Below are 127,228 nucleotides of genomic sequence, written 5' to 3' on the forward strand. Positions count from 1 at the left end.
ACTTTTATCGAACAGCCCATATCATATAAAGAATATTCAATTTGATGGCCCATCCACTTCTTTCTGATTTCACTATGGATTATTGTAGCAAATAAGGTTAAAGAGAATCTACCTTAAGGAATATTCCCACTTCAATTTCGAAAGCTTTTGATTAAAGATATGTTTTGCAAATCCTAATTAGCTTGAGTTGTCGGGGCTGATTTAATTAACTGAAAGTATTAGCCTATAAGTCAATCGTCTAATAAAACAACCAAAAGACAAAGTAACGAATAGTCAATATGGTCTCAAAGTGGTCCGTCTATGCCTATAGCAATCACTTTGGTAGCGAGAATATTTTAGCAAACTAGTTGGTGGGGTGCGCACGCACTCCCCTAAGAAATCTTATTCAACTTAAAATTTTAAATTAAATAAAATAATTAATCTTTAAAAGATCAAATAATTAAACATTTTAATCCATTGTGTAGTTGAAAGAAAAAAAATACATTGTTATGGGGTTTTTGTTGACGCATCTTCATATCTGCGAATTTTGCATCTTTCCTTCGTTTATTATTTGCTAGAGAGCAAACTTAGTTAACGATATCCTCTGTATGTTGAGCTGCAAACATGAAAGTCAGTGTTAACATCATGAAACATAGATCGTACAAATATATAATATGTGTACTCAAACACGGAGAAAGTACAAATTGGCCATACAACAGGTTTTAGAAAAAATATATATGTTCTCCATGACGAACTCGAAAATCACTTTTGTTGTTGTCTAAAAAAATGAGAGCACCATTTGCTACCTCAATTTCATTCGAAGAAATCTTTTTCAAGGGCTTCGAGAAAATAAAATTGAGTTCTTATAGATGTAGGCAACTAACCGTGTTGAAAACTTGAACTAAGCAGCAACTAACCGTGCGTAACATAACATAGATGTAGGCAACTTCAAAAGAACAAAAAACAACAAATTAATGAAATGTAAATAACCAAAAATCACTATACACGAGAATTTTAAGACAAAACACGTCAGTGAGTCGATGCACATATATATCCAACTATCACACACGACACGAGCTAAAAGATTCACACTAAATTTAGTTTCTTAAAGGTTCTGTGTCTACCCTTGAAATGATTTTTTTAGCTACTCATGGATAAGAAAGGGAGGAAGCAAGTAGGGCCAACTCAATTTTCATAGTTAAGAGTTCAGACAAGTTCCAAGAGGCTGCTCTGAGTCTAGTATCAAACCTAAAGAACACAACTCAAAAATCTTGCTACTCCAAGTGCAAACACATAACGCACTGTAAATGTGGAAGAGTATGGATTATAGAACATATAAACAGCAAAATAATTTGAAGAGCTCTTCACCAAGACATTGTACCTTTGATTTTGCATAACTCATAGCTGTGGCAGAACTGAAACAGCTTCTAAATTCACACAGAATGCCCTTACAAATTTGAAGACAAACAATTTCATGAGGTAAAAACCTTAAAAAATTATCTTAACCATCTAAATCAACTTCAAGCGACTATCACCACTAATACATCAATCCATTAAACTAACAGCATGGATAACACTATTATTCACAATGGTAACGTGATGTTGTAAAAAGCAGCAAAAGTCAACATCAAGAACAATGATTTTCATCAATTCATCGGGATTGTAATAGGTATTCGCATGTCAAGTAGCTTCACTCTAACATAATAAATAGCAAAATTGTCCTTGTCCTCTATATAAGTTGACCTTAGTTTAAATCGGAACATATAAATGACCCACATTGTAAAAATCAAGGTAGATGTATTTAGAAGCGTGACTATCAAATTGCATGACAAAACTGCAGTGCAACGGCCAAAAAAATAGTTGTCAATTCTTGTGACTTCAATGAGAGTCATGCAGTTTATCCAAAGTGAAAACAAATCATTCAGAAATCAAAACTCAAAGAAACAATTTCATCCCAATACCAGAGCTAGATCCATAGAACAATAAATGGAAATGTCACAACAACTACAACAACAACAACAATATTAGTAGTAGTAGTAGCAGTAGTAATAGTGTGGTAATAAGTGAACATCTAATTCCTAATATGATTTTCTCATGAAAACGCTTTTACCATCCAATTACGTCCTGCTGCCATAATGCATCAATTCCACTACCTTGACGAAGGGGCACATGCACTAAAGTCATAACATGATCCAAATGTTACCAAACAAATCACAAAAATACTCAAAAATATGACAAAACTGTGTTTGCCCCTAGAGTCAGTCACCCTTCCGGGAAAAAACTCTAAAACAAAGGTAAAAAAAAAAAAGAGAACTTGAATTAAAGAACTCATATTTAGTTTTATTTAATATACTTAAATAACTTGCAAGAAGAAACTAGCAAGTAGAAAAGTTCACCATAAAAGTTCCACATTTTCCCAAGCACCCTAATCCTACTCACTCCAAAAAAAGGTTTCAATTCCACATAGCATAATTTTTCTCCATTTTAAGAGAAACAAAATGGGCAAAAGAGGACACCAAATATTGGAAGAAATAAAAAAATGTGTAGAACCTTATTCATAACATCGATATAAAAAAAACCTATAACAAAAGCAATAGAAATTAGTATGAGTAGGTCCAATATGATTGCAGATGTAGGAGGTGCCATGTCAAACCCTCTTATCCTTTTACTGTAACAACAATAGAAACTAGTATGAGTAGGTCCAATATGATTGCAGAATATGTAATAACCACTTGTCAAAATACACCACAACGACATAAATAAATAAATAAATGCTAGAAGGAAGAAGAAAAAAAGAAAGAACTACGAATGTTGCCGGTAGATGAAACAATTTCAATCTTAAATGGTGCTTCTGGTCTAACATTTCTCGGCCTATCAAATAATGAAAATTACACAGCTAAACTAATCCAAAAATCAACAATAGACAAATTCGAATCATCCAACAATTAATCAAACAAAAGAATCATACCTCAAGGCGTTATACAATCATGTTCGGCTCAAATCCATCTTAAATTTTACTAAATGGAGCATATTCAGTCCTCAACTCAACCGACATTAATCAAAAATCCTAATCACATTAATCAAAAACAATATTTAGGGGAGAATGAAATTCAGAGAACACTTTGTACCTGTACATCAACTGATTAACAAAATCTACATTGAAAAGAGATCAAAATCCCAAATTAGATTAGGAAAAAAGAACCTGATGAGTCTATCGCACTTGTAAGAAAACATCGGAATCAAAGTATAAAACAGATCCTAATCACAAATTAGATTAAGAACAAAGAACCTGATGAAGTTGACATCTTTATTCACAGCACACAGAAGCAAGGGAGGTAGTTGGAAACTGAGAAAAACGAGAGCTGATGAGTTGGAAATTGCGGAAATTGAAAACAACCAAAACAATACTACTCGAATCAACTAATTCACACCTTAATTTGGGATTAAAACTTTTATTGAATGTTAAATGAAAACTTTTTCTCATGTTCATGAAGATATTGTTTTGTTGATGAGCAAATCGATAAAGTCCAACTCAAACTTCCACCAATAAATTGAAAATCATGTAAATATTCAATCAAATTGAAAACTATCCTCAACAACATAATTTTTCTTCACAATTTTCCATTACCATCTAATATCACATTTTCAAGTAAGATGACCATGATCATGAACTTTGTCAAATATTATTTTATAGCCAAGTTACATAACACGTTCATTAATTATTAATTCCATCATTGAAAATTGACAAAAAAACAATATGAAGAGAACACAAAAGGTATGCAAAAACCCAAATGAAAAGGCACCTTTGTTAGTATCATAAACCATACAATTACCACAATAAATTCTTTCGATTCACTCACATTCACATTGCATTACCCCAATGTCATTAAGTGGCTCCCACTTAGAGTAGGGTTTGGGAGGATCAGATGTACGCAACCTTAAACTTGTTTATCTAACAAAGAAATGATTTCCGATTGACCCTTGGTAGCAAACGTCATGTACAACATCATACAAATAAGAAGTGCCCATGATTTAAAGAGTCATTTTACTTTAGTACATTATAATTTGAAATCAAAGAACTATATATCTTTTGCCCCAACAAAATAATGGACATTTTTCAATTCACTCACGGATTATACTAAGATCTCAAGGTGTTCGTCAAATACATAATGAGCACTCATTACTTTCTAAAACCCATAAGTCCAATCAAAACACTTAATAAAACCAATAATTTCATTAGATTTCTACAAAATTGAGCAACAACAACAAAGTATAAATTAGATTTTCACAAAATTAGCAACAATCCAACTACAAACCCGTCGATGCCAATATGCATGTAATAGACACAATCAGATTCTCCAAGAAGCAACATTATGCTCAAACCAAACACAATCAACGGAACAATACTCAACAACATTACACAACCCAAAAAATAGCACAAAAATAGAAATGGGGAAATCTTAAATTGAAAATTGAAAAAGGAATAAAATCAAGTACCTTCGAGTCCAGTATCCCCCATTGAGCTGATGGGTTCACCTCAGATGAAGATAACGTATCTCTGTGACTCTTGATTGAACTACGATGTTGAAGGTAGCAGTGACATTTTCCCGCTGGAACACATCTGTAAGACCTCACCCAATTCCTATCAAACTTTCCCTTTTCCTACATACCCTTTTCTTTAAACTACCTGAATTAACACTTTCAAATTCACAATTATCCCTCCCCACGTCGAAAATTTTTCGTCTTCGGCTTCATCAGCAGCACAACCTGAATGTTTCTCAAAAAAATCTAAATTAACAAATAAAAATCTCAACTTTCATAAAAACATCAATCAAGAGGAACCAATAATCATAAAATCAAAGAAATCCCATAAACCCAATTAACAAAAAACTTACAGATCAGAAACTAACCTTCGTCCTCGTCTTCATCATCATCACCATTGAAAAGTAGAATCAGAAGCAAGAGGAAGCAAGAAGAAAACAATGTTGAAGTGGATGAGCTGAACCTTGACACCAAGCCTCACCCTCACCCTTATAAGTAGAAGTGGCTAGACAACAAGGCTAGTGGGTCAGTGAGCAAACAATGTTTAGTAAGCTTGACCTTAGGAACATATGCTGATGAGGTGATGTGTGATGCTTTAGAGATGGATGCTTGCCACTTATTGCTAGGTAGACCTTGGCAATATGACAAGAAGACCACCCACAATGGCTATACCAACACCTACACCCTTAAGCATAATGGGAAAAGAAAGGAGCTGGTACCCTTGCCCCCACACAGGGTTGTTCCCCCTAAACCATCCAAGGCACTCATACATTTAATGACTAGAAGGGAGTGTGAAAGGGAGATTGAAAAGAAGGAAGAGCTATATATTCTGATCATTAAGGAAATACAAAGCACCACCCCTATACCCCCTGAGTTACAGAGCCTGTTGGATCAGTATAGTGATGTCTTTCCAAGTGACCTACCACCTGGTCTACCTCCTGTGAGGGGTGTTGAGCACCAAATAGACTTAGTCCCAGGAGCCAGCTTGCTTAACAAGCCTGCCTATAGATCCAATCCTAAGGAAACTAAGGAATTACAAAGGCAAGTGGATGAGTTAATGCAAAGAGGATATGTTAGGGAAAGCTTAAGTCCATGTGCTGTACCCACCCTGTTAGTGCCAAAGAAAGATGACACATGGAGAATGTGCATTGATAGTCGTAGTATGAACAACATAACCATCAAGTATAGGTTCCCTATACCAATGATTGATGATATCATAGATGAATTAGGAGGTTCAGAGTGGTTCAGCAAGGTGGATCTAAGAAGTGGATACCATCAAATACGTATGAAACAGGGGGATGAAGGAAAAACTGCATTCAAGACCAAGTATGGGCTGTATGAGTGGCTTGTGATGCCCTTTCGCTTGACTGGAGCCCCCAGCACATTCATGAGGCTGATGAATGAGGTGCTTAGACCCTTCTTAGGAAAGTTCATAGTAGTTTACTTAGATGACATACTTGTTTACAGAACACTTAAGTCATCTCCAACAATTGTTTGAAGTGCTGATAAAACAGAGGCTGTATGCCAAGCTTGAGAAGTGTAGTTTCCTCTTACCTGAAGTGAGTTTTCTAGGATATATTATAGGAAAGGAAGGAGTAAGGGTGGATCCTGCAAAGGTCCAAGCTATACAAGAGTGGCCCACACCCACTACCCTTACACAGGTGAGATCATTTCATGGTTTAGCCTCCTTCTACAAAAGATTCATCAGGAACTTTAGCTCTGTTTTAGCACCTGTAACAGTGTGTACTAAACAGGGGAGGTTTGAATGGACCCCTGCTGCTCAAAGGGCGTTTGAAACTCTCAAGGAAATGATGTGTAAGGCCCCCATTCTAAAGCTGCCTAACTTTACCAAGCCATTTGAGTTAGAATGCGATGCCAGTGTTGTAGGTATTGGAGCAGTCTTAGTTCAGGAAGGGAGACCCATTGCCTTTTTCAGTGAAAAATTGAATCACAGTAGGTTGAATTATTCCACCTATGATAAGGAATTTTATGCCATTGTTAGAGCTTTTGAACACTGGTCTCATTACCTCAGAATCCAACCATTTGTTTTACACACAGACCATGAATCCTTGAAGTACATAAACAGCCAACAGAAACTAAGCAGCAGACACGCTCGATGGGTCGAGTTTATGCAGACTTTTGATTTTTCAGCCAAGTATAAAGTAGGAAAAACCAACATCATAGCTGACGCCCTCAGTAGGAAATACAATTTACTTGGGATAGTAGGATCTAGAATTTTAGGTTTTGAATTCATAAAAGATCAGTACTCTGTTTGCCCTGATTTTTCTGAAATTTGTCAGTCGTGCAAAGACAAACCTCTAGGCTTATTTAGCATTCACCAAGGCTTCTTGTTCAAAGGTAACAAATTGTGCATACCTAAGCTTCCCCTCAGGTCTGTTTTAGTGAAAGAAGTTCATGAAGGAAGCATAGCAGGCCATTTTGGGATTCAAAAAACCTTAGACATGCTAGCTAAACACTTCTATTGGCCTGAAATGCTTGGCACAATAGGTAAACATATTCTAAAATGTGAAATTTGTCTTAAGGCCAAAGTGACCTTCCATAAGGGAGAATACATACCCCAACCTGTTGCACACAAGCCTTGGGAGCATATTAGCATGGATTTTGTGATGGCTCTACCTAAAACAAAAAGAGGAAAATATGCCATCATGGTGGTTGTAGATAGATTTTCAAAAATGTCTCATTTTATAGCATGCACTAAGGTAGATGATGCACAGCATATTGCAAAAATGTTTTTTGCTGATATTGTTAGACTACATGGCATACCTAAGACCATTGTCTCAGATAGAGATAGTAAATTCCTAAGCCACTTTTGGAGAACTTTGTGGACATTGTTAGGCACTAAGCTATTGTTTAGTACTGCTTACCATCCACAAACTGGTGGTCAAACAGAGGTGACTAATAGAACCTTGGGCACCCTGCTTAGGACTTTAATAAACAAGAATATCAGAGAATGGGACTTAAAACTTTGTCATGCTGAGTTTGCATATAACAAAACACCTAGTCATGCTACCAAATTTTCACCATTTGAATGTGTGTATGGCACTAATCCATTACTTCCTATTTCCCTTATTGATCTACCTGTATGTGACAGCTAGAGCATTGAAGCGGAAGATATGATTAAGCAAATAGAAGCTGTACACAAGCAAGTTCATGAAAATCTGGAAATCACCAACACAAAGTACAAGCAGCAAGCAAACAAGCATCTCAGGAGGAGGCAGCCTATCAAGGAAGGGGATCTAGTGTGGGTATACCTCAGAAAAGAAAGATTCCCACAACTCAGGAAGAACAAACTGATGCCCAGGGCTATAGGTCCATACCCAGTGAAGAAGCAATATGGGGAGAATGCTTTTGAAATCCAACTGCCAGCAGAGTATAACATCTCCTCCACATTCAACATAGGAGACCTTACCTTATATGAGCCTGACAAAGAATTGAGGACAACTCTTTCCCAAGAGGGAAGAATTGATACAAATGTAGTATCAAAGGTCAAGGTCCTCACTAATGTGATGGAAGAACAGAACAGCACAATGGATTTGTCATCTACGCCAAATGCATATGGGACACAAAGAACTTCCATGAATGCTGCTCAACAATCAATCATGGGCTCAAGAGCATGTGACAAGACCAAGGGAGCCCAGCACATTACGAAATTCAGCATCAAGGACATGGAAGGACAGACAGATTCCAAAAACAGAACAACAGAGCTGACTGCCAAACAGCTGACCTTGGTGAACCGCCTGAACACAGACCGGAGACACTTGGACCGGGAGAAAGGCTGGAATGGCATCTCACCACATGGGCCAAGCCACCAAGGACCAAGGGTACTACTAATAGTGCACCAGAAAGTCTGTAGAACAAGCTAAAGGAGGGTCAGTCAGCAACTTGTAAAAATCAGAATTATGCCTAAGTGTTGAGTTTCTGTTTTATGTTTCTGTTTTGTTAGTTAAGCCACGTGTATTAGGTTGTTGCTTTGTAACGGCTAATTCTATCATCCAAAGCCTATATATACATGGGCTCTCCTTGTAATAAACACGTTGAATATTGTTTTGATCATTAATAATACTTGAGGTATTTTTCAGAAAAAGGATTTTTCAGAGTTTTGAAGTTTGTTTGCAAACTTCATCGAAGGTTGTGGAGCAACCTTTGGCCGGAGAGGGAACAAATTACGGAGTGGTTCAGATCCTCAAAGGAACCCATACAATCACGGATTGGAATCCTTGCATTGTGCTTATCGTAGGAAGGTCATACAAGGGTGGCAACGTTCATCAGTCACCACCATCAGAAAACCAAGAAGTCTTTTCTTTGTATGTTTTTGTGTGTCTGAGCGTCTGTTTGTGGATTGATTTGGAATTGTAAGTGTATCATTGATTGAAGTTGTGGAAAAACATTAATCTTTGCGTCACAAAGTCCATATTCAGCCTTTGTTACGCATCATCAGCACCACAATCAAACCCTAAATTTCGCGCAAGAGGAAGAGGGGGAATGAGGACAGCAAATTCAGAATGAAAACGAAAATGAGAATCAGATGAAGATCCAAACTAAAATGGAAAGCAATTAATGAAAACAAGACCAAAAAATTGAAGGAGTAGAACATACCTAAAGCCAAAGAGAAAAAGAGGAAAGTAGAGGGAGAGGAAGCCATCAAAAGCGTGCTGAAGAATTGTGAAGCAGAATTAAATGTAGTATAAGGAGCGAACAGTAGTTTTACTGTTCATCATGAACAGTATTCACTCCTTACCCTCATTTTATATTTAGAAGATAGAAGATTAGATTTAGAGGATTATATGACCAAATAAGTTGCGGAAAAATAGTCACAATTGCAACCAAATTGCTACTACTTATCTTGCCACAATTTGTGACCTACTGTTCGTTATCAACGCTAATAATTTTTGGGTCTTAGGTGAAAAAAAATGGCACATTAAATAAATGAAGTTTTGATTTTTCTCCAACTATGTAGTTTTGTAGTCATACATTTAAGTGAAAAATCTAATGTTGTAAATTCAATCCATGTTAGAAGTCACTCATGCAAATACTAACTTTTAATTATAAGGATTAACTCAATTTAAACTCCTTCATAAGCTGAGCCCTAGACGATTGCACCTCAAAACTACCCTTAGAAACGGCTTGTCGTTAACAATCAAACTGGCTCTAGTAATACTTTCCTACAATTCAATTTCAACTCATTATTAGCATTGATTTTCCTCAAAGCGTGAAACTTCTCAATGCTACAAATAAGCAAAATTGAACCTCATCAACCAGTGAACCACAAGCTATCTTCCTTTCAAAAAAAAAAAAGCCACAAGCTATCTAAATTCTTCTTTTGAATTGTATATACTTATAGACTAGTGAGCTTATACTTTAATGCTTTATACCTCATACATATTCTAAAATGCTTTGTTATTATTTTTAAGTTATGTTAGTTATTACTCGTATTAGTGTATTATTTTGCTTATTAGCGTAGTATTATATGCATTAGTATATTATTATACTTATTAGTATAATATTAGTCGTATTAGTATATTATTAAAATGGTATTAGTCCTATTAATATAATACTTATAATATAATATTATGCTATTTTATTTGTCGTATTGATACATAATTAGCATAGTATTAGCAAGGATGAAGCTAGAAATTTAAGTTTGGGTGGCAAATACCGACTAGCAAAAAAATTTTTAGTGGAATGATGTAATAGTATCAATGTAATTAGATCAAGATCAAGTTTAAAAGCATAAGGATTAATATCATCATCCAATTCTATTTTTGCAAAATAAGTGATAAAAAATTTTCATTACAATGTACGAAGATTTGTCAGCAAAAAATAATATTTATGGACTATGGTACAAAAAAAATTTTACAAAGTAAAAAAGCAACGTGACAAACTGACAACCAAAAGTACAACTTTTAAAATTTACATTTTTCAATTTTGATAAAGATTTAACTTAAAGTAAAATGTTGTACAAGGTTTCATCCTTGACACTGCAGTTCTGCAAGTGATTGTAAATTATAAGTTTTTGTTACTTTGTTAATCGATATTACATATTATGTACTTATTAATGTTACTTTGATCAACTATTACTTTCTCTATCACAAAATACACGTAACATTTGGTACCATGATAAAAGTATCATTGACCAATTCAATAAATATATGCAACTTATAGTATTTATTTAGAGCTTGCAACGGTCAAATTCTAATTATTTAACAATAAAAGTCAAAGTAATAAAAATAAGGAAAAAAAGTATTACTTTTTAAAATTTTGATATCTACATAAAATTATAGTTTAAAGCAAAATCATGTTTCATTTGCACATGTTTAATACAAATAAGTCCATAAATACTTAACTGTGTTGTTAAAATAATAATAATACTTTATTGTTCAAGTTAATATTACAATAAATGCATTATATTAATTTTTTGAACTTTCAAACTATCAAACTTTTTAATGGAAGATGGAGTATTAAGTTATTAATTCAAAATAAAAATAAGTGTAAAAAGTTAATGTAATGGTTTGTGTGGAGACTTAAACCCTAAACCACATATTTTGGATAACAACGCTCTAATCACTTAGCTATCTTTGTTTTCGTGATGCTTAAATTGTCTTAATACATAATGTCATAAATTAATAAGGGCCGCCAGGGAGCAAGTAAAACTGCAAAAAGACACATGTTTCGGCTTGTCTTAATACATAATGTCATAAATTATCAAGGGCCGCCAGGAAGCAAGTTAAACTGCAAAAAGACACATGTTTCGGCCGAGGGGCGGGGCCTCCCCTAGCCCCCCTCCCCCTTCACCCCCGAGTATTAGTGGAATTCGTATACTACTTTAATTGTCTTATTAGTATTAATTTAGCATTAATTTTATAATATTAGTCGTATAAGTGTAAAATTATTTATCATATTAGAAGTAACTAATTCTAAGAGTGCTCCACACCAACACACGCTTAACTTTGAAGTTCTTAATAAATGGGTTTCCTTGAAAAGGAGATCGTCTTTTTAGTATAGATAGACTATCAATCCTTGTAAAGCTAAATATGGGGTATACCACTCAATCCACTTAAGAATACAACATCTTTATTGCACCTTAGTTTCAAAATCTTTCGGTTGCCATGAACACACTATTACTTACGGTCACTTGGGTTGCTTTGGTACCACTTGTAATACATCAGCCCCACCAAAACATCGGTGAATACCCATAAAGGTTGTAAGTTGGCCTAACAAACCAACATAATTCTTTTTATAACACTTTGTCTTTACTCATGCACACTCGAGAAAACTTGCTAAATTTTCACTCATCCCATGATTGTTCCACACCAAGCACGCATAACTTTAGAGTTCTTAACAAATGGGTGTAACATATGAGAAATTGATAATCTAAGAAGAGTGAGTTTAAGAGAATTATAAATGCGAGAACGATCTTAAATACACATGACATAAAATATTCTCAATTTAATTTCTCTCCTCTTTTCCTTTCTTTTGATTTGTTCAAAAAATAAATAAATAAATAAATGAATGTAAAAAAAGTAAAAAAAATAAAAACCCAAAAACCCATTTCCTTTTTCCTTATTCGTATGAACTCAAGGAATCAGGCACCCATTCTTTCTCCTTCTTCAATCGAACACATCAAGAAGCCTAAGAAGATTTTCGATCCGTGATAGAAACAAACTACAGACCAACACTCATCTTCTTCATTCTCGACATTCCCTCTGAAATTGTCTGAGTTCTTAATCTTCTTTCTTATTCAATCCATTTATTTTCGAGTGAACCAAGGTTTGAATCTCTTAATTTCCATGCGTGATTTTATTCTATCCTTCTCTTATTATTCTGATTTTTCCGCAATATTCGAACCCTAGCCATCTTTAATTGGATTTTCATGTAATATCAACATTCTTGTAGGATTTTATTCCATTGAAATGGTAAACAGCACAGCAGCAGCCGAAAAACCCCCTTCCTTTGATCTAAATTTTGCTGAAATGGAGGGGAAGTGAGTGAGATATGGTCTTGTCTGTTTAAGCATCGAAATCTAATCCAAAAATCAAGATTTGAATCTGGTGTTTTTTTTCATTTCTTGTTGCTGCAAACAGAAGGTAATCCTTCTTGTTTTCTTTTTATGTTTTTCTTAAATAATTATGCTCTTATTCATATAAAGGTTAGTTTCATTGATATACTTTTGCTTGCATATTTCTTTACCATGTATAAAGCCCTAAATATTGACGAATCTTGGAATTTATATAAAGTAATTAGATGAGTTCTTAATTGAGAAATTCATGGCAACCTCAAGTATAATTATATATGTGTGTGTTTACTTCTAATTAAATGAATCTAGTGATGGTTGATATGTGATCATAGGAGATTGTGATTGAGAAATTTTGGGAAGAATTCTAAAATTAAATGTAATTTGAGGTTTATGATGTATAAATGGTAAATTATTGCATGTTGAAACGATTTGTTGTAATTATTAATTAGTATGAAATTTTCGAAGATTGGATTATCGATAGGATGTTGGATGTAGAAAGATTATGGAAACATGATGTTCTTGAGTATTAGGAGATTCTTGTGAAATTACTAATGGTGGATAAATCTTTGTTGTTGTTATTGATCGAATAGTTAGGTAATTGTAAGTGTTGGATATAACCCTTGATTTATATGATTGGATGTTCTTGAAAGTATCTATGATTCGTGTGGAAATCATTAGTTGAATGGATAAATAGTTGTGTTCTTCTATCTAGATCATTAGTTGAATGGATAAATTAGATGTGTTCTTCTATCCAGATAGATTGTTATTCTTGTTTGGTTTCTTGGTTTTGAGTTTAGATGAATATTGAAGTGTTTGAATTGGAAATAAAAAAGAAATTGTGGAGACGTATGATCTTTACGAGAATATAACCTAGTTTAAAGCAAGGTTGTATATTTTGATGATATTGGGGATTAGAGTTAGGACTTTCGCAATCTTTGAAATTAAAAATATTAGAATAGAAGTTGGAACTTAGATGCGGTCATAGGAGGAGATGCAATGAGTTATATGAACCTAATTTGTAGAATCATATGCTTTGTTGTGATGTTATATTAGTCATGCTTCAGGAGGAGACATCATCGAGGAACCCTTCTAGTGACCGCAGAGAACCAGATTTAGTTAAAGCATCTTTGGTGAGTAGTAACAGTCCCTAAAAAGGGTTTGGCTAGACTACATTCTTGAAAATAAACTTTTACTAAAGCTCTTTTGAAATTTGAAAATTATTGAGACAAATGTTGTTGTGAATGCTTATGTTGATATTATGATATGGTCAATGGATTGGGCTTGCGAGCTAGTTATTGATGGAGTTGAAGAACATAGTTTCCTACTCCCTATTTTGAGGTGAATTGTCATTCAAATATTGACTAGCCTCACCCCGAGAGTGACATAGCCTTAGAGCTATGGATGTTCCTTTCAACTAGACTCCCTGTGCACATAGATCTAGGAAACTGGTGTTACTTTTAAGCCTTTGTTTGGAAATTACTGTGTTTTGTTGTTTTGGATTGTTACTTCTCATTTAGTTTAATTTGACCCTCTGTTGTTTCCAAGTTTTAGCTTGTTTACAGATCGGTGTTGATTAGAGTTCCAAGGATGTCATATTGAGCTGAGCATGTGGGAATTTTGTAGTTTTGTATTAGGTTTTTGGATAAATGTATATTAGACTTGGTTGTGTTGGTTATATTGAACTTAAAGTGATTTGTATGTTTACTTTGTGTGTTAGTTAGATATTTGGTTTGAGAATTAGCTAAGTTAGATGCGTTAAAGAGCTAGTGACCCCTTTGCTCAAGTTTTGGAAGTGTGATTTAAGTTCCTTGGGAAATGAACCCCGTGATGACCCTATTTACTCAGTCAACGGTAAGTCGGGTTGTTACAATGGGCTCCTTTAAAAAGACTATGCACTTTGTTTATATGGATCGACTATTAATCCTTTTCAAAGACCATCTCCATGTGCCAAAATCACTCCTACTTAAGAATGCAATGTCCACGTTGCACCTTAACTCCATCCTCTGAGATATCTCCCTTTCTGGGTGCACTTAATTAACGCACTATCAACTATGATCTTAGAGTTACATTGATACCACTTGTAACATCGTCCCAACTCTGTCAGACCATCGATGAGTATCCATGAAGATTGTAGACTAGCTTCACAAATCAACACAAATCTTTTCATCACATTTTGGCCTCACTCGTGACTTCCTACTTAGTCACCCATTTATAAAATAATTCCCACCCTAAGCATGCCTAACTTTTCATATCCAGTATTGGTGGGGGTGTTGAGCTATGATTAATTTTGATGATAATAAACAAATGATGATTATCAAACTAATATGTGTGTTAAGATGTGCATGAACAAGTTATAGGTTATGAATATGAAAGTTCCCAAGAACATCAATAACTTGAAGAGTTATTTTAAAGCATATAACAAAATAAATGAACAGTTTGTTTTTAAGAGATCGTACAGGAAAGATAAACGATCCAAAGTAGGATCATTGATGAGAGTACGTAAAGACTTGGTCAAGGAAGTTGTGATAATCTGTGATATTCAGAAAAGCTAAAATCTGTTGAGGATGTTAAAGGGTAGACAAGATATTAAATCTGTCGATAATCTGTTGTTTTCGTGTTGATAAGTCTGAGACAATGCAATGTTCCCAGAAATCAAGTCTGAAAGCTTAAAGTCAAACTGAGAAATTCTAAAGAGAAGCTTCGGAGTCAAAGCCAATCACCAGAGACATAAAGATTCAAGTATGAGTGTACTAGGCTTCATGTAAGTATGATGAAACATAGAATATGTTAATATACGTGAATGAACAAGAGTCTGTCTTGAAACAAGTCAGTTTAGGAATGAGTCAGTTTAGGAACAGGTCGCTGTCCCAAACAGAACGAGTATAAGCCAGTTTAGGAACACCCTAATGAATATACCCTAATGAATATATGGCTAATAGATCAACGTAAAACACAATAAGGTATAAAATTATATAAATCAGTAATTTAAATAATTTATTTATTATTAAAATGATTTTTTTAAATAAGAAGTTAAAAAGATAAAATTTGCTATAAATAGGTCACCTTTTATCCAGAGGTTTTTTATTTGAAGTAATCAATTCCTTTAGAAAAACCGTCCCTTAAAAAATGGAGTGAAAATAAGAGATTTTTACTTCATGTTTTACTAAGAGGTTTTTGTTTGAAATAATCAACTCAATTAGTAAAATAATTTTCCTTAGAAAGTGGAGTGAAAATAGGAGAGTCTTACTCCACTAGAGAAAACGCTTGTGACTTTTTTAATGGAGATATTTTAATTTTAGTTTGCTATTTTTTAGGAGAAAATATCTCATCTTTTTAGTAGCTATCTTATCTAATTGTTTTATAAGAAAAAATATATCTTTTCAAATATGATTTTATTAAATATTTTTATGGGATTATTTGAAAAGAATTTATATAAAGCAAAATTATATTTTACGGTGAAAAGATTTCTTATAAAAATAAATTATGTTTTACGTAAATTAAAAAGCGATTATTGGAAAAGTAAAAGTCATAAACATCACCCTTAAATTTAGGAAAATGGGTATTAAGGGGAATCAATTAACCGACGTTATATTTCCACTTTCCTAAATATAAGGGTCATGGAAGTTATATAACTAATGGGAAGTAGTGGGAAGTTAACTTGCCAAAAATAGTTTTTCTCACTCTTATATAAATAAAGACTTCCTTTAATCAATTAGAAAGTGAGTGTCCACAACTCCACCATGGGGTATTCACTCCTTAAGATTGTTTACTTCAATAAAGGATGGGCTTCATATATATTGAGTTTTATACGTAATATCCAAAATACATATTTGAAGTCTATTCCTAAAGTTCATGTCATGTAGTGGTATGTTCTGTTTCACAAGTATATTAATATAATCTAAAGTTTCATTATACGTAGAGTATTATGCTCATCCAATGATAGTTTGTACTTTGAGAGAAGTGTAGAGAGTTTGAGTGAACTCTTGTAATTTGGAGAAGAGTGAGTTTGAGTGAATTCTTGTAATTTGGAGAAGAGAGAGTTTGAGTGAATTCTTGTAATTTGGAGAAGAGAGATTTGAGTGAATCCACACAAAAAAGCTGAGAACTTAGAGTTAAGTTCAACATGGTTGTGTCTCGTGATAGCTTGCTCGAAGTTGGAGATTGGGAATTAAGTTTGAAGAGGAACTTAATAGGAGGCCAGTGACTTGTGATAGCTTGAGTGAAGCTGAGAGAAAATGAGTTTCGTGTAAAGCGAGAGAAAGAGAAATAAAAAGAGAATTGTTGGCCTAGTTTTGTTTGTTTTATGAAATTGTAACGAATTGCCTAAAATATAGTAGAAAATTTGCAATCCCGGGAGGTCGTGGTTTTTCCTTCTATTCAAACCTAAAAGATTTTCACGTAAAATATTGTGTCTCTTTTATTTATACTTTACAAGTTCAAGTCTTTAATTCCGCAAAAAATTTCAAAAACGTTATAATTAGCTCATACAACAATTCACCCCTCTCTTATAGTATGTATCCATAAATAACAGGGGGCAATGACTTCCGGCCACAAATACACTGGCACTTAATATTCAATCATAAGGGCTTTGGTAACGCCTAGAAGAGACCAATTATTTTGTTACTCCTTTTTGTTGTTAAGCACTTGAGCTAAGGTCATTTGTGGATATAAAATGTTTCATGATAAGTTAAATATATTGCCCCTATTATCAGACACGTTGAATGAAAATTGTATATTATATTGAGTTTGAATTTTTAAAAAAAGGTGATAAACACATTTAAAAGCTTCACATATTTGTTTCAATAAATAAATCCAACTCATGTGAGTAAAAAAATATATAATCATCAATAAATTGAACAAAGTAAGAGAAATCATAAGTAGAAAACCCAAAGCAGACCCCAAATATTAGAATGAATTGATACAAATGGTTTCTCAGCATGAAAACTATTTGGAAGATAAGAAATTAGTGGATAATGAATGTCTTTATACATACAAGATAATCCAGTTAATAACGTAGCATAAATCCTTTAATCTAAACCTTAATAAAATACACTATTTCAAATTAATTAATAAATTAGTATAAAAACTCATGCAATGCACAAAATTTTAAATACGGTAATATTTTAATGAAATTTTAGACTAATAAAGTTATTAAATGAAGGTGGGTAATAAAGTATTTGCATATGTATATTGTAATTAAAAAAGAATTAAATATAAACAAACACAAAACAAGTTGTTAATAAAGAGTTTATAAGTTTTGAATTACCTCTTTATATACTACATTTTCAGTACGATGACATATTTCACCATCTTTGTCGCATATGAGAATTTTTAGTCCTTTGCTACTAGTCACTCTGAAAATGACAACGTAAAATTATCCATGACTAAAAATAGTCTTAAGTAGGAACAAACCAACATGGATACTGTTTGTCCTTGACTTTTATTAATAGTCATTAATTTTTCATGTTCTCTTGTCACAATGAATTTTTTAAGTGTAATTTAAACTAATGGTTATTCTAGAAAATATTATTAAAAAACAATAAAGTTTAGAGAAGAAAAATGGTTTGCACAAATAATTGGAATAACCATATAGGGCTATTTATATTGTAATTTATGCCATGAAACTGTTTATACATTTTTATTTTTATAAAGCAATAATTATATTATAGAAAATCAGACAATATTTTTAGTTAATTGATTTTTATTGCACTATATTTAGTAGCTAAGATAGTCTGATTGCCTACACACTGATTAAAGTTGGTTGATTTTTTTTGCATTAATTTATTTGTTTCCATAATTGTCATCAGGTTCAACACTTTTAACATTTTTTCTAAAATTCAAAATTGTAATTATTGTAGTCTAACAATATAATCAATTAATTGAATTTTATGTCATTTCAGTTTTTAACAACTATTACTAGAAAAAAGGGCAATTACGTATTTCTAGTAATTTAATAAATTGCAGTATAATTGAAATGAATGTAATTTATTTTGCAATGTAATTGAAATGAATGTAATTTATTTTGCAGTATAATTTTCTATCAGTGTAATTCCAGTTTTTTATCTATTTCCTAGCATAATTTTCTAAACTGTACATTTATATATAACAGTGTAATTGCAATAATTATGATTTATTGCATCCATTAATGTATAAATTTTTCCAAAAATGCAAATGTGTAAATATAGTAAGTCAAATAATACAAATCAGTCAAATTCTATTAATACTGTCAATGGAAAAAAGACAAATGACATGCTCATAATTAAATTGTCTTTTGCTATTATATAATAAAATTAATAAAATGTATGATGTTTCTCATAAGGTTATAGTTTGAGACGATTTTTCCCTGAGATGTATTTCATATATAGACTAAATAACTCAATAATATAAATTATTAGTATATAAACTTTTTATTTTGAGATAAGTAAGAAAAACGGTTTTAATTTTTTTTTTCTAATTGTTTTATTATAAAAAAAAAAACTCCTTTTCAGACGACTTTAGTTGACAACAACATCCGGTCAACAATTAAACGAATTAATATTTTGTGGAGAGTAAGACATTCAAAAATAACAAGTGCATAATAATCAATGATTTAGTCAGTCCCAAAATAATTAGGACCATTTTCAAAAGGTAGTGACAAACTCACAAACAAATTAAGCAAACACAACATTTGATATTTCCCATCACCAACTTTATTATCATCCTTATTGAATGATGATTACTCCTACAACAACATTACTCCCTCTCTTCCAAATGCACGAAGTTATTAATATAAAAGTATATATAAATACAAATTTTAAATAGAGATATAACTACATGTTATTAGAGTAAAATTATAATATTTCTTATAACATAAATATAAAATTTTAAAATATATAACGCTTTTAATGTAAAAATAATGTTGTTATTTAATATAATTATAATTATTATTTAAAGTTTTTATACTTTTTAAGACAAATATGAGATATCTTCTAACGTTATTATAATGATTATTTGTCATTCACAAAATAGATTTTTTTTACTATCATTTATCTTTTGTTTCTTGATGAAATATTATAAAAATTAAAAATTTTAATGAAAAAATTTATTAATTAGCAAATACTACAACATAAAGAAAATATATATTCTAAGAAACTTTAATTGGAAAATTTATGTAGCTTTTAAATTCAAAAATTTAATATTCTAAGAAAATTTAAAAGAACAAATCTTATTGTGATATATACTACTCATATATTAAGAAATAAATTGATGTTTATTTTGAAAATAATTATTTTATAAGGCAAATCACTATGAGCATGTCACGTGCAATTTTACATTCTTTTTATTAGATTGTATGATTATATGATTTTTTGCTAGGAATAATAATATAGCAAATAATGAAATGATTAAATAAGAAAAGTGTAACAAATATAATGAAATAGAGTAAGTATATAGTATAGAAGTACGAGTTACTACTTTGGACTAAAAAAAGAAAAAAGAAATTTTACGTGGTAATCTTAAGTTTTTGACTTTTTTGTGTTGTAGACAATGTTTTTTTAATTCGCATGGTGACCCCGAGCTTTCAACTTTTTTATGTGATAGACAAATTTTTTTTATTCCACATGGTGACTTGAGCTTCCAAATTTTTCATGTGATAGACAAAATATTAAGTCCTTTGTTAAATTAAGTATTCATTTTGACCAAATTTTTAAAAACGTGCTCTTTAAGGGTGATCAGCGTGTTTGTTCTTATAAAAAAAAGTCTTTATAATGGATAATAACAACGTAAATTTAACAAAAATCTTAATATTTTGCCAACAAGTGGCAAAGTTTTAGAGTTACCACGTAGATTTAAAAAATAGTTCTCCACTACAAATAAAAGCCAAGAATTGAAATTACCACATACTACTCCGTCCTTTTTGAATTACATCAAAGAGAAATTTACGTATTTTTAAGAAAGTGGTAATAAATGAAGAGAAAAAAATAAATTGTGTAGATGAAATTAAAATAGAGTTAAAATGTATGGATGAGATTAAAAGAAAGTAATGGGCCATTATCCAAAAAATAAAAATGATGCAAATTAAATAAGACGGACCAAAATAAAAAATGATGCAAATTCAATGGAACGGAGGGAGTAAAACATTCCAAAATAATAAGTAAGAGTTACTAATTCGGACTTAAGAAATACTCTCTCTCTGTGTCCCTCATAATTTACACTTATTTTCATTTTAGTTTGTTTCATTTAATTTGCATTCTTTTTTTTTTGGCAATGATCCCACTTTTTTCTTTAAATCGCATCCATAAATTTATTTTCTCTCTCCATCTTAACCACTCGATTCTATCATTTACTTATTTTTTACCTTATTTTCTAATTAAATTTTAATTTCTAACTAAATTCCACCTAAAATAAATGAATGCATTTTCAAGTAAGGGATATTATTTGGAAGAAAGGGTGTAACTTAAAAGTAAAATTAATTTATAAGGAATTTCATTAGAAGAAGGGCCATATTAACTCATTCTATAAAGTTAGAAGTTGGCTATTAACTGGCACAAGAGGTGATGAAGAAATGGCCTCATCTTCACCGTTGGATCATAGCCATGTAAATACTGAGATCAGGGCATCAAGAGTGAGTTTATTTATGCCTTTCAAATTTCTTAAACAGATGGATGAAAAATATTTATTGTTTTATCATTTTAATGTTCATCATTCTTAGTACTTCTATATCGCTAGATAGATTTCCATGTAAAACACGACTACTAACCTACTATGAATATTTACTGATATGCATGATGATATTATTTTATAAAATTAATTCATTTATAATATAAATTTAATTATTAAATCTTTGTATTTGTTATGATACTATGACTATCATTATTAAAATGAATAAATAATTTATTATATAACAATATTAAAATATATACTCATAGTAATTATTGATAATTAGGACAAATAAACTTTAAAAGTCTTCAACCATGATAGATAGGAAAGAGCAATAGTTGAAAAAAATAGCCAAATTAATTTGCTTATTTATTATATGTGATAATGATTTATTATATAAGTTAAAATAAAGATTTACATGTATATTCTTTTTTGGTTTATATAAGAAAACATAGTATTTTAACAGATCATCACATATAGTTATAGTCAATCAACAAATATTATATATCTTAATGAGTTAATTGTTTCTTTAAATATCAAGTCAAATATCAAATGTTTTCTTGTTAATGATTAAAAAAAAGCGGAAAATTTTTTAATCACATTGTGACACGTATATTAAGTCGTTCCTTCATTAGTATATTTGATATTTGATTGATTAATGATAGATGATTATTGATGGATTATTGATTCTCATTAAAATTAAAGTCTAGGACTAGATTAACAATAAGGAGACATTCATTCACACTGTTAATGCAAGTGCCAATAATCTTAATGATGACGTTAACTTTAAACATATAATCGAACATGCTTTGTCTTGTACTTTAGAGAGGGTCGATAAAGATGTGTCGGATATGGGTGATTTAAGGTTTGGAACGGTTGATAAGAGTTGCTTGATCAAAGCAACAAAGAAAGAAGCAGACTGTGAGTGGCTCGACCAGCCGCTCGATCGAGTAGAGCCTAGCTCGACCGGTCGAGCGGTGTTGGCTCGGTCAAGCAAAGTGTCCAGAACAGGTCAGTAGCTTCACTGGAAGCTTGCTCGACCGAGCGAGGTAGTGGCTCGGTCAAGCGGAAGTCCAGCAGACTATATTGGATCCTGTTTTTGGTCAGAATTTGTAGTGACTATGCAATAATGTGGTGCATTACTCTATTGTTTATTGTAATGTTTATTGTCATAGTTAATTAGGATGTTAATTGGGATGTTACATGTGAGTTTATGGTGATTTATGAGGGAATACTAAGAGTGATGAATATCTTGCCTATAAATAGGATTCATCACTCATAGTAACATTCACCACAAAACACACATATTGTTGAGAGGGCTATTGTATTGTTAGAAACTTGAGAGTGTTCTTACTTTGCTTTAGTATTTGTGGTCTTGAGAGATTGTTCTCAAGATAAGGGAGGTTTATTATACTTGTAATTGTTGAATTCATTATAATAAACTATATTTGAGGGGGAGGTATTCAAGATACCTCATAAACACTTGTGTTCATCTTTTGCATTATATTTTTCATTTGTTTTTCATTGTTGAACCTCTTTGAGACTTTCGTTTTCATACACCATTCATTATTTTTAGGGAATTCATGTAGTAAATCTTGGATTTTTGGTTTTTTCATGTAGTATATAAATCCTTTTTTAATCTACATGGTGACTTTGATCTTTTAATTTTTCCACATGATAGATAAAAGGGAATTCTTTTGGTTAAATTTACGCTACTTTTAGCCAACGTCGTGATTTTTTTTTAAAAATAAACGTTGTAATTACTCTAATTGACCACATATTTCAAAATTCAGCCGAAATAAATACTTAATTGTAACGAGAAACTTAACATTTTGTCCACAACATGAAAAATTTGAAAGCTCAAGGTCACCACGTAGATTTAAAAAAACATTTGTGAAAAGGCTAAAAACTCAAAGTCCACGTGGAATTATCCTTATTTTTATAAATGTCTTATTTGATTTTTGCACTACTTATTTTAAAGGATTATTTCTTAATAGCATAACAAAAAATTATATATTTTCCTATTAACAAAATAAATATTAAGAAGAAAATAAAAATATTTCACTTAACTATACTTTGATTTATAAATTAAGAATATACGGAGAAAATTTAAATGTGACATAAATTCATTAACTTTCACTTAATTGTGTTTTAATATATAGATTAAAAGATATGAATAACCTAAGAGTAAATCGGATAAATAGTAAAAATAAAATGGAGTCAAAACTAGCTAATTAAACGAACTTAGAATATTTCAAAAGATTAAAGTTTAACTGTTTTATCATTATTAAGTACAAAATTGAGGAAATTGTGATTTTTAATATGTTGTCCCTTTAATATTTACTACAAATTATAAAACCTTACTTTATCAGTATATGGTTTTATTTTGAAAAGGATAAAACAAAAGATAAAAAATGTGTGGATAGACGAAGGCAAAAATTAAATATGAAAATAAGAATCAATGAGCTACGAATGCGGACTAACTTAAAAAAAAGTATCAATCAAAAAATTAAGGAAAATAGTGTTGCAAACTCTAATAATTAAGTTAATGATAGAATAACTCATAAAATTCAGCATATACAAGCACTACAAATTAATTTAAAAATATTAGAAGTGTTTTAAAATTGATTAAAAAATATTGACTGTTTTAAATGACTTATTTTATTATTTGTTAGCATTAACTTTTTTTATTAAAGAAAATTTTCTGGTAAAAAAGTAATTGTTTTTGTTGAAAAAATAATCAAAAAATCAACTCTTATGACTATGCAGTAATATAAATGGGTCGTGCAATAATAAAAAGAGTTGTGCATCTAAAAAAAGCTTTAAATATATACGTCAACTCAAAAATACGTTTCATCTATAAATGATACATAAAGATTGAATCTTAAAATATTAATCAAAATGCAAAATTTTAATTATGTAGGGTGAATGTTTGATTTTCAATTTTTAATTTTTTTAAATGAAATAGTCGAATTCAATACCTTGTTGGTTTTAAGAAATAAAAGTCCTTTTTCTACTAATTCTAAAATCATTTGACAAACACATACTAAATAAATAATACAATGTCATTTCTTTAAATTTGCCTACTTAAATAATTTTTTGTTTAAAGAGGTGTTATAAAATATCTTATTGTATAATTTTAACCTATTTTGATATAAATAAAGGATTGAAACCTATTTTGATATAAATAAAGGGTTGAGTAGTCAAACCCTTGTTATAATTTTAACCTAATGCTAATATTAGGTAAATTAACTAGTTGAAATAACTTACTAATATTGTTATAAATAAGTTGTTTTTAAACAAGTTATATATAACAACAAATTCAAACTCAGCTAGTCAAAATATTAATAAAATCAGCTAGACAAAACATAATAAAATCAATTTATTAAATCAACCGGTGTAATTAAACATTAGCTAGCAACTATCAATCATTTATTAAAATTTTAAATATTTTTATCACATGGAACAAAATTCCAATTAAAGGAGAAAAAAAACTTGAAAAAATCAATAAATTAAAACACCCTAAACCCAAATAAAATAAAAAGATTAGCTTTAAGAGGAGAGAGAAAGTAGAAAGGAACTCCATAGTAGTAGTAGTACTACCAGTAAATAAGGAAAGAGGGGAATTTAAAGGGGAGGAGCAAATTTTGCAGAGAGAAAGTGTCTCTTTTTTGTTGGGAAGATGGCCATGGCGGCGTTGCAGAACGCTACAATTCTGTCATAACATAAATTTTTCTTCTTACTCTCTTTCTCTTTCTCTTTCTTCTTTATGTTTCCTGATTTCCGCTGCTTCTCTTCAGACTGTGTTTCCTTTTCTTCTCTAAACGTACAATTCTCTTCCAATCCTCTTTGTATTTTCCTTTTCTTATTTTCCTTTTCCCCACAAACAAACAAATATATCTAGACAAACAATTTTATAATTTTTAATTTGTTTATTATTTTTAGGGTTAAATAAAATAAAATTAATACAAATAAATAAAATTAATGTGAAATGAAATGAGACACTCCTACACTTATCCTTTTCCAATCTAAAAACCCTTGTAGTATTATTTCCATTTCTTCTAACCTTTCAATTTTCCTATAAATTACCCATTAAAAGAAAAAAAAACCCCAAAAATTTTAATAGGGTATGGAGTATTTCTTGCTGAAATTAAGATTAGGGGAGAGGAAATTATGGCTGGATTTTTCTCTTTAGATAGTAATACAAACACTGATAATTCTTACCTATGGCATCATCATCATCATCATCATCAACCACCTCTTAATCTTTCAATCTCAGCCGTTGATTTTCAAGGTGGAAATGATATCACAAGATCTGAAGATAATAGCAATAATCTAATGATGATGATGAGGATGAGTAGTAGTAGCAGTGGTGGGAGTATTAGTTGCCAAGATTGTGGGAACCAAGCTAAGAAAGACTGTGTTTATATGAGATGTAGAACTTGTTGTAAAAGTAGAGGGTTTGATTGTGCTACCCATGTGAGAAGCACGTGGGTTCCGGCGTCTGTTCGCCGCGAACGCCATCAGAAACTAGTTCAACATTTACAACATCAACAAGAACAAGATCAAGAACAAATGGGGATTGGGGCAAGTTCAAAAAGGAGAAGGGATCATACATCTTCTTTGGTTTGTACCCAATTACCTGCCACTGATACTAATACTAATACTACTACCTCATTTTCAGGTAAAAATGAAAACCTAGGTGAAGGATTTTTTCTTTTTAAAAAATAAAAAATAAGAACAAATAAAATTGGGTTTGATGATCTCTTGATGTATTATTACTTAGTAGATTAAATTAGACTTCGAAAATTCAACGATCAATTTAAATTTTTAGTTGAATTAATTTTCTGACGTGGTATCAGAGCATGTATGACAAAGAATTATAGGTTTAAATTTCAACCATCTCTTGTTTAATTAGGCTCAAAGGGTTAGATGATGTGTTAGCCTATATTATATAATTTGTTATTTTAATATTAGAATAAGTTTTTAGTTGAATTGATTTCTTACTATGCTCACGAATATAAACATATGATCTTGTTTTTTGCGTGTTAAAGTGGGAAAAATGGGTTTTGTTATAAAAAAAGAAATACAGAGATACTGTTTGTTTGTTTGTTTTAATTTGCTTTTGGTTGTTTAGTGGTGGTGCTTTTAGTGATACTGTTGTTTAGTATTCCTGACGAATAGATTGACAAGAAAGGATAGGTTATGAGCTTTTACCCATTATTTCCTCTTTGTCCGTGTATTTTTTCTGTATATTTTCCACTGATCTTACTTGACATAACTGAATGATTATGATTCTGATGTTTCCTTTTCTTTATTTTATCTTTAATTTCTAAAATTGTATGATAAAATAAATTCAGATTAGCATAAGGGTATTATTCTAATTGTATAATTTTAATGTATTTTAGTAGAATTAAAAATTCAATCAAAACCTAACCTGAAAAAATATATAATTACTTTACAGGACCTATGGAAGTAGGGAATTTTCCGGCGGAATTGAGTTATCCAGCAACATTCCGGTGTGTAAAGGTGAGCTCAATCGACGATAGTGAAGATGAATACGCATATCAGACGGCTGTGAACATAGGAGGGCATGTTTTCAAAGGGATATTATATGATCAAGGCCCTGGTGATCATCATGATCATCCTCAACCAGGAGATGCTGGTGGAAGTGGTGGTGGAGAAAGCTCCTCTGTTGGTGGTAACCTTACAATGGGTCCCACTATTTCTACGAGTGGGACCCTTTTTGAGATGCCAATATCATCTTCTTCACCGGTTGTTGGGTATTTAGACCCTTCGTCTTACTACCCTCTTCCAGTCAATGCTTACCTTCCTCCCGGTACGCCGTTCTTCCCATACCCAAGACCTTAAAAAAAGAATTTTTTTTTTACATGAAAAATATTGTTAATAATAAACTAACATTTTGCTCCATTCACCGAAAATAAATTCATATTGTTTATTTTTAAATAAATTCAACTATTAGTTATATTTGCTGAAAACAAACTCACCTAAAATAATAGTTGAATTTATTTTCTTCAATAATACCGAGTAGGTGGATTTATTAAAAAATAATCGATAATAGAGTTTATTTTCAACAGATTAAGCAAAGATCGGTTTATTTTTGACAATTCAAACACATAAAAAGTCAGCTAAGATTACTCTTTCAAAATTACATTGCTGACATTTATATTAAAATTGTGAAAGATATCATTAATATTATTTTAGGATGCAAAAGAAATTGAATTGGGAAGAAGGAATTGTGTTAGTGAATTGTTTATATAATTAATTTTTATTGTTTAACGTTTTTGTATCATGTCCTCCATTTAGAATTTTGATGAGGATAGTAAAGCAAACTAATAGAAGTAATTATTTGCTGGTTAATTGTTATAAATGAAAAAATAATATGCTTTATACTTGTATAATTCTACTTAGCATATATGACTATGATTTATGAACCATGAAATGCATCATTCTTGTCCTGTGATTAATTGCTTGTAGCTAAAGCTGACTACTTTCTACCGAAAACTTATAGAGCTCTACTCCATTCAATACCGGCCACTTCGAGTAGCAAACTCTAAACACATGATAAAATAGTGTATAACATGTCACTTTCAGTAGCAAACTCTAAGAACATGAAAAAATAGTTTATAGCATGGGAGAATAGTGTGTAGCATGTTACTTTCAATAGCAAATTCTAAGAACGTGAGAGAATAGTGTATAGCCAGGGTCGGCCCTATGTTTTAAACGGCCGTAGGCGAAAGATTATTTATGAGGTCCTGAACTATTGTATATGTATAAAAAAGTTTGAATCTTAGCAGTTGTTTAAAACTAAAATTTTGTTTTCTTCTAATTTGTTAAGTTGACTTCAACTAAAACATGATTTTGGGTACTTCTAATTTGATTATTTACTTTTTATGATTAAGATGGATGTTTATTGCTTGTCAACTCTTTGATAGCATGGTATTTGGCATAAGTGGTGTAGTATTAGTGTCAAGTGTCAACTTTGGTAGGCTCGTTGATGTTATGTGCTCCTTCTTACCTACATACATATGTAAGTGTTTCTTCCATGGTTGATTGATTAATTCCAACAAATATACCTTAATAGATTTCCCTCTCTTGACTTCAATTACATGTTGAAAAAACCCTAGAAATAGGTCTTGTTTATTGACTTAATTAGTTTTTCCATTTAGGTCCCTAGCTTACAACAAACCTAAACTCTTTAGTTGTAAAATGAACTATTCCATCCACCTAAAATATTACTATTCTTATTACATAATGAAAATTGAAAATCATTAACAAAATTTTTGCATTTATTTTAATTAAATTTTTTTCCATAAATTTAATGTTATTCTATATAATCACTTTCCTTGAAGCATGAAATTTAATTTTGCCCCATGTATATAAATATATTTGGCTTTCTAATAATTGTGTTTCCAGATATGTTATAGTGCTCTATTTATCCAACATTTGTGAAGCATAGGATTGTTTTTGACCCTAGGTAAAGTAGGCATTTGCCTAGATTCAGAGTTAGAAAGAGCCCTATTATTTGAAAAATTCAGGTTAATTGAGTAGACACTTAAAAAAATTTACAATATATGGTTAATTCTTATATCAATTAAAATGTACAAGACATGTTTATATTTATAATTGTAACTTTGATAATAGTTTGTCGTTATTTTGCCAAACAAAAGACCAGAATCGACTCTCTACAAAAAAAGGCCATTTGTTTCAATTTACCTAGGTCCTATAAAATATCTGGAGGGATAATAGTATCTTCTATAGTCGCTAGGTCGATCATGTGATTAACGACTATTTTGGGATAAAATCTTTAATTTTTTCTATTGAATTTTTGTCTCGAACATTTTGTTTTCTTGGGGTGGTATAAGAAAAAATTTCAAACTCGAGCCACGGAAAAATCTTAATTGAAAGGAAGAAAAAAAAAAAAGGGTTAATTTTGTGTCATGTGTGGTACTTCCTTGAAGACTACGAGTAGTGTTGATTTTGAAGCTGGAAGGTCTTTTCTCCAGCTTACCCGTATGTCTGCCGGATTTGAATTGAGGGTTTTGCTTGTTGTGTTGGAGAAAATATACTCCACTTTGGGCGCAACAGCTTTTTGTCCCTCTCAATGCACTGCCTTCTATGCAAACCAAACATTGCTTTTTTTTTTTTTTTTTAATTTTTTAAACTATCATTCGTGCATGGCACAGTTTCAATTCCTTATCAGTACTATTATGTCTCGCTATTTTATGGAATTTTTGCTCAAAATAACGTGATGGTTAACCCGTATTATCTCGCTATTTTGTCAAAGAGAAAACAACGCTTTCCACTTATTCACATGCTCTTCAAGTCGACTTGTGTCAAGATCGGGTTGGACAGGGGCGTTTCTAGACCCGGGTTGGCATGGCCCTGGTCATGAAAAATAAATTAGTATGTTTAACTAATCATATTCAGCGTTTCAACTCTCGATCTTTTATGCACTTTAACAAAGGCATTTTCATTTCACTTTCTTAAAACTTTTTACATTAACAATCAGTACTTTGCTTAGTTACATATGAGTGATTGTATAATATTTGCCTAGATGATAATTTTTTTTTCTGAATTCGCCCTTAGGGTTGGGCACGGTATAAAGTATACAGTATTTTTATTTTTTGGGCTTGCAAAATAGTTGTAGTTCTATCTACGCAAATTCTTGTATGAGACGGTTTTACGGTAAGACGTGCCTCACATTTGGGTTGAATATGAATACTTTTAGCTTTTGGACTGCTTGTTTTGAGGTCATCTGATCGTGAGACAGTCTCACACAAGACGGAAAGTTCTATCTATCGATACTTTTATCAGAAAAACGATCCATTGTGGAGTGTATTTTAGAACAAAGGGAAATTTGGTTATCGAGGATTCCATTACTTTGAGCAAAAATTCCTGAATTTGTAAGCTCTAATCTTTTTATTTGGTCAAAAATTCCATAAGAACATAGTGCAAGTAACCTTTGCTATAAAAGGTCAAAAATTCCATTTTATTTCATTCGTTATTTATTTTATAAATAGATGTTGCAGTTCAAAGGAAGCAATAAAATATACATACATGTATTATAGTATTCTATTCTGCTGAGATTGTTATTTTGTACTGAGATTGATTTCAAAAGATAAAAAGTAACAAAATGATTTGGGTGACATAAGTTGGAAAATAAAGCAAAGCAAGTGGTATAAGGGACTAATTTTTATGCTTCAGTGAGGAGATTAAGGTTAGAATTTATTCCCTCCTAAATAATCTTCCTTTTGGCTCACAGTATAATACCTTTGTGTTTATCTTTAAAGTCGAACCAAATGCACTTTGATCTCACAAGGCATCTATAGTAAATGTAAAAATGTTATTATTTATTTATTATTTTTAATTTGTCGTTAGTTTAGTGAAATTTTATTTGATTTGTCTAAACTTTTGTAATTTTTATTATACTTTCAATGTTCCATATTAGTTGTAACATTAGAAAAAATAACACTATTCATTCATCATTCTTAATTTGTAATTAGTTTATAATCTATAAGCTGAAACATAATCAAGTGAGATCTTGTTTAATTCGTCTCATTGCAAAGATTATTAATATTAAATTTTTATAATTTTTTATCATACATAATTAGAGAGATTAAGAATTGAATTAGTACAATGGACTGCGCGTCAAAAAGCAAACGTTTTACGTAAATTGGAACGGAGGAAGTACATCATTACAGATGCTTTTTCTATTTTTATTTTTGTTGCTACATTTACATGAACATAAGAATTAAGAAAAGGTGGGCACAATATACAATATACCATCCAATTTAATTTAATTGAAGAGGAAAAAAGTTAACGAGGTATAGAGTAGGATAAACATTGGGATAAAGTAGATCTTTATATGATTGTTCTATTACTAATATTAGAAATATAGCAAGTAATATGAAGTTGTCAAAAATAGAAAATGTAGCAAGTATTTGGAAGAAGGAAGTAGTAAGAATTGAATCAGTATATTAGACTGCGTGAAAGGTCAAACGTTGTAAGTATTTTAAAACAGATAAAAGTATGATTTTTGGTGTGGATATGACCGTGTGATAGTCTATGGCGTTTTGCCATTTTATGAGGTTTCAACCATCAATTTAAATTTTTAGTTGACTTGATTATTTGACATGACATTGAAAACTAACATGAAAAAAGGTAAGAGAAGGCTTGTGCAATAACTAAACTTCTAGGTAAAAAAAAAAAGGTTTCATATAAGGAGTATCTTAGAGTATATATATAAGATATATCTTGGTTTTACTTTTGTCCAAAACCATTAGGTTTGAGTGAGTGGCATTAGATTAGTGTTGATCTTCCAAGCATTTTGAAATCTTAAGCCAAGTGATTAAAATTGTCAGAAAAGGAAAAGCCACGTGGATCCAGTATAGGTTCTATTCTTACAGTCTATTCTTCTAGTTTAGTCTTTGTAAATTGTTCAATTAGATATTGCTTAAGTTATGCCTAATGTTAGATTATAGGTCAACCATTTCCACTAAAATTAGATTTTATTAATTTATTTTGTTTTTTTTCCAAGTGGTAGTGGGTGTTTGGACTTAATCTGATCTGATTTACAATTATTTAATGATATAGTTGCACTAGTGATGTATATGTCTATGGGTCGTATTAGCAAGCCATCAAATTTTGTATGTGTTAATCTACTTTAAAATTATTTCATTGTACAATTTATGTACTCACATCTTAACACATCTCTCTATGCCTCATTGTCCCATTTTTAGTTTTGATTATGATTTATACTTTTTTTTTTTTACTTTTGATTTTATTTCACATATTTAACTTATATTTTTATCTTATTTACATATGTATTTCACTTTTACACAAAAATATAATTTTTATATTTATTCATTTTCTATGATTTTCACCTTATTTGCACTTGGGATAATTCTCCAATAAGATTACATAGAATAATATAATAAAGAGACGTAAACTAAACTTTTTATGATTTTCCTATTCTCTCCGTTTCTTTTTGTTTGTCCACTTTGTCTTTTGCATGTACTTTTAAGCAATTTTTGAGCCTTAATATCTCTAAGTACGCATCATAAAAAATTATAAAATTATATATTAAAAAACTTTACATCAAGACAAACTTAACTAGATTTCATATGAATATATTTTATCTTTAATATATACTTTAAAAATCTAATTTAAATTTTTCTCTCCTAAAATGGAGAAAACTTAAAAAGTGAGTGCTTTGTAAAAGCATTGGCAAAATGGGCGTCATTTATGGTGCTGCAAAAAAAATAAGAAACTTAAAAAGTGACATTTAAGTGGCATTCTATTTAATAGATAGGACGTAAAAAACTAATAGAAATATAAGCCTAAAAGACACTAAAATGAGTATTAGTATAGAGAACTGAGAGATAACTCTTAATAGACTTAGCACATTAAAATTGATTGATTTAATAAATTGTGAATTAATTATCTTTTAAACATTACTATAATGGGGATATAAGGTATACTAAGTTGGGATTTAGGCTATACCAAAGAGGGATTTGATATATATGAAGTAAATGTCTAATTAAAATTAGTTGTTGGTCGTTGACAGTTTACTAAAGAAAAACAAAGTAGTTTAAAAAATCAAAAGCCAATTAAAAAATCTACTTATAAAGTATTACTTAAAAGTCAGTTGGTTTAAAAGTCATTTTCCAAATACTATTTTAAATGTTTGACCAATTAAAAAGCCAAATTATAAGTGAAAAAGTCAAGTTATTTTTCCAACACTATTTAGGTCTTTTTGGGCTGTTTTTCTTTAATAAACAAACAAATAACATTTAATTATTATCAAAGATTATTATAATATCAGCTAAAATGTCAAGCTTAAATAACTAGCTTAATAAGTAACAAAAAAAATCAATGATATAACATTGTCAAATAAGACGAGAACCAGCCTAATAACATTACAATTTGAGATTAGGAAGGAAAATATATGAGCTTTTTAAAGATTATCCCAACAATGCGTATTAATTATAAAAAAAGCTAAGTGATTTTTAAATAATTGCTTTTTTTATAATTAATAGAATCTAATTGTTGTTTCATATTTAATTCTAATCAAATGAAAGATTTTATGCTAGAATTTGATGAATTTACATCTCAAAATTAATCTTGGGTAAATACTAATGATCTAAAAGGTATATTGAATTTTTTTTTTTGATTTATGATGAATTTTTTTCATTTTCATGATAAATTTGATGATAAAATTCTAATAAATATTTTGATTATTGACACACTTTCAACACTTGATAATCTAATACTCAGGATTCTATGATCAAAACAAAATCGAAGATGAGCATAGCAATATCATTACGTTATATGAAGTTATATGAACTATTATTTATCGTTAATCATTATATAAGTAGGTATTAGTGTATGTACAACAGGGATTTAGTGTTTGCAAAATAAAAATTTTTCCCATGTTATGTAGGGGTTTGATGTGTATTAAGAATGGGTTTGAGGATGTCAAATGAGAGTTTATTGTATGTTAAGTAGAGGTTTAGGGTATGTCAAGTAGTTATTTAAGGTAAAGTAGGGATTTGAATTATGCAAAGTAGGGGTTCATGATTTCTATCTATGATATGCAGTACAACACAAGTATTTACGATATATATGCAAAGTAGGTCTAAATAATTTTTCAAGTAGGTATTCAACATATGTCAAGTTGGTGTATTGTTATGAAATATAGGTTTAAATAACGTGTCAATCAGGTGCTTATCATGCGACTCATATGTGGTTTGCTATGCAAAGTAGGTGTTAAACATGTGTCAAGTTGGTATTTATCATTCTTCAAGTAGGTGTTTGTTCTTGCCAAGCGTATGATTATTTTATGTCAAATAAATGATCATCGCTAGTCAAGTAGGTGTTTAAATTATTTTGACTAGTTGATTAAGATATGTAAAATAGTACTTTATCCTAATAACAAAGTGTTTAATGTATGTCAAGCAGGTATTTAATTATTGCAAACTAAAGTAGGTATTTAGGGAAATTTAAGTAGGTTTTTATTGTATGTGTAGTTGTATATTTCCTACACCTACTGCTTATACCCTAAACTACCTACCTTTAAAATCATAAACACATACTACACATGTAATAAGTGCTTACTTCACAAACTAAAACACCTATTTGAATTTCATATATATATTTAACACCTACTTTGCATAATATTAACACCTACTTCAAATATACTAAACATCTACTATATATAATAAAAACTTTTACTTTAACACTATGTTTGAATATCAATATAAAGAAATCAAAGGAAATGAAGGGGAAAGGGGGGAAGAAAAGGAAAATGAAAAGGAATAAATTCTTGTTTGTTTAGGAGGATAGGAAAGGAAAAGTGAGAAATATAAGAATTTTACTCTTCAAATTTTTCAACTTTAAAAAGATTGATATTTTTTTTAAAAAAACCTACCTTTCCAAATTTTGTTAAGGTGTTGAATGAGTATGGCTCATGTATCAAATAAATAATGTTCAAGTCTAATTTAAACTATTAAATTATACATGATTTATATTTATTATTAGTATTGAGAATGTTGTGCATTATATTTGTATTAAGCCAAATTTTACTTTCTTTATTCTCTCTTTTATTTTAGATTAAATATTGATTTTAACTCATTATATTTAACTTCTAATTATTATATGCGTCAAAAATAAATAAGGTAAAATAAGTAGAACAAAAGAGTATAAGTCGTCAAATGTAATAGCATTGAGTTTTCAGTCTATTCTAAATTTTTTATCTCATTAAATAATGAAAAATTTATCAAAAATATATTATCATCCGTTCAAACAAATGAGTAGAACAAGGCTTAGTATGAAGTCATGAGGTTAATAAATTATAACTACATAAAAGGCACTAATATTATTGGATTCACTGCCTTATTAAAGCTTTTTATCATCTGATCTTGATAATAAGGAATATATAAATATGTATAAATGAATATTAATGTATAAAATAGAGTATTATGAAAAGCGAATGGAAAAAATAAATCATACCTTATAATAAACACCAAAAACCAAGTGATTTTTGCTTGGACTTAGGAGTTAGGATGATAGAGTTCGTAGATTTTATAAGAAAAGTTGGCAAAGTCGAGAAGAATCAAATTTCAAATTGAGAATAAACAAAGGAAAAAGTGTATTAATGAAATCAGAATAGTAAAGAGCAAAATTCCTTGCTATGAGCACAAGCTATAAACTTCATAGGCTAGCTTTGTCAGTCAATTATTACAAAAATAGTACACTCCTAGTCCTACTCTTTATAGGAAATTTTCTTTTTAAATATTTCTTTTAAATTTATCTCATTTTTTTTTAATCATAATAAGACTTTCTGATTCTAATTTGACAATCTCAAAAGGGAGGGAGCCCATATTTTTATAGTATGTAGTAATAGATGAGTTATTTAATCCATTTATGGAGAGCATCACTTAGTAAGACTGTTAAATACAACAATTTTTGCAATATTTTTAATTATAGTAATAATATATAATGATCTGTCTCTGTTATTTTGTGAAGCACGCATTAAAAACCAAATTCAGCTCTCCTACAAAGGATTTATTTCATTAATTTTTCTTAGGGCCCATAAATATCAAAACAACATAGGTATTTACATTTTCACAAATTGTTGTGAGAGACCGTCTTTTAAAATACAAAAACAGAAAATATAGTGTAACTGTACACTTTTTGGGTAGGGGTTTAACATACCTCAAGTAGGCATTTATGATACATCAAATAGAGGTTTACAGTCGTATGTCAAGTAGGTGTTTGTAACATTCAGAATTTGTCAAGTAGGTGTTATGTGTTGTAGTTGTTGAAGTTATTTGTTGTATGAGTTTAGGTTATATGTTGTAGGTGTTTATGTTATTTGCTGTAAATGTTTTTGTTATGTGCTGTAGGTATTTTTGTTCTTATGTGTTGTAGATGTTTAGATGATTTGTTGTAAGTATTTTTATTATCTGCTGTAGGTGTTTAGGTTATTTAGTGTAGGAGTTTAGGTTATTTGGTGTAGGAGTTTAAGTTATGTATGGTAAGTGTTTATATGTCAACTTTAATGATCAAAAATGCTTACTATAAGTAGTTCAAAATGCCTACATTAATTATTTAAAATGCTTACTTTAGCGTGCAAAAATATCTACTAAAACTAGTTTAAATACCTACTAAAATTAGTTGAAAATACCTACTAAAAATTATAGTTGGTGTTTTTGTGGGATGGGTTATAGGAACCGTCTCTTAAAGAGATTGTCTTTTAAGAGACCTACTACGCATCTGCAATAAATATCAAACAATTAGCATTCTAACAAATGCATCTCAAATGAATTTAATGCAACAAAGAGAGTATTACAAAGAGTATACTTACTTCGTTCCGAAATACTCGCTCCATTATGATTGTCAACTTTATACATCGTTCTAACTCATTTTATAAATTGCGGTTAATATGTAAGAAAAAATATAGGCAAGTGGGATTATGTTTGAATCGTCTAATCGCCTACTTTTACAATATTAAATTTTAAAAATTTTTAGATGCGTATAGTTCAATATACAAATGGTCAAAATAATAAATTGGATTGCGTAAAAAGTCTAATGTAACTAGTATAATACTCCTTTCGTTTCCAAATGTTCTTCCTATTTACTTTTTGCATGATTTTCATCATCATAAAAACTTACAAAAAATATATAATGAAAAAGTGTACATTAAGAAGAATTTAATGAGATTTCATATGAATATATTTTATTATCTATAAATATCTTAAAAATTTTAATTAAATTTTTCTTTTCAAAATAAAATATTTTAAATAGAAAGAATATTAGGAAACGGATGAAGTAATAAGGAAGGTGCCTATAAACTATAAAGGATACCTACAAGCTAAGTTTAGATGAAGGAAGCAACAGGGAACCCCAACAATCACGGGAAGAAAGAGAGAGACTGAGAGAGTAGGGTTTCTTTTGGGTATTAGGCCATGCATATTTATTTCTTAGGAGTATTATTTTACAGACGTGGCCATATATTTGGCATGCATTTTGAGGTCCCAGAAATTATTTTTTTCAACTGGGGCGTATGTCTAGGTTGAGGCCCAATTTTACCCCTTTCATAAATTATTTTCTGAAAAGTTATTCAAATTTAGATGGGATCACTATTCACTAATATGGGTTTTATTAGTGTTTAATTACATAAAAAGTTAAACTAATGGAGTATGTACTTCTATGAGTTTATATGCAATTTACTTTTTAAGTTGGGCTTATAAAATTTGATACTTTAAATATCATTTTTATTGGCATGGGCGGACGTAGCATACCAACCGGGGTTGGGGTTGCATATGCAACTTCGTCAAAAAAAAAGGATTTTTCTCACTTATATCCACGTACTTTTAAAAATTTTCAGCTGTACCCAATAAATTTACCAATTTTCAATTGTACCCAATAATTAGTATTTTTTCTCACTTATACCCACGTACTTTTAAAAATCTCAACTGTATCCAATAAATTTACCAATTCTCAATTATACTCAATAATTAGTATTAATTTAGCAATAATAACCATTTTTTAATGACAACTTAACAACAGTTAGTTAGATTTATTTAAGGCGTAGGCGTTAGTAATATTTTTTGAATTTTTTTTTTAAAAAAAGGAAAGTAAGGGTTAAAAGGAAAAACCCTTTCATTCCCTTCCTCTTCAATCAGTTTTGCAATTCACAAAAATAGGCGTTAGTTTTACAATAACCACAAAAATATTTGCAATTCACAAGTATTTTCATCAGTTTTGAAGCTCAGTTTAAGGGATGTAGGAGATTGATTGGAGTTGATGGGTGTCATTTGAAAGGTAACTATAGTGTTTGATTTTTTTTGCTACTGTCATCTTTATTTTAGAATATTACTATAAATTACTCTCTGAACATTTTGTAAATGGTATTTATATGAAGTTAATGACAAATCAGATGAATTTTTATACCAATGACTAAACAAAGCTTTTCATTACCAGTAGCATTATAATGTGTATATGGCTTATATCAACTCTTTTTTTTTTAAATTACTCTTTGAACAATAACCATTTTAGAATTGCTTAGTAAAGAAGAAAATTGAAAATGATGAAGGAAGGTGGAAATGAAGTGTTGCGGATTATAATCACGTGACATTTGGAGGGAAATTTTCCACCAAAACCCAAAGATAACTGTTGTTAAGTTGTGGGTAAAAATGGTTATTGTTGTTAAATTAACACTAATTATTGGGTACAATTGAGAATTGATAAATTTATTGGGTACAGCTTAAAATTTTTAAAAATACGTAGGTATAAGTGAGAAAAAATACTAATTATTGGGTACAATTAAAAATTGGTAAATTTATTGGATACAGCTGATAATTTTTAAAAGTACGTAGGTATAAGTGAAAAAAACCCAAAAAAAATTCTATTAAGTTTAAGCTGCAAAGGAGTTAAACCCATGACCACTTAAACTTATGTGGACTTTAGTACCACAACACCGAAACATCTTTGAACAATTTATGATGAAAATTAATTCTTTTACTTAATACTACTTTCTAATTAAATGCTACAGACATTAATTTACTGAATAATTAATGCATGAGTAATTAATGAGTCATTCTAATTTAGAAGTACACCTCTAATTATTATAACACAAATTGTTCTGAAAGACATATTAGATATATGGGCTATACAGTTCAATTAATACAAATTAAAGAGAAAATATAAATGTTGGGTTTTTGTTTTGAGACTGTCTCTTTGAGAGCTCTTTGAAAGGCGGTCTCTCATAACAATAGCTATTAAAGTTTTTTAAATTTTGAAATGAGATTATATATTGATATTGAATTAGTTGTATAAATTTAACTTAATTGAATTATTAAATTTATTTTAAAAAGTTAATTTAAAATTCAATTATAAAATAATTGAAATTTAACTTGATCGAGTAATAACAAAATCTTGGCATGCCTTTAAATGAGAACCAAGATTGAAGACGATCTATCGTCAAATATCATAATGAGTTAGTGGAGTATTTTGTATAATCTGCTTTATTTATGCATTTGCCTTTCATGTTATGTCATCCCTTATTTATTGATTTGAATTTGGAAAAAAAAAAAAAAAAAAAATCGCAACCCCATCTTAAAATTTCCGGGTCCGCCTTTTTATAAGTAGATGGATTAAAACTCGACTTACATGTTTGGTTTATATTACAAGTTTGACATGCTTAATAAAATCCTAGTCATTTTAGATTTAAGTTTATTTATGTTAAGTCATTATTATCCATCAACTAATATTAAATTTGCGTCAATTATATTTAAGTTGTATTGTAACTATGTAAGTTGTGTTATCACGTCACAATATTTTGTTTGTGCCACATTTATATCCACCTTGTGAATGTGCCCAACTACAATTCGTATCAAATAAGATTTTAGGTCACATTGGTTGGATTTTGTTGTATAGGATTAATATGTTTGGACTTTTGGTTCAAGTTAAGTTTAAGTTTTTCTTATTTTTTGGTTCATTTCAGATAAGCTATAAATTATATTATCACGTCACAAATTAATAGGACGGATTTGTATCAATGAGAACTTTTCAATACCTTGAGTTAGCCTTTAGATCATATCAACTTTTTATGGCTCTGTTACAAAATTAAATCAATTCAACTCATTCAAATATATTGTCATCTATTTATGAATCACATAATCGATGTTGTGTCAATATTAGATTGGATCATATTTAGGTTCAAGTTGCAAAAAGATTATGTTGGGTGGGGTGTACATTTAACTAGTATAATCAAGTTAGAATTTTATCTCAATAAATCAAATTTTGTCGAATATGCACCATCTTAAACCTTAGGGGTAGATGAATTACAAATTTAATGGAGGTTTGACTCATTTATCCATTTTATTAGCTTAATCACATGCAAGAGAAATTTTAAGTCTATTTTAAGTATCTGATTGTCTAGAACCCCGAAAACATGAACTTCATATATTAACCAATTTGTATAGGTCATCAGTTAACATAGCTCAATTGGTAACCTCAGCAGGAAGGAGTATATGAGGTGTTTGATAATTAGTTGTTGGCTGTTGATTTTTCTTTCATTTCATAATATTTATTATCCTTTTTTTTATATATGTCATAAAATAGCTTATAAATTATTCTTTATATGGAAATACTTCTCTTTATTCTTACTTTATATCTCATTAATATTATATTATTGATTTTATCATTATTTAAAGACATTATGATACTTTGCTATATATAATTTTCTCAATACTTATACCAAATTTATACTTGTAATATTTATTTTTTCACCAAGTGCATTGCATTAATTTAATTCTTAATATCCTTAATTATGTATAATAAAAATTATAAAAATTTAATGTGAATAATGTAATTTGCAATAAGACGAACACTTAATTAATGATGGATAAATAGTGCGATTTTTCTAATATTACAAATAATTTGCAACAGAGAAAGTACAAAATAACCCTCTTCCATCCCTTCCCCAAAAACAAAAGTATTTTCCCTCCAAAATATTTTTTCCTTTAATAGCAAACCCCCTAATTCTTAAATCAAAATAAACTGTGGTAATTCTCCTTTCAAAATGTAATCTTAATTTTATTCGTACAAAAGTAAAACTTTAAGATACTTTTTCCTTTTCATTATTACTAACTTTTTGTTAATTGTTTTGCACTATTTATCAATACATCTTAATTTTATTTTATTATTAATTTACAAAATTAAAAATGGTTAATTATATATTAGCTTAATCCATCTCAATGTAAATTTTATTAATATTATATTTTTTATTTTAAATTATGCATTATTAGATATATTGAAAACAACTAAATTAATTAGTTATTGAATATAGTGCATAAAACAAATAAGAACTTAGGTAAGGTCAATTGGGAGTTATGTTGATGCTAGAGTGGATTAATGGTGAGAATGATTAATATCAATTTGGATAAATTACAGGTGTCCGATTACTTTGAGTTGGGTTGTGTCAGATGTCTATCAACTATCGGGTTAAAATCGAATTTGAGTCAATAACAAGTTGAATAAAAGTCAACTTCAATTAACCACATTGTTTAGATTAATATCGGGTACATACAAGTAATTCTTGGTCCAGATGCAGGCACCAAGTGATGGACATAACTTAATCATCTTTACATCAGGTCACATGTTAACTCTAGGTTAAGTTCAAATCAATCATGAGGAGTCACACTTGAATCAATCAACAAGTCAAATGCACGTCAATGTCGTCCTATTTGATAGATCAAGTTAATTTTTTACGGCCCTAACCACAATTTACACATATTAACTTAGAACCTGTTCAATATTAGTATAGTTTTCTGTTTTGTGATTCATAAAGTCATATATGTCATATAATAAATAAAAAAATTTTTAAATTTATCGGTAAATGATAATTTTTAACAATTAAAAACTAAAAGTCACTTTTTCTAATTTTTAATTTTTGATTTTAAATTCTCAAAAAAATAATAACTAAAAACGTTAACGAACGGGATCTAATAAGGGATGTGGCTTGTGGGGAGTGGGGACCTTGATATAGGGCTGGGTGTGCAGAATTGGGACAGTCACACTTACTCGATTCAGAACTTCTTGTATGAGGGAATTCTGAAGTATGATCTCGTCTGTTTCTTTCTATGATTTTTATTTACGTACTCCATATTGTATCCACAATGGACAACATTTACCAGATTGTAGCAGTCTCTTTGTTTTTTTGTTTTATCTTCGACAAATGGAATTGATACTTATTAGATCAACAACTTTTGGTGTATGATCCCATATATTAATCAAGGGACTACCCCTTTAATTGTTTTGGCTAATTTTCTTCACAAGTGTCATTTTCATTCTCTTTGCTTCTACCCTTGGTCCCTATCATATAATAATGTAGGACTATGACTAATCAAATTAAGCCTAATATTGCTTAGCTTTTTTTGGATTTTGACACTTGATAGTTCATTGTTTATATGATTATATGATTTATATGTAACTCAATTTTGCATTGAGAGTAAGTTTTATTTTTTACCATAAAAAAATGCCTATATAGGATCAACTTTGATCACCTATCAACATCAAGGCATGTCTTCGGGACCAACAAATAAAGGTAGTTAGATGAGAGTTTCAAATTAAGATGAAAGATAAAGAATATATAAAAAAAGAAAGATAATCAACCTTATTTTGGGGAGAATGAGGAAAATATTTTCCCTTCATCCTATTAGGTTTAGATTACCCCCACAATGACAGATTAATTCTTTTATTTTTTTCTCCATAACTTTACAACTATTTCTTATTATTAAGCTAGTCTTTTGAGAGACTGTCTCTTTGAAAGACATCTCTCAAGTTCAGCCCATTAAAAGATTAATGCCTACTTACCGTATTCTTGATGTCTGCTTACATTATTCTTAATGCTTAGTTACCGTATCCTTAATGCCTACTTTCAATATCTTAAATGTCTATTTACATCATTCTTAATGCATACTTACAATATTTTAAAAAATATATAAAGAGTCGGCCCAGTTAGAGACTCTCTCTCACAAGAATTTGTATTTCTTACTTTTCATCACAACAATCACTAGTGGAAAAAACTTCAAATGCTGCGGTTTTTTTGGCCACCATATACTGTGGTTTTGACCCCAAGCATTAGTGATAGCAGCACAAAAATACATTATACATTATGTGCGTGTGTGTGTGTATATATATATATATGTGTGTGTGTGTGTGTATATATATAAATATATGTGTGTGTGTGTGTATCCTGGGATACAAATGAGCGGTTATCCTGGGATGATGTTAATAGTGAGAGTAATGAATTCGTTGAAGCTCCTTCTGAGGACGATGTGGGCGTTGATGAGGAGGCTCTAGCCAATGACATGAACTTAGGAAATATTTTCCAATAATCGTTGTTCCTCCACCTTATGCTTTAGTTCCCCGTGTAGATGAACACGTTGAGGACAACTCTTGGAGGTCTTGGGCACGTGATACAATTTACACCGATGAAGGAGAGTTTCAAAAGGGTATGACATTTGATAATAAGGATTCCTTGTTAGAAGTTGTTAGATTGTATCATATTCGTAGGAACGTTGAGTACCGAACTGAGACTTCCAATCAAACTGTCCTTACCTTAAGTGTAAGAAGGGGGTGTACTTGGAGGTTAAGGGCTAGGAAGAACTCCTATTCATCTACATGGGAAATTGTGACATACAAAGGGAAGCATGGGGGTTGTGGTATTAAGTAGTGACAATGTGTCAGCTGGACACATTCATTTGACATCTTATGTGATTAACAATGTTATTAGAGATTGTGTTGCTCAAGACCCATCAATTAAGGTCTCTCTTGTGCGACAGATGGTGAAAGACCAATATGCTGTTGAAGTGACCTATAAGCGGGCAATGTGTGCTAAACAACAAGCCCTTCTTTCCATCTACGGGGCATGGGAAGAATTTTATCCTCTCCTTCCACGCTTCTTGAAAGCAATGCAAGTTTCTGACCCCGGGACTGTAATTGAGTGGTTCTTTAAGGAAGATAATGATGTTGGTGTGTACGTTTGTCCTAGTATTAGAACTTTCCAACATGTGTTTTGGGCTTTTAAACTTATTATTGAGGGTTCAAGTATTGCAAACCCCTTATCGCTATTGACGGAACACACTTGTATGGTAAGTATCGCCATACCCTATTGATTGCGATTGCCCAAGATGGGAACACGGGAATCTTTCCACTTGCCTTTGTTTTAGTAAGTATCGCCATTGCCCATCGAGTACCCTCCGGAGCAACCCACCTAAAGTACGTGCAACCGAATCCTTCATCCAAGTAGAATGGACAAGCAACAAACTCACAACCAAGATCGAAATCGCTCCAATCTGTATTATTTTCAACTTCATAACCACAATCACAAAGTTCTTCAATAGAATGCTTTTTTGACATCTACGTAACACATATACTATAGTAACATAATTAATATTCAAAAATAATATTAATCTTTATAAATTGAGAATAATACTAACATAATACCTTATATTACCTTCAAAATGGATTAGCTAACATAAGAATGATGGACTTTGGATAGAATAAAGTAAGAAAATGATGAAGTATTCATAGAACATAATAGCAACAACTATTTTCAACTTAATAGCGGCTATTTTTAAATTTTACAACGGCCAGTTCAAAGCATAGAAAAAAGTCAACAAAAGTCAAAAAATTTGTTCGCTGTTAAAAAAGTAGACCTGGTCAAAGCAGGTCAAGTCTTTATTCGCTGTTAGTAACAGAGAACAAAGGTTTGACCTTCTTTGACCAGGTTCGCTTTTGTTTGCTGTTACTAATAGCGAACACAGACTTGACTATTTTTGTTAAATAGTCTTATTTTTTTCAAATTTTCTATATAAATGATTACCTAAGCCTAGTGACGCCTTCCTTCTTCTGGCTTCATCATTTGTCTAAATACCCTCAAGAGAGAGAACATGAAAGCAAAAAATAGAACCTTAGCGCCGAAAGCTCGAAACCCATTTCTTCCTCGTTCCTCTTCCATCTTTCAATCTCTTCATCTTCAACATTGTTGTTTAGTCTTTGTACTCTTTAATGTTAATCTATTGATTTTTAGTTGTTGTTTTGTTTCGTTTCGATTATAATTAAAATTTTTCGTTGATTTTTCCTTGTTTTGATCATATTTTTGTTCTGATCTAGTAATCTTCATAGTTTCATCTTTTTTTTGATTGAAATACAGATGGTTGTTGCTTTTTTTTGTTCTTATTTTCGATTGTTGTTTGGGTCTTTACTTAATTTTCATTCATATGCATATATTTTTGTTGGATTTACACTCTCTTCGAGGGTAGCATGTGTTTGCTCATGTCTTTGCAGGTTTCTCACGTATTTTCGAGCCAAAGGATGCTAGGGATGGTGGTTCCTAAACCTTGGAGGTCTCGAGGGAAGAATGAGATCAAGCCGAGCATAAAAAGATAGAATCAAACCTAAGACAAGGAAGAAAACAAGGTTTCAGGAAGATAATGACCACCCATTCCCAGTAGAACGACTATCCGTTCCCAAGGCAACGACCATTCATTCCCTTAACCTTGAATCACAACTTGAAGAATGAAGATCAGAAAGTGGAACGACCACTCGTTTCCAAGGGAACGACTATTGTTTTCAATAACCTAAATAGGCGTACAATAGCCTTAAAGCTTCCAAAATAACGTTTGCTAACATTTTTATGTGCAAAAAGGTCACGATGGAACAATTTGGTAAACCTCAGAGTTACCATGTGGATTTCTTAAAAGTTTTGGTTACCACGTGGAAAACCCAAAACCTCAGGGTTACCACGTGGAATTTTCCAATGTTCTTTGTTCTCCTCCTTATTCTTTTTCTCTCATCAACCATTTGCTTTTCTTTACATCTACAATCAATTTCTTTTTCACCTTAATAGTATTTTTCAATCTATAGATATTTTCTATCTACAAATTACAAACAACAATTATATTTCAAATGTCAAGTTCGTAAATGAAAGATGATAGGAGTGTATATTTATATTATAGGCTTGTTTCAGAAGGTAATTCTCAATGTCCATCTAATTAGGGCTATCCCGTAAGTATTATATGCTAAGTGATAATTGACGTGTTTAATTAGGATGTGTGATTTTGTATGATATTATACTTTATAAATTTAATCCTCAAATTATATTTACTACTACTTTGTTACATATTTAATTTATAATAATATTTTGATGAAACTTATATTATTATTTTAATAATGATTTTAAATGCGGTTGAATTTGGGAGAAAAGTATTTATGATTTTAATTCTTGTTGCCACCAAATGATATTAAAATGTTGATTTGAAAAATGAGATTGCAATTGAATATTTTTGAGATATATTTTTGTTGGGAAAATTTATGATCCAAAAATAAAATGTATAATGTATGTTTTATTATATGTTTGCGTGCTCACGACATATTATTAAAATATATTAAACCACGTAAAGTGTAGCATGAGAGAAATTAAGCTCTTATATTAGCTGTGATTCAAGTATAAGGGTGACGAACAGGTTTCCCTATTTGGTTAGTATAGCTACCGACAGGTATTATTATTTTTGCTACTTGATACGATGTTTGGTCTTCCTTCTATTTGTTGTGATCCAAGTATAAGGGATATGCACACTAGGGTTAACTGAGACTATTCTGCTGGCCTTGATTAATTATTTGGAGTGACAACCTCTTGATGAAGTAGGTATAGGGGTAAAGCCTCAGCCTACTGGTGTTCTCGTTCACTCAAATTAATAACTGGATATATGTGTTGTCATTATTAAATATCAAATAAATTAGTTGGTTTATGTGATATTATATTATTTTCATAAATTGATTTTTAACTCAATAGAATGAGTAATGAGTAGTTTCTAGGGTTGGATTTAACTCAACCTTTTGATGATGATGAAACTTTAGTTGATTTTGGGTTGATTCAAGGCTTAGATCGGGGTTATGCTATCCATTGGCTAAGGATAGTTATGATTCCTTTCAATATACCAACAAGAGTTGGATTTTGAGTAATCTAATCTTTGATTAATGAATAGAATTGGGTGTAAGGGATCAATGAGGATTGGACATTGCATTCACCCTCTCATCTAAGGGCTTTATCCTTCACCTACAATAGTAGGGGAGGATGAGCAAGAGCGTACCATTTATAGCCCAAGACACTAACCTTTTGCTCATCCGCAGTGAATAATCCCACCTTTAGGTTATTCAGATTATTTTCTTATAATTCATCCTTTGCCTTAAGTTCGCTGTGAATAATAATCCAACCTTTATATTAGTGTGTTGGCAACAAACCCTATTATTACTTATTATTAGTACTATGGTATATTTTGGGCAAAATTATAGCAAAAATTATATTATTATAAAATAATCCAAAGGTGATATTATTCTCAGCGGATGAGTGAAAGATTAGATTATTAATATCAATTTTTCCTTTAATAACACAACAAAAGTATGTGTTACAATAGAGTTAGTACTAGTTTTTTTTTTCTTTCCATAACTTAAAAATGATAGGATGAACAAAGAAATTTTAAGAGGTTTTATTAAGGGGATTATTATCCTTAATTATGACAAATGTTCGGCAGTATGACATGGACATGCCCAATGCTCTGTCATGCCACATTTGTAACAAATGTTTTATTTTCATTTTAAATGGCTATTTTTATTCTGATATCCAACTTGTTTTTCCCTTCGAGAATTATTATTGTAATAACCATTTGACAATTTTGGGGACAGTGGCCTCTACCGGATCCTTGGAACTTTCTACCATCCCCATTAAAATTTCTACGACCTTGTCCCCGTCCTCTTCATCTTCCTCGAAAATTTCCGCGTCCTCTACCACGGTTATTATAATTTCCACGGCCTTTATTCTCAACTGTATGTGCTTCAGGCACATGTGTTTCAGTAGAGTGTGTCTCATGGATAGCCTAAGATCCAAGAGGTCTCATATTATGATTTTTCCAGACAAGATCATTATGTTGTTCAGCCAGTGAGAGTACTATACTCAGATCTGAATATCATTTGAAATTTCTTTCCCTATATTGTTGTTGTAGAATAATATTTAATGGATGAAAAGTAGATAATATGAGTTCAATCATTTCTACATCAGTCACCGGGTGGTCACAGTATTTCAACATTGATGCAATTTGGTATAATGTTGAATTGTACTCATTGAGAGTCTTAAAATCAGAAAATCTTAAATTCTTCCACTTATGGCTAGCTTGTAGAAGAAGCACCCTTTTGTGGTGATCAAATCTTTCAACAAGAGAGTCCCACAAAGTTTTTTGGTAGCTTGAGTTTCATTTGTTGGATTCTTTTCTTTTACTTCCAATACAGTATGTTCAAGTCCTTGAGCTTTTAAGTTCATGATGACATCTTCTTTTCATTATAAGAATTTTTGTCCAGTTAAGTCTAATATGTTGAATAATCTTTTGGTAATCTCTGCCATGCTTGTTTCTTGATTGTTAAGGGTAGAGTTGGTGCTGATAATGTGTTAAAACTTAGAGAGATAAGAAGGAAGTAGAATGAGTAAAAGTTAGAAGATAGAAATTACTCATTGGTCTGTTTTCTACATTGGTGAACTTTCGTATTTATAGGCAAGATCTACTTACAATTGCATTAAAATGCATTCACATTAGGGTAAATCCACTAATTATCTTCCACATTATATTTCAACAAAGTACTTAATTTTACACTTTTTAGGAGAAAAAAAAGTTTTTTTTTAAGAGACCGTCTCTTAAAGAGACGACCTCAAAATCTCAAGTTCACATTTATATTTTTCTCTTTAATTTGTATTAATTTGACTATTTAGTCTATATATACCATCTCTCGCACCAATTTGCGGAAAAATAAAATTGCATATTAAATCCATTTTTATTCAATTGCAATTGCTCGTCACTTGGTGGTTTGTCTCTCAATCTTCTTTGACAAACACAGATTGAACGAAATAGACAGATCTAAAGATGGCTGAAGAAGGACAAGTAATCAGCTGTCACACCGTTGAATCCTGGGAAGAACAACTTACCAAAGCCAATGAATCTAAAAAACTGGTATTCTTTTTCTAATTATTGTCACTCTTTTTTTTTTCTCCATAATTCAAAGGGAACAATTAGATCTGGAAATAGAATTTTTTTCCTGGGAATACTTATTATAATATTTCTTTGTTTTGTGTCGTATGCTTGTTATCTAATTCGATTTGTGAGATCATAATCATATATTGTTGAGATTCTATACTCTAATATGATAAGTTACGTCTTTTAATTAAAAAAATATATGATCTGGGTATTTGTTTATTTGTTCTTGGTTTTTTTCTGCAGAATTCTGATTTTTAAATTAGTTTGGATATGTAAAGGGGTTTAAAATAGATACGATGATCTGAAATTTATGCGACATTTTAATTGAACTCGATTTGACCCGACTTTAATAATGATTTACAATTATGCAAAAAATAATATGAACACAAATTCGATTTCAAACTGACCCGAAACACCTGGCCAGTAAGTTCGGTGTTTGGTTTGGATTCAATATAAATCTACATCAAATTAATAAATCATCTTTTTATTATCCAAATTGAAACAAAATGATTTATAAAATGCCAATCCAAATTGAACTAAGTTAACCGAATTTGACTAAATTGCACAGAATTGTCCGATTCACCCTGAATTGTCACTTAAACTACTAGTTTGCATTGAATTTATTTTGAATTTTATAACAATATAATTTTATTTTTTTTTTGAGCTACGAAAGAATTGCAACTAAAATTCCAACTAAACTCCATATTGTTTTCAATTCCCATACACCGAGATCAAGTCAAACAAAACTATATATAAAACATTTCTCATTTTTTAACTTCATTAACTTAGTTGTACTAAGGATTAAAGTCGGTTAGTTTCCGCTTCAACACTTTCATAATTGTTGCATTACAAGAAAGGACTACCACTAGCCACTAGGTTACTTTTTGTTTAATGCTTTTATGGTCGTAACTTCTTAGACGTGCATTATTTAAGCCCTAAAGTCTTACTTAAAATTCGATTTTCAACTTTTTCAGTTTACAAAATCTTTAAAATCAAATTCAAATCGAACATCGAAATAAAATTAAATTTTTGTCCAACTGAACAAAAAGAAATTATCGAACTAAATTGCTTATTCGATTTGATTTGGTGTTTGGTGTTTGGTTTTTCACCAAATTACTTACCCACCTAATGGCATATTTGTCATAAACACAAGGTACTGTAAGTGAAATTAATGTAAATGTCAATATGTGATTAGAGGCAAATTTGATTGTTTTCCTTGCTCCTTTGAATTTACGCCAAAGATGTTATAAAACTCTCACTTCGGGGTATTAAAAAGGAAAATCACGAGAATAGTGAATTAGTCTAATGGTCGAAGACTTTCTCTTTTAGCCCTGTGACAAGTGTTTGATTCTAATTCTCAGTCTTTTTGCCTGTAGAAGATTCTCAACATATTTTTTTTTCTTTCCTTCATTTTTAAGATCCGAGTTTTACAATGTACACAGATGGTGGTTGATTTCACTGCTTCATGGTGTGGACCTTGCCGTTTCATAGCACCAATTCTAGCTGAGCTTGCTAGAAGGCTTCCTCAAGTGATATTTGTTAAAGTGGATGTGGATGAGCTGAAGGTAACCAGTAGTGTTTTGTGATTGTATATCTTCCATTAGATTCTAAATATGTGCTGCTTAATAGGACATCGCGAGAGATTGGGCTATTGAGGCAATGCCGACATTTATGTTCCTTCGAGATGGGAAGATAATCGATAAAGTTGTCGGAGCAAAGAAGGAAGAGCTGCAGATGGCTGTTGCCAAGCATGCTGCCGCCTGATTATTACTTCCAACTTTCCAAGTACAAGTAGGTCAAATTGTCATGTAATAAACTTAACAACAATAATTTGTCATCTACTCAAATCCTATTTTCGAGCGGAATATTGAGTTGATGATAATGTTGAATCTGTCATTTGTTTTGCCCGTTTTATCGTCTAGTTGGATACTCTAGTCACTAATGGTTACTTGGTTTACCTTTTAGCTCGTTTTCATGTTTGAGAGCAAAATTTGAAAGGAAAAATGCGAAAAACTCGTTAATCTTCGTGTCATTTGCAAATATGGTAAACTAAGAAGTACATATTGAGTGCTAATTACAGCTAACTTAAAAAAACTCATTAATCTACTTCTTACACTTCATGTTTATTTCTATTCTAGAGCTAAAAACTTAGTTTCATTCTTGAGAATAATATAATAAATCAATACTCTTTCCATCTTGCATTTCTTTATTCATATTGTAGTAAAAATTATTCTAAAATCTAGTAAAAGTTAGTCAAGTGAAATTTTATTTTATTCGTCTAATTGTATAATTTCAGAATATTAACTTTTTAAAATTTAACTGTGTATGATTAATATATAAATGATCAAAATAACACATTTAATTGTACAAAAAGTCAAATGTAGCAAGTATAATAAAACGGAAGAAAGATCAATTAATTTAGGTACCCATAAACAAGTGAGTGTCAACATTCCTTTACAGGACTTCTGAAAATCATTGAATGAACTACAGCTTGTGAACCGAAGAGGTATTGATTTACTACAGTCCCAAATCATCATCAAATAACACGAAAAAAAAAAAAAAAAAAACCACACCATAATCATTTCCTTAAAAAATAGCCAAAAAAGATTTAAAAGATTTTAAAAGACAAAGAAGATCACACCATTTTGTTTTCCAGCCCCTGTTTTAAGGCCAAAGGCTGGAGCCATAGAATGATGATGGAGCTCTGAACACAGTTACTCCACCACAAACTGGCTTCGCCTAAAAAAACGAATTTACAGTTACAGAATACATAACAAAGCAAAGCATTTTCTCGATGGCTGGCTCGATCTAAAATCTAATCTAAACGACTACAATTTGAACCTATCTAATACACGCACACTTAGAGGCTGAATATCCTTCGTTTCCTGTGTGTTTTGTTGAACTATCATGTGTTGTGATTCGTGATCAATGGTGTTAAGTGTATACTAGTTTGTAATAGAGGCACAGAGTGCTTGAACCGATAATTGCTTCAACACGTTTGGGCATGGGTCCCTTCCGAAATTTCTGTTAGTTACAGTCACTGCACAACTTTGCTTCCCTACGCATTTCTGCAAGAGAAGATGGAAAGAAAGTATCATCATACCTGCTATCAGTGTCACATGATTCGCTAATCTCCTAGCGAATCACGAATCGAAAAAAGTGAATTGTGGTCAGATCTGGGCTATTCTTGGACAAATTTGAGAAAACGCGAATTCTAAAAGTGAATTAACTAGCGAATCATGTTAGAATCTATGATGAGAAAGTTGGATGCCGATAGACCATACCCTTATCAAAAGTTTTGATAAGGAGGTTGCAGCTAGTAAGACCCTCGGCTGGACAAAAAGTATGTATGTCTATGATAACCTTGACAAGACGAGACGAACCCACATGAAAAGAAGCAAATAAATTTGTACCTTTTCTAAGACTGCACTAGAGGTCGAAGCATGGCAATCACCCTTCTCGAAACTTCCACATGTTCCAACAGGCGTTCCGAAACTAGCAAATGTTATAGCGGAAATACGCTGGTTGGGAGCACATTGTAAATGGACCTTTGGTATATAGAATTCTTGTACCGTATCTCCATAGCTTTCCACCTGAAAGCTTTTGATGGTTCGATGGGTCTCAGAGACTTGTGCACAAATTGTGTTCATTGATCTCTTTACAAGGGAAATTTTTGTAGGATCACCGCCTATTTCTTCAAACAGAACAATCAGATTTCTCGATGGTTTTAACCATGATCGAGGAACGTGGTACCTGCAGAATCAAATCTCTTAAGATTTTTTCTTTAATAGAATACGAGTATCTCGCTTTCATAACAGCCATTGTGTTGGGTTTGAGGGATTACCATCTTTGCGTTGGTTTTCCGCATCCAACTTGACACTTGGGTGGTTCGAATCGCCCAGTATAGCTGCAACCCTTACATTCACCAGTAGCATAATTTGTCCAATATCTTCCGATACTTTCCCCGTTAATCCAGACTTGACCCTTTCCCATACTTTCCATGTCCAATGCCAATGGCTCATTTCCCTGAGGCGCATCAAAGTAAGCCTGCAATAGAACAAGTTTCCGAATTGAAGGATTAGCCGATTAGGCCTAACTCAGAACGGGAAAAAAAGGAGGACGAAAGATGCCTGATACTGATACCTTGTGCCACATCAAGGGTTGCTGTTCTCGCACAGCAATTTTACTGTCCATCCACTCTACCATAGATATACCACTTGGAGTCGCAAGATTCATAGTTTCACCCATCAAACCGATCTGAAAAAGGGATAGCCTGTGTTACGAAAAACCTCATTGAAAAGTAGGGGTGTTTAATGGACCGGATAAGTGCCGAGTCGGGCCTGGCTTAAATAAATATGGGCCAGATTGGATAAGGGCCCTTTAAATTTAATATGGGCTTTTAAAGCCTAGCCTGGCCCGACCCATTTTTATTACTAAAATTTATTTTTATCCTATCAATTTATAACGATTAAATTATCATTTATAATAATTAAATTGAAAAAATATTTATAATCCCCATTGAGATTGTCATTTATAATAATTCCATTGACTATACTATTTACAAAAGCCAATTTCCGACTCTTATTGAGCCCTAGAAGCCATTTCAACCCTTGACATTGTCATTTATAATATTTCAATTTATTATACTATTTACAAAAGCCAATTTCCAACCCTTATTGAGCCCTTTATAGCCTGTTCATTTTTATTATAGTTGAACCCATTTCAACCCGGCCCATTTTCGGCCCGGCCCTTACAAAGTCCTTCAAAAAACGGGTCCGATAAGGGCTCAAATGGGAGCCCGACCCATTGAACACCCCTATTGAAAACCAATGGAACCTATTGCTTTACACTTCTCTCACCTGATAAGTCCATCTTTCCCAGGATAAGTCGAGTTTTCCTTGATCAAGCCCATGCAATACAACTGGACCGAGGATTCCTGTGTTCCAAGACTCAAAATGTCCTCCTACATTCTTCAACAACCAAATACAAAATTTTACTTTTGTTTCTTACCGAATCGAAATGTAGAAAGGATGAAAAATGTATACTTGTAAACCAACTGATATGCTTAGTAGAGCAATTTTGTTTGTTCCTTGTTGCAAATTTACTTTTTGACTGAAGGTAAATCTTCTACTTTTCCTTCCTCCAAAACCAGATCCTGCAAATGATTGTCAATTATTGTCTATTACAGTAGAGCGGATTTGAAGCTATTTCCGGTATGCTTACCTATAAGCTGTCCATTCACGAACACGTGAACAGCATGTCCTGCCGATCCAACTATGAGAGTCGGGAGTTCCCCATTACTAAAGAATGACTCCGATGGATTAATATCAACACTGCAACATATTGTAAGGATACGATGAGTAAACAGATCGATCTTTTAAAAGAATGAATTGTTGATGATTTGAGAGCCTATATATTAGCCAGATTCTTGTATGAGACGGTCTCACCGTAAAACATGCCGCATACTCGGGTTAAATAGCCTAATAATAGAAACTTTTAGCTTATGGGCTTCTTGTTTTACCGTGAGACAGTTTCATACAAGACGGGTTAAGAGATTAATGCCTACCTTGTTTTGTACCAGAGATAGTCGGTTCTATCTCGGGTCAAATTTAACTGCTCTAAAAGACCAACGGCTGTTATCGTCGATCCATCATTATCTAAAGCGGACACATCTTCGTTATAGCTCTCCCACGATAATATTTGCGAGTTACTCGGCAGCATTTCCATGTGCGATGTTTGTTCTCCGACCTATTATCGTGCAAAAGGATAGTTATTACAGCAAAGTTATTGAGCCTTTAATTTAGGATTCAACGAGCCTACGCCTACCTTTGCTGTATTGAAAACTACGTTTCGGCAGTCAGGAAGTATGCTGATGGACCAGGGAGGCAAGCTATAATGCTTATTATTGAATAGGACTCTTACTCCAGAATCTGTATCGTAATTTGAAAGGAAGGCTGCACAGCCTCCACTTTCTGGGTAAAAAACATGAGCCTGAAAAGTATGCACATAAGTTTGTGAGCATAATATGATCAGAAGTCGGGTTTCTAGTTTAAGTTGGCAGAGTCGAAACCTGCTGACGATCTCCCAACTGAGTAACAATAGGATCGGCTGAAATCAATGCGGGTTCACATAGCTTGATTGCCTTGTGAAGTTGCTTTAAGTGGCCATATTTTGGTTGCCTGATCAAACCTATATGTAGAAGAGAACATACACTTACATTTGCATTTCCATTCTTGGTACACATATTCTAAGTACTCCTTAAAGGGGCAAATTGTTAATATTAATCTAACCTCTGCTTAATTCGCTGAAAATAAATTCACCTATTATTTATTTTTAAATAAATTCATCTATCAGGTATATTTGATAAAAATAAACCAACATATTGTTTAGAACAATCTTCAAAGCATCTTTGAAAGGAAAGAATTATGAATAAATAGTAGTTAGGTTTATTTTCAGCAATTATACTGAATAGGTGAGTTTTTGTTAAAATAAACAAAAGTTCGGTTTGTTTTCAGCGGATCGAGCAAAGATTGATTTATTTTTCACAATTTACCTTCCTTACAGTATGAAAAGCTCTTCAATTTTACCATATTCATCAAGAGGAGCATCATAGTCATAACTAGTAGTGATAAATGGGCCACCCGCAGTTCGTCCAAAGTTCGTCCCACCATGGTACTGGTTAAAAAGATATGTATCAGAATCAATGTAACATTCGGGATAGAAATAATGACTGAACCTTAGACAGCTTGCTCTATAACAGAAGGTTACCATGTAGTAGTTTACAAAGGACCCTCCTGTCTGTATGAAGCGTGCAACAGCAAACGCCAAATCTTGTACTGGTCTTTGGGTCTTGGACCCTCCAAACTCAGTAAACCTGCACAAGTTTAGTTTGTTAGTCAAGCAAATCCTTGTCGTGTTCTTGGTAACAGGTAAAAAAAAAATCAAAAAAACTAGTCTTAATTCCGAAACAGACAAAATCTTACCAGCCACTCCAGGCCTCAGTCCAGAGCTTAGGTTTGTATGGTTTGTTGGGTGTAAATTGATGGCAGTAGAAACCATTGCAAGTATTAATCTGCAATAGTAAGCCATACAGAAAAGCTTGGAAAATAAATGTACTGTTCTATTCTACATGTAACCAGTGAAACATAATTCGCTAGTTGGTTCGCCTTTTGGATTCGCGATTCGCTCAAAATGGTTCAAAAATAGCCTAAAACCAACCATAATTTGCTTTTTTCGATTCGCAATTCGCAAGGCCGATTAGCGAATCATGTGACACTGCATGTATCTAAAGATACATTATATGGCATGTGCTGAAGCACAAATGAGGCTCACCAGAGGATCAGGAGTTTTGTCGTCTTTGCACATTGTCCATGGAACGCCTGTTTGCGTACTGAGAGCCATATGTGCAGCCCAATTCATGTAGTTATACCCTTCTTGTCCAAGTTTCATCCTTAGTTTTCCATATTCATTTTCAACCTACAAATTCAGAGGTCTTGCATAGGATTATAAATTTGCCGATACTTTCGGAGAAAGCTTTAGCTCGTCTTTCTGACTTCTAAATAGTGCAAATCATACCCCAAAATTCCTGGATAAGGATTAATTTTTTATAGTGAAGCAATTACGAAGCCAATATTTAACAAATCAGGGCATTATTTTTTTAATACAGGGATGACTGTGGGATGGAAATGGAATGAGTATATACAAGATGTTTTTTCAATAAGAAAGGGACAACTTAAACCATAGTACACTTCGAGAATTATGGTTAGCTTGGTGGTTGAGGGCTTTCACCCTTATGATTGCGCCTACCAAAGGAGTAATTCTCTTTTCCCTTGCTTGTACGGATTTTTTGGTCTAACCCCGAAAAAAAAACATCCAAAATAACATATATATTTTTACGGTCCGTTTGGTTAACCGTACTAATTGCCTAATTGGTATTAATGGAAATGATTTGTAGTGTAAATTTTCATAGTATGTATCATGTCATTCCCATGGGAATGAAAGTTTGATCATAAAAAAGTTTTTTTCTTCACAATTTTCCATTACCACTTTATACCCCTAGTTCAAATGGTAATACCCATGTACAAATGGTAATGCATTAAAATGAATTTTGTGAAGAAAATGAGATTGTTGAAGTAAAATATGCATGTTCATTAAATTTTTCAAGAGATATTTCTACCAAATTTACTCTAACTTTTCATTACCCACCATTTAGTACCGATTACTAACGGGCCGCTAAAGGTAGCAAGTCTTGTACAAAAGACTGTCATCTTACAACACCGAATTAACGCTACATACCATTTATGGATTAAATAAATCTTTAGTAATTTCTTGATGAAAACCTAACAAGTTCATTAGCATTCATGGCATACAAGAAAAATTCTAAATAAAATCCATTAAATCACCTGGGAGAGAATAATTGGGCCCCCCTGAGGCTCAAACAAGTCATGACCCTTGAGCAAGTTCACAATCTTTTCAGTGAATCCTTGCATTGCCATCTGCAATTTCACATTTTGCCATCATTAATTGTAATGAATTTTAGTACAACAAATCCAAGGAAAGTGTAAAAGTGTCAGAATTCCACACCTTGAAAGGTTCATTATCAGTTCTGAAGCTGATTCCTGGAACATACTTCAGCCATACAGGAAACCCACTACACAATTCACAAAAACCTACTTCAATATCAGAATGTTCACAAATTGACTCATTTTTTAGTCTTCACTTAAATCTTAATCCTTGGATTCCAAGACCATCTATACCCACACCCACTATTATTCATAAAAAAAAGAGAGAATTTTAGCACATTGGAATATAAAGTTAAATTAATTTCCATTTAATTTTTATATTTCGATAGGTTAGAGAATCCCCATGGAAAAGAGAATTAGTTCTTCTTGTGATGAGAAACGAACTGATGTCACAAGGAAAGCCCTCGACCTGTGTTACTTGGACTCGGGTACTGTGTTGGACGCTGATATGTGTCCAAGTGTCGGATACGTCTAAATATTCAATTTTACGCCTAAAAAGAAGTGTCTAAGTGTCATACTGATGTCCGAGGATCAAGGATCAGACTCGGGTACTTGGACTCGGGTACTATTGGATAGTGGTACGAGTCCAAGTGTCGGATACGTTCAATGGTACGAGTCTAAGTGTCATACCAATGTCTAAGGATCAAGGATAGGACACGGGTATTTGAAGCACAATCAAGAGTCCGAGTAGCATAGCCCCGACCACTAGCTAACTCAGGATTCTCACATATGTGCATTTTTACAACTGAGTCATTGGGTGAATTAAATTTGACAGTGTAGATATAGCAGCAGCAAGAAAACTTACCCAAAATTCCACTCAGCACAAACATAAGGTCCCAATCTGAGATGAGCATAGAGCCCAGCTTTCTGAACAATCTTTAGGAATCTAACCAAATCATATCTTCCTTCAAAATTGAACTATAAAACACAAGAAAAAAATCCCATTTAAATGTTAAAAATAGAAAATAAAAACCACTTAAAACTATAAATTATGGAGCAAATTAGAGTAAATAAACGAACAATAAATGAACAATTACATTTCCAGGAGAAGGTTCATGACCATTCCAAAACACATAGGTATCAATGACATCAACTCCACCATCTTTAGCCTTCATTATTAGATCTTCCCACATCTAATTTACATCCAAAAATAGAATTAAAATCATTATAAATCAAAAATAATAACCAAATAATGAAATTAATCCCCAAAAAAAGTGGGAAAATGCAGTACATCAGGAGTGCTTCTAGGGTAATGTATAGAACCAGAAATCAAAATCCTTCTTTGCCCATTAATGGAAAGTGCTTTTTTATCATAACTCACACTACATTGCATTAGATTAGTGTTATTTAACACTAACATTAACATTAGCACCCAAAAAAATAGTAAAGTTTTCATCTTTACACCAAAATTAGCTCCCTTTTTTGGTTTTTCAACACTTTCTCACTCTAAAAACAGTTGGGTAGAGTTAGAGAGAGAAAATGTAAGCGGTTTAATTTGTCTGGGAGTGTGAAGAAGAAATGGAAGAGAAGGAGGACATTTTTGTTGAACTCTCTTGGGAGCAGAAAAATAGAAGAGAGTATATATAAAAACAGTCTCTAGTAGTGTTTACTTCATTTAATCGTTTCATTTCATTTATTACTCCCACCAATTCACTAATTATTATTCTATTTATTTTATGAATTCAATGTACTTATTTAATTTTTAATATTTTTAATTATGTGTAATTAAGAATTATGAAAAATTGATATAAATAATTATTACATTAAGACGATTCAAACAAAATTCCACTTGACTATATTTTAACTTATAGATTAATAATAAAATACAAAATAAGAATAAGAATTAAATAGTGTCCAAAAAGCAAATAGAACATTAATAGTAAATTAGAGATAGTAGAAAAAATATCAATCAATGTGAATAGGGAAAATGGAGTTATGGTGAAACTATTTCTAATTTCAATTTATTTGGTTCAATGAATATTTATTTGGGCTCATCTCAAATACGAAGAAATTATAATTTTAAAATATTTACTGTTTTAGTTTTAAAGTGATTACTTATAATATTTAGAATCTTAAATTAACCAATTAAAGAAATGAATTAATTATATGAGCTCATTTCATACAACACAAGCCATAAATTTTGAGGTTTAAAAATAAATAATTAAACTAATTAAAGCAAAAACAACACCGTACTAATGTCAACTAGTATTTAAGATTGGTAAATTTAGAGCAGCTAGTCTCTTGAGAGACGTATTTTAAGCCCAGCTCATTAAAGATTAATATCTACGTATCGTATTATTAATGCCTATATACATTATCCTTAATGCTTACTTACCGTATCCTTAATGCCCACATTCAATATCTTAAATGTCTATTTACATCATTCTTAATATCTACTTACAATAATTTAAAAAAATATATAATGATATCTCACATAAGAATTTATGAATATAAAGGGTCTTATGCAATTGAATACCATATACAGTTTCAAAACAACTTCTAACGAATGGTTTAATTAAAAAATTAGAAAAGAAAAAAAAGGAAAGAAGCAAGAAATTCTGACAAAAAACCATAAAAAATGAATGAAGTTAAGTTTGGATTATTAAAGTTTAACAAGTGTGATTTGTTTGGTCAAAGTAAGAATTAGAGCACCCTCAGTCCTCACTCGGTCACTCCTCAGACAGTCAGACCTTTTTTTGTTTCTTTCACATGGAAATGGATTTCAGGCTCACCGTATGCCCGTATAGTATAGGCCGTATTATACTCCTCTATTTCTGTCGTAAATACCAACAGTAAAATGCCCACTTAATACATCGTAGTCCGTCGGTTACTACGAGATTGCCCCAATTTTTTGTATTCATCTCTTTAACATCGATTAATATTTGTGGTCGACTTTTATGATTTAATGGATAGAGTATTTACATGTTGAGCAAGGTTTGGGGTTCGACTTCCACTGAGTTTAGGTATTAGTTGGGGGTTTATTGATGCGCGTATCTTCTTTACTCCCTCCTTGAGAGGGAAACATATATGACTTATCTGCATCTTTCAGAAAAAAATACCTCCCACTCGAACTTTACCTTATGCAGAATACGAGAAGTGTCCTTTATTTTTAATATTTTTAGTTGAAGCAATATTTTTAACATTTTTAAAAACTTTTATTCTCATGCTTTTATTTATATTTTCTCACTTCTAATCTTATCTACAAATTTTGATTTGAATTACATTTTTATTAAACAATTGTACATTGTGTTTTTACGTTATATGTTGGAATATGATAGATTGATACTGACTGAGGCAGTATTTATGATAGAAATATGCAAGGATATTTCTTATTTTTTGTACTTTTTATTTGATGTGTTCATAATAATTTAATTCAAATTTTTATTTGTCTTCATCTTTTTTATTGTGTGGTTATATTTTTTCATAAAATTCTAATTGTGTCCCTTACTCTAAAAAAACTTTAATTTTTCTCAATTCATCAAATTAATATTTTTTCAATGATAATGCAACTCATATGAATATTCATAAGTATTCTAGACACAATTTTAATTTTTTGTCAATTAATTTTTGATAAATTTTGTTTAAAAAATTTTAAAAATGCTTTTTGAAAAAGGGTCAAAATGCAAAAGACGTGCAACTACACATTGTACAATCGCACAAAATGTGCAATTTGGCACTTTTTCAATATTTTTTTTAATTTTTTAGTTAAAATTAAAATAAATTTAAGATAGTATTAATTAAAAAAATTCCGAACATTTGCAAAGTGGATAAGTAAGCTATAACACAAAATGTTTTTAAGATAATGACCTTTAAAGTCTTAATAATTTTTTAAAAAAAATAAAAAATTTAATGAATATGCGTAGCAGTACGGTTTAGTTCGTCTCACACAAGACTATTGTTGATTGTACGGAAATGTGAAGTCACTCCCTAACTTAACAAGGGTCATTTATAGGTAACTTAATTAATTAATGTTCTTAATTTTATAATTCTCATCCTTTTTCGTTTTATAATGAATAATTTGCGAATTATAATTTTTAAGTTTAGCGCTTTTGCAAATTACATGCTTAATACTTAATTTCTGCAAAACATTAAAATTGTAATTCGTAAAAATGCTAAAATTTAAGGCTATAATTCACAATTATAATAAAAAAAAGTTATCGGTGGGGAAATGTAGTTATTATATTGCATTGGTGTATCCTCCAAATAATCCACTTTAAGACCTTTTTGGTACATTTAGTATTATATAAGAAGGGCTTTATACTTTTCAGTTTTCAATATGTGGTTGATTCCTTGTTCAATTGATAAGTTGCTTTACTACAAAGCTGCCTGCTTATTTCAGCTAATAACGCCGGAATGGACGGACAAATTTGACAGCAATGAGAATTCACACTTTCTTTTTTTTTGTTTATTTATTTAATTCCGCATCGGCACCCACTTCACCAATAACTACTAATAACCGGTAATTAAGGAATTTGTTTTAAGGAGACTTGCACTTAAGTCTATTCTCCGGAGAGACCATCCTTTTTTGTGATATGTTTTAAGCTCAGTTCATTAAAAATTAATGTCTACTTACCGTATTTTTAATACTTACTTATCGTATCTTTAATGCTTGTTTATTATATCCTTAATGCCTACTTTTAATATCTTAAATGTCTACTTACAATATTCTAAACAATATATAATGGTCCGGCCCAATTAGAAATTGTCTCTCAAAGAGACCAGTTCATCACAAGAAGTTGTGTTGCCCATTTAGGTCATTACCTTATGATTTGTGATACGTCAACCCTCTAACTTCTATATTGCATACAAATGATTATGATTCATATAAATTGATCATAAAAAAGTGATCATTCCGACAAAATTACATTAATTCCAAATTCTGATAAGAAGAGGGAATAAAATCAAACAAATGAGTAAAAATAACTCGAAAAACATGTAGAATAACTCTTATGTTAATGGAGCAAATTTTTACAAGAACATAAAAGAAAATTTAATTTAAAAATTCATGGGCTTATCGCCAACAAAATAATCGATATTGGCTTTGACATTGACAAAGAGAAGTAGAGTTAAAGATGAATATATAAAACAAATACAACAAGGGAAAAGAAAGTATAGATTAGATTATGTCCGTCTACAATATTTTTTTAATATAGAGATATTGAAATGGTCTAGTTATCTTGAAAGTTTATTAAAATTTCTTAACCCAAAGAAAATATGGGTCGAGAAATTTATGAAAAAAATGAGAATAAAGAATTAATGTAAAAATTGATAAACTTTTTTTAGTTTATGTGCGATTTTAAAAATATGATATTTTTTAATAATTTTGTATTTTTAAACAGTTAATGTATACTGCGTAATTTTATATTAAGGCCCCAAATTTTTTGGGCCCTATATGTGGAGTTATATATTCAACTCCAGTTCGTCTTGTATGAGACTATCTCACCATAATATGAGTCCATACTAAAATAGCAAAAAACATAAAGAAAATTGAATTTCCACTGGTACAGGAAATGGTTTCCTTTTTAAATAGTTTGGGTGACCCAATTGAAATCATCTCACGATGAAACGAGTTTAGTAGATAATTAGTAAAACTAAATTCCCACGTATATCAAAAGCGATTTTTTTATTAATTTGGTCCGACCCATTTGAAATCATCTCAATACAGAATTAATAAGTTCAATTTTATTTTGTACCCTTAGAAAAATAGGAGCACAACACATACAATTTGAATTAGACAAAGATGTAGAAATAATGAGATATGAGAATAGTACATTAGTACTTGGCGTGGCAAGAGATGAGTACCATAATTAATTGAAACCGTCTATACCAAACATTTGTTCTAGAAGCTATAGCAGATCCAAGGTGTGGCATTAGGATGTGAATGTGATGCATGTGTGATGTCCCAGCAGCCTAACTATTTAGACACCTTCTAAACCTTCCTAACAAATGTATTGATGTTTGGTTTTTTAATAATTATATTTTCTTTCAAGTTTACTCTGTAATAAAAAAAGTATATTATATTTTCGCCTATTTTTTTCCTCTTAATCCATTTACAGAAGCATGAGTTTATAGAAATATGAGTATTATCTAGTAAACTACCAAACTTTTCGCAAGCTTTTTGCTCTTGGTAATTTAGATTTAAGAAATACAATCTTTTTAGTTACACCACTAATAATATATGCTAACAATAGTGGTTCAATAGGAGTGTTTTATAGAAAAGATAGAAAATGACTCGTGACTTTTCTGAAGATTAAACCGAGTTGGTTTTTTTGATGGCCTTAGGAAAAGCCGGCTCGACTTTATATACTATTGGGCAAGATTAGTGCGCTATTTTTTAGTTATTTTTTTTTCTGTTTTTGCTAAATAATATCTATGCATAATAAATAGACCCAAATTACATTAATTTAGATCGAAACTTACATTCCCTAAATCTCTCTCTAGCTATAATCCTACTTTAATCTCTCTTCTACCCTATTGTACAAGAAACACCATTAGAGCCATTAAAACTTGAAGGAAGCTTGTGATTCATTAATAATATATTTAGGCTAGATAGTAATTATAGCCCACATTAAATGAACCTCTTTAATTGCGTTGCGTTGTTAATTGTTGTTTAATTTGCAGAATTAGATTGATTCAAGAATTAGGGCTTCAAATCAATTTTTTCCCCATTGACTAACGATTTTTGTACCTTTATTAACGGAGACAAGATCGTAAACATCTTTTTATCAAGATTACAAGTTGAGATAAATAGGGATGAAGTCAAGATTTTAAATTATGGGGGCTAAATTTTTGATTTACTAGCTAGTAAATTATTGATTGTATAAAAACTAATTAAGTTATGAAAATTTTAAAATCATTTAGACCAAATGAACTTTAATCATAGCAAAATTCTATTTAACAAATGGAGTTAAATCTTCCCTATAATTATCCCTTTTGAAAAAACAAAGTGTTTTTTATTTTATATGTTTGCTTAGCAAGTTTCGAAATATTAAAGTATGTCTCAGAGTACAATTAAATACTCCCTATATTATCATTTATTCTTCTCATTTACTTTTTTGTGGATCCAATGCAAACATAAAACTTCAATAATTTTAATTGTGAGTTTTTAAAAATTATAAAAAGTTGATATTTAGAAAGTATATAGTTTTTCATATAAATTGATGGGAAATCATAATCAAAATTTATACTAAAATTCGTAAATTTTATTGGAGAAGAACATGTAAAAACAAAGGGTGCATTTGATAAGACTCGAGTCGCTTATGGACCATTCACCTCAAGGATCAAACATTAGTCGATCTTGGCTTAATTTTCAAATCAAATTTACTTTCTAAAAGCATAGTCATAGCTCTCTCAAAATATCAATATTATTTTCTCACAATTACCATATTATTACAATCACAAATCCTACGCCAACTTTGTCATTTAATTATTCAAATCCTAAAACTAAGCTAGTTTGCACTTAGTTTTTATTTTTTAATGCTAGCTTAATATTACCACTGTCACATGAATCCCTAATCTCCTTACGAATTGCGAATAAAAAATGAATTATGATCGATTTTGGGCTATTTTAGAGTCATTTTGAACGAATCGCAAATTTGAAAAACGAATTAACTGGCAAATCATGTTACACTTACTACTACAATCATTCCAAAATCTCAAGCATGCATTCAATCAATATTATTTAGATCAAAATCAACATGGATTAGCATTTGTTATAGTGCTATTTTTGTTTGGTTACGAGGTATGCTAAGAAAGGAATGACAATGAGAATCAAACTCAGACGATCTCGCCTGAAGATTATGGTCATAGGTGGATCTAGTAAATCACCTTGGGTAGCACATGCTACTCATGATTTAAAAAAAAATTCAACTTTAAAAGGGAAATTCAGTATTCACGCACGCTCTTTGCATTTTCAGGCTTTTTCTTTCTCTTCATTTTCTCTCTCACACACTTTGCTTTCGCCCTCCTTATCATTTGATCGATTCTCCTTCTTCCTCGCCCCTCGGTGTTGTGCTTCTCTTCAAATCGAATGCTCCCACCTCCTCAGAAGTCAGACCTCAGTCTTTGACTCCTTACACAACAAAAAATATATGAAGTTTTTAGACAATTATATTTAGACGCTTAAGCAACTAAAAAGATAGAGTTTTTTGACAGTTTATTTTAGACGGTTCAAAGTGTCGAAAATAAAGCCCGTAAAAGCGTCTAAATACCAAAATATTTTGAGCATATATCCCTCTTCTTTATACCTAAAAACAAGATCAAAAAAAAAAAATAATAATAAACGCCACTTCATCTCCTATTTCATTCCTAACCCTAATTCATTACTGCTCCCTTTATTCATCCCTGCTCCCCTAATCCATCAGCATACCAGTACAAAAAACGATTAAAAAGACCCTTCATCTCCCTCAAACATATCCTAGAACCAATGTTATTCAACTTCGAGCCAGGAATGACGAATTCTCGAAGAAGAAGAATCGCCCCTTCTGATTTTTTCGAAGCAGGTATGTAATGTAACCTTTTTCTCTTATAAAGTTGGATTTACTTTATTGTAGTTGAATTTACAATATAAATGTACAAGATGCTATTTGAATTGAAAGAAATGGAGAAGATAAAAAGGGGGATGGATTTTTATAATTCCCATAAATTAGAAATATGTTCTGAATTAATGGATTTAAAGTACAAAGGAGCCCTAAATTTTGTCATCTCTAATTGATGCTTCTTCTTCTTTCCCTGTTTCGTCATTGCAATGGCACCTTGCTCATCTGTTTTCGCTATTGGTTCCGAATTTTTGATAATTAAAGTTTGTTTTTGATTTTGGTCAGTTAAGATTTTAGGTTATGTGTGAAAAGTATTGAATTCTTACTTTGCCCATCAAATATTTGATGAGATGTGATGATGTTAAAGTGTGTCCTCTTTGTTGGTGTGGAGCCGCCTATAGCTGTTGCATTTTCCGACTGTGTTGCTGGTTTTGTTGCACCTAATTAGATAGGTTGCAGGCTACACACTATGGTAATTCGGGGCTGCCAAATGTTGCTGCCGCTTCTTTGGGTTTCTAGGTTTTTGTGATGTTGTCTAGAGTACAACATATCTCTTATGCTGATGTTGTAGTACTCAGGCAGCCCGTACTCTTTCTACTTCAGGTCCGTGTAGTGTTGTGCGACAGCGGAAGCAAAGATCGAAAACAATAATGAAACAATAAAGATTCAAACAAACAATAAAGAAAATTACACCGAGAAATTAACATGGTTCACTATCAACGTGATAGCTACATCCACCGGCACCGAGAATAAACTTTTCACTATAAACCGGGAGATTACAAGATGAATTCGAGAAACCACAACAATGGCTCTCCAAACTTTTTCTCTCTTAGTTTTTTGCATTGCATCTCCTTCTAATTCTAATTACATGGGGCCTTTATAAAAGAAATTAGGGTTAAGAAAATACAAAAAACCGTCAAATACTAAGAGTAACCGGCCAAAAACGTGTCAAGAAACCGCCATTACGCGAGCCATGTAAAACTACGCGAGCCGCGAAACTGAGACATAACCTACTCCGCGCCCCGCGGATTGAGACAGCAGGTACTCCGCGCCCCGCGGAGTTCACTCTGTTCGAGTCACCACATATTTCAACATGTAGTCTGAATCAGAATCTTACATGAGTCAAGGTGATGTTTTCTAGAGTACAACATATCATTTATCAAGTTGTGAATTTCTTAATGCTCTTTTCTTTAACTTTATATAAAATAAGAGTGAATTCTATATCAATGGCCTGGAAGTTCAAAATACAGGTATACTTGCGTTGGGTTCGCAAATCGTGCATGATAGGAAACATATCTATACGGAAGGATAATAAAAGGAAAAAGTGCAACAATTAACATCAATGAACCTATATTAATGTCCTGGGATATAACCACTTACAATGTAACAATTAGTTTGTTCTCTAGTGGAGATTAGGTTAAGTTGTAAGCTTAAGGTTTAAGTTAATATGTTATTTTTGCAGGCATATATCAGTTATGGAAATTTACAATGAAAGTATCAGGGACCTGCTAGTAACTAATCGAACAAGTTGGGACGCTGCACATACAGAAAATGGCGTTTCTGGGAAGCAGTATGCTATTAAGCATGATGCAAATGGGGAAACATACGTCTCTGATCTTACCATAGTTGATGTGTGCAGTTCAAAAGAGGTTGCTCAACCTCTTTTGCATCAAGCTGGTCAATGCCGGTAAGTAGGTTTTGTTCTACTAATTTCTTATCTCGTTAGTAAATAGCTCTTTAAATCATGTGAACTTCTTATTTGTTTAAATTGCAGATGATATTGGCTATCAAGGGTCAATTGGAACAACCTCTTTGTTATTATAAGGATAAAGTTACTTACATCCATCCCTCAAATCTTCTTGAAACTAAGGCCTCATGTTCTCCTTCTGCAATAATTCCCCTTGTGCAATTTAATTTGCGTTGTAACTTTAATTTACTTGAATTAGTAATGATGTTTTTATTTATTAATTCTTTTACAGATTTTAAAGTGACATGCTTATAACGATGAAAGATAAATACATGGGATATATGTTATCTTTTTTGGTGGTTAAAGTTTAACAACTACAACATAAAATTTGCTCTTTTTACTAACAATTCACAATTGTATCCCCTCTCGTTACCTTTTGTATTTTAGATAACAAAGATTATGAATTTGACTTTGAACATATCTATGTCTAATTACTTTGACAAGGATTGTGAAAGAAATATATTCAGGAATTGCAATATTTTAAACTTCTTATTAATTATTAAAACAAAGATATAGGTGGCATCAATTAGTAACAAAAGTATCCATGTCTAACTATTTCAACGCAATAAAGCGTCTTGAAAACTTTTCAACACAATCAACCATCTAGAACAGTATTGTATTTCAACGCAAAAAAGTGTCTAAAGCCCTTTTAGACAAAAAAAAAGCGTCTAAATCTTTATTGTACTTCAATGCAAAATAGTGTTGGAAACCCTTTTAGACGAATAAAAGCATCTAAAGCTTCTTCACTATTTCAACACAAAGAACCGTCTGAAAACCTTTTAGACCTTTATATGTGTCTAAAACAAAAGCTTAAAAGTTGTTTTCATAAACCGCAAAACACAATTTAGACGCATTTTGGTGTCGATAAAACAACAAAATTTAGACATAATAACACGTCTGAAAAATAGTGTCTAAAAAGACTTGTGACAGTAAATTTTTAGACGCTTGTGCAAGCCTTGAAAAAATATTTTAGACGTAAAAAACCGTCAAAAAAACTATGAAATAAGCGTCTAAAAAGCTCCGTGTTTTGTTGTTATGTTAGTACATAATAATTGTACAATTTATTTACTTGCTTTACAATTTATTTATTTACTTACTTGAATACATTGGTGTTATCCATGCGATTGGATTTTGGATCCACCATTAAATACGGTACTTACTAGTTACTGCGACTTAGTTAAGACCTACTCTCCTATACTCATAGTGACATTAATAAATCATTGTTATAAACTACTTTACTTTCATTACCAAATGTTCCCAAATCTGAATAATAGACATGCACTTTCAAGACCAAATCTGTTGGCCATTTCTAAATGTAGTGCACTTACGTTGCAAGTCACAATAATGGTCTTCAGCACTTTGGCCTTTAATACATAATCATACTTGTAAATATATGGTCAATACCAGACAAATACCTTCACCCATAATCAACCACGTATATATAGCCAAATCTCATACAGATACCTTCATACCGTATAGAATAATCCTGTAACTACCATATATGATATATCATAATAAATACTTCCCTGTCCCTCTAGAATATAAGAGCAAAGAAAAAAAATTTGTTTTTTTAGGAAAAATATAGATATACTTGATAAAATAAATTGTCTGTATGAATTTAAAAGAAAGTTTAAATATATAGATAAGACTAAAAAAGTGATGAATCATTGTCAAAAGATAAAAATAATACAAAATAAATAAAAACAAACCAAAATGAAAAATAATACTATATGAAAAAGACATGGCACATTATAATACTCCGCCTTTTATCCCTTTAGAATAATACCATTTAACTAAATAACTCATATATTTAAGTTTAATAATACTATTTCAGAAAATTAAAATAAATAGTTGTCCGTTATTATTTATTGTGGTGGGTGGGTGATCCATTCTTATAAATCTTTCGATTCCTTTATTTATGTTAATATTAATGGTTGTCATTTTCCTTCGTTCGGTTTTCTATTCCTTTTCATACTTCAGATTTTTGTTATAAGTTTTGTTTGTACAAATTAAATCTTCCGTACCATTCAAAGTTAAACCAAAGGGTCTTCTGTGTCAAATGCATCCACGTACATTAAAATATTAGGAACTCTAAGAGATGGCTATTTATTTTCTACTCTCTCCATCTCAATGTATTACTCCTTTCTATTCTTCCTATTCTCTTTATTTTTACATTATTATTCGCTTATCACTTTTAAAATATATTTTATTCTTAATATATAAGTTAAAACATAGTTAAGTGAAATCTTGTTTGATTTGTCTCAATGTAAGGATTATTAATATCAAATTTTCATAATTTTTAATCAAGTTTATTAAAGATATTAAGAGTTAAAATATTATCTCGATAAATATGAAAAAGTAAATGAGACTAATATGTTAAATAGGAAGGAGTATGTTACTTTTTTTTACGGTTTGTATGCAAATGAGATTCTTTTATTAAATATAAAATATTAATAAAAGGATAAACCAAGTAATAAAAAAAGTGTATTCATGTGATCAAAGTCCTTATACTGATAAAATATTAATAATAATATGAAATAATAAAGAAACCGAAATCATTTAAAATACTTAATATAGATAAAATATTAATAAAACTAAATATTTTACAGGAAAAATTGTAAAAAATCAACTAACTTTTGCTTGATTCGATGAAAATAAATCAAACTATTGTTTATTTTTTAATAAACCCACCTATTCGATGTAATTGCTAAAATAAACTCAATTATTATTTATTCCTAATTCTTGACTTACAAAAAAGTTTTAAAGATTGTTATAAAAAATAGGTTGGCTTGTTTTTAGCAAATATGTTTAATAGATGGGTTTATTTAAAAATAAATAATAGGTAGATTTGTTTTCAACAGATCAAGCATATGTTAATATATTATTAACTATTTATCCTATTTATATGTTTGTAATCATAATTAGACAAAAGTTGTCTAAAAGTATTTTTATAGAGAGATAAAGAGAAACATCTAAAAAACAGTTGAAATAAAAAAGTACAGCACAAAATTGGAATAAAAAATAATTAAGTTTAGAGCTATTTTTGTAAGAGATTATGTTTGATGGGACAACATCAAAATAAGAAAAAATATAGTATTATCAACTAGATAATGTCCGTGCGATGTATGCCTTTTTAAAATTTTCTGACATATTTATATAAACTAAAAAATTAAAATTTTAAGAAATAGATTTTACATTATAGTTATATTTCATTTTACTCTGAACCGTTGTATATATTACGTACATTTTATGATATTTTGTATTGTGCGCGCAAGTGATTGTGAAAATTTAGCTTACGATAAATAAATCACAACAAAAGACAAAAAGTATATTATTATGCTTTAATCATCTCAAAATATTCAATATATCAAATAATACTCATTTAATAAATAAAATTGAAAAGATTTTATAAATAATTGAAAAAAATGAAATAGAATATATGATAATCTAATACATTAAATGAATGACGTGATTTAGTAGAATATAAAAAATAATAATTAGATTCTAGTAAGTCAAAGATTTGAAAATAATTTATTGGAGTAATAACAATGACATCATAATCCGACTTTTGAGGAAAAGCTTTAATTGATGAAGTGACACTTAAGCAATTTTTTTAAATGATGATATCAGTTATGTTTTGTTTTAGTAATAGTTATAAATAGATAGATTTGTATTAATTAAGTTATCTAAAACATACATAAGTTAGTATCTCATACAAGAATTTACATTAAGTTTATTAGCATACAGTGCAAAACTCTAGATTGCCTTTTTATAAAACTAATTCGACTCTTAACGGTCAATTAATTGGATACTAAAAAAAGCTAAAAAAAAAAACACATTCTTGATAAATGATGCTCTGACCATATTTCTTATGTTACTTGAGAAGCAACCCACGCAACAAAGGTCACCTTGTTGTCACCTTGTTGCGTTAGTTGCTCCAGAGCTGGCATAAGAAACCTACTCGAAATAGTAGGTTGTTTGATATTTAGATTTAGTTTGAAAGATAATTGATAGACTATTTATATTAACAAGGTGCATTTTTCTTTTTATAGGAGCCTATTTGCTAAGAACTTCACAGTTAAGTGTGCTTGATGGGGTGTAATCTTAGGATGGGTGACCTCCTGGGAAGTTTTTCCGGGTGCGCATAAGTGAGGCCAAAGTGCGTTGAAAAAAACTTATGTTGGTCTGTGGGGCCAGTGTACAGTCTCTATGAGTAGTCTATCGCCGGGTGTCAAAAACTTATATGGTTGTCGAGCAACCAGCACAACATGGTGACTTTATTGCGTCGATTGTGACTAGCTCAAAGCATATGTTACTTCATGGATAAATTTTTGCTATAGTTGTTTCACAACCGACACAGCATAAATATATATTGAAGTCAAAAATAACATTTTTGTGTTGATTTATACAACTGACTCAAGAGTTGTTGTATCAACATTACTTTGTGTACTGCCAAATAACCATCACAAAAGGCCTAATACAACTGACGTCAAGGGATATTCTATATATTAGTGAAGAGAATCCATTGTATACTCTGGTTGTTATGATAGCCTAAAAAAACCCCTTTAAGTAGGTAACAAGGTAACTACTATAATTAATTCAACTAAATAAAAAAATTTTAAACCTTGAAGTTAAGTATTTACTAGTTCATATAAAAACAATTTCTATGTTAGATGCCATTTTAATTCTTAAATTACATTTTAATTATTTTTAGATTAATACGAAATTAAATGGTTTAAATGTTTTATTAGAATAATCAAAGGTTGTACAATTGTGGTGTTTGGCTCTAATAGGGATGCAGGCGGGGCGGGTCTAATAGGAGACCCGCCCCATCCCCGCCCCATCGGGGAGGGGATGGGTCCCGGTTTGATGGGTCATGGGGCGGATACGGGTATAAAATTCATACCCACCGCGGGGATGGGGATGGGGATGGGTTTTAGGTGATACCCGCCCCGCCCCGCCCCGCCTCAAAATATGTACAAATTTTGGATGAGATTATTCTGGATTGATTTACTTTGGATGATTTTGAGTTGATGTTGAAATACTTTTGTTTTAGACTTGTATATTTATTTGAGACTTTGGTTATGCGTTTGTTTGACACAAGGATTGAATATAAATATGTGGCTCAAATGGGTATTAAGCGGGGATTTGACGGGTGGTGGGGCGGGGATAGTTTTAGATACAAACCCATCGGGGCGGAGACGAGGAAACAAATTATACTCGCCGCGAAAATAGGGATGGAGATGGAGATTGCATTAACAGATGGAAATAGGGATGGTAATTCCAATACCTGCCCCGTTTGCATCCATGGGCTCTAAAAGGTAAAAGCCCATGACTATGGAATTACACCTAACATAAACAATTAAAAATAGAGGCACATCCCACATGTCAAGAAATCACGTAAATTGGCCAAGTATGTTGTGACACGTGACGCCATCTAGTTGATGATAATCATCATGGAATCGAAACCGTCGGTGCAACTGTCTTGCTTTAATGGCGGGAAATGCCTTTGGTTTACTGTTGCCACTTTTCTTACCGCTATATTGATCGTTGGTCTTTCACACTATCCATTTCTTGAAGCTCTTTTTTTATTTTATTTTATTTATTTTTAAAATTTTTTTTTAAAAAATTTAATCTTTTTTTTTGTTTTCATATCACAAAATTGGACATTTAAACTTCTTCATTTTTATTTTAATATTGTATCAAAGCTCATTACTTTTACTTATTTTTCACTAATTTTATTTTAATATTTTTATATTGTTTATCACAGGTCACATGTTTCACTCTAACTTTATTTAAACTTTTGTAATAGTTGCGATTCTCATATTTTTTCATACACATTATTTTAATATAATTTTTTAATACTTATGGTCCTTACTTCTCATTTATTACATTTATTATTGAATAAAGTAATATATACATGAAGATTTTATTTTTCTTTATTCTCGTAAACTTCCCTTAGATGACAATTGATGATAGGTTTAGAAATAGTTAAATATATTTTTAATAGGTATTAGGTAATAATAAATACATATAATCTTTATATCTTTAATACTGTCTTTAAGTGAATAGTTACTAATAGCTAGATAAATCACGTTTTACCTTATGATTGTATAGTAAATTACATTTTGTAATATTTTGGCTCTGTCCTCTTGAGATTAATCCTTAGAGGATGACATAAGAATTAACAAAAAGATATAGGTGGTATATTTAGTGGGTTGTAGTAAGTGGTTTCATACTTTTTGTTGATTTTTAATTATCATTAGTATTCTTTTGAGTTTGTATTATTGGACTAAAAAAAATTTACATATTTGAGTTTTATAAAGAAACATAAAAAGTATTTATTTTTACATTATATTAGTTGGTGCGGTGTATCTTATTTAACTTAAAAAATTATTAATTAATAAAATAATTAATCTTTAAATGTTTATACATAACGCAATTTAAAGTATAATGTTTAATTGAGTTTATATATATTGTAGTTAAAGAAAATAAAATACAATATACCATATAAGAAAAACCTATGATAAAAAATGGCATAGGTTAATTTAACATTATCCTCACTTGAAATAACTAAAGAAAAAGAAAGGGTCACATCACAACAAAACAACGGTTATTGGTAATTTGTCAAATGTATAAGAAAGATTTTAGAGCCCCTATTTATTTTTATGATGTCTTTTAAAATAAGATTTTTTTATTATATTAAGAGATAAAAAATTCCTACTTTAAGAAAAAAATATTTTAAGACAAAATAAATTATAATATTATATTACTTCAAATATAAAAAAGTTTACAAACAATCATTTAAAAAGTGTTATTCGGAATCGAATCTGAATATCACCATTTAATATTAGAAGCCCCTTATTTTGGGGGCTCTAGGCAATCGACTACCCGGGATACCCTTAAAACCGGCCCTAAACACAAAGACAATGGGCTATTTGGGAATTGGTTGTTGTTGGCTTGTTTGAAGAGTAGAAAATAATTGTTGTTTTTGTTGGCTTTTAAGCTAGCTGAAAAAGCCAGTTGTTTATGGAGATGTTCGGTAAATTTAGATATGTTGTTTATGGAGATTTTTGATAAATTTAGGTATTGACTGTTGGTTGTTTAATAGAGAAAAAGTAGGTCAATAAACCAAAAAACAACAAAAAAAAAGCTAACTAGAGTAGTTTGTTTATTTTCGCTTAAAAGCCAGTTTTTTAGTTGGTTTAATTGCCAATTACCAAATACTTTTTTTGGTTGTTTGACCAACCAACAAGCTAAAAGCCAAAAGCTTACCAAAAACTAAGAAAAAAGCCATGAACCAAACACCTATAATACTAATTTAAATCTACTTACCAATTTAGACATGGTCGCTTGAGAGATTTTGTAATAAATGATATATACAGTACAACATAATATACTATATTTTTAGTGGGATATATTTTAAAATTTCTAAATATGTGTGACTAAATGTTAATGTTGTTGTAGTGATATACATTTAGAGAATTACATAAAAAAAACATAGGATAAACAAAATCTCTACATAAGTCATTACAAATCTAGATAACATTTGAGTTATTGAGCTAAACAATCAAAAGATTAAGCAAGGACTCGTTCAAAAGCTTTTGAATAATAGAATAACCAAATGACATGAAACAAAAAGGATGGAGCAAATACCTTCACAAACTTATCCTTTAAATTGGTATGGAAGAATGATTCTTTTTTTCCTTGTTTCACCACCTACAAACTTATCCTTTAAATAGGTATGCAACTAATCCAATTTATGCTTTTATTGAGAGCACATATCCTAACATAATTGAAGATATACTTGATAGTTCATACTTTCAAGAGAAGACAATACTTGAGAAAATCAATGAAATAATAAAAAATGAATTACGGGTATGTTTAACATTGCTATCGGGAGAAGAAAAGTTGCACTTGAGCTTGGATTTAATTAGAACATCCATATTGATGACCTTTTTAGAGGTCATATGACCAAATTATGGCAAAAATCCTATTAATGGTGACCTAAATTGTAGTGGGTTGGGAAAAAGATTGAGTAATTGGGTTGTCATGTGACCCGTTCAGCTAAACGGTCACCCAACTTTTTTTCAAAAAATTTCGCCACCTGTCGCGAAACGAATGGTTGATGAAAAAAGGCAGTTGGCTCCCTGACACGCGTGCTACCCCCCCCCCCCCCCCCCCCCCCTTCCACCTGGCGACTTGTGATTCGCTGCAAAAAAATAGTCGTTTATTGTAATTAACGGCTATTTTTGTATTTAATTAATGTTTTTTTTAAAAAAATTATACCAACGGTCATATTTTTTCGAGATCTATAAAATGAGACCCATATTGATATTTTTTGACATAATTTTACATTTACATATTTTTTTCTTATTTTCCTACTTTTTTTTGTTAAAAAATACCAAAAAAATCATTTCAAAAATAAAAAAAAAGGATTCAAATAACCCAAATTATGGAAGAAATCCAAGTAAAAAAAAATCAAGAAATAAATCTTCTAACAATTAAAGTGCTCAAATTCAATAACAAAATCCTCCATTCAATCCTCCATTTTCTCAAAATACTCCAAATTCTTCTTACTATATTCCTCAAAATATTCAAAATTCATCTTATTATGTTTCTCAAAATACCCAAAATTCACAAACTATGTTTCATTACCATCATCAATCTCACAATGTCAACTCTAATATTGATAACTATTCAACTCCGATAAGGAGTGAAAGTTCAGACGAAAATGAGATAAAGTATGATGATGATAACGACGACGATGATGATGATGATGATGAAAATAAAGGAAATGATCAAGATGATCAATATGGTGAAGATGGAGGAAATTCTGTTCATCATGTTGATGCTAGTCTCTACACTCAACCATCATTTCAAGATCTACTTTCATACTTTGGTACACCATCGAGCTTCACTCAATTGGTTCAACCATCTCAACAGCATCCTAATGATGAAGCCCCTATACCTTCAAAGAAAAGTTGGGATTTAATTGAAGATATTGCTCTCATATGTGCAGTCATGAACACAAGTACAGATCCAATTGTGAGCACCAACCAAAAGATAAGAGTGAGGTGGCAAAAAGTTAAGGAAGCTTATGAAGAAGCGAGAATGGAACGACCCCATCTGATCCCACGAAGAACCGCCGACATGCTTAAATGTCGTTGGGGTAGAGTTGCTCCAGCATGTTTGAAGTGGTCTGGAAGTTATAACGAGGCTCTTAGAAGGAAGAAGAGTGGCACGAGAGACGAAGATGTGCTTAAAGTAGTGCATTTAATCCATCAAAAAAAATGTGGTAACTTTAACTTGATTGAGCAATAGAAAATTTTAAGAAAGTATAACAAGTGGAAGCAAGTGGTAAAAAGTAATCAAAAAAACGATTGAATCAACAACCAACTGATGGTATTAGTAGTGAAAGTAGTGGGAAAAGATCAAGGACGGAAGAAGATTCTGAAACACCAAGAAGTGAACCTCAAGGAGGATCATCTACTTGCCCCGAGGGTGTGAAGAAGGCTAAGGCTCGCATGACTGGGAAAATGGTTGCAAATCAATCAATTCAAGCTTTGAGTGCATTTGGAGAGAGTCTTCGACTTAATTCAGAAATAATGAAGGGGAAGACAGAACTTCAAAAACAAAAAGAAGCCCGAAAACAAAAACAACTTCAAATGGAAGAATACCGAATGAATTGGGATATATATCAAACATTAAGCAAAAAGGAAAATCTTCAGCCATGGGAAACTGATATGATGGTTCAACTTGTACAATGCTTTCAGAATTACAATTGTCATTAGATGGTTTAATTATGTAATGTCTTAATCATGTTTTAATTATGTATTGTTTTTAATTTGTGTATTTATTATATGTATGCGCATTGTAATCTTTATTTGAATTTAACAAATTTTCTTTAATTATTATTAATGTCTACATTGATATTTATTAAAAAAATATTAGTTTTATTAAAAGAATAAATTTTTTTTAATTAATAAAACAGTAGATCTATTTTACTCAAATAAAAAGTTATATTAACTTTGTACATGAAAATATTATTATAAAAAAATAAAGATAAATGTTAGATAAATTAAGGGAGACAAATTATGGTGGGGTAGAAAAAAAAAGTAAGAAAGAAAGGATGATGACCTTTTAAAAGAGGTCATTGTTAATAATTAGGTTGAAAGATGAATTTTTCGTAGAGAGAAAAGTTGTGAAATAGTAAAATGACCTTTTTTTGAGTCATGAGTAAGGATGCTATTAGTAAAACCGATGGTGACGATTATGGTATAACTCTTATAGGCATAAGGGTTGGTGTTCCGATCATGTAAGTCAAAAGCATGGACTAATCTTTAGAGTTATGCAATGTTACGTGCTTAGTGGTTAATTAACTTGGTCCTTGTGTAATAAAAGCAATAATTATCTCTTGCTCTAACATTGAGTACAAGGTTTTCATATATATTATTAGTAAAATTTTCACCATCCGATAACTCTAAACTATTTGTCGTACTTAAAAGAACAAAAATTCCAATATCTTTATGCTTCAAAATCATGACCATTAATAAGATTAAAGGACAGTCACTCTCACGTGTTAAGTTATTTCTTTAAAAGCTTATTTTCAGTTTAAGACAATTTTATTTTGTAATATCTCGAATAACCAGCTTAAATTATTTGAAATTTCTCATATTTGTTGATCAATGGACTATAAGTTTTGTGTCAATACTTACGTTCTTTATCAAGTACTCCAATAACATCAATTCCATATAAGCAAATATTCTGAGCAAAGAAAAACGTGACCTTGGCATTATCATTGCGTTATCCACAAGCTTGTCTTAACCTGCTTCGCATGCTTTTTAGGCTGCATCTGTTTCTAATTTTATATCCATTCTTCCCAAGCAATGTACAAGTATCATTCATTTTCTTTTTAAATTTAATACTCCTATTAAATTCAGGTTGAAAATTCATGAATTTTTTTTAGAGATTTTTTTTGAGAGATTCATGAGTTATTTGTATCAGAATTGATAATTAGCCAATATATAATAATAATAATAATAATAATTGTGATCAAATATTTTTTGAAACCGATAAGAAAAAATTCTTTCAACTGATGTAGTATCCAATTGTTACAAAATTAAGCTGATAAAATATTATATAGACACAAGATTTGTTAGATATGGTGACTCAATAAAGCCCATTGTGTATATATGATATGATGGATATGTGTTTTGGAGGTATGAGATGATATATGGATGTTATGATGAATATGATAGTTGTAAAGTCTATTTTGGTGCTCCTGATGCTCGCTCGACCAGAAGCTCGACCCCCTAAAGCTGCTCGACCAGCTGAACAAGAGATCAGAAGCTTCTGTTTACATTTTGATCTCTCGCTCGACCCCTGCTCGACCTATTCTATATCGCTCGACCCGGTCGAGCGGATCTTCGGGAAATTCTATTTTAAGCCACAGTTTTCAAATCAGTTTGTGGGCATTTTTTTATCACCTCTCCTTGTTTCAAAGTCTATGTAAGACTCTTATATATCCCTTGTACATATGTGTAAGATCATTTGTGTTGTATAGCAATTGAGAATTGAGTTGAGAGCCACATCAAATACTTAGGGTTTAGTGAGAGGTTTTTGGGAAATTGTTCTGTACTCTCATCTTGAACAATTTTAAGGAGGTTCTTTGTAATGAATACTCTAAGAAGCAACAATATTCATTCAATTGTTAAGGGTGGAGTTTTATAGTCTAATATCACATTGTTATTAGGATTTTCTTCACCTCCCAAATTATGCGTGTTCTTTATTGTTTTGCATTTTCTATTTTTATTTTTTTTGACATGTTTAGATTAATATTTTTTGTGATAATCTTCATTAACGTATGAATTTTCATAACAAAATTAAAATGACAGGCCCAATCATTATATTGGATATTATTGTTAGATAGAATATTGATCGAGATAGGAGTATATGTTATTCCTTCATTTGATACAATAGTAGATGTATATCTTCCGAGACTTTGTTATCTTTAGGGAATTTGTACATGTAACCCTATAATAATATATATTGATAATCATAACATAACTTTCCAAGGAATTAAGAGCACATGATTTCTAAAGACTAAAAATTACTAAACATAATATAACAATTCGAGAGAAAAAGAGATTAGTAGCTTTTCATTAACCAATAGGGCGGTGATAGAACAATATAAAGCTTAAAAAGATTTGAGGGGAATAAAAAAGAATGGAAACCAGCAGGTGGCTCTGATTAATTTTACTACTCATAATAAGGACCATTTATATACCTTAATTTAGATCGGCATGTATTGTGAGAGACCGCTTTATCGTGAGACCAATAGCCCAACTAGTCTTATGTGATTAGTAACTGATCAATTTAAGGTTAAAATTGATTTCTTTCAAAAGTTATAATTGATCATTTAATTATTAATCACTTTATAGACTGAATTAATTATTTAACGTTGAAATTGAAGACTTTAAAAAAGATCATAATTGATCCATTTAAGGTAATAAACTTAAAAATAAAAAATGATCACTTTAATGTCAGAATTGATCACTCTTAGGTCAAGATTGAAATATTTTATTTTAATTGATCCATTTAATATTTACTTTAAATTGAAATCGATCACTTTAATGTCAGAATTGATACATTTAAGATCAAAATTGAATTTTTTAATATAATTTTTGAGTTTAGTTCAGGCCATTTATACCCGTTTCATATGAGGCGCTCTCTCGTGAGTTTTTGCGAATTTATATTTTCTTTTTCTTCATATATGTACCTCCATATCAGAGAACTAATTTGGATTTGTTCTAGAGAGATTTACAATAGAAGAAATTCATCTTATAAGATAAATGATGGAGTACAATAGGGCTAGAAAAAACACTTGCATATAGTTTTTATTGACTTGGAAAAAACACACGGTAAGGTTCCATGAGAAGTACTTTGGTATGCAATGACAAAAAAGGACATTCCCAAGAAATAATTAATATAGTTCAAGATATATATCGAGAAGTAAAAAGAAATGTTAGGGGTTTTTCCAATTACATTTGGCCTCCATCAAGGCTCAACCGCCCTAAGCCCATTTTTTTCGTAGCGGTCCTAGGTGAGATGACTCGATCGATACAGAGAGATGTGCCTTGGTGCATTTTGTTTGGTGATGATGTTGTTTTGGTGAATCAGACAAGGGAGGGAGTTAATGCTAAGTTAGAACAATGGAGACAAGAGTTGGAGTCACACGGTTTTAAATTAAGTGGGAGCAAAACGGAGTATATGAAGCGTAATTTTAGCACTAAGCGGTAACGAGAGGCATTATAAAACTAGAAGAGAAATGAATTGCTTCTCGTAGATGCTTCAAGTACCTTAGGTTCATATTTCAAAGTAGTGAGGAGATCCAATAAGATGTGACCCATAGAGTAAAGTTTAGGTGGAAAGATGGAGAGGGACTACCGGAATATTATATGATCAAGGTGTGTCCTTAAAGTTAAAAGTTTTATGAAACGACCATTAGACCCACTACTATATGGATTAGAATGTTAGGCTTTTAGAAAGGATCTTAGTAGAAAGATGTGAGTAGCGAAAATATGAATGCTTTGATAGAAGAGTGGGCATACCTTGACAGATAGAATTCAAAACAAAGATATAAAGGGTTAGGAGTTGCAAATATTGAGGAAAAGATAAAAGATAATCATTTAAGAAGGTTTAGACATGTGCAAAGTCGGGGCATTAGCCAATAGGTAAGGAAAATAGAAAATTGGATAGATCAGCTTGAATAACTTATAAAGAGGACGAGAAAGACTGAAGATGACTTTGAAGACATGAGTGAAAAAAATATGATGGATTTAGACTTGCAAATTGAGATGGTAAAAAATAAATTAGAATGAATGAAGAAGAAGAATTATGTAGGCACGACCATTGAAAAAGATATATTGGTTGATGTAGCCGACCCTAATCTTTTAGTATCAAAACTCTAACGTTGTTGATGTGTTTATATAATGTATTTGAATTCTATTCAAGATTAATTATTTTCTTTTGGTACACAAAAATCTATAGTTTAGTATATCAAATTAAAAGTTTAGTCAGATATTATTTTGTTGATATTAAATATATACACATGTCATGCACGCACGTACGCTTATATTAATTTCAATATTCTGAAAATTTTCAATTACACAATATAATTTCTTTATAGTTAATTAAATTTTAAAATAGATAAATTGTCCAAAATAATCTAACATTTCACCAATTTCTTTACAATAGAATAAATTTTTAATTGACAATAAATAATCTCAACTTTAGAGAACGTTTGCTAATAGTGGACCCGTTTAACTTGTAATCCATAATGGAGGTAATTTTGTTAAAAAAGAAAAATTAAATAAGACTAGAATTTTTTTTCTAAAAACAAAGAAAAACTAAGAACTTTGACTTGGAATTCTCGTCAATCTTTATCAAAAAACATATTTATGTGAGATCTAAATAAATTCGTTTTAAAATTTAAATATATATTTTTTAAATATCAACTTTTTATGATTTTTCAAAACACAATTAAATTATTGACTTATAAATTTGTATTGAGATTTGCAAAAAATTGTAATCTTATTTTCATAACTTAAACAAATATACATGTTAGATTTAATTTGCGTTTTATTAAATTCAACCCAATTTAGCGACTACATATTTTTCTTCATTATGATGACTAAATTGTAGGAGTATTAATTTAAAAATTATTTATAATAAAGTGACTTTATAATTTTTAAATCAAATTGTACAACTATATATATCTTCCTACACCTATAATTACTTAAACAGTTAACAATTATCCATACAACTACTTTGTGTTAAACAGATCCTATACTAAACATAAAATATTCATACAATCCTCGACTAGACAACTTTATATAACTTCCATTAAGCCTATGAGAAAATCAAGTCAAGAGAAAGAAAAATGCATTAACATCATGTTGTTATGTTATTGAAAAGTAGAACATGACAAATTATACATGAAGTCCTCTTCTATATGAATGAGTATACTCCTATCTTCTTTTACACTTTATTTGTGATGAACTAAACAAAATTATTGCATACTTTTAATAACATATGTATAAGGGACCATCAATGGCACATTAATTAGATTCCTTTTAAACTAACAAAATACTACTAATTAATTAATTATACACTTTAAACATTATTAAGAGAAGACATTATATTCATGATCAACTGTTGACTTTATGCATGCTTTGGTTGAAACGGATTTGGCATAATTAACGGGTCTATCCAATATCCAATCATTTTCAATAAATTCCAACAAACAATATTATCATGTTTGCTAAGAAAAATAGCAACAAAAATTCCTGTGAGAGACGGTAGACCATCTCTAATTAGTCTGGTCCATCATATATTTTTTAAAATATTGTAAGCTGACATTAAAAATATTGTAAATAGACATTTAAGATATTGAAAGTAGGCATTAAAGATACGGTAAGTAAGCCTTAAGGAAAATGTAAGTAGGTATTAAGAATACGATAAGTAGACATTAATTTTTAATAGAGTGAGCTTAAAATAAGTCTCTCTCTTAAGAGACTAGCTGAAATGCCAAATATTTAGGCATGTTAGAATCGTTATAGTAATTATTATTCGTTATGTAATGCTTGTTTAACGGTTTGTTTCCGTTACAATTTCATGATGTATACTAACTAACGCTAAGACCCTCTCATGATGGAATCAAATGATTTTTCCTACATATTTGCATTTGAGTGTGGAGGGCCGATCATTTGTTTTGTGTATTAGTATTTGATGTATGAGGATTATTCGTATAGCATGTATTTTAGAATTGTGAAAATATTCAATAAAATAAAAATATTTTATATTTTTTTATTTATTTATAGTGTTATATTTGATTTTTTATTATATTTAGGTGATCAATGAGACTACATGTGAAATAAAAGAGTAAAATATTTTAAAATTTTAATGGGGATAAAGTGAGGTTAATCAGTGTAAAGATATGAAATATTAAGCTTAATAAAGATAAATTGATAAAATTAGCATAATTAAAATAAAAATAGAACATTTAAAATGACTTAAACCAATAAAAAATAAGACACTTAAAGGTGAATAAAACTATAGAAGAGATAACAAATTATTAAGCCCAATAAAAGCAAAAAATTTTAATTATTGATTTTCAATAAAAAATCATAGTCAAATTTATTAATACTTCACATGAATATAATTTTTCATACTTTTCAAAAAAAAACATTCAATTATTTGATTTTTTCATATTTTCTCTCTACACTCGCTTACTACCCCATAGGCCATTCCAACACGCCATCTTGATGAACAAAGCAACAACACGAGCAAGGTCGATGATGTTACGGTGATAACATACCCACCAACAAATTGAATTCGTAAGTCGTTAACTGAGTAAATCTTCATATGACATGCCTAATCAATTGTTTAACTTGCAGAAATTATGATTGTAGAGGGTAAAACAATACCTAACGGTTACAAATGCTACTGTTCTATTAATGCACGCAACATGTTTGATAAAATGTTTAGCTGAATTCTTTTTATTTCTTGTCTTTAATTGGCATTTCAGAATACATCCTGATGTTGTTAGTTATGTTACAATTATCATATTTCCACATCTGCAATTTTTTGATTGCAACAATGTACTATTTCTTTCGTTCCCTAATGAAGTTCAAAGGAATATTCACAAGAATTAAGAAAAATAGAATATTTTAAATAGTGGATATATTATTTAATTGAATAATAAATTTGATTGGAGAAAAATAGGGACCAAACATTAAAAAAACATTAAAAGAAAGTTAGTGGAAAAAATATGGGGATCACAACTAATAAAAAATAGTTTTATAAAGTTAGTAGGAAATATGTAGGGACCATAAGAAATATTAAAATGTTAAATTGAAGTTAGTGGAGGTTATATGGGGTACATAAGCATTATAAAAATATTAAAGTGAGTATGAATAAGGTATTTTTGTCTAAAATTTGTGACATAAATGAAAAGATTCTCTAGGGGAACAACAAATGAAACAATTTAAAGTGACAAATGAGAACTTTTTAAGGAACAAAGAGAGTATTAGGTAGTGTTTGGCATATACAATTCGTTTGAAAAGGAAATTTAGTTTTGGTATTCAAATTTAAAAATTGTATATGACACCTACTTGACCAATTTTACATTGTTCTAATTCTGTAGAATTGACCCTATTCCACATTTCCAAATTTAAGATTTGCCATACATAGTATTTTGGCTAATTCAACATTTAGAAATGAATTTCAAATTGCCAAACATATCATTAATTCATACTTTACCTTTTTATTTTGGGTTAGAGGGTAAAGAAGCTACTGTGATCCCGTCTCTCGGTAAGATGACCTCAAATAAGGAGTCTATATTCTCATATTATACATTAGATAGTCTATATAACCCAACTATAAAGAGCGTTTCTTGGTGAAACTGTCTTATACAACAATTTGTGTAGCAATTTGTGTAGAGGGTAGGTTCGGGAGGAGAATTGAACCCATGTCTTGCCTGAAGAATATGACACTTGCTGCTACTGAAATAAAACCCGATTTTTAATTCATACTTTATTTGAAAGCCTAATTGCAACTTATATTGCTACTGTTTCCAGGATCGTTATCAATTATGTGAAAAATTTGTTAGAATTAACAAACTGTGAAAAATATATTTGTTGGTGTTCATCTTTTGACTCTCATTTACTTCAAATGAACGCATTTTATGTTTATCTTACAAAATTATTTGAACTATTAAACATTTTGATGAATTGATAAAAGCTTGCTTAGAAATACAATGGTATTTAACATCTTATCATTAGCAATGGATCGACTCGATGCCACATTATGCCTCAAGAGCGAACTACTAGCAGGCGCTGACTCAATGCTATAAGGACTGCCAATTCAGTAGTGCCCTTTGCTTTGTTCATCAATTTGCTGCACTCCCTCAATAAGGCTCTGTAGATGGCGACTAGTCTCCCTGTTCTTCCTTCTTTTTTAGCCTAACTGTAACTTTGCGTTCCAATAACAGCTACTAGGGCGTCTGGTTCTGTCCAGATTGTACACTTTCCGCTAATAGGGCATCCTTATATTGACTTATGCTCATTTTCTCCATACTTCAATAATCAAGTTAGAGTAAATTAGGGCAGTGGTCAAGAATGCTCTAAAAACTATCATTTTGGCATAATTGTTTAATGTAACTAAATATTCTTGTGCATTGAATTCCTTTATAGATGTCAAAGAAACCAACTCAACCAAAAGCTTAAGCTGATAGTTGAGGTCCCAAAATATGTTATATACTCTAATACGCTCCCTCACATGATAGCCTTTAGGCTAGAAGTGTGGATGCTACACAGACCCTCCTCTACCTGGTGCGAAACAATAAACACCGGCTTTTTAAATTTTCAACAGGAGTAGATATATTGAAAATCGAAATTGTTACTTGGTACTGACTCTTTTATATGATGCAAAAGGTGTTGGTGTTCATGCAACTGACCTTTTAGAATGCCCTTATACTCATGCAGTTGATATTTTATCAGTTGCAGAAGTAATAAGGTTAAGCCGCAATGCTTCCGCTGCGCAAGCTTCTTAGGCTATCACCGACTGTCTTAGCCTTGCATTATCAGCAGTTGATTCGTGCCCTTGATTGCAGACTTTATCACCATGGCATTTCAAAAGATGAAAATGTTGATGACAGCGGCCATAAGTTTCGCAACTCTTCAGAAAACGCTGAATGCCATTTCCAACTGCATAAAAGCAGGGGTCAACATCTTCTGACTAGTGCACGAGTTCTTGACTCAATCGTAAAGAACTCTAACATCAAATCAACTGACACGGTTTTGGAAATTGGCCCTGGTACCGGAAACCTTACTCTCAGGCTTCTAGAAGCTGCCACCAGCGTTGTTGCTGTTGAAATCGATTGGAGGATGGCTGAAGCACTTGAAAAGCGAGTTGCTGAATGTGGGTTTAAAGACCGTTTAACTGTAAGTTTAGAAAAATAATCTAGTTATCGATGCATTACTCGAAGATAATCCAAGTCTATGATCAGCACTTTTTAAACTGAAACTTTCTTTGCAGCTAATACGTAATGATGCAATGAAGACCGAGTTTCCTCATTTCGATCTTGTAGTAGCAAATATACCTTACGGTATATCATCACCCCTGATTGCTAAATTGTTGTTCAGATGCTCATCATTCAGAAGTGCTACTCTTCTGCTTCAGAAAGAGTTTGCTCATCGCTTATTAGCTAATCCAGGCGATTCAGAATTCAATCGCTTGGCTGTGAATGTGAAGCTGGTCGCTGACGTAGAACATATCATGGATGTAAGCAAACGCGACTTCTTTCCTGTTCCTAAAGTGGACTCGTCTGTTGTTCTAATCAGACCGAAGATGGACATCCCGAATGTTGATCTAAAAGAATGGTGTGCATTTACTAGGACTTGTTTTAGTAAGAAGAACAAGACATTAGGTGCAACATTTAAGCAAAAGAAGAAGTTAGCTGAGCTTATGAGAATATCTAGCATGATGGGTTCAACTAATCTTACATCTTTAGGAATTGGAATGTCATTGTTCAAAGACAAGGTAGTTGAAATTCTTAGATCAAATGGGTTTGAAGATAAGAGACCATCCAAGCTATCTATTGAGGAACTATTGCATTTGCTTTCGTTATTAAATCAACACAAGATTTATTTTCACGACAAGAAAGAAGATGCGGACAAGGATGATCTAGAAACAATCTCTTTGTTATTACAGGAGTAAGGTTTCGTATATTTGACATCCTCAAACCTTGTTTAGATTAAAGTCACTTGACAATGCGGCAATGACATGTTGTAATAGCAATTAGAGGAGACTTAAGTACTTATTGCAAGTATTAATACCTTTATTTAGTAACTACGGTTTAGAAAATTTGATTGATTTTTGTATTTAATGAAAGCTAGGACTTAAAAAAGCAATTAAAATATTTAAATCAATTCTGAAATTATAACTTATCAAGTTTTTTTGTGCTTGACCACTAGAATTCTCTTACTTTAGTGATGAACAATATTATTTAGTTTCATCAATGGAGAATGATTATAACTAGAATCATTTTTAAATTGTAGCTGTAAAGTCTAAATTGTTTATTAGTTATAGTTGTAAGGTCTAACACTTATGAATTATAGCTAGAATAAACTGAAAAACGCAATAATTGTAATCATATTATTAAATTTCGGTCACTGATATTTGAAATTATTTGTTGAGCTGGTTTTTAACCTTTAACTCATTGTAATTATTTTTGACAATCACACTTAATCAAACCTTCTTAACTTAAGTTAACTCATCTTCTTCTCATCACTTTCTCAACTCTATTATTTCTCCAAACTTCAAATTTTAACAATGAGAACACTCTTAAATCTTATCAATCTCTCTTTTTTTTCTTCCCATTTTCCCTTTCCTCAATTTCATCATGCCTTGGTTTATATGTGTGGCTAAACAAATCATATAATTCCCATGTTAATAATCATTTGCAACAGAAAATATTGTTTCTAACTTAAAAATTAGTGATTTACTATTCTAATTAATTTAAACATTTGGCTTTGAAGTAAATGGATTAGAGACCTAATCAACTACTAGAATTATTTTTCTTACAAAATTCAAAAATTATGTAGCAATTAAAAGATAAAGTAATAGCATTATTGTTGTAAATGTGACTTTAATTTTATTAATCAAACATATAAAATAAAATTACATAAACTTAGTAGGCTACAAAACATATGACAAGTTCAAATCTTTGCTTTACATACACCAAATATGAACTTCATCATCAGGAACACCATATATAACAAGAAGATTTTGTATGTGAATTTGATATTAATTCTAGGCGAAATGCTCTTTCCTAAAACATCATTTCCTCCCTACCACGGTGCCTAGGAATATAAAGCAGAAATATGTTCTGAGATACAAAGAATTACACTAAATTTCTTGCACAAGGAACTTAGAACGACATGAGAAAACTTAAGTGAAGAAGAAACGGAAATTTACAATCGAGGATTGCAAGTTCTCTATGTAAAGTACTAGAGAAGAAAAGAAAAATCAGAAATTGCATGTATATTCCATGTATATCTCATGTATGAAATAACTTACACATGTCTTCTATATTTACAGAAAAGCATACAACTATTCATAAAGTAATATGTCACTTCATGAATCGCAACATCAATTCACGAATCAATGTCGATATTAAATCAATTCATCCCAATAATTCAGATAATATAACCATATTAATCGTAGGTAGTTATTGCATAACTAACAACACCGAATAGAACGAACATTGCAAAAACCAGCGCGAAAGTCGTGGGCTGCGAGTAAAGTCGCGAACCGCGACCTGTGCTTATACAGAACAAAAACTTTTTCCAATTTTAGGATATTTCCAATCGATTATTAATTTAATTAATATATTTTATTTAATTAATTATAATTTCCAATGATCATTATATGCTCTAAATGATAACAATTATGCATAAAATAAGCAAAAAAAATGCATAAAATGTTAAAATTGAGTTTTAAATGATATTATTATGATAAAAAATAAAATAAAAATAACTTTGAAGTGATATGTGACTTAATATTCTAGGACAAGAAATTTTTAAATGGATAATACCAAAGTTATTTTCACGAGGAAATATGGGTACCTTATTAAGCATTCCCAAAGATATTTAGTGGTCCTCTGTACGGCCATACCCCTTGGCCTACAATTTTCCAAGAAGATTGGCCCATACACCATTACCATTTATATTAAACGAATGGGTTGGACAACTCCATTTTCCATACCGCTAGTTAAGAATAGGTTACCAAATAGGGCTGACAAAAGCTGACCCGACCTGCTAACCTGATCTGAAACCGACCCGAAATTAGCGGGTTTGAGTTTAGATTTTTGACCCAATTAATTAAATGGGTCAACCCGACCTGATCTGTTTATTAAATGGGTTAGGTTCAGGTTGAATATTTAAACCCAAAAAAAACCTGTTTAACCCATTTATTAAATGGGTCAATCAGGTCAGGTCGACCCACATTTAACCCATTTAATAACCCATTGAAATTTTTTTAAATAAAGAGTAAAGAGTAAAGACAAAGACTGAAAGCAAAGACATAAACCGGTAAAGCCTAAACATTTGCCAATTTGCACCTCCACTTGTTCTGTTCGTCACTTCCTCTTCTCCTTCCTCTTCTCTCTTTTGTGCGATTCTGCGACCTACCGCCGGCTGCCTACACCTTCAGACCTTCTCCTTCCTCTTCTCTCCGGCAGCTTCTTCTCTTCTCCTTCATCTTCTCTGCGGCACCAAGGTAAGTATTATTAACACATAAAAGTGCGATTTTTCTGTTTTTTTTTTATCGATTTTATTTTTTTTGATTTGGATTGTGTTCGATTTTTTTGTGTTTGATTTTGATGTTCATTGCTGATTGCTGGAACTGATTTTCTCTTTTTAATTCTTCATAATAATTTGGTTCGTGTTTGTGTTATTTAGGGTTCGATTTTTTTGAATTTGTTGGGGTTTTATTTTTACTAAACTGGTAATTTGCATCTTGTTTTTTATTTCATTTTTCTGTTTCATTTTTATCGATTTTTTCGATTTTTCTATTTGTGTTATGTTTACTCCATTTTTCTTTATGTTTTGCAAGATTCATATTTTCTGTTTCATTTTCTGGGCTTGTTGCTTCATTGATTTTTATTTTACTGTAATCTTTGTGTAATCTGTGTTAATACTTTGTTGATTTTGATTTTGTTTTACTAAACTGGTAATATTTTCTGTTTTGATTTTGATTATACTCCATTTTCTTTATTTACTCCATTTTTGGGTTTTCTGACCCAATTTTGATTTTGATGTGTAATTTACTGGTATATCAAAAACCCTAAAAATCTAAAACCTAAAACTTCAAATCCTCTCCACACTCCAGTCTCCTGCTTGCTGCTTCTCTGTGCGACTTCGGAGTGCGTCTTCTCCTTCCTCTTCTCTGTGGCGGCACCAAGGTAAGAATTATTAATTTATTTCTTTGTTTCCCATTTTTCTGATTTTTTTTTTTGATCGATTTTTTCTGATTTGGATTGTGTTCGATTTTTCTGATTTTTCAGATTTTTCAGTTCAATCTTCCTGATCTTCAATTCAAGCTTGTATTGTGTTCGATTTTCAACTCCATTAATGGATGAAAGTATGTTATACTGTGTTCCATTAATGGATGAAGCTTGTAATGTTTTACAGTGTTAGCCATAAATTAGTTTTTATATTGTAATTTTGTAATATTGTAATTTTTGGGTCAAATGGGTCAAATGACCTGAAATATATGGGTTCAATGACCTGAAAAAAAAAGCAGGTTAAATGGGTCATTAGCAGGTTGACCCGACCTGCAACAGATCAGGTCGGGGTTTCAATTTTTGACCCATTTAATTAAATGGGTCAGGTTCAGGTCAAGGGTCTATTGACCCATTTATATATGACCCGAACCTAAAAACGACCCAACTCGACCTGTTTGACACCTCTATTACCAAATTGTACAATTCAAATAAAAAAAAGCTCATATTATATATGGGTGGTAAACTGCTTGAACCAAATCTAATCCGTTCATTTATTTGACTCAAAATTTATAATTCTGACTTGATTTGTATTCTATCTGGTCAGCCTGATTTCGATTCACTTAATTTATTAGAGTTTTTTGTTTCGATTTTAAGGTTTTTAATCCTTAATTTTAGACTTTTAGTTTATGAGTTATTTATTTTGCATTTACTATGAATAATAGGATAATATTAAATGAATTAAGTTCAGATTATACTTATGATTGATTTGACTCGTTTAACTAAATTGGTATAGATGTTTAGTTCAACTTTAATATTTTAAGCTTAACCTAACTCATTCATTAAACTAATCATGTCGGATCGATCTAATTAATTAATTGGGTTAAAAATATCAACCAAATTTCATTTATTTTGGGTTAGGTTCAGATCGGGTTAACATTTAGGTCAACCTAAGCTACACTGATAGTCTAATAGTAGCTTTTTGATTGACTTTTGACTTTTAGCATATTTTTGCTCTAATAACAACCAACAACGAACAAATAATTTAAATGAAATATTTCCTTAATAGCTAGCTTAAACAGTTGTCTTATCAATTAATATTTCCAACTGATCAAACCAGTAAATAACTTCAGCCAATAGACATTTTCCAAAGATAACCTACAACCAAGAAAACCTAATTCTTCCTTGGGGTTTAGGTGAAGGTTAATACTTACGGAGTACAATATATATAAGATTGTTTCTGTCATTAGTCCAAATCTGTCCAATATCACTTAAACCGAAATGTGCTAAACTAAACCTAAGAAACAATAAGACTATTCTGATTTTGTTATAGAAGAAATCCAATAAAAATGTAAGATTGTACAAATATTCTTTTCCATTAACAACACCAATATATTGCTTAAATTTTATAGAGAATTTATAAACTTAATATATTCTGAATTTATGTGCAAACTAAAATCGTAGTAAAATTGTCGTATGGTCGACCCTAAGGCTAATAAGTAATGAGAATTAAATCTTCTCTAAGTTGAATCATATATTAGTTTCTTAGATAAAATACTGAATACAATTTTAGATAATTGTTCTTTTTCTAATCTTTTTCTTTTCTTAATTATGTATTCTAAACTCAAAAATAAAAAAGGCCGACAAATCATAACCATGTCATATCCAAATATTCAAAGGAATAATATACAAATGTAAAATATTTCTTTAATTTGTTTCACTCATATTTGAAATTTTGATCTAAAATGTGGCTAAATAAGAGATACATGGAGATATTATTAAATGTGACAATTATAGTGGCAACCACTAAGAAATGTACAGTGACAAATGAAAGTATTGCATCAATTTCTGAACTTTTATTTATTCTTCAGCGTGGATGTGTAATTGGAAGTGGAATAGTAGTCTTATTCAGATCATATGGTCATAAGTCATAACATATGATCGTTTTCTTTCAGTCATTTTGCACAATTCTTTTTACAATATATTCACCCTCTTTTTATACTTTCATTTCCAGAAATATTATGTCTCTTTATATCACTTATTTATATTATTTATTTAATTTTTACTTTATTTTTTATTTTAATTCTTCTTTTTACTAAATTTCACCCAAAAAATATTAGGTTTATTCTGAGAGGGATAAATAAAATATTAATAAGGCAGTCTTGTTTATTTTTGGCCCTAAAGTGAAATAAAAATGGTTCCTAAAAATTTTCGGCGTAATATTAAATAATGTAATACCAATTTTGTTTTATATTGTTAATCTTTTAACTATTTTATAAAAAATTCTAATAATTCATATTACATAGTAAAAATGTAAATTATACCTAATTTTAATTTATTATACACAAATTCTTATGAGAGACCATCCCTAATTTTGTCAGCTCATTATCATCTTTTAATTTAATTAAGCTTTAATGAGCTTAGTCTGAAAGGAGATCGGCTATTTATTATAATATCAATTTCGTTTGTAAAATATATTTTTTAGGCCCTAAAAAATTTAAGGTCCTAGACAATAGCGGGCACAGAAGGATATAGTAGTAGTACGATGAATGTACTCCCATTTTTGAAAGCTTTGTAGTAGTTGATATAGTAAGTGATTATTATGGCCCCGCAAGTTGAAATTCAATATTTGCTGCAAATAAGTGTGGCTGAAGATTAAAAAGTAGTGCGCTACAAGGAAAAATGTACGCATGGTTGAGCTTTGACTAAATAACTGTATATAAGGCCTAAAGCTAAGTGAGCCAATATGAAAATGCAGGTCATTAGTGGTATAAGACTGCGATGTTTCACTTCTCTTATCACATACGTAGCTACTTATTTTCACACTACTTTTTCTTTGCACATTTCAAAATGATGATCATGTTGAAGAAAGCAAGAAAGAAATGCTTCATTGTAGAGTGTTGGAGTGGGGTATATTAGTAATATGGAACCCTAAATCCAAAAAAATTAACCTTATAGTAACTATTTTAACATAAATTAACATCAATATCAATTACATTATATTTCAATAATAATTTTAAAGAGAAAATAAAGGAAGGGAAGGGGAAGTGCGAAGGGAATGGAATTGAAGAAAAATAACTCTTATTTGCTTAGGAAGGAATAAGAAAGTAAGAGAGATTAGAGTTTTTCTTTTAAATTTTTCAACTTTTAAGAGATTGAGCCCTTAAAAAATTATTTATATAATATCTCGAATCGATCCACTTCAAATTTATTCCCTCCCATTTAGTTATCCAATTAAGGGATTCTTCATCCCTTGAAGGCTCTAACTCTTTTCTTTTCCTTTACCTTCATTTTCTTCCATCCAAACAGAACCTTAGGGTGTTTTTTGCACAAGAGATAAGACTTGTAAGATTTTAATATAAAACTTTTAAGATAAGATTTTAAAGATAAAAAAAGTCTTATCCTTATTTGTTATATTAGGGACTTGGGAGAAAACGATGAAAATGAAAGTCTCACCCCAATTACTACCCTCCATCCAAGACTTGGATTTTAGGGACTTTTTCATTTTTTATACATATTCCCAATTCTCATTCCCTTAAACAAATAAAGATTTAAACTTTTTTTTCCAGAAAAAGTCTAATTCCCTTCCTCAAATCTCATGTGCCAAACAACCCCTTAAAGTAATAATAAACAAAACCGTCAAATTTTAGATAATGCTATATTGCAGGTCTTGCGAGAGACCATCTTACTGTGAGACCTTAAGGTCATAATTGATCAACTTATAATATTTTACAATACGCGATCAATAATTGATCAATTTAAGATCATAATTCATATTTTAATTGTTCACTTCATATATAATTAATCACTTTAACGTCAAAATTGAATAATTAAAAAGGACAATAATTGATCCATATAAAGTTATAACCTTGTAATTAGAAATCCATCTCTCTAATGTTATAATTGATTACTTTTAGGTCAAAATCAAAAGTTTTTTATTTTAATTCATTCATTCAATGTTAATTTAAATTAAAATTGAATACTTTAATGTCAAAATTGATACCTTTAAAATTAAAATTGATTTTTTTTTTTAAAATGAGTTTGAGTCGGCCCATTTATACCCACCTCATAATGAGGCGATATCTTTGTGAGTTTTTGCAAATACTATGATCTCATCGTCTGAAATCTTTAAAAGCATATTAATATGAATTTTGTCCTTTTTTGGTTGTAAGGTAGGTAGTAGTAGTGAATGGGAATTGAAATCAAATCTTGTCTAAAAATATAATATTTTCTCTCAATGAAGTAAGATATAAAATGAATTAAAAGCAATAAAATAGCACTAATTTTTATTTGAGCCGGTCTCACAGTGAGACCATTTTTATTGGGTTGACCCAATAGATATTTTTTATTTTAAAGTAATCACTTATAATGTTAAAATGATTACTTATAATTTTAAAATAATTACTTTTTGTAGTCTTAAAATAATTACTTATAACCTTAAAACGATCACTTACGATCTTAAAGTAATTAATTAAAGTATTGTGCTAATTATGTGGGCCCGTCTCATGGTGAGACGGTCTCATACAAGACGGGTTGATAAAATAGGCAGAAGTCTTGTATGAAATCGTCTCACCGTAAGATGGGTCCATACAAGCAGCTCCATTCATGTTATTTTTTTAAAAAAATAACTGATTAATTAACTTAAAAGCAGTTTTTTTTTTAGTTTTTTTTTAAACTAAATATTGGGCTAGTCCTTATCAAGCCGTCTCACAATAAGACGGTCTTGATAAAGAATTTGTCTAAAATAAGATAATTCTATAATTAGGCTCGGCCCGGCCCTTTGTCATTGTAGAGGATTATGACTTTCCAATGCCACATGACACACCCTCGAATGACTTCGACCTGCAAGGGTTTAAGTGTTTAACATTCTTCAATAATACTTTTGGCTGGCTTTGACCGATCATAAGATGTTATAAAATTGTTGTAGAACTTTTTCTTCAAGTGTCACTCAAACAATCTTAGTAACCGTTTATTCGTCATGGTTCAAAATCCTATTCCACATGCCCTTATTTAAAAAGTTTAGGTCAAATGGATTAGAATTTAATTTGGAATCTGTTTGATTTTGGGTTTAGAGGATTTAGACCAGATTTTACTTAGACTCTTTCTAGATCCATTAAACTTGTTCAAGACTCAACCCATTACACAATCAAAAATTTATTTTTCAACTCTTTTTAAACCTAGCTCTTATATAGATAATTAGACTCAATAGACTTTTATGCAACCTATATACCAATTTTTGTACTATTGAAACCCTTCAAGTAATAAAAAGGCAAAAAATGAATGATTAAATTTAAAATCATATAGGACCCTATACAATAGACCGGACAAATTTTGATCCAAGTAAAAAATTTCAAACACCGAGGTTTATTCGAAATTAATAACAACGAGCAAAGTCTTGTTAGATTTTTGTTAACATTTTAACATGGTTTTCTATTGTTCGTTGTTACTAGTAAATAACAAATAAACTTGGACAAAGAGAAGCGTATTTTGAAAATATTTTCTTCCACGCTTAGATTGTTATTTTTTTGTTAAAATAGGTTTTAATTTTAAAATTTCGTATTTTGTTCTCAAAAGAGATTGAGAGGGGTTGGCATCAAATCTAATATCGTAAATCATACCTAATGTGGTGGGCGCGCATATTGCATTGGCTCCACTCTACTTAATAATTTTCAACTCATAAGTTTTTCGTTTGGATATACTACTCCGAATAAGTCAGTTTGCTACATTATTAAAAGACATAAAAACTTAAAAATTTAATATATTTGATTAAAGTAGTAGTGAATGTAAAAGTAAGAGAAAAAAATATAGAAAATAAAAATAATAAAATTATATTAAATGTAAAATTAAGGTAAATTCATTAGAAAGAACTAAAATTAAAAAAAAATAAATAAATTAAGTAAAACATAGATAATATTTCGTAAACACGCTAGTATATAAAAACACAACCTACATGCAAAGGTGATAATGATGCGAGCTGAGTCGAGTTCAAGCCATGATCATTCAAGTTGTGAGTTTCGGAAATTCAATATCTATTTGAGTTTAAGTCGAACTTTTCAAGCTCATATTTATATATTACTTCTGAGAGTTACATGATTTTCAATTGCTATAGATTTAGGAATAGGCTAGAGAATTCTTATAAAACCTTAGGTAAGAAAAAGGTGATAAATCTATATTTAGTTGACCAGAATCAAAACCTTATATTATGGTAAGAATAAAAAGAAAAATCCTTAACCGTTAGACTAAGTCAATCATGATTTTTAAGTATATTGTTGGGATGATTTATCCCACATCGATAAATTAGAAATAGTGTAAACACTTTATAAGTTATTGGAGTTCTTCTTTCCATCGTCATATGGTTTTAGGATTGCATCTTCTTGGCTTACAAAGTGTATACACTTTGTGTTTTTCTGACAATATGTTGACATTCAAAATAAATCCAACCTAATTTAACATATATCGATAATATAATTAATTAATAGTACTAAAATTAAAAAAATCAGGAAGTACTAGTAGAAGAGACCAAAATGATTTCTAATAATGAATGAGAAGTTGGTGTGAATTGATTGATACTAGTAGACACCATCTCACATGCATGCAATACAAGGAGTTAGTAGTGTAGATTTTATGCATGGGCCCAAAAATGTGGGATATGTTACATCCTAATCTGATTTAATCTGATCCGATCCAATCTTAAAAAATATATGATTGAGGATAGAGCTTGTTTGGTTGTGTGGGCTCAATCTGATGCATGATATGTTGTATACCTACTACTACTATAATCACAATGATTGATCATGAATATGAATCTGAAAGTGATATTGGTGTGACTAAGATTGGAAGTTTTTTCTTCATCTTCACAGTTGGGAAGTATACTATTTCGTCTTTCTCCGCAATCCATCTGTCATGTTTAATATCACATCATATTAATCAATAATAAATCACTTTTATATTATTATTTTACTCCTATTTAACATTCTTTTTATTTATTTGAGATTGCTACTGATGGTGACATATTATGAGAAAATAATAGTATTAATAGGAAAAGATAGTAATAGTTGATTATCTACCAATATGATTTAATCATACAAACTCTTTAATTCCTTTACTATAGCTCTATTTAATGGACAGGTCATATTCATATTAGGGCGTCAAAAGGGCTTTTATAAACAAACAAAGAAGTGGTTAAGAGATGAAGTATAAAAATAAAAAAAAAACTTTGGATATGTCTCGATACATGTTAATAAATCAACTTAACTAAAAGATTAAATTGGTGATTGAAAACCCATGATACATTATATACTTTATCACGCTTCCTCACACAAGAGTCATATAGATTATACTAAAATATAAATCAATATCAAAACTGGCGTTAAATATTCTACTAAAAATGAAGTGTTGATTCTTAAAAAAAATGAAGGGTTGATAAGATTTGAACACACATGACTTTCCGTTACATTGATCTATGATACCATATCAAGAAACCAACCATGCATAATAACATTATATGTTATATATTTCTTAATTATAAGAAAGTAGTTAATATGTTATGTTAATGAATTTATATTTTGTTTTAAATTGTCTAGATAATTCAACAATTACCTGTAAGTAGTGACAAGATGATGAAGAAATATTGAGATTTCCAGCCTTGCAAATTCAAGACCAGGGCACAATCTCTGTCCACCACCAAATGGTGCAAACATAAAACTACTTGCAACTATTCCTTTTTTCTGTAACAAAAGATTTTATAAGCAATGTAATAGTATGGCAAAAATATAAATTTATAGTTAGGTATTTTTTTTTATTATGAGGTAGACCGAGAGAAAGGGAAGGGGTTGCACTACAATATAAGTTACTTATAGTATGATATATTTAGTGACATTTAATTTAAATGTCACTATTTTAAATTTCTAATAGTATATATATAGTAAATTATTGACATTTATCAGATCCTTTAACAGCATAATAAAAAGTCATACTAAAACTTTTCGCGACATAGAAAATATATATAGTGAATTAATGACATTTATTAGACTATGGTAACTATTACATATGTCACTAAAGGTCAAATAATCACAAAATCACTTAATTGTGAAACTTAAAATAAAAACCAAAAATCATTACACAAAAAATATGAATCAGTGATATGTTTTAATGCCACTAAATCCTATATCGCAAAAAGTTAATTTTGTTGTAGTGTTATGTGAAAATCAGGTCATGGACCTTATCTAAGAAAGGTGATACTTGTTCCAATTAAAACGATTCTCAGATAGGTACTTGGAACTTAATTAAGATAACGACGATCATAATTGATAGTAATATAATAATGTTTGGTTGGTAATGATTAATGATAATGACAATGCATGTATATTGTTACCTCCCATCTCCAAGGATTAAATTGATAAGGGTTGTCATAATTTTGTTCATCCATGTGAATTGATGTTAAGGATGCAAGTACACACCATCCTTTGGGTATCAAATAACCTGCAAATTTTACAATAAACATTTGTTCATATGCATTTATAAATAAGTATTTATTTGTTAAAATATATTTATAATCTCAATTTATAGAAATACTTAAAAGTTTATAAAACATATTTATAAATATAAAGATATAAATTTGCTTTCAAAAATGCACGTTAATAAAACAAATGCACGTTAATAAAAGAATGAAAAGAAAAACATGAATATTACAAAATCTACTCCAATTTTTGATATAATAAACCATATGAAATAGTCACCTTTGATTTCAACGTCTTGGGTGGCTTGTCTCCAAATTGCATTAATGATATTCGCGAGTCTTAGAGTTTCACTAATTACCTAATACACCATAAAATCAAACAAATAAATAATCATAATTCCGTACTAATCAATTTTGCAACTTCCTTCATGACTATGATTTGTCATTTTTCATCTCAATCCAAACCTTAATACTGGGGTGTTTGGTTCTTAAATTTTTATTTAGCTTTTTGGTTGGTTTTTGGCTTTTGACTTGTTAGTTGGTCAAACAGTCAAAAATAATGTTTGGTAAATGACTTTTAAAGTAGCTTAAAAGCTGGCTTTTAAGCCTAAATAAAAAAGCTGCTTAGTTAGTTTGTTGGCTCACTTTTTCTCTAATAAATAGCTAACAGCTAATACTTAAATTTACTAAATATCTCCACAAATAGCTAGCTTTTTCAGTTAACTTAAAAGCCAACAAAAACAACCAACATTTTCAGCTGGTCAAACAAACCAACAACCAACAACCAATAGCTAATTGTCAAACACTCCCGTTAATTTTCTATAAGAAGAATATACTGAAAATAGAATAAATTCAGTTTTAACTACTAAAAATGAACTTACGTTTTGGGTGAACGTCAAAGACATGTAGTCGGTCCAATCATAAGAGTTTCCAGTATCAGCCTTTTGCATCTTCAAATCCATGTTTTCATCCTATACCATCCCATACAATATACTACATGTAAGAGATTCCAGGATTGCATTGAATTTAAACTAGAAATTAAAAAAATGCCCATAAAATGCCAAATAATACTCCCTTTTTTTTTTAATGTTTTTCTTATTTAAAATATTCCACTTTAAAATTAACGTTTATGAAACATATATAGAAGATATAGTATATTCATTTGAAATCTCGTTAAATTTGTCTTAATGTATACTTTTTTTATTATATATTTTTATGATGCATATTTAGGGATATCAAGACTCAAAAATTTGCATAGAATATTGTCCAAAAAGTAAATAAGAACACAAAAGAACGAAGAGAGTACCTAATAAATGTTATTCCAGTTGTAACTAAATTAGATAGACATTCGTATAATATTGTCAAGGAACCAAATCAATTTAAGATAATGGTTGAAGCTTTAAAATATTTAATATAATCTAACAAATATATACTTCTATGATTCATCTAAAAATTTGTATTAAAATGAATTGTATTATTTTACGGAAAATGATATATACGACCCTAAGAGTTGTATATAAGAAAGAATTTTATATTTAATTTATATAATTTGCTTTGAAAACATAAACATTTATTTATATTTAATTATTTTAACATTTATTCTTTCTTGGAAAGTTAAAGTTATTATATAAAATATTAATTGTTATTCAATTTCTAGATTAAATTCTCTTGAAAATTTAAAATCATTAATGATAAAGAGATTTTGTTAATTTTTTTTACAGCCCTCAGGGCTGTAAATATCATTAATATATTTTTCAATAACTTAAGATTTATAATATTTATGGTTCTCACATGGTTCCCCTAATTTTATTTTAACATTTTTAATATTTATGGTCTCATATTTTTTGACTAACTTTATTTTATAATGTATTCTTTTAACTTTTGATGCTTAGAACCTTTACTTTTTCACCATTATTAACTTTATTATTCTATAAAATAGCACAAAAGGAGTAGTAGTATATCAAAATTCAACTTTTTTAATTTCTGCAAATATTTCTTATGAAAACAACAAATAGAACAAAAGGAATAATATATCAAAAGCTTAGTTAGTTACCTATGAAAAAAAGAAATATCAATAAATTTTCAACAATAACTTAACATCAAAATTAATGCACTTCTCCTATAACTTATTTGCATTTATTCAATTTGGTGGAAAGATTATAATAATTCATTTTGTTGGAGTTATTGGGACACAATGGGAAAGTAGTTGAGTTTGTATTGTTTCATAAGAAAAGAAAGAATAAAAAGTGAAATGTCATGTAGAGAAATTCTCATGTGTTAATGGAAAAGGGCAATTTAAAAAGTAACTAACAACTTAGAGAAGTGTATAAATAAAGTCAAATATAGGTAGGCAGCTAGGTTTATAGGTATAAGAGCTTTAGACGTGGACGGTTAGGGTTCACTGCCCATGCAATATGCAGTATTTAAACTTGATCACGACGGCTCATTGCCTTTATCATTTACTTCTCTTGCTTAACCCAACGATACCTTTTTACTTCACTTTCTAACAATCATAATGCCTTTAATAGCTTTTTGATTGGCCTCTCACTCATTTAAAAGTCAAAAAAAAAAAAATTTCACAAATGAATTTTTATTTAGCAGAAAATCTAATTTTAGGTAAAACACTAACAAATTTAGCTTTTTATTAATTTTTATTTGTTGATTTATTTTTTTTCTTTAATAAATAGCGAAAATTAAAAATAATTATTTTTATCAAATTATATCTTCCTATAATTGGTTTTATCCAGATAAGTGAAGGGCCAAAAAATAAATTACTAAAATGATTACCGTGTTATATCTCCTTGTGAACAACGCCACATTATACCAAATAAGATTTAAAATAAAACAATGAAATATTTACCGACTTTTTATCACATATTTCATATTGCTACATGTGCTTTAGTTTGAGTCAAATGCGCGTAAACTATAAAAAAAATATTTAAAGGTTTGAAAGAGGTTTGCTCGAGTAAGCTAGGAAGTTTCTTGAATGAGCTAAAGGATAAGAACAAAGCAATGAGTTGCGAGATCGAGGCCATTTGGTCGAACAAGTAAGCATATGCTCAATCAAGCATATGTACGGAGAAGGCCTGATGCGATCTGAAATATTTTTGTGTGCTCAAACGAGAAAATAAATTGCTCAAAGAAAGATGTGATTGGTGTATTGATTAATCTATTTTTCAAGAGGTAGTTATAACCGACTTAATAGTAATTTTGTTTTGATTAAGAATCATGTCTACAATGAAGTTAACAAATAAAAATTTTGATTGAAATTAGAATACATAATTAGGTCAAGTGTAGATAAAGTCTATATTAGTCCAAAATAAGGTCCAAATTAAAGAGCGACACAATGGAATGATGAAATTAATAAAGTCTAATGCGTTAAGTCTAATCCAAATTGTGTCTCTAATCTTTTGTGATCTTTATTCCCAATCTATTTTCACCCCAATCCAACTTATATATTCATTATTCATCACTTTCATCCTCACATATTCGCATATTATCTTTTCAATTTAATACTTTTTCAAGTTGTTTAAGCAACTAATCAGCCTAACCTAAATCAAAATATAATTCCCTGGTTCTCATCAAATAAAACAATTTCATGAAATTACTAGCAAGATAGAGTAATAATGAGTTGATGAAGTAATGTCTCTTTTTGGTTCTAAAAGGTGGTAATGAAAATAATTTATACAGTAGATTTTCAATAAATGTATTATGTTATTTTCATACTAATCAAACTATGATCATAAAACTAAGTTTTTTTGTTCGCAAATTTCTATTAACAATTAATAACACATATCCTTATGAAAATGCATTGTAATAAGCTTCAGGAAAAATTGACATTAATAATTCAACTTTTCACGCATCCGTTAATAATCCCACCTTTGGATTGTTTTCTAATAATCTAACATTTTCTCACAATATTCCATATTACTAATAATAGGTAAAAATAGCATATACTGTCAACAAACTAAGACAATGGTTGGATTATTCACAGCGAACTAAGAGCAAATGTTAGATTATTAAAAAATTATTTAAATGTGGCATTATTCACAGCGAAGAGCAAAAGATTGGATATCAATATCCATTTTATTTTATTGCGAAAAAATGATGAAATAATTAATGTATAATAAACCATTAAACTTGTCAATATATATTCAATCCAAAATCCGCTAAATTTTTATTCATTATCCCCATCATTTATTACCGACAACCAAACGATACATCTTAATAGTATTAGGAAATGAGTTAATGAAAGACTTACCACAAGTTGTTTTAAAGCCACAGGGTTGTCACTTAGGTATTTGACAGCTAGGGTCATGACCATTGGCACAGAGTCCTCACCAGGGACCATCATCTCAATAATATTTCCGGCAATGACATCCAACGGTAGACATTGATCAACCTCACTTCTGTCATGTATGTCACGTAACAGTACGTCTATTGCATCATTGCTCTTTCCATGTGCTTTGTTCGTTAATCTTTCATCTATTATCTTTCTTATCATCTTTTTCAGCCTCTCTTTAGCCTGCATGCATTTTTAATTAATCTTTATGCCTCATTTTACTTATTTTCATCAAATGGTAATTGCATATTAATCATCCATTCATTAAATTTGCTACATTTCTCATATAAAGCGATTGCAGTATAAATGTAATTGTAGCAAATTTCATAGGAATGATTATCTATTTTTTTACTTGCACACTATTCATCATTCTATCGTATTTTGCATATTGCGGCTGTTATATGAGAAAAAAAAAAAAAAAAAAGCAATCATGCGTGATTTTGTTTTATTCTTCTCATTACTTATTTTAACATAATAAGAGTAATTTTTTTTTAGATTGTGTATAATTTTCTAAACATAAACAATATGACAAACGCATTAATTGCGTATAAAGATGTAATAGGGTGCTAGAAAAAAAAACCGTGAAAGTATTATTAATCACTTTTATTGTTTAAAAAATATGGAAATTTATAAATCATACATATCTAGTAATATCTGCTTGGAAAAAAAATTTAATACGCCTAACCAAAGATGGGTGAACAATAACAAAAAAAACGAGAGTAATAATAATAATAATAATAATAATAATAATAATAATAATAATAATAATAATGAAAAGGAGTAATAATGATAATTACTATTATAATAATTTTCTAAGTTTTGTTTTGTTTTTGTCCATTTTAGAATTTATCAGTTTATAAGAGAGAATTTTTATTAAAATTCTGATAGATATATAGATAAAATATATTCATATGAAATCTTATTTGAATCCTTTTAAAATATAATTTTTTACTAACTATTTTAAATAATTTCTTGATACGTATTTAGAAATATAAAGTTTTAAAATTTACTTTAAAAATTATGAAAAAATAAGAAGAAAAAATTATATTAATAATCCAACTTGTCACCCATTCATTGTGAATAATCTCACCTTTGAATTATTTTTTCATAATCCAACCTTTGTCCTTAGTTTGCTAGCAGTATAACCTTTTATTTTGTAATAATTCGATCTTTGTCCTTAATTTACTATCAGCATACCCCATTAGTATGCTGACAGAAAACTAAGGACATTGATAGAAATATTAAAAAATAATTCAAATGTGAAAATTATTTACAGCGAATTGATAAAAAGTTGTACTATTTTTCTAAAAAAAAAAATAGATAAACAAAAAGAAATAGCTTAGTATAATAAGCCAAGTATAATAACAAAACATATAAGGAGTAAATAGAGTACCCTAAAATAACTCAAGTTTTCTTCCAAAGGTGAGTTTCTTATTTTGTAACCTACCCTAGAAAGATAGAACGATTGCATTTAATGTGTACCTAAGGCTTATACGTCAATCTTCCATACTTTAATTACACCCATTAACCATTTGATTTTAGTTATTTGATACTCATATTATTTGGTCCAAGGCAGAATTTTCTATCATAATTAATTGATCACACATTCACACTATACGATGTAATTATGGCAACTTATTGATCATCATTACTTCTAGCTGGGCTCTTGTGTTATGTACAACTCTAGTTCTTTTTAATTAATTGTTAAACATTGTAATGATGAACTACAAACTTTTATATGTATTATCATTAATAAGAATAAGATTATATATATATATATATATTCGACCATTTTTTTTTTAATGGTAAATATTTTTTTAATGTTATCACTAATAAGTATAAAATTATATACCCTTTAATTTACTATAATTGTTAAATTTTCTTATTTGGTTAATTCACCTTTAAGGATTTGTAAAGTTGTGTACCAGGGAGCTTGATTGGTAAACAAACCAAGCCTTTGATAAACTCTTTGTATTCTTTCTTGAAAAGCTCCATTTCTTCACCAGCCTCCATGCCCATTAATACTTTCACCAATATCTCAAATGTTATCTAAAAAAGTCCACCACTAATTAAATAGATATCAGAAAATTGGTATTAAATGTTGGATAAATGACATTTGAAATTAAATAAAAATAAACTAAATAAAATAAAACCCAATTGAGAATAAATTAAAAGAACAGTTCCAAAAACTTTTTTCTTTAGAATAATATTGTCCGCGTTTCATTAATATTCATTAATATTAGTCCCTCCTATTCACTTTACTTGTATCATTTAATTTTTCACACTTGTCGAGGTAACTTTTAACTCTTAATATCTTTAATTATACTTAATCAAAAATTAAGAAAAATTCATATTGATAATCCTTGCATTGAGACGAATAAAAGAAGACTCTACTTCACTATATTTTAACTTATCGATTAAAAATAAAATACAAATTAAAAGAGATTCATAGATAGTGACAAAAAGTAAATAGGACAAATAAAATGAATAGGAGGGAATATTACGTTTGCTTTTGCATAATTTTCAAATAACAATTTAAATATCAATATTTGCAAATACATTTAATAAACAATTACTCCCTTCGTTTCCTAATATCTTTCCCGTTTATTTTTTGCATAATTTTCAAAGTAAATTTTGAGTCTTAATATTTTTACATATGCATCATAAAAAATATATAATAAAAAAGTATACTTTAAGACGAATGTAACGAGATCTCACATGGATATATTTTATCATTTATATATGTCTTAAAAATCTAATCAAATTTCTCTCTCCAAAGTAAAATATTCTAAACAGGAAAAACATTAAAAACGAAAGAAGTATAAAACATATATATATATATATATATATATATATATATATATATATATATATATATATATATATATATATATATATATATATATATATATATATTAAAAACAACATCATGTTTATGTTTGTTTTTTAAAATGAAATATTCTAAAAGTAATCATTCCTTCTTAATTTCTTCGAGTTTAATTTTTTAATGAGAACTGACATAAAATGTCCTAAATAAGATGAACATTAGAGAACAGAGTGAGTAATTTAAAAAAAAAAAGGAATATTAAAAAAAATACCTGATTAGTTTGATCTTGGATATAAACAAGATGTCCATGTTTCCAATTTTGGAAAGACAAGTTAATAGAATGAAGAATATCAGTGGTAATTTGGGCTTTTAATTCAGGAGACTTTAAAAATCGTCCAATGGAGGCGTGTAGTCTCTTATGAGAAGCTCCATTCATTCTAAGAATAGAGTTTGCACCAAATAATTCAGTTATGGATTTTGGATAGGATGGAATGAAAATAGTCCCATGATTTTGTAACACCACCTTGTTTATTTCTGGATCAGTTGATACTATTACTTCTTTGCCTAGTAAATGTGTTCTGAATACTTTTCCATACCTAATCACATCAACAAATTAAAACACATTCCATCTTTATCAACAATTTTACTCATCTATATAAATTTATGTAGCATTAAATAAGAAAGATTTTAAAATAAGAAAGATAAAATAAATTTTTTATTAGTCATTATATATGCAAAAAAGGATATTAAGTTATAAATTAAAAATACTCTTCAGATTTATAACATAGTATATGTTCTGTGTAAAATAGTGACTTCTATAATGCTTCTTATCCTTCTCATTTTAAACTAACATTTTTTACATGTAAAAGCTTTTGTTTATTGAATTGAAATGAGCTATTGCATATATATAATGATTTTTTAACAATAATATTATATTTAGGTAAAGTAAACTTTGTTGATCAAAATTATTTTGACTGATAACGCAACTTATTTTTATTGATCAAAAATTAAGATAAATAATAGAAGTGGTATTTAGTTGGTAAATTCAATACATATTTAAACTTATATTTAAAAATTAACAAAATTCAAACTTCAATAAAAAAAAGTCTCTCACAAAGAAAGTAAATGAACAAACTATAGATAAGTTGAAAATGGAAATTTCACATCAAAAATAAAACTATTCACTTTTTTCCTTTAAATCTCATTCGCAAATTTATCATATTTTTTTATCTTAATCACTTATTTCTATCATTTACTTACTTTTATCATATTTTTTACTTAGTTTTCCTTTCCAACAAAAATTTTACCAAAAAATATTTTGTGTGTATTTATAAAGATTAATTAGCGTCTTTTCTTTGAGTGTTGATAATGATTTGAATATTTATAATAACAAAAGGCAAAAAGTAGTACACGATGCATGGAGTATGCCACGTACAGAAGCAACCTAACAATACAGAGAAGAGTGAGAAAGAAGTATGATTGATTGATTTAATGATTTCCAAAGACGTATTTAATTAATATAATATTTTCTTAATTTTCTTATATTAAGATTAATTATTGATTAATTATAAATAATACCAACTTAGGATATTTTCCTAAAATAATACCAACATTAGATTATTAACTAAATTAATAATTTTTTTGTCTAATAATCATCTATAATTTGATTTTAAATATATTAGAGATTTTCTAGAAAAACACCCTTTAATTTGATATTATTCATGATTAATCAATAGTTTGTATTATTGTAGGAAAATTAACAAAAAATTGTATTATTTACAGTAATTTTGCAATTAGAAAGAAAATAACCGAGTAATAAAAGGTTTTCTCGTGCTGTCTATCAATTTGCATTATTTTTATCTAATTAGTCGGTCAAATTGAATTTGCATTTTTTTTAATTATGATTTTATTTTCTTTCTTTTCATCTAATTTATGTACATATTCCACCTTTATCTTAACTCCTTATTTTTATATCTATATATTTTTTTTTTCTTATTCTCCAATTTTATTACACTTTTTACTATTTTCCACCAAAACATAATAAGTGCTAAATGAAAGGAATGAAAACAGTATATTATATGAAAATTGGAAAAATTAAGAGGATAAATTGTATATATATAAATGAAAATTTAAAAAATAAAAATTATGACCATAGATTGAGAACAAAATAAGAGTAATTATTTTGGAGAGAGGAAGCGGCAAAGATGAATTATTTGAGTGCCATAAAAAGGCGAACACTGGATGATGAAAGAATGAGGCTATGACACAGGACAACAGGAAATGGGAATGGGAATGGGAATTGGATCATGGGAATAGAAATGGGTCATTTTCGGGGAAGCTCAAATGTGAGTACGTATACTATGAGTCTATTAACTGTGAGTATCGGAAACAATTTATGTTGATATTCGCAGGAGCTTCCACTTCTTTGAGTCTATTTACTGTACTCAACAGCCTTTTCCATTCACCTTTGTTGATAATGTCATCTCAATTTTTATTACCCAATCCTTAAACTTCGTCATCCTTTTTATTTTATCGTGACCCGTCTTCAAATAAAATTACGAATTTGCCTCTAATTTTTAAAAAATTACAACTTTACCACTCTCTACAAATTTCTTATTTATAATAATAATAATAATAATAATAATAATAATATCAATAATAATAATAATTAACTTTTTTATATTCTTCAAAAAGAATATAAATAAAATTAATAATAATAAAAGTAATAATAATAACAATAATAACAACAATAATAATCAGGGGCAAATTCATAATTTCATTTGGAAGGGGTGGCCATAAAATGAAAAGGGATGGCGAAATTTAATAACTCCCTTTTTATTATACTTCTCTCGTTCTATCAGTAGCAAGTAATTCTAATGGAACGATGTTACGAGGATGTACTTTATTAATATTAATAATTAATTTCTTAAAACTAAGTTCTTAACTAATTACCTACCTACAAGTTTAAACTTAAAATTAACATAAGGTTAATCCAATAAAAATTGACTTTAAAGTGGGTCAATATAATTTCTTAAAAAAGTACAAAAAGGGAATTTTAAACACATACTCTCACTATTCAACGATATGTTTTAATATATTGCTATTTAACATAGTGATACATTTGAAATTAAAATTGTCAATTCACACATAAAAAATCTATTTTTACTCGTAAAAACATATCGTCGGATGAAATATATATATACATGTAATATCAAATAATAAGGATTTTAAAATGAGAAGGGTGAGAAGGATTTTTGTTTGATTTTGTTTGGTTACTATATATACAAAAAAGAATACTATGTTATAAACATTTTAAAAATTATTTTATAGTTACCTTTCTGTGTAACATAGTTACTTTCATAATTATGAGTTTTTAGTTTAATCGTGACCATATATTTTTTTTATTTTAGTGAAATCAAGGGTGTAGAGTCCTTCCTACTCTTCTTATTTTTAACCCCATCTTATTGGATCTCTTCCCTATATATATATATATATATATATATATATATATATATATATATATATATATATATATATATATATATATATATATATATATTAATTTCACTTGGCGGTATTGCTGTGGGAGTTATATTTTGATATTTTCCCTAACAGTCTAAAAATTGTATTATTTATTTTTTAACATGTTTTTTAAAAGATTCACTACTTTATTATAATTTTTAGTGAGCTTTCTTTTTCCTTTTGTTTCATTGTGTTTTGTTTTCTAATCTGCATCTCCACAAATCCATTCAAACGACTACTGACTAGTCAATCAAATATATTATTCCTGCTACACAATCCTAACAATGTCATGAATTATTACTGAAGAAAAATAAAAAAAAAAAAATAAATTCTACATTGATGGAAGAAAAGAGACAAAAAGGTCTCTTCCAGATTGAATACCGTTGTCCAGGGGGAAAGCTTTTGCATTTCATACAAACGTGTCTCCTTGTCACATAAATTATTCATTTTTTAAACACAAAATGAAAGTACTTCATTTATCAACTACTACTTGGAGTAGTAAAAAAAATTGTAAAAACTCCCACATTTTGATTTTGTTATAGAATACATACAAACTTTTATTTATTTCTAATTTATAATATAGTAAAATAAAGTTTGATATTATTGATTGTCACTTAAAAATAATTACTCCTAAAATTAGTAATTTATATCAAGATATAACTAAAACATAATAAGTCATACACACAAATAAATAATAAAAAGGTGATGACACTTATGATTACCATTGCCATTTGATTGCTAAATTGGCCAAGAGTGGCCTGACGACGGCCCCAAGAGCGGATGTCATTTGGTTGATGCTAAATGAAAATTAAACCCTAGAGTGTCGCCAAAATCAAGATAATGGGGCGACGGCTTGGCTACGGCCCAAGTGTCATCGCCATTTATAGGAAAGAGAGTGAAAATTAGAGCTCTTTTGTATAATATTTGCTACTTTTTGAAAAAAAAATTTCTAATTTTAAATAGTTTATTTGCATGTTAATTATTTTTTTATTATTAAGATAACTAAAATCTCAAATTTTATTTTAATCAGAATATGTTACATTTTAGACACATAATTGTATTAGTTAGCTTTGAATGCCTACCATGGTGATGTCTCAATGTTTATTTTTGGTCCAAAAGTGTATTATTTTTGCTTAAATATGCCATTGCAATTAACATGAAGTGGTTCTTACAAGTGTAGGGAAAAAGTTTATGCATTAAATTGCATCATTGCTTGATATGAGAACAAATATTTGAATAATGTTATTAATTAATTTCCTTCACAATATTAAATTAAATATTTGTAATTAATAGTAATATTTTTCTATATAACACGTCACAATTACTTGGAACTAGCTATTTGGTTTCATTCATAGAAGTACTGCAACCACTGACTAGTTGTTGAGTGCTACCATACTAGCTATACTATGCTAATGCTAGTATGATCCTTCAGCAGTCACCTACATGCTACCTTATATAGAGGCTACAAATGTGATACTAACTCGTTCCTCCGATTTAAAATACTTGCTATATAACGATTATTAACACTATTTATTGTTTAAGCTTATTTTATATATTGTGATTAACGTTAGTAAAAAAATAGTCAAGTGGATCTAGTTTGAATCGTCTAATAATATACTTTCATAATATTAACTTTTTATAATTTTTAAATGTATATATAGTTCAATATATAAATGATCAAAATAACCCATTAAATTATGTAAAAAGTCAAATATAGCAAGTTTAGTGAAACGGATAAAGTAATAATTTGTGCCTTCTAAAACCAAATTTTACCCTTCCTCAAAAATGAAAAGGGGTGGAAAATAGCATGTAGACAACTGTTGATTAGCGTTATGAGGTAGGACAGGACTGTAAGAGTAAATTAATAGTGAAGACAATTTAATAGTGTTTACAGCAATCAATTTCTCCTACATAATCCTCTCCCTTCTTGTCTCTTTTGCCTTTTCTACCCCTTCTTTAATGTTACCCCGCATCTTAATTAATTGCTCAATACAAAGGTTAAACATAAAAGTTTTAAGGATCTTATGGATTGCACGGATGAGGACTGTTATAGAAAGATGCGGGACATTACGACAGTTAAGTACTACAAGAATGAAGACGATCAAGTTTGTTGAAGCATGAGAATATTAAGATAGAGATGGCGAGAATATCTTTGTCAACTGTTTAATTAAACTTGGGGTCTAGAGAAGATGACAACTGAAACTTCCAACTAACAGGGTCGTCATGAATATTGTTTTTGCAAAGAGATGATTACTAATAAAAGAAGTTAAAGAAGCCTCAGATAGATAGAGCCAAGGTCGTCGTCCCAAAAAATATTCCTATTAAGGTATGAAGTTAATTAGCATTCAATCATTTGCAGGGGTAACCGAGCCTTTTCAGTATAAGTGAATTTGCATTAGAGATCAACAATAAGCCCTTTCTTATTTGTTATGATAACTAATGAGTTGTACGTCTTTATTTATTTGTGACAATGTTCCTTACTACATGATATTCAAAGACGATATTGTGCTTGTAACGAAAGCGGGTGAAGAAGTCAATGCGAGACTAAGAATCGGAGGGTGACTTTAAAAGGAAAGGGTCGCTCTAGAAAAGAATACCTATGAAGATGCAATTTTGGTAGAGGGGGAAAATGGGAGAACCTAGGACGACCAATCGAAGATGACGGGATTATTAAAGATCTAATGCAACTAATTCAAATTGGGTGGCTTAATTGGAGAGCAGCATCGTCGGGTATTGTGTGATAGGAGATTTTTATGGATATATATGAGTTAAAATATATTTATCCATATAAAAAATGTTGTTGGATTCCTCTCGATGTTTATAATTTTAATAAAAAAATTTATAATTTTATATAAATTTGAAAGAAAAACACGTTAACTTTTATTCACCTTTCCTCTCCTTTCATTCTCTCAGGTTGAAATGTCGATGATGTTCAAATGCAAGATTTTTAATATAAAAAACTAAGTGAGAATCGAATCCAAAACCTTAACTCGAAAAAATAATACTTACTCTAACTGAAAACAATATTATTCTATATTATTGTGTTGTTCTAATGTCATTATTACCATGATTATAACAAAAATAACATAAAATTAAATTCGTTTTGGATTCGCCGACTTCTATTTAAATCAACTACCTAAATTGCCTAGTTGCCTTCTGTAAATCTCTGTAGAAAGGCCACTTTTTAAACTATAGGTTTTTTTCACCTTCTGATATTATATTTTTAATATCAAAAATTAGAGAGAATAATCATCATATCACTAATTAGAAAATAGACAATCAAACGGCATTGTCATATGCAACAAGAAAGTTCATCATTTACAATATATAAATTTAAGTTTTTTTTTACTTAAATTATGCAAAATTAATGTATTATTAGATCCAACACACAAATAACAATATACTTTCTTCGTTTCAATTTATTTGCAACATTTACTTTTTTACGCAGTCTAATGCACTAATTTAATCCTTAATATTTCTAATTACACATAATAAAAAATTATAAAAATTTGATATTAATAATCTTCGCAATGAAAAAAATCAAACAAGATCTCGATTGACTATGTTTTAACTTTTAGATTAAAAAACTAATGACAAATTATGAGTGATGAATAAATAGTGTCATTTTTCATAATGTTACAACTAATATGAAATGGAGGAATATTTTATTTGTTTGTTAATAATTAATAATTTACCTATCAAATCAACTATTTTTTTCATGTTTAGCTTAGCTTTCATTTTCAAAGGGTGATGACAAGCTTTTTATTGGTAGATGGAAATATGTTTTAATTATTTGGTGAGTTGATGTTGGTATTAAAGAATCATGGGTAAAAGGTGTGCCCATTCATAAAGTATCGCTAAGTCTTCATTACTTCTCTGTGCTTAACATGTGTTTCTAAGCTGTAATGTTCATCATCATTTCTAGTCTCACCACTTTTCTTAGAAAATTTTTTACTAATAATCCAATTTATTTTTTATTTTTCCTATTATAATCCCACCTATTGATTAACCATCAATAATTTCAATTTTAAGGGTATTTTCTTAGAGTAAACCCGATAATCGGATGAATTGCTATAACAAGTTTTATTTAAAAAAAAAAGGATAAAAAATATATAAAAAAATTAAAATTTCTTTTATTATTCAGAATTTTTTATGTAAATTTTTTAAAAAATTTCTCTAATTTGAAATTAGTTTTCAATTTACTTTTTTGGTGTCATTTTTTTTAATATGGTTAAATTTAAAATTAACGTTAATTATTGAGGTTGTCTTTTAATTGTTATTAATTGAGTCAATGTTTTAATTTACAACTATGGCTTAAAAAGTTTTTTTGTCTAATATAATAGAATAACTTGATTTTAAAAGTTTAGCCAAAAAAATTATATCATATATTCATATACTAGGTAAATACGAATTAATTTCCCATTTATGAGGAATATAAAATTTATATTTTGAAATTGCATTACTAATATTAACAAACAAAAACTAAAATTTATGTTCATAAAAATAAGATGAATTTAGTAATAATTAATAATAAAAAAATAAAAATCAGTAAAAATAATTTTAGTTCAATAGAATTAAAAGAAAATAAAAAAGGTGTGGTTCTTGAAAAAAATGTCACACATACATAAACTTAGAGAACTAGACAAATCAGATGGCCCATCAAAGAAGGGTTTGATCAGAAAAACCCCGCACTTGGTGGAATATGTTCAAAACCCTTACTGTTTTAGAAAATGGGATGCTAATTTGCTGCTCCCCCATCTTAATCATAAACAAATAAATATTTTTTTTGCTCCACTCCACTCCATTTTTGTATTATAGATAGAGTCAGAGTTATCATCCCAGATATAATAATGAAAACTAGCTATATAATTACAAATGGAGCATTAAAAAAAATTTGGATATAAGTTGAATCAAATATTAATAACTCACGTGTTATTTCAAATTCGATAAGTAGACAGATTTTAATTAACATATGAGTTTGATTGATAACCCACTATTACGTATCAATTGGTTTTTGGATAAAACTTTATTGGATTCCACAAACTATTAAATGAGACGATTTCACTGAGAGACGCGCCTCATTCATGAATTAGTAACTCATCTCATACATATTGCAAGAATATAAACTCCTTGTTAATTTGAGATTATTTAACAGAGAGACGATCTCCTACAAGAACAACTCATCGAATTAATATTTATGCGCAATCAACTCTCTAAAATGGATCTGTTGTACCTAAACAAACCATTTTAATTTGTACTATGTTAAATCCCTACAGCGCTTTCATCTACAACCCTTCTATAAATGAAGATATAAGTGCTTTTATATAAAGTCTTGTATCATTTTTAGTGTTATTTGATGTTAATATGATGAAGTAAATATCATTCATATCTTCCATCACCTTATTTAAATTATGAGATTTTTTACATTCAACTTAATCATTAATTTTTAAAAATACACTTTTTATTTTTTTTTAATAGGAAATTATAACACATTTATTTGACATCTTTGCTAGATTTATATATAGTTTTTACTTTTTAATTTATAATTTATTTGATTTTTTTATGTGTAATTGTAAATATCAAGGCTCAAACATATGTTTTGAAAATTGTGAAAAAACAAGGTGAACAAAAAACACAAAAGAAGTATATAATGTACCTCTTTCGTAATCAATGAAGTATATATATATATAATTATTAGAAAATTACACCAAATTAACATGATTAAAAGGAAAAACGGGATACACGTATGGTTAAAGGATTCCATAATTTATGAATTGCAGTGTTTTTTCAAAATATTGACAATTTTATATTTTTTCCCAATTGGAAAAAACAAAAAAGTACCTCCTTTTAAATCTCACATGTACCTTTTAAATCTTTAATCTTGTATAAGTAATGAAAAACGTATAGTATTACTATATACTTTCTTCATTTCAAATTACTTTTACAATAAAAAATATTTGACTATTCATTCATTATTTTTAATTTGTAACTAATTTTTAATTTATAACTTATAAGTTAAAATATAGTCTAGTGAATTTTGTTTGATTCATCTCAATACAAAGATTATTAATATCAATTTTGTAGAATTTTTAATTATACATAATTAAAGATACTTCGTATAATTCAGCAATAACGTTTCATTTGCTTTTTGGACACTATTTATCTATTACCCTTAATTTGTATTTTATTATTAATTTATAAGTTAAAATATAGTCATGTGAGATTTTGTTTGATTCGTCTCAATGGAAGGATTATTTATATCAACTTTCTATAATTTTTAATTATTTTAATCATGCACAATTAGAGATATTAAAGATTGAATAAATGCATTTGGATAAAATGCATAAAGTTAAGGAGACATTAATAGTGAATTGAAGGAAGTATTAAAAATTAAAATAATATATTGAACTGCATGAAAAGTCAAAAATTACAAGTATTGTCAAAAATTACAAGTATTTTAAAACGAAGAAAATACTTTAATAACTTATCAAAGTAATTTATTGTCTATTAATCGGATTTTAGCTTAGTCGAAATAAATATCATTGTTTCGATGTAAAATTATAAATTCGATTCTCATCCACCATTCTCCTCCTTCCTCTTTTCTTAGACTAACTTTTAATAAAAAAAAAATAAAAAATCGTATTTTAAATAACCTATGAATTATGATAATTCAAAATTAATTAAATAGGAAAAAATTAGTTAAAAATCGTATTTAATGTGTAAGGTAAGTAATCATAATACACCAAGATATTTTGAAGATATCAATAAAGGAGAGTATTTTTCATTACATGTAAATATATCATGGATTAGTTTAATAGTTGAAAAGTTCTCATTTATCCTCTTAGAGTCGTATATAGATAAGAATTAATTCTATCTCCTCCTCCAATATCTTGGGTTAGTAATTAAGCTATAATTTTAAGGAAAGAATAATACAACATATTATTAATTTCCTTGTAATAATACCTATGAATCACAACTTAAGAGCTTTTTTTTCCTAAAATAATACAATTTTAACTTATTAATTAATTCACTAATTTTGTTTTCATATAATGTTCTATAATTTGATCTTTAACACTCTTATGTTGGTATTATTTATAATTAATTAAAAGTTGATATTATTATAAGAAAACAAACAAAAAAATTATATTATTTCTGATAATTTTTCCTAATTTTAATTCTAATTACCTACAAAAAAGTTTAATCCCCAATATCTAGCAATTTCTAGAAAATCTTCTCTGATCTTCTTGTTTATAGAAATTCTCTTTGTCTATCCCACATAAAAAAAAACAATTATATCACTAACCCCACAAATGATCTATTCAATCATCCTATCAGTGTATATATTCTGCTCATAGAAACTATAAACAAGTTATAGTGAAGAATGAAAGACAACAACCCATACTCATAAAAGAAAAAAACATGGTGCTTCAAATAGACGCCCAGATAATAGATATGAGGTTATATATATGAATATATGATTTATAGCTAATCACAAAAATGTTAATGAAAACTCAAGTGTAAAAGGAACTTACATGTCTTTGCGTTTGTGCATGAAAGTGACAGGCTTAGAAGTGTAAGAGGAGGCGATGAAATCAAGAGTTTCTCCAATAAAAGGCCAACCTGAACATCCTTTTGGAACCCTACTCCTACTACTTTTTGACTTCTTCTTCTTCATCTTCTCATCATAATCATTATGATCAGCACCATTATTTTCCTTCATGATTTCCATCTTATGATCATAAAATCTGGACCGTCCAAGTATGTACATCAACAACAGAATTATAAAACCCAGTATAGCCGCCGCCCACCAGCTCTCCATTTTTTTCTGTTTCTCTCTCCTTCTCTTTTGGTTGATGTGGGTTTGTGTTTGTGCTTTCATCATAGCACCCACTTGATGGATCTAGTACTCTATTTATACTTACTATATCCTTTCATCAATTTTAGTAGATTCTCCTTTTTTTTTATGCTTTTATAAGCTTTTTTTACTTTTTAATATTTTAATTTTAAACGATTTCATTTTTTAACCATATTAGAAGTATTTCTTATATTTTTTTTAGTCCCATTTTTTTTGTTATTATTCAATTATTACTCTTAATTTGCATTTTATTTTAATCTTAAGTAAAACTATATTTAAGTGAAATTTTATTTTGTTCGTCTAATTACAAAGATTATTAATATTAATTTTTTATAAATTTAATTATGCACCATCAGTGATATTAAAGATCAAAATATAGTCTTGACAAATGTAAAAAAGAAAGTGAGACTACTAATATGAATAAGAGAGAGTATTGTTATTATTATTATTATTATTATTATTATTATTATACTCCTTCTGTTTCACATTAATTATCCCATTTAATTATTTTGATACTTTTCATCGATCAATCTTAATTTATATTTTATTTCTAATCTAGATGTCAAAATATGGTTATATAAGATCTTATTTGATTCATCTCAATGTAAATTTTATTAATATTAAATTTTATAATTTCTAATTATGCATAATTAGAGAATATTTAGGATTAAATTAGTACATCGAATGGTGCGCTAAAACTAAATTGTACAATTAATGTGAATTAAATGGAGTATTCTTCTATTTACAGGGCCAATGACATATCATAGATGGGTGTGTTCAATGTATCGTTTTAATTAGCAATTAGCTGTTCCTTTTGATTAAATTGATACTTAATAAAAATAATAGTGTTGCAAAGTAGCTTATGGTTTGACGGCTGTTTAGGAAATATTGATTTGAAATTCAATTGGTCCTTTTTATATTACTTGGTATACAAAGATTTTTTTTCTATGTATCATGTTTTTTGCATGATTGGCTCAGACTTATATATCGTATACAGGCAGGTTGGTTTAAGTGGTGAGAAGCCACCGCAGTGTTATGTGATAGGAAATTCTCAAGCAAGTTAAAAGAAAAATTTTACCGGCCGGCAATCAGACCTGCTTTGCTATATGGGACTGAATGTTGGCCTGTAAAGAAGATTTTCGAACATAAAATAAAAGTTACAGAATTGCGTATGCTGAGGTGGATGTGTGGGAACACTTTGATGGATAGAATCAGGAACCAAGAGTTTAGAGACAAACTAGGGGTAGCCCTTATATCTAAAAAAATGCGAGAGAATAGATTGAGGTGGTTTGGTCATGTGCAAAGGAAGACTTTCGACGCCCCTGTGAGGAGGGTAGAAAGCATTATCGTAGATGGTAAGAGGAGTCGAGGTAGACCAAAGAGAACTTGGGATGAGCAAATAAGAGTAGACTTGCAGGAGTTAAACCTCTCTGCGGACCTGACTAGGGATAGGAGCAGTTGGAGACGTCATATCCACGTCTTAGATTATTGATGTCCGTCCTTTGACCTCTTAGTGTCCTCAACCCCTTGCCCTTACCGTCTCCTTTCTATTTAGTTCTTTATTTTCTTTTGTAGTGGTCCTTCTGTCTATAGGCTTTTAAGTTGTCTTGCTTGTGTTTTTCGCATCTCTTTATCTTTCTCGAGTCGGGGGACTCCTTTGGCCGCGCACTCCTTTATGGGTATGAGTTGCCGCCGTCCTTCCCTTGCCAGACCCTGGCCTTAGCTTTCTAAGAGCGGGATATACTAGGTAGGATGATGATGATGATATTTTTTGCATGATTATTCTGTATTCTGCAATGGACTGATGTACTTTTTAATTTGAAATTTAATCATTGTCATTTTTATGTAATTTTTTTCTCTAATATTTTTTATTTTGTCATATTACTATTGAAATTTGATTAAAAATTAGATAGAAATAAAAAAAACTCAATAAATGAAGAAGTAAGTATTTAATTTCTTCTTTTGTTTTCTATATTCTTCTTACTTTTCCCTTTGAAAAATTTTCAAAGTTTTTCTCATTTATAATCTTTTCATTTTGAGACATAATTTTAGAAATAAATACCTTCATACAAAATCCACAAATGAGGTTGTATTTGAGAACAAATATTTTATTTCAAATTGTAAATTTCAATATGAAATTATTAATGAAAAATTTAAGAATGACAAAGTTTAGAAAGTCATTATCAAACGATCAAATTCTCATCTTTAGCCAGTTTTATAATAATAGTCGATTTGACTCAAATCCAAATAAATTTTTTTCATTGGTCAAACATAAAATTTGATTCAAATATATAATTTAAATATAATTATTATTCTCAAATATGTCATAAAGAGTATTTGTTTGACGAAAATACCCTTACCTAACTGATTTTATGTTAAAATAGAATCTCGAATCTTTTAATAAAGGTATTATATGACCCTCCAGTTACTGAAAATACATGCCTCTTCTTGCCTTCCTCTGAAAATCTTTCTCTGATCTTTCGAAGTTTTATATTTCTGAAAATTTGATTCTCAATAATCGACATACGCTTCATTGTCTTCTCTGATTTTCATGGCTTCTTTACTAAGGAGTATCCCTTTGTATATAAATTTCAAATTGTTTGTTAATTTTCTCTTGTACATAATTCCTTAATTTTGCATTCTTTATGGAATACATTTTATGTTTAAATCAAATATTGTATGTGGTTTTTTTTTTTTTTTTTTTTTTTTTTTTTTTTATCAATAATTTTATGGTATTTTTAAAAATTTGGTATTTTGTTAAATGCAGCTTTCTATTACAATTTAGAATTATTCTGGTTAGAATAGTTAATTCAATCTCAAAGAGGGATCACTTGATAAAATTGTTATAAAAGAACAAGTTTTTGTTGAAAATGCTAATGTTGAATTTTCATGAAAATGTGACTACTAATGAAACGATTACTTTTGATAATCAAAAGGTGATAAAGTTGGTGATTTTGAGTTTTTTATTGTTATAATTATTTGTGTTAAATTAGGCTGGACTTATTGTGAATGCCAGCATATTAACGGGGGACACAAGTGCACACACTTCATAAGCCAAGGAGACATATACCATCCCAAAACCATATGGCAATGGGAAGAAGGTCTCTAATAGCTTATAAAGCGTGCACACCATTTTCAATTTATCAATGTGGGATAACTCATCCCAACAATTTGGTTTAAAATATTATTTGCTATTAATTCGTATTGTTATAATCAAATACATAAACAAATTACATCTATATATGGAATTAGCATGTTTGAGGGACATCAGAAATATGGAGACTTGGAGATAGACTTACAAGTAAGAACGTTTGATAGATAAAGGGATACACGAAGCACAAGCCTATTCTTGGCTTGGCTTAATTACAATGAATACTTAAAGAGAATAAATATAGTCAAAACAAGTGAGCAGCAACATGTGAAGAGCCTTGAACATAATGTGTGAAATGAGGCAACCCAGAGCTGTTCGTTCAAGCGCCTAAGGTCGCTCGTTCGTGCAGTAAGGGTCTGATCTTTTGTTTGTTGATTGGAAGGTTAGGTTGTTCGAACACTCTTTAACTTAGCAACTCTTTGAATTTATGTGATGTTAGCTTCTTCACTGCAAAACTAAATGTCATTCTAAATTACACCAAAAACTAAGTGAAGCACCAATTGCATCTTTAAAGTTCGACTCTAAAGAGGAATTTCTTAGGCAATGCTCCTCATACAACATTATTTCCAATACTATCTTTTTCATCAAAGCAATCCATAGCCAATTGTCCAAACAAAAAAGCGAAACATTTATGTTTACTCAACTCACCTTACAACATATTATCTCGACAATCAATTGATATATTTCCTTTGGTATTTTATTAGTTGATATAGATATTGACATTTTGTGGCAAGATGTCACTATCTGTAGCAGAAATATCACCATCTGTAGCAACTAATAAAAACCAGAGTAAATATTAAATATAAACGTCAATTATAGTGCCGACACGAGAAGCAGCCAAAACTCATACATATTTATAATCAATTATACAATCATGTCAAAAATTCCAAACAAATATTATCCTTGATGTGCAAGAGCATCCACAGAACGGAGGAACCAGTGTACCATTTGGCAACTATTATGTATAATAGTCACATAACTGTCATTTTATAAAGTAAATCCACTTATTTTACAAAAGGACATAGATATAAGAGTTGGTATAGAAATCTTTACATTGATAAATTTGTTAAACTATAACAAAATTAACTTTTCAGGATGATGATTTAGTGACATTAAAAAAAATCATTAATTTATATTTTTAGTATAATAATAATTAGTTTTTTTAAAGTTCCTCTATAAAGTGATTTAGTGATATTTTATTTGTCTTTTAGTGATGCATGTAGTTGTTATTATAATCTATAATGATATTTATGAGAATTTGGCACTGGATCTTATGTCACAAAAAGTATTAGTATGTTTTTTTTATTATGCTGCTAAAGGGTCTAATAAATGTTATTAAATCCACTATATATCATTATAAATTTAAAGTAGTGACATTTAAATTAAATATCACGAACTATATCCCACTAAAATATATTATGTTGTAGTGTATTAAGGCTTGTATACAAAAAAATTCAGATAAGAGAAAAATTAACTGCATACAAATCTGATAAAATTTCATTCTAATAAAACCAACTGATAATTGTAGAAGTGACTCATCAAGCTTATATGTTAGTCAACATCTCTCTGATGGTAGGAATCACATGTGGGTTATTTTCCAACGGCAACAAAAGCTAATGTACCTAGCTAACTACAACTAGAGGTGTTCAACGGGGCGGATCAACCCAACGGGTCGAGGATCGGATCACATTTTAACGGGTCATTAGCGGGTTGGGTTAATAACGGTCGGGTTGTTTACGGGCCTTAGTGTAAAGGATCAGGTCGGACCAGGTCGCATAATTATAGGAATTGGTTGCGAAAAATTTTTTAAACTTTTTAATAATTATAGGAAGTGGGTCGACCCAAGAGGCCATAAAGTAGAATAAAAAGCCTATTTTTTAAACTTTTAAAAAATGGGTCAAAGCGGGTCGGATTTAAACGGGCTTTGACCTCTCGACCCGTTTAACATGTGACATGACCCACCCCGATCCGGCCCATTTAAATTTTGACCCACCCCCGACCCCACCCGTTGAAGACCTCTAGCTACAACATAGTAGTATACTAAGTCAAAAACCAATACCTTTACCATGCACTTTGAAGTTTCAACCTTATCTCATGAAAAAACAGTCAAAAACACACCAATAACATGCCTTTTAATGTACAAAATACACCAACTATCTGTGTAGAATATCCAATTGCATATCATTGTCGTCCGATCAGTTCAACAAAGCAACGTAAGAATTGTGTTTTGACACTCAAGTATCTTGATAGTACAACCATTTGGTTTACATATCTTTCCATAATTATACTAATTAATTCACTATCAATGGAAAGAAATGATGTAGAAGGGAGGTCTTGAAAAATGATCAACTTTAACTCCGATCACCTTTAAAATAACAAGTTTCTTATAACATGATATTGCTTCGCTTTTAAATAATTGCTATAAATAGTGATATTTTGTGAGAAGAAATGTCATAATCTATAACAACAAATAAAACCAGAGGAAGTATATATAAGCATATATTAAAATAATATTATATTTTTAAATGTTGAGAAAGTAAGAATCGAGCATAATTTTGTTGAAATGTCTATCTTTGGTTACATGTAAATTAACCTTATTTAAATAACACTTTATTATAAACTTTAGGAGTAACTTTTACTAATACTATCAATTTGTTTTAGTGATAAAGTATAATTATATCATGAAGCTTCAACCTTCAGCACTTGCATTGTGGTTGAAGCCAATTGGTAGCGTATTGTGGGGCTTCAATTGCAGGGGCGGAGCAAAGATTTTGGAGACCCTATTTATTTTACGATCTTTTTAAATGGTTCCCTTCATTATATCAAAAGATAAATTTTTTTCCACTTCAAGAAAAATATGTCAAGACAAAATGTATTGTAACATTATATTCTAAAATTATTTCAAATATAAAAAAATTTTACAAACAAATCATTTAAAAAGTGTTACTCGGGATATGTTATGAACCGACCATGTTCAACCATCAACGCTTGCGATTTTTCTACTCGGTGATGGTTGAGGCCCAAAATATATTAAATACCCTATTATCTACTATTATTTAGTATTAAATCAGCATTTTGGAATTTCTTGCAAGTTATCTTTTCTCACAAATAAACTACCATATTCACAGGAAAATGATGACTTAAACCCATATTTTTACCATTGTGAAATTAAACCCTTTAAATATAAGTATATTCCAACATAAATTCACCAAAAAAACTCCATTTCCATTTGCTATTTTTTTTATGACCTGCTTTCTTGGAAGGATATAGCTTGTACGTCCCCTTTGTAATTTCAATCATCCAAAGTTTGATCAAACTCTTCTAGGATTTGATGGATTTCATTTTGTTCATTTTAAATGGATTGTGAAATTATACTCTTGTCAATCATCTATAGTCTTGTTGATGTCATTTGATTTCGTTTTTATAGCGTATTTGATGGGGTCTATATTTGAGTTGACAAATTTATTGAATTTGAGCCAGCAAAAAAAAAAAAAAGATCAAGATATAGTTGATGCAAAGATTTTGATTGGTTGAACTAAAGCGGATTTACAAGAATTAAGAGATAATGGTTGGGAAGATCACTTGAATAAAGTCATTTCATTCATGGCTGCGTATGATTGTGATATTCCAAATATGAAAGACTTGTATGTTTAGTCACATGGTTGGTGGAAGGAGGATGGTTCATGGAAAAGCTCTTTGATTGATAAATCTTTATCATAACGAGTTGAAGTTTTTCTAAGTATAATTCATACACAGTTACATGAACTTGAAAATCGATTCATTGAGAGAACCAAAAATTTGCTTATCTGTATATCTTGTTTTAATCCCAGTAATGGATTCTCATATTTTGATAAAAAATTTGCTTCGCCTAATGAAGATTTTGATATTCTTTGAGAAATCACTTACAAGTTTCATCGTTGATGTGAGAAATGATGAGTGGTCCTCGGATGTGAAAACTCTCAATAAATTATTCATAAAACTTGTTGAGATAGGGATGCATGAAACATATGTTTAAAATTAGTCTTGCTTCTTCCTGGCGATTGCATTTGTTGAAAGATTATTGTTTGGAATGAATCATATTAAAAATAGAGTGCGAAATAGCATGGGAGAACAATTGTTGAATGATAGCTTAGTTACTTACTTAGGGAAGGATTTGTCTTCCGATGTTAGTATTGATGCTATTCTACAACGATTTCAAAATATGAAAACTAAATATTTATTGTGTTTAGTTTTAAACATCATGTAAAATGAATCAAGATGTTTTACACTAACTATTTTACGGCCCGTTTGGTAGGTATTAATAAACAATGGTAATGGGAATGAAAAACTAGTGTAATTTTGGTTGAAAAATCTCTTGGCTACCTCGATGGACATGCTTATCCAACTTCAATCATCTCATTTTCTTCATAAAATTCATTCCAATGCATTATCATTGGGAAATGTGGTATTAAGTGGTAATGAAAATTTGTAAACAAAAAAACTTTTTTGTGGTCAAAGATTCATACCATGGGAATGATATGAAACTTTTGATGAAATTTTACACTATAAATCATTCCCAGTACCACCATTTAGTACCACAAACCAAATGGGCCGTTAGTGAAATGATTGAATGAAAAAGGATTCAAAATGGCTTTAAAACAAAAGTAGGAACTTTTATGCACAAATGAAACTTTGATCAAAACCAAGAAAGTAGATTTGAGAAACAAGATTAGGGATATAAAGAAATAAAGGAGGGTAATGAATATGAATCGATTTTCTAGGGCTTATAAACAAAAACATCAATTAGATCTCACCAAGAAAGTAGATCTAGGGTTTATAAGTAAGAGAACAACAAATTTGTTTATAAAGATGAACAACGAATGAAGATGAATCGAGTGAAGTTGAATCGACACCCAATGAGATGAGATGCGGAAGATGAATGAATTTCTGAGTTTATAAATGAAAGAAAAAATAATCTAGAATAATCAAACCTTTTCATGATTTTCCTACAATAATCCCACCTATTGATTAACTATGAATAATCCCAACTTTTTGGATGGTGTTTTCCTAGAGTAAACCCGATAACCGGATGACTTGTTATAACAATTTTTTTTAAAAAAAAGATAAACTAAAATAAAATATCGAAAAAAATGTTAAAAAAATTCTATTTTTTTTAATATTCATAATGTTTTATTTAAATTTTTAAAATTTTTATCTAATTTTACATTAATTTTTAGTTTTTTTTTGGTAAATTCCTACTATAGTATATCATCGGGTTACCCAAGTTTATTCTTGGCAAATACCTCATAAAGTTGAGATTATTCATGGTTAATCAATAGGTGAGATTATTGTAATAAGATCGTGAAAATATTGGATTATTCTAGATAATTTTCCTAAATTAAATAGAATAAAGAAGAAGGGGACGGGGATGACGTGAGGTAGTAGGGTTTATACAAGGGTCTTATTATTTATAGCCACCCTTTTTATTTCATCGCCACCCCTATCTTATTGAAATGACGAAAATGCCCCTGGACTTAAAATTTGTTTAACAGACTTAAATCTCACTTAATAACACTATTATCACTTTAAAAACATTAAATCAAAAGTTTAAACGTAATCCCGAATATTTTTATCGCGATCCTATATATATTGAATTTCCAGTAGCGCCCCTGCATAATGTACGAACTCAAACACGGTAATATCTCTCTAAAAACGCTCTTTGAGTTTAAACAAGCTAAAAGTTGGAATCGATTTACAATGGCTAACGAAAGCGACTATGAATCCGATTCGGTACGTACTTTAATCGATTCGAATGTGTGTTTTTTTTAAAAAAAATTGGAGTCGCAAAAAACGTGCAACTAAACCATGGATGAGTCGCAAAAAACGTGTGACTGAACCGCGGTCCAATCCCATGTTTTGTGCGACTCATCCACGGTCCAGTCGCACGTATGCGACTAAAACTTTTTTTTTTTTATAATTTACATTATTATTATTTAAATTATATAAATAATTTTTAATTTATTTTGTCATTTATATTATTATTATTATGTAAATTATGTTATAATTTATATTATTATTATTTAAATTATTTAAATAATTTTGTATTTATTTTGCAATTTATTTTATTCTTAAATTGAATTATTTTATAGTTTATATTATTATTAATTAAATTTATAAAATTATTTTATTTTTTAATTTAAATAATTTATAATTTATATTATTATTTTTATCTTCTTCTTCTTCTTCTTCTTATTATTATTATTATTATTATTATTATTATTATTATTATTATTATTATTATTATTATTATTAAAATTATTATTATTATTATTATTATTATTATTATTATTATTATTATAAATATTATTCTTATTACTTTTATTATTATTAATATTAATATTATTATTATT

General features: G+C 29.8%; 6 protein-coding genes and 3 long non-coding RNA genes across 10 annotated transcripts in view; 6 read left to right on the forward strand and 3 right to left on the reverse strand.

Annotated features, from left to right (window-relative positions):
• The window catches only part of LOC130808677 (uncharacterized), a 9,398-nt gene extending 65 nt beyond the window's left edge, over positions 1-9,333 (reverse strand). Inside the window, exons 1-4 of the long non-coding RNA XR_009040719.1 lie at positions 9,139-9,333; positions 4,477-4,746; positions 864-3,325; positions 1-595 (exon numbers count right to left, since the gene is read on the reverse strand). The exon at positions 1-595 is cut by the window's left edge and continues 65 nt beyond it. This is a non-coding gene — a long non-coding RNA (uncharacterized LOC130808677). The remainder of the gene's footprint in view (positions 596-863; positions 3,326-4,476; positions 4,747-9,138) is intronic.
• A 15,388-nt stretch (positions 9,334-24,721) lies between these two features.
• LOC130808999 (protein SHI RELATED SEQUENCE 1-like) lies at positions 24,722-27,574 on the forward strand. Its single transcript, XM_057674597.1, has 2 exons — positions 24,722-25,877; positions 26,658-27,574. The coding sequence occupies exons 1-2, from the start codon at positions 25,367-25,369 to the stop codon at positions 27,062-27,064; spliced, it is 918 nt and encodes a 305-aa protein (XP_057530580.1). The 5' UTR covers positions 24,722-25,366; the 3' UTR covers positions 27,065-27,574.
• A 20,979-nt stretch (positions 27,575-48,553) lies between these two features.
• LOC130807890 (thioredoxin H1-like) lies at positions 48,554-50,899 on the forward strand. Its single transcript, XM_057673272.1, has 3 exons — positions 48,554-48,786; positions 50,253-50,375; positions 50,440-50,899. Exons 1-3 carry the CDS (start codon positions 48,700-48,702, stop codon positions 50,572-50,574), a joined length of 345 nt encoding a protein of 114 aa, XP_057529255.1. The 5' UTR covers positions 48,554-48,699; the 3' UTR covers positions 50,575-50,899.
• Positions 50,900-51,435: 536 nt separating this feature from the next.
• On the reverse strand, positions 51,436-58,924 carry LOC130807887 (beta-galactosidase 3-like). The gene is made up of 19 exons (XM_057673271.1): positions 58,564-58,924; positions 58,370-58,465; positions 58,138-58,250; positions 57,394-57,460; positions 57,213-57,305; positions 56,143-56,286; positions 55,794-55,882; positions 55,579-55,684; positions 55,398-55,485; positions 54,881-54,999; positions 54,637-54,801; positions 54,377-54,558; positions 54,034-54,143; positions 53,856-53,965; positions 53,670-53,780; positions 52,954-53,067; positions 52,655-52,857; positions 52,224-52,563; positions 51,436-51,878 (listed from the first exon to the last, which is right to left on the reverse strand). The coding sequence occupies exons 1-19, from the start codon at positions 58,726-58,728 to the stop codon at positions 51,756-51,758; spliced, it is 2,538 nt and encodes an 845-aa protein (XP_057529254.1). The 5' UTR covers positions 58,729-58,924; the 3' UTR covers positions 51,436-51,755.
• Positions 58,925-65,604: 6,680 nt separating this feature from the next.
• On the forward strand, positions 65,605-68,189 carry LOC130808157 (uncharacterized). The gene is made up of 3 exons (XR_009040703.1): positions 65,605-65,833; positions 67,332-67,556; positions 67,644-68,189. It is a non-coding gene; the product is annotated as an uncharacterized LOC130808157 (long non-coding RNA).
• A 4,664-nt stretch (positions 68,190-72,853) lies between these two features.
• Positions 72,854-77,410, forward strand: LOC130808483 (uncharacterized). Its single transcript, XM_057673954.1, has 3 exons — positions 72,854-72,893; positions 76,411-76,933; positions 77,029-77,410. The coding sequence occupies exons 1-3, from the start codon at positions 72,854-72,856 to the stop codon at positions 77,408-77,410; spliced, it is 945 nt and encodes a 314-aa protein (XP_057529937.1).
• Positions 77,411-83,747: 6,337 nt separating this feature from the next.
• Positions 83,748-87,745, forward strand: LOC130808892 (ribosomal RNA small subunit methyltransferase, mitochondrial). 2 transcript variants are annotated; one of them, XM_057674433.1, is made up of 3 exons: positions 83,748-84,016; positions 86,180-86,623; positions 86,718-87,744. In XM_057674433.1, exons 2-3 carry the CDS (start codon positions 86,207-86,209, stop codon positions 87,396-87,398), a joined length of 1,098 nt encoding a protein of 365 aa, XP_057530416.1. In that variant the 5' UTR covers positions 83,748-84,016; positions 86,180-86,206; the 3' UTR covers positions 87,399-87,744. The 2 variants fall into 2 exon arrangements, with proteins under 2 accessions (XP_057530416.1, XP_057530417.1); XM_057674434.1 differs by having other exon boundaries at positions 83,840-84,016; positions 86,165-86,623; positions 86,718-87,745.
• Positions 87,746-89,502: 1,757 nt separating this feature from the next.
• On the forward strand, positions 89,503-92,161 carry LOC130808621 (uncharacterized). Its single transcript, XR_009040709.1, has 3 exons — positions 89,503-89,960; positions 90,573-90,645; positions 90,748-92,161. It is a non-coding gene; the product is annotated as an uncharacterized LOC130808621 (long non-coding RNA).
• A 4,430-nt stretch (positions 92,162-96,591) lies between these two features.
• Positions 96,592-117,772, reverse strand: LOC130807928 (3-epi-6-deoxocathasterone 23-monooxygenase CYP90C1). The gene is made up of 9 exons (XM_057673332.1): positions 117,366-117,772; positions 106,583-106,907; positions 105,384-105,533; positions 103,404-103,667; positions 100,024-100,113; positions 99,423-99,501; positions 99,059-99,165; positions 98,284-98,411; positions 96,592-97,582 (listed from the first exon to the last, which is right to left on the reverse strand). The coding sequence occupies exons 1-9, from the start codon at positions 117,713-117,715 to the stop codon at positions 97,477-97,479; spliced, it is 1,599 nt and encodes a 532-aa protein (XP_057529315.1). The 5' UTR covers positions 117,716-117,772; the 3' UTR covers positions 96,592-97,476.
• Between the last annotated feature and the right edge of the window lie 9,456 nt (positions 117,773-127,228).

The sequence above is a fragment of the Amaranthus tricolor genome, chromosome 3 (genome assembly GCF_026212465.1).
Source record: "Amaranthus tricolor cultivar Red isolate AtriRed21 chromosome 3, ASM2621246v1, whole genome shotgun sequence".
Classification (NCBI taxonomy): Eukaryota; Viridiplantae; Streptophyta; class Magnoliopsida; order Caryophyllales; family Amaranthaceae; genus Amaranthus; species Amaranthus tricolor.

Bases quoted from the DNA above. Each gene is read 5' to 3' on its own strand.
- LOC130808999 (XM_057674597.1), top strand. From the start codon at position 25,367: ATGGCTGGATTTTTCTCTTTAGATAGTAATACAAACACTGATAATTCT. The intron at 25,878-26,657 runs GTAAAAATGAAA...ATTACTTTACAG, and splicing joins TACTACTACCTCATTTTCAG to GACCTATGGAAGTAGGGAAT.
- LOC130807890 (XM_057673272.1), top strand. From the start codon at position 48,700: ATGGCTGAAGAAGGACAAGTAATCAGCTGTCACACCGTTGAATCCTGG. The intron at 48,787-50,252 runs GTATTCTTTTTC...CAATGTACACAG, and splicing joins CCAATGAATCTAAAAAACTG to ATGGTGGTTGATTTCACTGC. The intron at 50,376-50,439 runs GTAACCAGTAGT...GCTGCTTAATAG, and splicing joins TGGATGTGGATGAGCTGAAG to GACATCGCGAGAGATTGGGC.
- LOC130807887 (XM_057673271.1), bottom strand. From the start codon at position 58,728: ATGAAAACTTTACTATTTTTTTGGGTGCTAATGTTAATGTTAGTGTTA. The intron at 57,306-57,393 runs GTGTGGAATTCT...GTGAAATTGCAG, and splicing joins CTGATAATGAACCTTTCAAG to ATGGCAATGCAAGGATTCAC. The intron at 53,781-53,855 runs GTATACATTTTT...TGGTTGTTGAAG, and splicing joins GCATATCAGTTGGTTTACAA to AATGTAGGAGGACATTTTGA.
- LOC130808483 (XM_057673954.1), top strand. From the start codon at position 72,854: ATGGAGATGGAGATTGCATTAACAGATGGAAATAGGGATG. The intron at 72,894-76,410 runs GTAATTCCAATA...ATGAAAATAAAG, and splicing joins AACAGATGGAAATAGGGATG to GAAATGATCAAGATGATCAA. The intron at 76,934-77,028 runs GCAATAGAAAAT...TGATGGTATTAG, and splicing joins GGTAACTTTAACTTGATTGA to TAGTGAAAGTAGTGGGAAAA.
- LOC130808892 (XM_057674433.1), top strand. From the start codon at position 86,207: ATGCTTCCGCTGCGCAAGCTTCTTAGGCTATCACCGACTGTCTTAGCC. The intron at 86,624-86,717 runs GTAAGTTTAGAA...CTTTCTTTGCAG, and splicing joins GGTTTAAAGACCGTTTAACT to CTAATACGTAATGATGCAAT.
- LOC130807928 (XM_057673332.1), bottom strand. From the start codon at position 117,715: ATGATGAAAGCACAAACACAAACCCACATCAACCAAAAGAGAAGGAGA. The intron at 99,502-100,023 runs GTAAGTTCATTT...ATGGTGTATTAG, and splicing joins CTTTGACGTTCACCCAAAAC to GTAATTAGTGAAACTCTAAG. The intron at 97,583-98,283 runs GTAATTGTTGAA...TAAACATGACAG, and splicing joins CATCTTGTCACTACTTACAG to ATGGATTGCGGAGAAAGACG.